Genomic DNA, 144179 nt, shown 5'->3' with positions numbered 1-144179 from the left:
CCCAGAACCCTCATTTCTCTCTGCCTGGAACTTAATCTCTATCTCTAAGTGCTTTCAATAAAAACAACAACTATAATAATAGCATTTATTGAGATACCATATGGGCACTCTACTTTCATCAGCTTTTATTTTGATCAACTCATGAGATCAAGAGAGAGTTCTCATCAACCCTGTAAGTTCTATTATTATCCTCATTCTATAAATGACGAGATTGAAGCTTGTGATGGTTAATTTTATGTTAACTTCACTGGGCCATGGGGTGCCCAGATGTCTGGGGAAACATTATTCTGGGTGTGTCTGTGAGGGTGTTTCTGGATGAAATCAACATTTGAATCAGTGGATTGAGTAAAGTAGATTGCCCTCCCTAATTGGGTGGGCCTCATCCAAACAGTTGAAGTCCTGAATAGAGCAAAAGGGCTGACTCTCCCTGGAGTAAGGGGGAACTCTTCCTGCTTGACTGCCTTTGAGCTTGGACATCAGTGTTTTTTCTCCCTTTAGACTCAAACCAAAACATTAATTCTTCTTGGGACTCCAGCTTGCCAACTGCAGATCTTAGGACTTGTGAGCCAATTCCAATTCACATATATATATAATTCATAGATAGATAGATAGATAGATAATCTTCTATTGGTTCTGTTTCTCTGGAGAACTTGACTAATGACAAAGCTCACATAGGTTAGGTAACTTGCTCAGTGTCTCAGACACTGGTACACTCAGTGTTAGAGTTGTGATGTGAATACAATCGATGTGTACCTGGAAACGAGTGAAGCTACATTGAATACATGTGTGAACCTGGCCTGGTTAGGAGGAAAGGACTAAATTTGCAAAGCAGGCCAGAAGCCCATAAACAATTTTTATCTGATTCAGGGCAGAACACGTCAAGCAGGTAAACGCAGAGAGGATGGTGGTGTGAGCTCAGGCAGCGCACTCAGATAAAAACACTCTGGTTCCAGGACTGCTTCTACCAAGATGGCTGTGCTAGTCAGGCAAGTCCCTGCTCCCAGGCTCCGGGGTCCCCACCCGGGAGGAGGATGAGCTGGACTTCATGTCCTCAGTGAAGTCCCTTCCCATCTAAGTATTGAGGCTTTTGTGGTTCAATCCTATGAGCTCCTGGGAGGAAATTGTCTAAGATGATGGATACATCCTTTGATGGATACATCTTTTCGTTCTTTGAGATGACTTTTGTTTTTTATTCACTATGAAGTATCTTATTGGGCTAGAGAAATGGTTGCAGGTCACGCCCTCCAACTGCACAGAGATATGAACAGGGTGAGGAAAGATGCTCCATAACCCCAGCCACGCCCAGAGGACCTACTGCCTCAGGATAAGCTTATATTCACTCACCCCAACCTTCAGTCTGATCTGAGGCTTACACATATTTTATTAGCCATCAGTATTCTGAAAGTGGATGGAATGTAATCAAAAGCAGCTTCAAGGAAATCTTTATCAGAAACCTGAAGTCTCCGTCCTTCCCCACTTTCTTAACCTAGTAGAAGAAGGAGTGCAAGACTCTGAGTGAGAAGGTCAAGGAGGAAGGTCATTAACACTTTGTGAGCCCCCTGGTTTGTGCCAAACCCTGGAGAGGGTGTTTGATTTATAGCATCTCATTTAGTCCTCATGACAACCTTGTTAGGCAGGAAACACTCTCATCATTTTACAGATACCAATCTGAGGGCCAGAGAGGTGAGGTGACTTGCTCATTGTCTCACAGCTTCTGAGCAAGAAGCAGAGCTCGCTCTCAGACCCAGACCTTCTCAGGGCATCACACATTCCCTGAAATGCCCTGTGCTAAAATCCCAATTCCATAAATGGAAACAGAGTGAGGAATTGATTTGGACACTTTGAATGTGTCCTGAAGCCACTGGTTTATTTTATCAAATATATTAGTATTTGCTCACTGTTTACCAATACTTAGATCAAGCCAAGAAATTTAAAGTGAATAAACCCATGCCCCAAAAGGGGGTTTACAATGGATATGATTCCAGTTTCCCTCATCTCCTGGGGCCCCAGGTCCCACTGCTTATCAAAGATTCCCAGGACCACACAGAGAACTTCCTTCCTGTCCTCCTGCCTCTGAGCTAATCCACCTTCTAATGAGTCCTAAGGAGCACCGCCATCCTTGTTTATTGATATCTCCAGCACAGAAAACCTCACCTGCATTAACAATGTGATCCAGAGTTCCACCAACCTTACCATCAATAAACTATCCTTCCTGCTGTGAGCTAAGGCTCTATTCCCCAGGGTCCTGGTCTAGTCATGGACATGACCTTAGAACTGTGGAAACATAGCACAATGCACAGCCTATCAGGCAACATCAGTGGCTGAGAATTTTTTCTCTGCCATCACGCATCCTACATTTCTCACACAGCCTCCTCTCCTCCCAAAAGCTCGGCATCCTTCCAGCCCCTTAACTTTCTCATTTATTTCCCTATATTTGGTCCTGTGGTAATTACTTAGACTGATTGTATTAAAACAGAGACAATTTTACCCCCCCCCCCCCAGGGGACACTTGGCAATGTCTAGGGACAGTTTTAGTTGTCACAACTGTGGGGGTGCTACTGGCATCTAGTGGGTAAAATCCAGGGACGCTGTTAACCATCCTACAGTGCACAGGACCGCCTCCATGACAAAGAATTATCCAGTCCAAATGTCAATAGTGCCACAGCTGATAAACCCTGATTTAGACCCAGGATGGCAAGTTTCTGCCATGAGAACTCCTCCACCCCACTCCCCCATGTCCTCTGCTGTCACATCTAGTTGATCAGGGCATTCATTCCCTCTAAGCCCAGTTCTGAACTCAGAATCCTCCCAACACAGGGCTCCAGGCAGCCGCTAATAAGTGATAGGTGGTGAGATGCAAAATGAGCTTGATTGGCCATTCTTATATTAGACACTGTGTTGGCCATATTTACCTATTTATATTGTATACCTTTGGAAGCAAGAATCACACTTTCTATACTGTACAGTCCCCAACAGCTCCAAGATGAAGAAAGGAAATGATGGAGAGAGGAAGGGAAAGAAAGAGAGGGAGGGAAGGAGCAAGGGAGGGGAAATAAAGAAAATTAAAGAGAAAAGAAGGGAAGAAGACATAAAAGTGTAGAAGTAAAAAGGAATGGAAAATAGAAGAAACAAAGTTCAAAATAAGGCACCACTGAGATCAACACCTCTGAAATAACTAGGCAGCCCCTCTAGTCAAGGAGCTTATTTTGTACAGTCTTAAGGTGGCTCTTCAAAGTCGAAGGGACCAACACTGAATTTCCCCACAGTCAAGAGGTTGACTCCCTGTCATGAGAACCTAGTCACTGTATTCTCTGGGTCATCGCAGTGGACCAGGCTCACTGTAAGAATTTGCCGTTTTCTCCCAGTCCCTCCACCATCCCCAAGTGTAGAGCTTTCTGGCCAAGGGGTGAGGAAGAGCTATCATTTGGTTGTCATTTTTCCCAAAGGCCACACAGAAAGCCCAAAGAACTGGATTCAAGTTCTTCCAAAACGTTTGTCAGCCCTCATCTTGGTGTGGATTGCAAATTAAGGCAAGGGCACCCATCCTAGCTAATGCTGTAATAAATGGCCAACAATGGTGGCATCGAGCTAAAACAAAATCCTAAATTGTGCTTACTCTTGATAGAGCCTTGACAGATAAAATCTGAACATTTTTATAGCTTAGATCTTCAGAAGAGATTTGGCAGGCCCTTAGTATTTAAGGGTTTATGCTATTAAAATGGCACAACCACTTGTTTATTTTGAACTTTTCCCTAATAAATGTGGAAATGTAGGCAAAAATTCTCAGGGATACAAAGGGCACGCCTTAAAAAATAACAAGCAGCGCTATTAAGCAATCAAAGTGATCAATTTGTTGGAAAAAATACTCTTTGAAGGCACGTATAATTATTGGCACTGTGCATCTTTGGATTTTTTTTCCCCACAGCTTTGCCAACTAAAAACCCAAGCACAGTTTGCGTTTCAGATGCTTCCATGCATCTCTACCAGCTGAACTCACCCCGTCTAAGGTACGAAGCGGTCGCTCAGTGCGGCTTCCTGTGCTCAGCTCCCACAGTGGCCAGACTTGCAATCCCCTTCCACTGATTTTTTAAAATGTTTTTCCTTGAACGTATTCCTATTCTCAGAGTCCATCTGTTAAGTCTTTTCATCGGTGGCATATTTGGGACCCCATGCCATGCAAAAATTTCACAAAGGAACGTTCTTTGTCCATTGTAAAATGAAGTGATCTCTCTGCAAAAGAGAGCTGTTTGGATGCGATCCCAATCTCTAGTGAGGGAAGATGGAGGAGGAGACGGTGCTCCTTCATGGGTCCTTACGTAGGTCCTACTGCCCTTTCTACAGGGTAGACCGGAATAACACAAATAATTTAACCTCCATGAGCAACTGAGCAACAGCACGCAGCTACTTGATGAAAGTTTAAAAGGGTTTAGCTGAAGTGGGAACTACATGCAACTTCAGCATTTGTAGAGCCACGGCATTTTCTGAGAAAATCCAGGAAAAAAGTCATAGGACCAACAGGCTCTTCACCCCTTTTCCAGTGACTTCTGAGCTCCTTGCTTTGTGCCCCTTTAATTTCCAGGCAACAAGGCTTATCAGGACCTGTGTAGGCAATGGCTCTGCTTTTGCCACTACCACGAAAGCAAAGGCATCTTTCGTCACCTTTGCCTCCTGTAGAGAAGGGACTAGTTCTCATGTTTTCCCCCAGCTCAATGGCTCAGGGCTTTGCTAATCTTGCTGAACACTTCAGTTTTTAGATGGTATATCAATGAGGCATTCAAACAGAGCAGTTTATACACAAAAATTCTGTCTGCTTTGTAAAAGATTATCCTTTTATAAACACTCTGCAGAAAACATAAAAGCAAATAGGAGACAGCACATAGAACAGGAAAGATGTTAGCAGGGAGATTAATACTGAATGGGTCGAAATGAATGGCGCTTACTAAAACGAGGGCCAGATACTTTGGCTGCAGTGAAACATAAATAATGGGAATGACACATCGTTTATTCGGGATAATGAGTTGATCCAAAGTAGGGGCCTAGGACAAGAGATTAAAGATTAAATATCCATCTCCTGATGAATATCAGTAGCCAACTTTAACCTTTTCCTTCCAAAGGTACAATTTTACTTGAACAATTATATGTGCTTATGCTACAGTACAGAAACAGGATTTTTAAAAAACCACAAATACCACTTGAATCATTTTCTTATCCCGGTTGGAAAACATTGTCTCACATCTCAAGGCAGGAAATGCAATTTGATTTCTAGGCTATAAGCCTCTGGATACTGATTTTCCCCTCCATATTCTGCATTTGAGAAATTTAGCTTAGGGACTCTGCTCACATCTCCTCATTCATTCATTCAACAATAAAGTTTTTCAAAAGAAAAAGAGAAGTGAGACTGGCACAACCCAATATGGATTTCACATACCTACTGAGTTCCACAGAATGACAGAAGGACACAAGCCTTAGAAACCATCTTGTCCAAACTCCTTATCCCGTCAGTGAGGGCACTGAGGCCTGTGGCCAGGGTGTGTCCGGACAAGTCCCACAGTTAGTCAGAAGCGGAGCTGGGACTAGGACCCTGCGTTCTGGCTTCCAGCCCCAACTCTTTCCACTGCACCCTGCTGCCTTTTTCTTCCCTCAAGTTGGAAATAATGACCAAAGCAGCTTGCTGGAAGAGCCAGCACCCCACATGCTAAATTAAAGCCCTGAATTCATGAAAAACTTAGAATATTGGAAGCTCTGAATAAATAAGGGTTGGAAACAAAATGGGGATGTGAGGAGTTGGAGCAGGGGAGAAAATGTAGGAGAGGAGGATGCAAAAGGAGCAGACAGCAGTCACAGAGGCCCGTGATGCCAGCCCACAGGCCCTCCCACCTGGGCATGATTTTGGAACAGTCCATTAGTGGCCCTTCCCTCTCGAGGGCCAAGAAGACATGGGCAAGAAGAAATCATGTGGCTCACCCATTTCTTGGAGCCAATAGCTGCCCACTGTTCACAAGCCAAGACCAGGAGAGTGGTTTTGTGGCTGATAGATGCCAGTGAAGTGGGGAGAGCAAAAAGATTAAAATGTGGCATTACGAAAAAAAAAAAAAAACAAAAACAAAAACCCAGGCCACCAACCAGGCGAGAGCAGGAGACCATCACAGGTTAATTCCACAGCCGCTCACCTACAGAGAGCAAGGTCAGGATTTGGCTGGCATCCCATGTGATATCAGTTTGGTGGTTTCAGTCTATGCTCCAGGGAACATTTGTCTCGGTGCCAAACCAACATGCATGCACGGTTGGCAAGCTGTCCTGTGGAGGCCAGAGATGAGGAGCTGTGGAAGTGTATCCATTTTCACTTTGCAAGTATTTGCATGCCAACGCCTCGGCCATTGCTGCTCTTCGGAGGAAATGGAATTTGTGCTTGAGAGCAAGGCTGTTTTCAGATATCTTACCCCACATGGGGGTAATGCAGCTAGTACTTCCAATCTCTCCTTTCTCTCTCCTTGGGTGAGTACTCTCAAGTTCATCATTTTGTCAGAGGTGAAAATAATTGAACCACTTCCTAGATAATAAAGGTGTTACTAGGGCCACCTGCCAGGTCTTCTTAGCAGGAAAGAATTTTTTGTGACTACCATGTGACTCATAGCTTTCCACTTAGATGAGATAATCAAGAGAAAAGGCAAAATATTCATAAGATAGGCAACTGCCATTTTGGAAAATGAAGGAGATGTTAAATAGAAAGCTTTATAAGGGGTTCTGAAAGGGAGGCCATCATAAATTCAAACGTTCTTTTTAGCTCAGCACTAAGGACCCAGAAAAGAACACCACCATCCATCCTCCCTAAATTGAAAGAGTACCCAAAGGGAGGCCCACTAAGAAGGAGACACATTTTAATGTTTTTACCAAGCGATATGAGATCATCTGGTGCCTGTATTTATGGAAAGAAGAAATGTGTAGCTATTGGGGAGGAAGGTGGCAGAGGGACTTCCCAAACGAAGCTTGTTTTCATTGAATCTTTTCATGATGTCCAGTTCCAGTTGAGGTGATTGTCAGCAACAAGGAGTAACAAGCTGAATGTGGCACTGTGCCAGGAATGACGTTACACTGGGTCAGAAGGTTGATGCTACGTAGACCTTGGACCCATCCATAAAGAACTTCCAGTTAAACATCCTCAGTACTTGAAAATGCAACCCACACTTTCCAGGTGTTACCGACATTTCCTTGTGGCTGGAGCATATTAGTAGATCTGACCATGAAGAGATTGCAGCCCACAAAGTGAGATCATTGCATCTTTATCTCCCTAGAGACAATTCAGCAATTTGTAAAAGCAAAGATAGCCGCCCTCAAATTAATCCCTCAGGGCCCAGTGGTGAGTTGGGCTTGGGAATTTCTCCCAAACTGGTATTTGAAAAAGTCGATCTACCAGCAAATAGCCACTAAGGCTTTATAGGAACTCCCGAAATTGGCTCTTTTCCTCAGATTATAAAATTCTCAGCAAATTACTTGGTCATTCTTATTGCTCCCAACTGACACATTGGTGTGAGACTGGGTTTGTCCTTACGGCCAAAGTTACTAATAACCATGGGGATCTCAATAGGCCAAATTCCTATTTTTTCCCAAATATATTCTTTGAAAAAAAACCAATAGTTTCATAGATAAGTGGGTACAGTAAGAAAGAAAAATATCCTCTTTTACGGCTAAAACAAATAGCAAGTTCTGGAAGGCCTGGGCTTCTATCATGTTTCCCCAATTCTGGGCCTGCCTCTAAAGTTGGTTTGTGGTTCAAAATGAAGTTAATTTTTTTTACAGATTTACATATGTACCTTAGTGCATGCTTTTCAGACTTGGACTTACAACTCCAAAGCACTCGACTCTCTCTATATTTGTGTGAAGCCACTTAAGCGTGATCCCCATTAATTTGTTAGCTTGATACATTCTTCATAACTTGGACTGACTCAAGCATCACACACTCCAAGACCTCAACGTCAGCTTGATGAGGAAGAAGCAGCAAGAACGGAAGGAGGCAGGCCAAGAACCCCAAGGAAGGTAAATCCAAAGGCTTTCAAAGAGGTACATCAAGTGAGAGCTTCACTCAGACAGCACGGAAAGCCAAGTGGTCTTCCCAGGTTAACAGGGCAGCATAAGTCTCCAAACAGCGATGACATCCTGCCTGCCATTGTAGCCACTGGAGCCTCCGTATGCTCCAGTCTGGCAGGTCTCAGCCCTAGAAATACATTAGAGTTGCCTGGGGAGCTTTTAAAAAATACCTATGCCCAAGCCTCATCCGGAGAGTCTAACTTAACTGGTCGAGTGGAACCTGGGCAATGCATCTTTTAAAGTTCCTCCTGGGATTCTAAGACAATCCAGAGAAGTGGACTGAATAATGGCCCCCAAAGATATCAGGTCCTCATCCCTGGAACTTGGAGATGTTACCTTACATCACAAAAAAGGATTTTCCAGAAGTGATTAAGTTAATGATCTTGAAATGGGGAGATTATCCTGCATTATTTGGGTGGGCTCTGAATGCAATTACAAGCGTCCTTATAAAAGAGAGGCAGATTTGACACACACACAGCAGAAAAGGTAACCGTGAGGGTGAAGCAGAGAGATTTGAAGATCTGGAGTGATGTGGCCACAAGCCAAAGAATGCTGGCATCACCAAAAGCTGGAAAAGGCAAGGAATGGATTCTCTCAGAAGCCTCTGGAAGGAGTGCCACCCTGCCAACACCTGGATTTCAGCACAGTGATGCTGACTTTGGACTTCTGGCCTCCAGTTCTACCAAAAAAATAAGTTCTGTTGTTCCAGTTGTGCCACTAAGTGTGTGGTGATTAGTTATGGTCGCCAGAGGAAAGTAATACAGCCAAGGTTGGCAATCATTGCTCTAGTCTCACGGGCCACTACTGAAGTCGTCCAAAAGGCCAACCTCAGTGCCACTCTGAGCCTTTCACCCGCTTTTTCTCAACCTGGAGCACTCTTTCCTATAGTCTTTGCTTGGCTGACTCCCCTGACCTCTGACCCAATCTAAACTAGATACTGCTCGGTACTTCCTTTTAGAGTTTTGTTCTCATTCTTCACAGCACTTCTCATAGTTTGTAATTAGATATTTATTTTTCTGGTTATTTACTTAATGTCTTTCTTCCTTATTAGAATATAAACCCTCTGAGAACAAAGTTTACACCATTTTGTTCACCATTGCATTTTCAGCACCTAATATGGGGGTAGACACATAGTAAATGATTGATAAAAACTTATGAAAAGAAATAATACACGGTGAATGATACAGTATTTAGGGTTGAACCCCAGATAACAGCCAGTTATATGAGATCAGGACCTATCTCCTGGGAGAGAAAATGGCAAGAGCTAGGAAGGAAATCTGGGCCCCAAATCAAAGGGCCACAGTCTTGACAGTGCTCCAGACTCCATGGAGAAGTAGAATAACAAGGGAGGCTATATGCAAGGGGTACGTACGCGCACACTTGATTCCTGATCAGAGCAGCCAACCATAGCTCCAGCCTGCATTTTCTATATATCATGGGGATCTTGATACAGTACCAGGTTTGATTACTATTAGCTCAAAAACTGGACGGAGAAAAGAAAGCAGGTAGAACAAGCTTAAGACCTGCTGCAAGGCATAACTGGAAAAACGCAAGCACTGACACATATTCAGATTAGATATCTACCCCTTCATCTGCATGAGAGATGGGACACCGGTTGAAATCCATCAATCTCGAGGTGTTTTAGTATGCCCCCGCTAGTCATCTGTCCCTAAGTTAGGGACAACCAATTTTGTAACATTTGTGTAGCACCTATTAAAAAAAATCACTTGAGAAAATATGGAAAAGCAAGTGCAATCCATTGTACTGTTCCCACCTGACTGCTTGCTCCTACCATAGTAAACTGACCCCAAAAAGAAAAATGATTGGGTACTGGACATTGCTTTTCAGGGCCAGGAACCAAGGTGGCTCTCTCATCAGAACCCCCCCAGGCTGCTCACTCGGTTTGTGAAGTAGCAATAGCCAGAGAAACACAACTTTGAAAATCTAGGAATTCCAGGATTAGAGATAGCAGTTAAGCCAAAAAGCAGAACTAGAAGCCCCACCTTCAGCCATAAAGCTAGAGAGATCAAGTAAGGGAAGATGAGGCTTGGTAAAGTACAAATACTTAGAGGGGATTTCAGCCAGGTTCTTTGGTTGCAAGGAACAAACTCACCCACTTATGCCAGAACAAAAGATGTTTCAACTCTGCGTCTTTTTTTTTTGGTGAGGAAGATTGGCCCTGAGCTAACATCTGTTGCCAATCCTCCTCTTTTAGCTTGAGGAAGATTGTCACTAACATCCATGCCAATCCTCCTTTATTTTGTGTGTGGGACACCACCACAGCAAGGCTTGATGAGTGGTATGTAGGTCTATGCCTGGGATCTGAACCTGTGATCCCCAGGCTGCTGCAGCAGAGTGTAGGAACTTAACCCCTATGCCACTGGGCAGGCCCCCCACTCTGCCTTTTGTGTTGTTTTTGTTTTACTCCTCCAATTTGACCTCAGGAACCAGGGAAGAAGGACAACCCCCCCCGTTTTTCAATTCATATATAGTATTTTGTCCCAAGAGCAGTAAAGACTTAGCTCTTTTCTTACAAAAGAGAGGCAAAAATAAGACAGGCTAATTCAGAAACAAATTGAACGTGTAACTTCTCACACTGAATCTATTTCATAACTCAGACAAAGATTTCTTGTTGGTGACTGAGTACTCCCGTAAGAGTTCTATTTGTGCCATTCATTGTCTGGATTCATATTTCTTTGCTGTTAGATGATATACTTTTCTTCAAAAAATATTTCTAATGTTACATTTGTACTTTTTAAAATAAAGTATGTTTACCTGTTGGGCTCACAATAATTTGTGAAATTTCTGTGTTTTTTGAAAAAAATTCTATAATGTCAATGGGGAAATTCAGCAGTCAACTCTTTATATAAAAAAATGTTGACTTTGTAGCGGTAAACATTTTAATCAGAGTAATACTAACACAAATAAATTTTAATTGAGAAATAATTTTCCAGAGCAAACTCTATTGGTTCTGTGTATCTCTGGTTCTAACAGTTTCCCTATGAGGTACTTAAGTGTAGTCTTTGTATTCATCCTGCTTAGAGTTTGCTGAGGCCCTTGAATCTATGGGCTGGTGTCTTTAATCAGCTTTGGAAAGTACTTGACAATTATCTCTTCAAATATTGCTGCTCCTCATTGTCTCTCTCCTATCCTCTGGGACTCCAATTACACATATGTTAGAACATTTGACTATGTCCCAAACATCCCTCTTGCTCTGTCCATTCTTTTGACATTCTTTTTCTTTCTGTGATTCAGTTTAGCTACTTTCTTTGGGCCTCTCTTTGAGTACACTAATCCTGTCTTCTGCTATATCCAGTATGCCATTAAATCTATCCAATGAATTCTTAACAGCAGATAGAATATTTCTAGGTTATAGAATACGTGATTGACTCTTTTATGTAGATTCAAATCTCAGTTGACCCTCTCCATCTTTCCATGTGTTTTGTACATCTTTTCCTCCATTTTACTTAACATACGTAATTATACTTATATATCTAGTTATATTTATTTTAAAGCCTTTGAACTAACTCCAACATCTGCATCACCTATGGGTTTGCTTCTATTGCTTGCCTTTTCTCTTGATTGTTAGTCATGTTTTTCTGCTTCTTTACACGCCTAATAACATTTTATTGTATAGTGAACATCATGTGTCAAGGGTCTTAGTGACTGAAGTCTTTGTTTTTTCCCCCAGAGAGTTCGTACTTTCCTCTGAAAGGCAGATGGGAAGAGGGACTGATCGTCTCAATTCAATCAGGAATTGAGCTGATTTGAAGCTAGCCTGCAGCTTCAGTTAGAAACAGTTCACCTCTGTTTTCAAATGTCTCAAGGACAGTCATGTGTTGCTGTAGACTCTTCTATCCAGAGGGTTCCAAGCACTGGGAGGCAGTGACACACTTCACTCTGCTTGCCTAGCCCAATCTCTCAGCCTCCTGAGCCACTCTAGCCCTCAGCAAATGTCCCTTGGAAAAACTGGCTAAGACATCTGGGGCTCTTCTAGGTCCTCACTTGTCAGCTTCCTCCGCAGGTTTGTCTTTTCCTAGTAAAGTCCCTCTTTCTAGGCCAAGCCTGACTGACCCTCAACCTGTGACCACACTTAGAATTGTCCCTAGGGAAAAAATGGCGAGTGATCTCAGCTAACCTAGAAAGGGAACTTCTCTCTGGAATTTTAATCTACCTAATACTTTCTGCTCCCTAGTTCTCCAATGTCTTTAAAAATACAGTGTTTTGTAACTTATCCAATTTTTTCTAGTTATTACAGCAGAAGCCAACAGCTTGCCACAACATACTACTCAGAAGGAGAAGTTCCCATTAGTCCAAACTAATTCCACAAATAACTTTTTAGATAGACTAGGCAAGCTCTTCCCAGTATTTTTCCATTTTATTCTTATTTTACTGACATGATTTTTATCTAGTTCAACTTTTTCCCATGTAAATTTACAACCAAGATTTGATTTATTGATCAGTATTTTTGACCATATGAAATTACATCATTCATAGCATCTGCCATTGTGAATTTTCATCTGTGACCATGGTTTCTACCTAGTTTAATTTTACCCATTTAAATTTTGCAGATCTAAACTTAGTCAAGAAGATTCTATTCTTCCGCCAAGTTTTAGGCTCTAATATATTTTACCAAATACAGTTTTAGAATCTGTAATTTTTACTTTGTAATCATTATTTTTACCAGGAATATCTACTATAAACTCAGGACTGATGATATTATAAACTCAAAAGACTGATGAAATGTACTTAAGTCTTATTTAATCTCTAAGAAAATTGTGGCAAATTCTCCTCAGATATTCCAGAATCTTTCAGTGTCCTGAATTAGTCTATTGCGTTTTTAACAAATTTCTTCTACAAGTCTCTAATCTATATAATACAAGTGTCCAGTGTTGGAAAAGCAAAGAGCAAAATGATAAAACTGGAGTGGTAGGCTTGTCATGGCAAGATCAACATACCTTGTGTCATCATTGGAACACAACGACCCTGGGAACTGAAACAGCTCTAAGGAATGGGAGTTGACTGCATCTCAACTTGCTTTGTCCTTGCTTCTCTCTGTGCTCCTGTTCTTGCCTCCTTGCTCTACAGAAATCTTCCTGTGATCAATCACGATCGTTCTACTCCCTCATAACCTCAGACCTCCCAGAGTCCAGTATGGCTGACCTGGCCCCTCTGTCTGTATCAGGACCTTTCAACTTTAATCCCCTCACCTTTTTTGATATAAAGTCTGGGTTCAAATTACCAAGGGAAAGAAGGTGACTAATCCATCATAATATGAAAGCTACAAGGGACCAAGTTCAGGGAATCTTGCTCAGGAATCTCTCTAACCCAGTATTTCTCGAAGTGTGATCTGCAGATCGCCTTCTGGTCTACATTCCACAGCCCTGGGTCTTTCCCCTGAGATACGTTTCCCTCGGCCATAAGGGAAACCAGGCAAGAGACTGCCAGGGCTCCCTGTAGCCCTTACCCACCCTGTACCACGGGAAAGCATCCTGGAATAGCTGAAAAAGCTCCAGTGTCAGATCAGTCTGGGTTCAAAACCCACTTCTACTGCCCATAAACTGATCCTGAGTGAGTTCCTAAATTCTCTGAGTCTTAGTTTCCTTATCTGTAAAATGAGGGTTCTATCTGCCTTACAGAAAAACATCACATAATATAGACAAAGAGCCTGACAGAAAGAGTACTCAACAAATATTAGTTCCTTTTCTTTTGAGGGCAAGTCTTGGGTGTCACCTTCAGACACAGAGAGGATAGCACAGTAATAGTGCGTGGCCGGAACCAAGCAAAACACATGAGATGAACCCAGGAAATAAATGAATGGATTTGCCAGCAAGAGACGTTGTTATTTGTTCTCCCTGCCAAGAATGATTTTCCCAGAGATACTGCATTTCTTTGGATAACTCAGCAACCACTCAATCCAGATATAGTCTCTCAGGCAGGCAACATGTTTACACTCAAAATGCTCACTTCCACTTCAAGTTTCCATCCCCTGCTGCTACTTTCAGCAAACTTAATTAATTAGTTGCAGCTAACATTTGTTCAACCTCATGCAGCAATGGGAGACTGAAGGAAACAGCCTCTCAAATTAAAACATTTCAAAATATTGCCTTCTCCCAAGAAAACATTTCTTTCCTTTTTTTTTTTTCAAATTAACACTCCATTTGGATAACTTCAAGGTTTCAAAAGAAAACAAACAAAGGAGTTCCAATTAATCTTGATTGTCTTTAACTATTTCCCTGCCATCCGTCCAGGCTACCTCTCTTATTTTTCTAACCATTGTCATCCCCTTAACAGAAAAGCAATGGGTCTTCTCCCTATATCCTTTGTGATGCTTAGGTAATTATATCACATACAGTCCTGGTGTGAAAATGCCTGCCATACACTCTATCAGTGAGCAGATTAAGATGTGCCTAAATCCTAAGTGATAGTGTTGCCTTAGAAAATGAAAAGCTCAAGTGCCATATTGAAGGCAATGGTATGTATCAAGAGAGCACAGTAAATTTTTGTCCCTCTTATTGATTTGGTTGTTTCACTATCAAGACATAATTACATTGGCAAAGACTTAACAAGTTAGAAAATTGCCCTGCAAGCAAACGTCACCTCACCCCAACAGATTAATCCAAGGAGTTCAGACTGGGCATTCTAATCTGTTGGCCTGGTTGGTAGCTACTAGTTGAGTATGTGTAATCTGTGGGGAAAGCTTCTGCAATGACCAATGAGGATGAGATGGTGTCTCAAAGGCTGCTTTTCCACTACCTGCCGTGACTTTTGTATCGTGTTTCCTTACTTAAAAAAGATCAATGATATTTGCTCTGTCTTTAGTGCAGGATGGGTGAGGCACTCTGTCCAATTCTATAAGAATTTAAATTGCTATTGTTGTTGCTGTTGTTAGGAATAACATAGCAGAAAGAGCTTTGAATCAGGAGTTAAGCGGCCTGAGTCCTAATCACAGCTCTGCTCACAAAATGATGGAGTCACAGCCTTAGGATACATGAGAGGACACAGTCGGGGGATGAACAGTGACATAGTATGAACAGCACCAAGTGGAAGGTATAATATTTGGGGATGCTTCTATAGGCTCTGTGAGACTCTGTTATAATGGTCGTGACTGTGGAGTTATCACTGACTTCTTTTTAGTTCATTTGGGTGTATTTTCATCTTTTCATATGTGTTGATAATAGTTATAAAATTCAAAAATATGTCATAAATACAGTTTAAGGATCACTGGTTTTATCATAGAAGTGGAAGGAAACAAAAGAGGAAACTTAAGAATGCAGAAACTAAACCCTTAATTACTGATTCTATACCTTTAACTTCTTAGAAATGTTAGTGTATGAAGGCTTAAAAGCCTTCAATTCCTATCAATGGTGTTGTTGACTATGGGCACAAAACTAATCAAAGCTACTATAACAATAGAAAAACACTTGGTTTACTTTTGCACAAATAATACAAATAGTTATATATTTAAAAATATCTCCACTTGTACCTAACTACAATAAGCATGGTGATTAGCACGATATTTAATTCATCAGATTATTTTTATTATAATTTTTATTTGGTTTTGCTCAGTTTTAACAATGTCTGGCTCATGGGTTTATGTATGTGTGTGTGTGTGCTCAAGTAGAGAGAGACAGAGGTAGCAAATCTCTCTCTGTCTATATACATACACGCATATAAATATATGTATAATATATATTCATTTATGTTTATATATATTATTCAAATAGAAAGATAGAGAGATATAGAATAATGTATCTCTCTCCGTGTGTGTATCTGTATCTGAACGAGAATTTATATATGTAGAGAGAGACAGACAGAGACAGAGCACAGGCAATTAGTTGCCTACAAGTTATCAATAGCACCTCTCTTCACTAAAATAACCTAGATTTTGTTGGGTATGGCAATATGTCCAACTAAAAAACCCATAATGGCAGCATTACTTGCAAATAGAAATGGCTATCTATCTAACTGCTGACCAAGGAAACGTAAGCAGAACTTACTTGTGGGGGGAGCTTGGGCAGCCCAAGAAAAGCAGGGCTGATTAGGTTGGCAAGTCTGCTCGCCCCTCGCAAGTCTCTCTGGAGCACAGATGCTCTTCTTGACCAGCCAGCTCGTGATTCGGAATTGACAAACCCATGCTAAGGATGGCTAAGGGAAAAGGTAGAGGGAGGCTGGGTCTCTGCTCTTGACAAGATTTGCCAGATCAAGTTTGCATTACCTGACTCCATACTTCTTATATATGAGAAAAATCAAACTCCTAGTTTTTTAAAGCCACTGTTTAGGAGCTTCTGTTCTTAGAAGTCAAATATAATTCCTAACTGATGCAAGGGGAACATTGGTCCTTACCCCCAAGGCATTTCTAGTTCTACTGACAAAATAAGATAGGCGTTCATGTTTGACCCGATTAAATAAGAACGTAGACATGTATATGATTGAGTGCTTTACAAATACTGCAAACTGTAAATGCTACAGGAGTTCAAAAAAGAGAAAGAAGGATGTGCCCTGGAGTTTTTGAAAAACATCTTCACGTGGAAAGGACCTGAGCTGGCCCTAATGCACAGAGAGATGTTAATAAATAGAGATTTAGAGAGTGGGTTCCAGACATGGAAAATAGTGAGAATTTAGACACAAAGACCAAAAAAAAGCATAATTTGCTGACTGACTGGACCAGAAGGAGGTGTACAGACTGTGGGGTAGCTGAAGATGCATTTGAATAAGTAGGATTGGGCTAGATGACAGCAGCCTTGAAAATCAGGTTGTGGAATCTGAATTTACAGGCAGTGTGTAGCTGTTAGTCATCAATTCTTCATGTCTTTTCCTGGCCCCTTGGCTACTCACTAGTCTCATGTTTATAATTACCTATAAGATAGTTCCACTGACATCCCATTGACCCCAGATATAACCTGACTAAAAGTAGAACTCACCATTTTCCTTAATCAACAGATCAGTGGTGTTGTCAATCATCCAGCCTTCTAGAATAAAAATTCTGAAGCTATCTTTGACTTATTTTTCCTTTCCCAACCCCTATGTCCAATGCCACCTAGTCCCATCCATCCTTCCTTCAAAATGTCTTTTGAATTCATTTCTCTCTATCCATTTCCACCATCACCATCTGGGGTTGCCTTTCAACGCTGTCTCCTGCAAGAGCCTCTAACAAATTTCCCTTCTGACAGCCTTTGCCGGCTGTAGTCATCCTATAAATCACTGCCAGAAAAATCTTCCTAAATTACTATTTAAAGCACATTACCCCGCCCCCACCTCGAACTTCAAAATCTAAATTCCTCTGCTGAGCTCACAAGATCTTTCATATTATTGCCACTGGACCCATCTACCTTATTTGCCACCATACAGGAACCTGCAACCAGTGCTGTAGTCATCTGGACCTCCTCAAAGGACCTACTCACTCTACCCCCATTCCTGGTTCCCACTCATTTAAAATGTCCACTGTTTTCCCTTTTGGTTGTCTAAATATTATTCATTCTTAAGATTCAGTGAACTAACCTCTCTCTCAAAGGTCATTTCAATAAGCATCGATCTCCCTTTTTCTGAACTCCCACCCTATTTACAGTTTATATTACACAATGGATTATTTCTAATTGTTCTAATTATTTCTAATTGCTTCAAGTTTGCCAGCCAGGTAGACTGTAAAAGAGTGTAAGATCTCTGGAAAGTCGAACCATTTGCCACCAACCCTTAGGGTTGAGGGACCCCTATGCAACGCATCCTTAGTATTCCTTCTGTGGAAGTCTTCAGTCTTTGCCAGGACAAATCCAATTATATACTCTTCGATAGAGTAGACATTCAACAAATATGTATTCAATTAATAATTTATGAAACTTTTCTGATACTATGTTAGGCCAATAAAAACTCAATAAATACTTGTTGATCATTTGATGACAATTAACCGATTGAGGTTTACAAGTGATAACACCATGAATGTATGCTTTAGGGAGATTAATCATTCTTGTTTTCCATATCCATGAATATTGACTCTACCGTAAGAGTTTTAGATACACTAAGCCAATATAGTTTACATTAATTCTAAAAACTAAAACAAGTTCCATTGTTATGTAGAATTTACTATGGTTTAATGACCACTGATTACAGTTTGGTTAATCTCCATTCATGGACAAATTTACCTTGAATTGCTGGACAATTAACTGTACCATTGTTCAAAAGGCAGTAATTATTTCTAGCTGAAAATTGAGAGGTATGGAACTGAACCAGCTGTGCCTATCCAAAATTCCAAATGAATTCTGAAAACCCATATCATCCTTTTGCATTTATCAGATCCACTTGATATTGTTGTAGTTTTCCCTTTTGATTCAAAGGAAACAATTCTATTAGCAGACACAAAGAGAGTACCTATTTGCAGGTGAATTTGAGCAAGAAGAATTATATCCTTAAAGAAACAATTCATTTTCTTCTTATAAATAATTGATGCCTTTGCTAATTTCTTAAAAACAGGAAAACTAAACATTCCATCAATAAATATATATCCTTGAAATGTATTATTACTAAATCAACTACATTGCTTTGTTTTAATAGGTCATATGATACATCAGAAAAAACTCTGGATAATGTGTTTTTAAAATTTTCCTTTTATCTTGACATCACTAAATGATTGGGAGTATTCACCATTAAGTTCTTTAATGACAATATCCTTTCTCTTACAAACGGCTTTGAAGTCTTCTACCGCCTATTGCAAGTATTTGGATACTTCCCCAGCAAGGGTGGGCAGGAAGCCAACACAAGCCACCAGGTGCCAATACTACACCTGACAAATTAGCCACACGACTGGAAAAGGGTGGGTCCATCCTCCTGTTAGAGGTTCATTTCCTCTCATTTTCCCATGAACAGGAAGTCATTGGAATGGGGAAAAAAACTTTCCTTAAAGACCAATATGACCAAAGGTCTGAACTTGTTAACTCCTTGCTAACAAACAACTTGGGAAGCAAGTTCAAACTAATCACAAGACTTAATTTATGTTGACTTGTTTAACCCCGTTGATAGCCTGGGTTCCAGAATGCTGTGATTTAGCGTTAACTCAGAGTGTTCATGGAGCAGGTAGGGAATGCCCTTGGATGTCATATAGAATAATCACAGCTGACAGAGAAGGCAGATCTACCTCAGCCATTGCAGAAACTCAGGAAAATCAAGACTGAAAGGGTCCAGACAAGATCCAACCGTAGCCATGGGTTAGGGCCAGACTGACCCAATTCAACAAGACTGATTTGAAGAATTTCATCAGAGTTGACTGAGATTCCATAAAATACTGCACTATATTCATATAATACTCAATTCAATTACACCTCCTGAACCAATGACTTGTAACTGCCTCCTAAAGATGAGTTATTCAGGTTGAGGAGTGTTAAATAAAGCATAACAAAAGGAACATTTTCCATCTGAAAAGTAATCCAAAGAATAGCGATGCATACTTATACTCATCCTAGTGCTATCCCAAGAGAGAACTACTGTCATGTATTTGTAATGCATACGTAATTATTAAATAACTATTAAAATATATCTTATATTCATATGCTTTTTAAAAAGTATTACAAAAACGATATAAGATAATGTACAATGTTCTACAACTTGCCTCTTCACCTAACATGTTACTGACATCTATCCTTGACAGTCTGTATTGTATATTTACTCATTTTAAGTGATATACGCAATCAACTCTCTTAATTTTTGGTCAATCTGATAGGTAGAAAAGGATAACATACTCTTTTATTGTACATTTCTTTTACCATTAATAAGTTTGAGCATATTTTCCAAATATTCACTAAATATTTGCAATTTCTCCAGAGAATTGCTTATTTTATATCTTTTGCCCATTTTTAAGTGGATTGTTTATATTTTCCTCATTAACTTCTCGGTGTTCTTTGAATAATGGGTAGTAACCCTTTTTTCTGTAATGTATAATTCAAATATTTTGCCCCAATCTGTCATTTGTCTATTAACTTTGTTTATGATATTTTTGTCAGGTTTTTATGTTTATGATATTTCATCAGGAAAATCTGTCAGGTTTTCCTAAATGACCTCTGGATTTCCCATCTTGTTTACAAAGACTTTCTAACCCAAGATTATTTTTTTAAAAAAGGTTCATTCATATTTCCTTCCAATACTTGTATAGATTTGATTTTTATGTTTAGAGCTTTACTCCATCTGGAATTTACTTTTGTGTATGGTGTGAGTCCAGATGGATAGACAGTTGTCCCAATACCATTTACTGAACAGTCTAGTCTTTAGCCACTGATTCAAAACGCCTCCACAGTATCTGTCAAATTCCTCTATATTCTTAGGTCCGCTTCTGGACTCTAATTTTTTTGGTTAGTTGATTTCTCTCTCACTACGCTTGTGTATTAATTGTATCATTACAATTTGTATTGCTTAAGATGTATAGTTCATTTGATAACTACTAGGGTAAATCCCCACTCATTTTAACTTTTTTGCTTGTTTGTTTTTCATGGCTATTGTCATGCACTGCTCTTCCAAAGGAACTTTAGAATAGGCTGCTCAAGTTCCATTAAAAATCCCATTGGAAATGGGATTGCATTTTAATTTATGGAAAAACTGAGTGAAATTTTACATCTTAAATGCATCTGATTTAAAGTACAACAAGAGTCTCAAAAAATAAAATATTTCATAATACTTTTAAAGATTAAACCATTATAAATAAATGGGATGTTTTGTCATTATTTTTGTTATGTCATGTCAAGACTTTCCTTTTGATTGGCTGCTTCATCAACCAAACAGCTATTCTATGCTAGGAAACTATAGTATATGTTATGAGTATACAGAGATGTATGCAATGTGGTCTCTGTCTCTGGAAACTTATAACCTAGTTAACCAGAGACATATATACAGGCACATATAAGACATACCGATATACACAATATACACATTGCTATAAGGTGCTTATATTAAGAAACAAATGCGTTACTGTAGACAATAAGAGCACCAAAAGTTCAAAGGCAGGAGATTCATGATGGGAAAGCTTAGAGGCTCTCTCTCATCTTACAGAAGAGAACATTAAGGCCCAGTCAGGTTAAGTCATCAAGCTAAGCAGTAACAAAAAACATCAGATCTGCTAATTCCTATTCCAGGGACCAGTCCACAGCATCAAGCTGTCACTCCCTTACACATTTATTTGTAGACCATTTTAGAATGATCTAGAAATCTGTATTGTGAAGCAGAAGAGTCCTGTGGAAAACTTACATTTATAACTGTGTCAATACCCACAAACTAGTTTCCCAAAATCAGTTAAAAAATGAAAAGGTTGCATTCAAACAACTCTATTACAGGGATTTCTCTTGATCTATATGACATCAAATAACAGATATTAATGATGTTTCACTTTTCAACTAGTGGTTTTGACATTAGAACACACAGCCCGTGTCTAGATAACAAAGTGGGAGGAATTTTTTGCCCCTTTAGGCAATTCATCCCCTTGTCACATTTGAAAGCCCTCAGGTAACAAACCCTAAGACCCACAGGAATCTTTACACCTGCGGAGAAGAGGTTTCTAAAACTCAACATCAAATCCACTTTTGATTTTCCCTTGAGTTTGTTTCTGTCAATGTTAGGCAGGTAACACATTTCAGCTTTTAAGCCATGAAGTGATCTTTTTTTAGAAAAAAAAAATTGCATTCACAGCTTTAATCTTATATTTCCATGCGTATTGAGTTAAATGTTGTAAAACTATCAATTCTGTCAAAACCTAGCAAAGAGAAAGCAGGACACCATGCAATCTTAATGTCCAAACTGACTAGTGATTATCAGGAATTAAATGTGCAGGAATTCCAAATCTTTTTTGATCTGAGATGTCTAGATAACTTTTGTTTTTCCATAATTGTATGAGCTTTCTACATAGTATTTAAGAATCAATTATATTGCAATTGATGTAATTAACTCTAATAATCCATTAAAAGTCAGTAGGAGGGCTATTCAAGTCAATAGAAAAGAAGGAGTATATTATGAAGGTGTTATTAACCTATACAGAATTTTACCAGACATTTTCTTTTCTTACATAATAAATACACAGTGGTTAGGAAGGCTGTGATTATAATTTAATGTGAACAATAGTCCATCACTCCTTTTCCTATGCAACCCTTAACTAATTCCATGTACAGTGCACAAGTAAAATGAAACCTTTTCTAATCAGGGTACAGTCATATCAATCATCTATTACTCCATGATTAAAGAAGAGGTCCTTCCCCAGCTAAGTGGAACAGAATTTGGTACTAGCAGAAGTGTCAAACCCACCTTCCCTTTTAGTTGACAAGTCTCAGTTTCTGATGGCTGTCTGTAGATTGCAACTAATCAAAGAGTAAACAGCCATCCAGAAAGCTCTGTTTAGAATACTCTAGCAACCACTAAATTGCCATGGACAGCATGGCTACACGTTCCCTTGAGCATCAAGTGAACTTTGGAGCATTCTGAACCATTTGAATTAAATGAGAGGAGAACTACTCACCTTCACAGCATCCTACATGTCCACGCTACCATGGACCTCACAGATATCTAAAACAACCAAACTCAGCAGAGCTGGCCTGGTCATCTCTGGGACTCCAGGTCACACAGCAAGTTCTCGGGGCTCAGCCTGCTTCCCATCCCCTCTCCATTCCCAGAAAAATGAAGAGAGCACAGTTTAAAGCACAGGTCACCAAACAAACCCACGTCCTTCTTTGCAAGGACTCTCACCTCTCACCAGATCCCAGTTCTGCTTTTCCAATTTGATAATGAACAAAACTGCTGTACTCCAATATTTTCATGAAAGGACACTTCGTTATTACTCTTATTCGTTTAACCTACTGTATACTTCAGTAGGAATCCAGACTGTGTTAGCTTGGCTGGCTTCACCTACATATCACAGCAACTGTCCTCAGCTATGTGGGCAGGCATTATTAGGAAGAACACCTTCCGTACAAAGAACAGTAATGCCCATAAAAGTCTAGAGCCACAGGGCTTCTGGGGGAAAGAGGGCAGCACCTGGAATCACGAGACTTGGGATGGATAGAGGCTGTGCCACGAATTGGCTATGTGATCCAAAGACTATCACTCCTTGGTCTCCTCATCCGTAGAGTGAGTGGGAAAAGAACCCACATCATAGGGCTATTATTAAATTAGTCCCATTACACTAGGATTAAATTAGACAAACACGTAAAATCAGCCTCGTGAATCAGAAAACACTACACGAATGTGAGATTGCGTTTATGCTTATAGCATTGTTCAAAGTCACCAAGAGTTCTCAAAGCCAAGGAGAAAAGGGATAAAACAATAATTCTCAAACTTTGGTGCACATGAGATTCATCTCGGGACTTATTTCAAAGTACATGTGCCTGTTTCCCAGGTGATTCTGATTCAAACTACAGGCTGAGAGACACTGGGATAAGGGGTTGGCTGAAAATGGATTCCCATTCATTCATCAGATATTTTAAGCACTAGGAAGCCCTAGAGGATACAAATAATTACAAGATATGGCTCAATGTCAAGCAACTTCAGCTCTACATGTAGAAAGAAGACAAACATCCAGAAAAAGATAAAATAAAAGGCACTGTGTGTTAAAGCAGAAAGGCAGCCCGTAAGTAAGACCTCTTTGAGTTTCTCCCTGGAGCCCTGACAAGCATAAATTCATATTCCCTGGAAGGAAATTCTGGTTGTCTCTGACTCCTCAAGTGCACACTGTTAGTTCCCTGTGTCCCCTTCTGCACGAACTCACTCCTAGGCCCCAAGAGTCAACATGATTCTCAGCCAGGAATCAAGGAGAGAGTGTGGGTCCCATGTCCTCTCCTGGAAAGCCAGGCCTCCCTGTGAAGTGGTAGCTCCTACTCAAAGGGTTCATCTCAGAGGTGGAACAAAGAACCCTTTTCATTCTGGAGAACTCCTGTTTTATGTGGTATAGGCAAAGATTGAACAAACCCACCAGAGGCATGGGCAGCCACAGTGACTAGAATAGGAGACTTCCCCTCTGAAGGTTTCACTTTGACTCTCCTCCCTAAGGCCAGTCCTGGAGAGAGCATTTGGACACAGCAAAGCAGTGGCTTCAAAGTCACAGCGACTTTCTACGTGCCTGGGAGGAGATGGAGAATGTCACCTTCCTTTTTTCTGAAACTCCCATCGTCACTTTGTACAGGTCCCAAGAACACAGAGAAAAGAGACCTGGTCCAGGAGTCAAGAGACCTGGGCTGTCATTCTGCCCCTGCCAGTAACAAGCTAGGAAACCCTCTCTTTCTTTGGCCACATCCTTTTCCAAAGAGGAAAATTCAGAAGACTGACATCTACACTAGCTACTTCACAGGGTTAATGTGAGGGCTAGATGAAAAACTTCTTTGAAAAGTAAAAAGTGTCCTGGAAATATAAGAAATTAATATTAAATCCCCAAAGTAAAATTTCCAATCTCTGAATTATCTAATTTGATTACGAACATTGTCCCCCCATTCACTAAGGTTCTCTCTGCTGCTTTGCTTTGAAGGTATAAGCCGGTCCTCCGAAAAGTCACCACCATTGATTCCTTTGCAGATAAAGACTTGCAAGACTAGCTTGCCAGTCCCATTGAATTCCCTCTGACTCTCGCAGGTGTGCTTTCGCTCTCTCTAGGCCTACAGAAGCTTGAAATGCCCTCACTCTGTGCGGTGCTCTCCCAACCCCAGCCTCAACCTGAACACAAGACCTGGAGGTACCCGAGAACATCTGACCCCCATCGCATTCATGTGACACCTTTGTTCAATGCTAAATTCACTTGAGAGGGGAAAAAAATACCTCAACCAGGAAATAAATCTTTTACGGCTATTTCATCCTCCCCTCACGTGGCGCTGGAATATCGCTTTAAAGAACATTCTTGTGGCCTTTCCAGTTCTTTTCCTTTAGGTCTGCAAACAGGAGTAGCCCGTCCAAGGGGAAACTACTCCCCAGCAGAGCAGTTCTTCAAAGGGGACTTCTTCGGGCAGGAAAAGGGAACGTCTGATACTGTGGCTGAATAAACAGACTCATCAAGCCCAGTGCCAGATTGGAAAACCAGGCCCTCCGAGCTTGCAGCCCGCCAGCAACGCACCTCATGTGCGCCCTCACTCTGGCTTTCTCGTCTCTCTCTGTCCTTCTGTCTCTGTTTTTTCTTTTCCATTCTGTCGTCTTCTTCACCAAATGCCTTAGTGTTCCTGGGTATATAACTATTGTTTTTATTATTATTAATTGACTAATCTAATAGGCTACGCAGGTTTCAAAGCTCATTTTTAATCATAAACTCTTCCATCATCTCTACTCAAGTTCACTTTGCCTGTCAACATTCACATATTCCCGCAGTCACCACCAACCTTCCTCACAAAGCAGCTCCTTTTAAAGGCAGAATAGACGATTCACACACTTAATGTTGTAAACCTTGGATGGGCGGCTGATAGAATCGTAGAGCTTAATGGATCCTCCAAAAGTCATTAATTTCAGGAAAACCCTCAAATTTACAGATTCAGAAAGATAATTGTTTACTCTTGACTTTGAAAGAGTCCAGAATCTACCCACCCCATTCACGACTCAGTTCAGTGTCTCATAGTCTATAGTAGAAGTATTTCCAAATATTGAAGCTAAATTTATACTATAATTAGTTTTTCCACTTGAGTAGCTGGTCATAAGTGAAATTCCAAACCACAGGTCATAGCAGGGCATAGGCTTAGAAATTGGAATTTGTCTTTTCCATACTGGAAAATTGGGGTCTTTTTCTTTTTAAACAATTATACCACTAAATGTTATGGTTATTCAGATAATGTGGACACTAACTAGTTTTAGTTGTTATCTCTATATCTATGTATACTCACATAGACAGAGACAATTCTCTGTGAATTTCCCACAACATGTTATCAATCCTATCAGGAGTTTTTTCAACCATCCAAAAATTAGGCAGAGGGTCTCACTCTGATGGCTTTGTTCTTAATGTCTACACTCTTTCTTAAATATCTCTTTGAGAAAATAATTCTTGGGTGATAAATGTACTTGGAAAGAGTATATAAAACTTTCCAGTAGCTAATTTTAAAATGAGAGGTCAACTCTTTACTTAGCTTCTATCCATAATTGGCTTCTGGCTCATTCAATATCATACTTCATGACTGTCTTATATAAAATGCCACTTTACAAAAACAACAACAATAAAGGGTCAAAATAAAGAGAATGGTTAAATATCTGGTCAGTAAAAATCTCTGAGACCCAAAGCATTGTTAATTTTTTTCCCAATAAGTTCTTAACCTCAACCACTCAATCCCATCCCACTCTCCCACCAACATTTATGCCTAGGAAGTTATCTCCTAAAAGACTAGTTGAGCCCCACACTCTATGTTTGTCCATTCTGAACACTTGTCAGTAATTACTATAGAATAATCACAAGAACAATCCAATTGTCCTTGATGTCATTAATCACCACCAACCACAAAAGTCCAGATTAGCCATGAATTAGTAAACTTATTTTAGCATTTGCCTAGAGCTGTGTTGTATCTACCTTTGGGAAAGGAGAAAAAAATTCTAGGTCAGCCACTCAGATGCTGTCTGACAAACAACACCTGGATATTTAGAAATATCTCATCAACAAATAGATTTTTCATTTTTAAGTCATATTTTTAAAGGTATCACTATCAACTGCCTATCAAACTAAGAATAATAAAAGGCAGTTGTTATTTTTATTCAGTAGGAGTCTGAAATGTACCTCCTGTCCATTTGATGTGCACAGATTAGGTTCTCAGTTATGCAATCATCGGTGCAAACATCCCCTTAGACATGCTGAAGGCACAAGGTGGGAGACATTCATTTCAGTTACCTTTGCCCAGGCTTTATTTGTTCTGCAGATAATAAACTTTGGACTTCTTTACCCAACCAGTCATCTTGCACAAACAGTAAACTACCTCAAAACTTTCTGTTCACATGGGATCCTTGAGAAAACAAAATGAAAAAAAGCATGATTAAAATCTACTTTCTTTGGTCAACATGCTAAAGTTGAGCAATTTCTCGACATCTTAAAAGGGACTGCCCTGGCGTCAGATTGAGAATTAGTAAACTCCCTATTGATCAAATAACTGAAATCAGTAATAACTGGAGTCAGAATTCTGAGATCACAAAAGCTTGTTCTGTAACTATTTCCTGTTCCTCTATGTGGCATCATGAAGACCTTATCCACAGTCATCCTTTGTAACCAGTGGTTTCTAAGCTTCTGATCTAAAGTTTTGATAGAAGTCACACTCCTCTATCAATAAAAACATTTGAGGCATATCCAATCTAGGTAGTTCTACTTATAAATTACCCATGCATTATTGTATTGTGTGCATCAAAAATACACACACCAAAAAATTCTTTATTTAAGATGAAATAAAAAATTAAAATAAATAGAAGGTTTAATATCTTCTCTCTGCACTAGGTCATCTTGGATTCTCTATGGGGTCTGGATATCCTACTTCTGAACCCACTACTTTAAGAATGTAATGACCCACCATCGTCCCAAACTCAATCACCACCTTGCCCTAATCAAAACCTGTTTTCAAGAAATGATCTATGAGTCATTATTGTCTTATGTGAATAAGGACGCATCATTAATGCTTCCCAGAGGATTTTCCTTTTAAGTCTATGCCTAATTGTGAGAAGTAAGCTTTATTTCATGTTAATGGAACATCAGGAATGTCAAAATAATTCACAATATTTGGAGGATAGAAAATGTTTCCTGGTGGCCTGAAATCAAACAAGTTAGGATACCCCTTATCTAGTGGATATGCAGCTGCAGCACCAAACTTTGTATATGAAAAGGTTTTAGGGACAGCAAATTGGTTAGAAGAGGGAAGAGTAGGGATGATACATTGGCTAGGAGATTTTCCCTGAGGCCAACCCCAAGTTTCTTCTTAAATTGTATGTTCATTTAGGGAGTCAGAGCAGAAGGATACTCAGACAACATAGGTCCTCCAAGCTATGCTTGTGGCTCCCTCATGACCGATAAAAACAAACCTGGATAAACTCCCATAAGGCCGACACGGAAATTCAAAGCCTTGGTTGCCTCAAGTTGAGGAGTTAAAGACTTCTATAATTCATGAAAAAAAGCATTTTGCCCCAAATAATCAATCACAAATACTTGCACAGCTCAAGTATTTATGTTTGTTATAAATTGATGAAAAGAATTTTCCCAGAGGAAAAGATGAGCAATAATCTAAATTATTTTCATCTTTGTGAATATGAAGTTGAAGTGCTTTAAAAATATGAATAATCCATTAGGCATATGTATTGATCTAATTCAACAGGTAATTATAAGATAATCTACTTGATTTTAACCCATAAAAATAGAAGGAAAGTGGAGCATGAAGCACGTCTATTAGCTATGGAGAGAATGTCTCCTGTGTATGTATGTAAACATATACTACACATATAACATGTATGAATATATATATGTATATATGTGTGTATAGAGAAGCTCCTGCTATTCAGTTTACCATCCAGTTGGGCAAATCAGGTGCCCAAGTTATAAAGCGATATATCTATCAGCAGGCATAAAATAACAATGTAACACAAAACACATCAAATAAGCATGTGTTGGCGGAATGAAGAGTAGGATATAATTAAAATCTATTGTGAATTTCCAGAGAAAATAGGGACAGCCATTTCAGATAAATAAATTGGCATGAGAAATAGAAGTTTAATATAGCAAATCATACCCGGGGAACACAGGATTCACCAGCGTGAGAGCAGTATCCATATTGATGAAGTATGAGCTATGAAGTTAAAGTTAATGGACTGATAGAGGAGCCTTGTCATATGACAGTGAAACCAAAATTTAGTTTTGCCTGAAACATTCAGGTAATTAAGGTAAAGTACGTCTTATTGTTGTTGTTTTACTTAAAATATCCCCTATAATGTTCCTTCAGGCTACGAGAGATAACCTAGATATGCAGATGTAACATAAGAAGGCACTATATGATACTAGGTCCATAGTGGAGAATTAGACAAGTGTGCACAGGAATCCTGCCTGCTCTTGGACCTTTTCGGGCTTTGACCTTTGTTTCTGAAAGGTCAAGGTATCTCTTGTGTCATCATGAGCCCCCCACCCCCAGCCCTTCACAGCTGTCACCACTGAAATGGACATAAACTATGCCAAAAATGATAAGACCTGAGAATTGCTGAACAGCACCAATTCTTCTGTCAACATTCCTGTCCTGAAATCTCTTTTTACTTAACAAACCCAGATCACCTTCCTTTAATGACAAAAAGGAGAAGAAAACTGAGGCAAATAATCAATTACTTCTCTCCAAAAGATAATTCTCAGGAGGGAAACTGAAAGATACTGCCTATCTAGTTTCTCATATGTTTTCTAGGTTCCCCATCTTGCTTGTTATTGTCACAACTTGCTCCACCTGCACACGATCAGAACTGCTAAAAAGAATGGAAGCTCCTCAGGAGCAAAAGCTGACTTTTCAGCTTCTCTTATATTCCCTGTGACAAGTTCAGAAAGCTACTTGCAGCCTCCACACACAGCAGGAACTCAACATGTTAAGCGACAGACAAATACCCCAGTTTTACTCAGTTTATGTTTTAAAGAATGCCTGGATGAATCAGCTCATCGAGTTGGTCATCAAGTTATGAATTAGATAATCACAGAGTTCATTCAATCTGGTTATTGAGAATGCCAACAGGACCAGACAACAAATTATCAAAATATTGATTTGCCAGTTTCATAACCAAATACACTTGGTGTTGAGATTTACTGTTAGGCAGAGGATGTGAAAACTGTCAAGTTGAACTAAAGTTAATTAAGAAAGATTTTAATCTCCACAAGGGCAGAGACTATGCCTGCTTTGTTCAACACTTTTTCCCCAGTCCCTATCACAGTGCCTGTCACATAGTAGGTACTTGTGGTAGCTTGCCATTTAGATGACCACTATCAATTCTTTCCTTCCTTGAATGCATAAGCCATTCCCCAATTGTGAGGTGGAATCTAGTATTTCTCCAACTCCTAGAATCTGGGTTGGCTGGTGACTGCTTTGACAAACAGAAGATAGAAGTGATCTGCATGACTTCTAAGGCTAGGTCTTAAGAGATTTGCATCTTCCGCCTGGATCTTTTAGAACACTTTCACTGGAGGAAGCTGGTCACAATATAAGAAAGCTGATAACCAAGAGACCAACAGTCTCTGAGGAAGCCCAAGCTAACCTCTTGGAAAGAAGGAGATTCCTGACTAGCCCAATGCAGATGTGAGTAAAGAAACCTTTAGATGGGTCTAGCCTAAGCTACTGCAACCTGCAACCATATGAGAAACTCCAAGTAAAACTGCCCAGCCGAGCCCATCAACCTCAAGAACCAACAGTGATGATAAATTGTTGCATTAAGTCACTGGGTTTTGGAACTGTTTATTACAAGCAGTAGATACCTGCAACAGTGTTCAATGTTTATTGAATAAGTAAATTAATTGATAAAAGAAGCCATTTGGAATAAAGGTTCCCAAATGAACCCAATGAAATCCATTAAATAAATTATTAAGGTGATGTCAACAACAGTAAAGACCATCAGAAAATTGGACAACTCTGTGGATAATTAAGGCCAAGAGGAAATCTGCTACAGAGCAGAGAAAGTAATTTTTTTGAGAGTGGAATTTTCCAGATTCACTAACCATCTTGACTGTATTCGTCACATGATTGCTCAACGCCCTACTTCCCTTTACACAAAGTAAACTCATGATTGTGTTTCAGCCATGATTCTAGGTGCAAAGTAGGAGAAAATATACTAACCAAGAAGGAACATGAGTAAGCTAGGCAAATAGACTTTGTGAAGCCTGACTTTTCTATGAAGACTCTAACTCTTCTCTCTATTCTTTTAATTTTGTAAAGTAGACTTTGGTCCAGGTACACCGTGTAAAACAACTAAATATAGCCAGAGATCAGGGTGGGTGGGAATGGAAAAGAGAGACTAAACGCTGGGCACTAGCAGCTGTTACATCATCACATCCCCCATAATTGTGCTACTATGCACACAGCATTCTTCAGTTCGATATGGTCACCACTTTATAATGATAAGAAGATTAATTAGTGACAATCCATGTCTTTCATTTCTTTGATGGTTGTAAATAAGTCTGAGTCATTCTACCATTATTTTTGTCATGGGCACAATAGTCTTACCCTTTTTTTGATGAGGAAAATAAATGTCAGAGGGTGTCTGTAATCTTCTGCAGTCTTAACTTTGTGCCTTTTCAAATGAAATCATACCAGGGTCTGGCCTTCCCTTTCCTGAGTATCCTTTTCTTATGGGTGCACAGGTCCTTTCTAACACCCAAGCCCACCCCACCTCCTCCTCACCTATGGAATACTCCTCACCCTGCCCCAATGTAAACTTATAGACCCCACATTTCCAAAGAGATCCTAACTCTGCAAGAGCACAAAGGTTGGGTTCAGAACAAAATGACTAAAACATAGAAATACTTTGACTAAGTCTACACAACCAACAAAAAAATATATATGATTGAAGGTCTCCATGGGTCCAATAAACCAGACTACTGTCAAATCATCCTCCTTTTGGCTACGCAGACAGGACCCAGAGCTCAAACTTAAGGTCATTTGTTGAGAAAGCAGCTCTTCACGGTCTCTCTGAGCAGGTCGGGAAGGAAAATGGCTTAAGTAGGGGCAGAATCTAGGGCAGTCATTAGGGAGAATTATCAGATTCCAGGGATAGGAGATCTTGAAATCTCACTTAAACACACAGGGATAACTTTATTTGCTATTGATTCTGTTGTCATTCCATTCAAATCAATTCAGAACAATTTTTTCTCTGGTATTGTCTGGCACCAGGGGATAGAGAATTTATTAAGATCTGCCCTCAAGAAAGAGTCAAGAGAAAATGGGTAAGGAGGGATGACCAACTTGAATTTCCCACGAGAAGGACAAGGAGCACTGGTACCAGACATTTTTTGAGACTCAGTAAATACCACCTTTGTCTTTCTAAGCTCCCCTCTGTACAACAAGGGCTGAAAGCCTGGAAACTACATTTCCCAGGCTTCCTTGCCAAGAGGGTTCTTGGTACAATCTGCCATTGAGAGGTGCTCTTGCAATCATTGGAAGGAGGAAAGAAAAAGCTATTTTCTTCTATCAGTAGCTACAAGCAGGTGTGTGGGCATTGGCAGACAGCAGACATGTGTCTATGTGTCAGCTTCTGAGCATCATCCTAAGACTCACCCCCTTGAGTGCTGCAGGCAGCTGAAATTATCAGTGGCAACTTGAGTTCCTGGTGATTCCTTCACTTCTGATTTCCTGAAAGTTAGTAACAACCTCCTTGACCTTCACTGCCTAGCTCTCCTAATGATTTGATTCTGTAAACCTCTAATTTCTTACCTTGAATTCCTTCCTTACTGAAATACTTCAAGCATATTAGTCATAATGGGATAGGGACGTTTCAGTACTAAACAACCCCCAAAATCTGAATAGTATAACAAAATACAAGTTATTTCCTGTTCAGGATGTAGGCTGAGTGGCTTCTATCTTGTAGCTACACCATCCGGAACACACATCCTCCAAGAGCCCTGTGGAAGAGGAGGAAAGAACATAGAGAAAGCATATTGGCACTCTTAACCTCCTGGACCAAAGGTGGCACAGCACTTCTGTTTACATTCCGTTACAAAGAATTGGTCCTACAGCCCCAATTAAATTGCAAAGGGGAGGGGATTACGATCTTCTCCTGTGCCCAGGAAGAAGAAATGGTTTGGTGAACACATTACATTCTATCTGCCACAAGAGGCTTCTATTTTTCTGACTAAATTTGATTGTTATATTTGGTACCAGATGTGGTGTCCTGTAACAAAACCCTAAAATATGTGGCACTGACTTTGTGGTCAAGTTGCTAGAAGCAGATATATTAGGAGGGATGGCTGGAGATCCATATCACACAGTGGAAAAACACTTGGCAAAACTGTTGCCTTTGGTAACTTCAAAGTTAGACCACGTGACTCTTGAGCTTTTACATGAAAAATAGCACGTGTTGGTTGTTATTGGCTGCTTTTGACAACATAACAGGAGAATAAGAGGATATCAGGAAATAATTAACTGGTTTTTAAGCACAGATAAAAAGAAAAAGCAATTGCTTCTAGAACTCCCTTCTGGTACCAATTTCTGTTTTAGTCAAGGTAAGTAATGCTTGTTGATAAAATAAACAATCCTCAAAAGCTCAGTGGCTTAACATATGAAAGTTTATTTCTTATATGTTACACAAAAAGTGTAATGTGACTATTCCTGGTTGGGCAGCTGTCCCAGGCTGCTCTCCTCCAAGCAGTGAATCAGGAATCCAGATTCTTTCCAGATAATGGCTCTACATCTTCTATATACAGGTGACATCAAGGTTGTCCTGGCATTATCCGGCCAGTAGATAGAGAGAGAGAGAGACAGAGAGAGAACAGCGCAACTATGTACAATCTTAACTGAGAACAAAAGTGACATACACCTCTTCAATTCAGCTCACATTCCACTGATAAGACCTGGTCCCACAATCACTGCAAGAGAGGCTGGGAAACACAGTCTCTGGCTAAGCCACTGCTTCCCAGAAACAACTTTACACTGTGGAAGGGGAGGATCAATCTTCATTGGTCAGCTAGCCATCACTGTCGCAGTACTAGAAAGTTCTTTTCTTTTTTGCTGCTGTGTAATTTCTTTCCCCCACTTTAATAACATAGCTTCCTCTTGTTTTTTCCAACTTTTCTTTTGACATGTACTCTCTCTCTCTTTTGTCTCTTGTTTGATCTTACTTCCCTCTCTTATTTTACTGTTAATGACAATTAATCATAGCAATCTACTCTCTTCTCTGAGAAATTTCTAAGCATGAGGTCTAGAGTAAAAGATGAGCTGTCATCTCATCAAAACTGTGAAAGGCAGTCATTTCTGTGCCTTTTCCTTCCAACTCAGATCCCACCTTACTCTTACTGTTAGAAGTGATAGGCAGTGGAAGGGGGAGGTCAAAACAAATCTAATAGGGCAAACAAGATATCTGCAAGAGTGTTGAGGCTTTCTACACTTCCTGTTCCATGTTCTTCGTCTTTTTCAGGTTTCATGCTGTCTTTGGGGTAAAAGTTCCAAGTGTTCAGTTCTTAAGTTTTTATTCAGTTATTAATAGAGACCACGCATAACTGCTGGATGAGAATGGCAAAAGGGGTGTAGACAGTTGTCAACTGTTCAATAACACAACTATAGTGTTGAGAGGGTTTTCTTTCACTCAGATGCAACTTCCATCCATTTTCAGTTTAAGGGAAGAAATAAATATACATTTTTGAAAATCTGAATCTTTTATTTTTAGTTTTTTGAATATTGAATTTTTAAAATGTGAAAATGACACACTCCTCCATGAGAGGTAACCAGCACAAGTAACTAATTCTTCCCCACAACCTACCTCACTCTATGCCTTATTTTCTGGGCTTAAGACAGAAGAATAAGATTTCAGTTCCAATCCCGATAGATCCTGTTCTTTGAAATAATCCCCAGTGTAATGAGTTGGGACTGGCTTGCTCAGAAATTTGAGTTTTCTAACTTTAACTGAAATCTATATTGAGCAAGCCTCGACTCTCTCAATTCTGTGTCATTATTTGGCAAAGAGTCCCCATAAAGTCATGGCTTCACAGCATCTTTCTATTTCTGTGTCTGCCCTCTTTTCTGGTAGGGGAGCTGACATGAGGCTAGACCCCTGGAGCCTTGACAAGCTTCTAGAGGCACTTTTGAGTATAAGAGCATCATTCAGTATATTTAGGGTAGCAAAAATAATAACAATACATAACATGCTTTATATGCTTGCCAGACATTGTGCAAACATTGTCTCACTTAATCCTCTCAAAAATGTTATGAGGCAGGTACTATTATTATCATCCCCATTTTATAGATGAAGAAACTGAGGCTTGAAGAAATTAAATCCCTTGTTGAGGAGATAGAGCTGTTGAATGTTACTTCAAGAACTTCAGCTTGGCTCTGACTGCAAAGGCCCATAGCTTAACCACTCTACTACCAGTCTATTTCCATAAAAACAATCCAATGAGTTAGCATTATCATGATGGGAGTGGGGCAGGGTCAATCAGCAGAAAATAAGAAAAAAAATGCAAATTTACAGAGAAATTAATCATAACAACCATAACAATTAGTAACATTTCTCGAGCACTTCGTATATGCCAGGCACTGTTCTAAATCCTTTACGTGGATGAACTCATGGCATCTTCTCAACAATCCTAAGAGGTAAGTGTTATTTATTATTATCATCCTAACTTTTTTTTTTTTTTTGCAGAAACCAAGGCACAGAGGGATTAAGTTACAGGATCATACAATTAGCATTTAGCAGGATGTAGAGGAATTAAAATAAGAGCATAATGAATTTATCTGTCTTCCATGGAGAGAATAACGGACAAACTGGAAAGATAACTTTCGAAAGTTCTTCAGCGTAGCTTACCTTCTGTGATTTGCTCTCACAGTCAGAACCGTCCTTAGGTAATGAGAATCCAAAGGCCTGGCCCACCTCTTTCCTCAATCTGAACATAGGAAGTTTTGGATGGCGCCTGTGTATCCTCATTCCTCCCTCACCAGACCAGGAGGGTTCCAGTGCCAAGGAGCTCTTCTGTCCTATTGAAAGCAAAGAATGGTTGCCTCTGAAATAAGTACAAAGAGCAAGCAAATTTAGTCAGTTTATGCAAAACACAAAATGGCATCTGCCATCTGGAAAAATATACCAAAGCCGTGAGCTGTCAAGCCCCTTTCAAGACTTTGGCATGTAAAATCAACATTTTTTTTTTTTTTTAAGTCTGAAAGGTCCATGTGAACTCCCAGCTTCATTAAATGTAATTCCCGTTCATCCATTCCTGTCACTGGTCATCCACTCTCCCATCACACACACAGTTAAAAATATGTATAAATATATAAATATATTTATATGTCATATATTATTCTTTTTCCCTTCTCAGTGGTGCAAAGGTCTCTGAGAACAAGAACTTGACAACAGAGGGTTTTTAAAAAGAAGATAATAAAAAAATCCTTCATAATTATCTTCTTTTTTGCATTTAAAATGGTTTAAACAAACACACTTGCCCTTGTAATGCATACATATATATCTGGAATCTAGTTTGTCATTGACATTCCAGAGGCCCCAAATGGTGGGTTGATGTTGCTGCAGTCTTGATGATCACAAACTCCTAATATTGCCCCCAGCTGCACTCACTTGATGGACTTCAAGAGAGATGAGAACAAGGAGGGCTGCTCAGGCTTTGCCTTGGTGCCAGGCTGGATTAGCAGGGCATCCAGGCAGAAATGTGTCCATCAGACAGAAGTGGAAATAAGATGCTGGCAATGCTTATTGAAGAGTTATGGTTAAATGGACAGGAATTGAGACCTGGAAAATCACTAATGTGGTTTAAAGGGGAGGCTGGTCAAACCAAATGGACTGAAAAGGGACAGAATCAGAGCCAAAGATGAAGTTGTCTATGGTGTTGGAATCAAGGAGGCTGGAACAGGGTCAGGAATAGTAAGACGAGAACACTGGACCAACACATATGTAACAATAACTAAAACACAATAAGTGATTCCCATTAGATCACTAGATCGTTGTCATAACAACTCTATGAGGGAGATACTCTACATAGGAGAGAACTGGGGTCCAGAGAGATTAGGTTACACTGCTCTCTGTATTTAAGAAGACTGCCCAGCACATTATGTATAGCTTAGACTAGAAGGATACAAACCATGAGACTATCAATTTTCCCCTGGTGGTAGAATGAGAGGTGACTTTTATTTAATGTATTGCTCTATATTTCCATATTCTCTATTTTATAATCAAAATGTTTTGAAAGGTTACTGAGAAAAGAAGCTAAAACTTGCTTAATGAAGGAAAGAAACTGAAAATTGGTTAATGAAGAGAACTTGGTTTTCGCAGAAGCAGAAAACTACATGAGGCCAGAGGTGGTGTGAGGATCTGAGTGGCAGCCAGGACCGGTCCTGATGCTGTTCAGACCAGAGTCTACTGCTGTCTGTGACTGATTGGGATACACTTTTCATCTGCAAGCATTCAGCTCTTCCCAAGTCAATCCCCTTCCAAGGCTGAGGATCTGATTCCCAAGGTTAAACCTTGGGGAGAAGGGGATTGTAGGGGGCAGGGATGATGGGCTGGAGAAGAGTTCACATCACCAGGGCTGATCTGATTAGAGCATCAGATTCTCCACTTCCTTTCTTAGCACAATCTATCTATGTCTACTTGACTCACTCAGTCATCTCCCACCTCCGTTTAGATGCACCTGATGACAAAGTATCTTTAAGTTGCATTAAAATGAAAGCTATTTTGATCATTTCTCTATTCTTTAAATTTAAGGAGACATGCTGAAGTTTCCTGGAAGTTGGTGTGACGTGTGTAGCCTGCTCCAATGGAAAGAGGCGTAGGTTAGAGTCTGCCAGACAATTAAAATCCTAGCTCTGCTACTTATCAGCTGTGTGACCCTAGGCAATTTATTTAACTTCTTTGGACCTCAGTTTCCACATCGGTAAAATCCAAGATGCTAGTTAGAAGGATTGGATTGGCACAATAAATTATTATTATCAGCCACAGTGATAACACTAGATGCTATCACACATAAATTCCAGCAGAAGACCTATTCCTGCCACTTCTGAGAAGCTGCCAAGTTGCTAGAGAAATGATGTGACAGTGGACTCCAATATATTATTGAAATGACATTCTCCAACTCTGCGGGCTGAGGAGCTTGTTGCTATCACAGAACCCCCTTTAGGCCAGTCTTTTGAGTGTCACTTACACCAGTTTGGAAGTAATCTGCTTGCTCGCCCTTCCAGCAAAGGATGTCATGATCGGCTAATGGAAAGTGACAAGAAGGGATATAATGAATGAGAGGGAGTTAAAGTTTGGGATAAAAAAAAAAAGAGCCTTGTTCTTTTGGGGAATGCACAATGCTAAGCATACCATGTTAAATCGTGCGTGTCAAATAATGGACTAATTAAGAATCTTCATCCATTTTTTTCACATCTCATTTTTGTTGTCCTTTCAAAGATGTATTTTCAAATTAGCTCTTAGCTCTTTAAATAAGTCCCAAGGGGGAAGAAAAAGAAAAAACAAACCTTGTCTATCAGAGAAGCAAAAGATAAATGTAAAAGAAAATACACAGGGAATGGAGATGGGGGCTTTGTGGGAGATGCTGGGAAGTTTCATAATCGTAGCAGCAACTTCTTGAATAATGGAATTTAATAACATATAATAAACTATGATCCAGGAGAACTCTGATTCAATCCCACTAATTGTTTGAGCCAGTGAAATGAAGGCAAAGTTTATCGTGCCAACACGCTGCTAATGCCACTGAACACCGCAGGGGACAGACAATTGTTCCCAGCTGCCTACCTCCTCACACCCAGAGGGCACATGGGCCCTGCCCTCCAAAGACCAGCCTGAATCTCCAACTTTCAATGACAATCCCAGTTCTAGGACTTTAAAGTCACAGAAATGTAATTCTTGCAATCAACAAACTATTGTATTAAGCAGAGAACAGAGGGGTAAGTAGTTACAAAGTCTCCAATTAGGTTATAAAGAATAATAACCAATATGCTTTCATGCTAATGCCAAAAAGTACAAAAACCTATAATAAATCTAATTGAGCACATGATCATAAGCACTGTTTTCCTACCTACATAGTTCTGCTATATTAAGATAGACTCCAAATAGAGAAACACATTCTTTTTCATTGTTATTGAAAGAGCTTTTTTTTTTTTCTTTTTAATTTGGATCATTTTACCAACGTCAAAAAATGGGAAGGTATAATTAAGAAAAAATGATTTTCTCTGTCGTTACTCATTGATTATATCTAAGCATAAAAATGAAGGGAGGAATTGAAGCAATTATCTGGATAATTCAGGTCTCCCCAAAAGATTAGAGGTTTCTAATAAAAACATATTGTTTTTTTTACTGAATTATTAAGATAATAGCCTTAGTTTCCACTTTATGTGTGGACCTGTCTATTGATGAAAAGTCTTTTGTAATCATTTAAAAGGAGCTTTTTTTAGGTTTTTCTGACAATGAAGTGTATGATTTTTTTGTACCTAAACTTTAATGTATCTCAAAAACACACAGTCTAAAATTCTCCAGAACCTTTTGCAAAGCAGCTATTTAAATTACTAATCCTAAAAAACTGTTAAGAATAAGTATTACCTTTCCTTTCCCAAGAAGGTCCATGAAATCTTGGTTACAGTTGGGGGCATGAGGGGGAGTGAAATACCTCTGTAAACTGATAGTCTAAAAACAGGAAAATTAGCATTGTGCCACGGCTATGAGCAGCTAATAAAGAGAACATGGTTAAAAGAGATTAAGGTTCAAATTAAGGTCAGAAAAGAGACTGATTGAGGAAAACTGCCATGTTCCGTTGCATGGCAGTTTAAGTGAGACAGTTTCCCCCTGAATCAGTCTTAGGTTGAAAAATTACACTGTTGGGGTTAATAAAGAGGCCAGGCATTTGTTTGGACTGAGACTTCAATTAAAATGTTATTTGGGGCAGCCAGAGCTAATGTCTTGCTTAGAGGTAAACTGAACTGCCTTTTAAGAGGATGAAAAAAAGAAGAAGAAGAAGAAAAAAGACCACCTAATCTGTCAAAGACCCTGAATAACTGGCAGAAAGAATTGTGTTTGCTGGACCCGTGCCCAACTCAGCAGTGAGCATTCTTAAGGGTTTTGTGACATCATCTGAGGCAGCTGAGGTTTTCTGAGTTTTTGATTGTTGTATGGGGGGGAGGAATGTAACGTTCAGCTGAGCCTTCTTTGAGACAAAGAAAAAAATCTGGTTGGTGTAATATGCCAAGGCTTTTTTTTTTAATGCCACAAAAGGGGTGGGACCAAGAATTCTGGGTCTTACTCTCATGACTGTACCCCAGAGACAAAAATTGATGAATACAGTTAATTGAATTTCTCAGTCCATACCAATTTGCTCACAGTTAAACAAAAACCACCAAAGTTTGCTTTCATTTCACTTCTTTAGGGTGAGCGAAAATCCACCCTGAATAAGCTCCTTCTCCTCTATATTCACTCCTATATTCCACAGAGATTCATTAAACATGTTTATTTTGGCCAGCATTGGGCATACCTTGGTCAACAAAGCAGACACATTTCCCAGCCTTTATGAGGCTTACAGTTCGAGGGAAGGGGGAGCAGTCAATAAGTAAAAAGATAAATAAACACATAATTACAAATTGATAAGATTGAAGGAAACAGTGTGGAGATGAAGATCTATTCCGTTTCTCTCCAATCTTTTTCTTAACCAATCCCATGAGCAACAACTATTTGAAGACCTCATTATGAGTGCATGGGGTGGTTGAGGAAGCTGGGTAATGATAGATATAAAATATGTGATTTTCTGTTGGGGAGTTAGGGATCTGGTCATGGAGATAAACAGGGTGATGCACAGAGAGAGAGGGGTGGGACAGCCAAAAGAGCATGGATTAGAGCCAAAATGAACTTAGAGTCTGGACTTTGATTGGTGTTTCTTGTCCAACGAGCGGTACAAACAAAGCAACAGACTCCCAAAGAACTGCAGAACCAGAAAGGGCCCCTGGGGCAGGGAAAGAGGCTGTGTCATGTGAGAAGTGGGGCCAAGTGACAGCACAAAAGAAAAGGTGCACTAGGGTCCAGGGAAGAGGAAGAGAATGGCTCCTGTGGCTCATTTCCTTCACGCTGTTCAATTTTTTTTTTAAACCAAGTCTAGAGAATGGACCCAATTTGTCTGGATCTCACTGCAAACTGATGCCCGAAGTCCAGTTCTGTCATTCAAACTAAAGAAGATAATTATGAGAGCATGAATTCTCCTTCCCCCCATTCTGCAAAAATTAAAACAAAACAAAGCTAATGGAAGATGTTTCATCTTCAGAATATTCTTTAAGAAGATGTGTGGTTGAAAGAAAAGTGGTAGACAGCGCCTTAAGTCCGAGCCACACAGACGCATAATGCAAAATGGGAAAGATAATACTTTGAAAACAAAATGCCAATAATGAGATCATTGCAATAGGAACAAGGGAACCAGCAAGCTGAGAAGTCACACAACATCATGAGTGCAACGTCTGTCCAAGTCGTGGCAAAATCTGCCAGGCCCAGATTGACTTCATTAGTCATTTAGAAGTACACAGATCACAGAAAAAATTATCCTCCTCCTCACTGAGAAATAGTTGATCATCAGTATAAATAGAAACTGATTAGAACACCAATTCTTCAAAGCATAAATATTTCATTCACCGACGAGTCGCAGTTCTGCCCATGGCAATTAAGAAGAAAGTATGCAACAATACCACACAAAAGGTGTGACTGTAATCAACTTTAACAGGGAATTAGGTTTGACGTGGATTCATACTGGACGTGGGGTAAACACACAGACAACATTATCCCAGATGCAGTCAGGGAACTTGGGGAGAAACAAGCATAACTATATAGCCCCGTTAGTCCTCTTCACTACCCTTAGCTTCTTCGGGTCTTCTGGAACCAATATGCTTCTCATTCAGCAAATATTTGTTACGTACTTTCTAGATGCCAGGTGCTATGTTGGGGATTGGGAATTCTATACTGAACAAGACAACCACAAGCCCTTTCCTCTTATAATCTCCAACTCATTTTCAGTCTCCTTACCCAGCTTAACTTTTTTCCAGAGTATTTGCCACTAGCTGACATTTATCATATCTTTATTTGTTTCTTGTTCATTGCCTCTCTTATGAGCTCCATGGGCAGGGACTTTGACTGTCATACAGTATGGTATCCCTGACATCTAGGCCATATTAGGAGCTCAAAGAATATCTGTTGGATGAATAAGGCTTACGCTCAAATTACTTACTCATTTCACTTATGATAAGTAAAATAAAAGAAAACTATAGGTGGTATAAGCAAGTATCATTAGGGCTTCTAACCCAGGAAATGAGGGAGACCTTTCCTGGGCAAATGTCTTTTAAGTTAGACCCCAAATCAAGAGAGGGGTTTGTCTGGAGAAGGGGTTGGAAAGGCCTTTCAAAGAGAGGCAGCAACATGTATAAAGGTGCTTGTGGTGTTGCAATAACAGGAAAAAGGCCAGTGCCATGGAGACGTGGGGCGAGTGGGAAGAGTTTCAAGAGATGAGGCAGGAGCCGTGGACAGGAGGCAGATTATGTAAAATCTTGTAGGGCACATTCAGGATTTTGGACTTTATCCTAAGAGCAATATGAAAAGTTTTAAGCGGTGACATGATCACAATTCCCAATTCATGAATCTCCCTAATAAGCACAAAAGCGAGCATTTTAATCTGAGCATTCTGAAATTGACAGGGTGAAGAAACGGCTGAAATATTTCTGCATGTGGAGAACAGGGAAGTCTGAAGACTTATTTACTGAGTATATAGCAGAGGCATCACTTTATTAAGGCAACATGCAGAGGGTGGTAAGAACAAAAAGATGGGCGTCTCGGTCCCTGAAGAGAATATAACCTACAATGTGCATCCACGGAAAACTTGGAAGTGAGAAACTACAAATGAACATGTCTGCCTCTTTCCTGCTTGGAGGCCATCACTGCCACATAGGGCCCTTCTTGGTCTGCCAGGACAAACCTTTGCTGCCTCTTCCTCCACCAGCCCTGCCCTGGTGCTCTGAACTCCAGCAGGAAGAGTCCACCTCAGGCTCCTCCCGTACAGATGCGGTGTGTCCCCTCCACGCCTCGCACAAGCTGCCTGTCATTCTATCCCTCACTCCACCCTCATGGTGTCTCCTGACAAACTGTTGGTCTCCTGCCCAGGACCCAGCTCTAGGACATGACACACATCGTAGGTGCCCAATAAATATCTGTCGGATTAATGTTACACAGCGTGCTAAAATGTCACCCTTATTACACCTTTATAGCAAACACTAATTGAGTGGCTACTTTGTGCTAAGCACAGTGCTGAGGACTTTTCGTGCATTCTCACTTCATTTTCACAACAATCTGGTGAGGCAGATATTGTTGCTATCTCCAACTTGCAAACAAGGAAACTAAGGCTCAGAAAGGTAGAGTGACTTGCTTAAGATTTCTCTCACCATGCAACAGGGACATCAACTCACTTCTGTTCCTCTCCTAAGCCCATGGTCTGATTAATTACTTGCTGATGCTCACCTCCTCCCTGAAGGCTTCCTTGGTACTCCAAACCACCCCAAAGATAAGCCTCAGGGCTCCTAAAGTATTTTGTGGCAACGTATGATGTTCATAACTATCGTACCTAATGTCTTCCCAACAACACTCACAATCTGAGTGCCTCACATGGGTCTCATTTATCCTGGTATCACCAATGTCGAGAACAGTGTCTGGCACATGACAGGAGGGTAAATTAATATTTGTTGAGGAATAAATGGATGGACGAATAAGCCCAAGGCAATCTAATATAAATTCTAAATGCGCTCTTTGAGAAAACTCATTAAGAAAACACATTATACTCAAATCCAAACAGATAGCAGATAAATTGAAGAATGACCATTCGTATTAACAAAAATTCTACACTCCCCATCCTCTCCTCCATCTCTACCCACCACAATGTTCCTTTACTGGTTTCTCTGGTAAATTGAAAATCCGGCTCATTTTCAAAATGAGAGATACTCATATTGTACCATTGCATAAGGGAGAAAGGGGAATCGTGAAGACTACACATGAGTCATGGATTCCACGCACAAGCTGAGAGGACATGCAGCTGAGGAGCAAGCAGCAAAGGAACTTATTCACTGCCACCTGATTGTCCCTTAGAAGCATCAAAAAAGCTATACCTCATTTAAAAAGGCAGAAAGATGAGAGATACTGCTTTTTAAACTCGGAATAAGTCCCATAGAAACATTTAAGACATACAAAAGCTGAAATATTCCAAACCAACAACAATTCAGAAGTTGGAATCTCCCTGATGAGATTACTATACTAGAAACAACATGTTTATTGGCTCATAAAAGACATGTCACCTAACAATTCATAATAGGGGGTCTGAGGGAAATAACTCACCCATGGTGAAGTCAATGTTCAAATCAATATCCCTTGGGGAGAAAAATATTGCCCATTGATGGAGATTGATTTTTCTTTTCCTTAAGAAATTCTCAAAGGGTAAACAACATCTTTTTCATAGTGAATGTAACTAAACATGCCAATGTCTAAGGTCTACATTTCAAAAATTATTAGTGTAATTATAAATACCTTTCAACCTATTACAAAATAGATGACAGTTCCATATTTAAAAATCTCCTCTTAATATCCAAGCAACAGGACCACACAGACAACTTGATGTATGTCCTCTGCTTTATTTACCAGCATTCTTATTAGTGAGATAATTTGTGATCTTTTAAAAGAATCGAAAATTAGCATAAAAACTAAGAAAACTGGATCCTGGATTTGTTTACCTACAAACTCAATAACGCCTAATTTTTAAAAATTTCTCACTGTTTCTCTCTTAGCTTTCCCAATCCCACCTGGACCCCCAAATGATTACAGCAACATTAAATCTAGCCATTTACCTACTGCCAGAAGTTTTAATGCACAAAGAGAAAAGAAGACTGACTTTAATTGGTTTTATATTTAATATGTTGCTCCAGGCTGGTGAATCTTTTAGACTTGTTTACAAGGCTACAGTAAATTATACTGTCTAAGTCACAGATTATCTTCTTAGGCCAAACATGTGACCGAAAGAAAGCTTGCCTTCTACCTTTTTAAAACTCAAAAGTTGCATGAGAAGGGACAGATGGATGATTTGTGGAAAAAAGAAATGCCACTCAATTAATGTTTGCTGAAAAGGGTGTCAGAGATCATTGGCGGAATTTCTACACACTGGCAACTCCCTCAAGCAGCCAAAGATTAATTGAGCACCAAGACTACTGAGTTCTACGAGGAGAGGAGAATATGTGTTGGTGATTACAGAGACTGAGCTGTGAAACCAACAGAAGTGTAACTGGATGAACTATCTTTGACATGCCGGAGTAACACCACTGTTACCCCAGTAGCCAAACACACGATTTTTATTGTTTTTCTCCTGTGATGGTGATGGATTCATATCAAGCCACACTCTTGTACCCAACTCCTCCCATGTCCAAAAGAACATGTTTTTCAAGTAGCTTGAACATATAAAATTAGGAACAAAGTTCATGGATTGGCATATGGTCATAACCTACAACTTGACCTTAGGAAAAATTCAAACCACACTTAGTATACTGATTTTTCTCATCTAGTAGCATAACTACAAGCTTACGGTAACACACTAAATGCTGTACAGGAAAGTAACAAATCAAAGCAAAACAAAAACAAAAACTTGAAATTTAAAAAAACATGTAAGACCTAAGCTCCCCTTCCTAAAAATTTTCTTCCGCAGGAAGTAAAAAGAACTTGATCCACCAGAAGTACTGAAATCAAATACTTATTAGTCTTTTAATTTCCTGCTTATTTAAAATTCAAAAATTATTTCCATGCTTTGGTAGGGCTATGTGGTTGCTTATCACTTAAACAGCATTTCTGTTTTTATCACAAAGTGAAGAGGAGCCAACACCAAGAAACAAGGAGCAGGAATAGCTGCAGACACTGGGAATAAACTACAAACTAAGATGAGCAAAGGAGGGGAGAGAAAATATGGCCCTCTAGGAAAAATAAAGTAGTAACAATCTGAACACATCTGGGATTTGATTCAAACTGACCTGGAACCAGAATGAATCTCCAAGCTGTTCTGTACACAAAAAACACATACACACACACACACTGTGAGATTTCCAAAAGTGAAATTTCCAGCAGTTTTCCAAAAGAGTTAAGCTAAGCAAAGATTTCACTGGCAGGCACAGGAGTAACTTTACCCCTTTTATGGTGATCCATGAGCGGGGTCTATGGCAGGCTAAAGAGACCTTTCTACCGAAAGGTTCCACCTAACCCTCCCACTAAAGCAGGGTTGTGAAGGTGTCAGCAGGATTTGGCTGACTGGATCATTAATGGAGCTTCGGTTAATTATTGACTGATTAGGGATTTACCTTATCTTTCCATCAGGAGCCAGCTCAAGACTTAACGGTAAGCAATTTAGAGCCAGGGTGAACCTACCCATGTGCCTTTTTCTTCTCCTCCTGTGGGTCACTTTAGCTTGTCCTTCCCCATAATTCACATTCAGGTCAGAACTGCCAGTGTTTACAGTGTTTGGGAGTCCTCAAAAGGACTGGAAATGAGAGGGGCCAGGTGTATGCTAAGAAGAGTCCAGAGACACAGGCCTAGAGAAAGGCTGCCTTTGGCAAAACTTTGCTTATTGGTCCAGGTTTTCCCATTAAGTCTCTGGGAGAAAAGCAATGACTTTTTGTCTCTAAAAGTGTTGGTGAGACCCCCATGGGTGAGACTCAGCCCCCTACCCTGCAAGGCGGCCTCTCTGCTGAAGGCCTCTTGGCAAAGCCAGGGAACCAGCACAGGCAGCTCAGACCCAGCTGCCCCAGATAAGAGGTGGCCCGTGTTAATGTACAGGCTTCCTCTGCACCTCAGCAGGGCCTTCCTTTTCTAAACAGTCTCCCTTTAATGTTGGCGAATGTTGTTTTTCCATTGACTCAACATCTCGCCTCTGGTGGTAAGCCAGTGGGGAAAGTTGGAGCGGGGGAGGGAGGGGGAGAGCGGGAGAGAGCGATGCCAAGGCAAAAGAGAGGGGCACGGGGAGCCACGTTTCCAAACAAGCTAGACACCTGCTTTGGAAAGACAGGGACCAAGCCTAAAATTCTTGCTTCCTCTTGATTTAGATCAGCTTTTTGTTCACTGTATGTCTGTGATGGGCCCTGGGACCCCTCCCCACGATGCTGCCCCCTGCGCCAGGAGCTAATTCAATGTGGAAACCACGGCCAGGGATTTCTAACTTTTCTGTATGAATATAACGGTCTTATCTGAAGGAAAGAATGAATAAGGGAGTTATTGGAGTATATTAAAGAGGGAAAAGAAATTCTAGGAAAGAGATGAGAGAGAGGATGAGAGGAAAGCAAGAGAGAAGAAGGGAATTAGAGGAAAACAGAGAAGAGGAAAAAGGGGAAAACGAGGGGGAAAAAATAAAGGCATGGAAATGAAAGGCAAAAAGAGAATAAAAGGATAAAACAAAAAATGAAAAGGAAAGAAGGACTGCAGAAAAACGAAATCTGAAATGAGACTTTTTTCCCAGAAGCCGGGTTTCTCAAGACACAGGGACTTTACCGGGTTGAAGACGGAAAGCAGTCGCTGCCCGGGCTTCTCCAGGCAATGCAAGGTCAAGGGGCATCTTCAAAACCAAATCTTGATTAGAGCCAGCTAAATGTTTTGACTTGAAGGAGACACGAAGGATTAAAAAGCGAAATAGACCAGCATGGGTAAGAATGAAACAGGAAAAGAAAGAAAATTTAAAAAAAAAAAAAAAACTCATGGGACACACAAAGGGAGTGATAGAAAACACTTCTGAATCAGCTAGTCATCTACTAACAAGCTGCAAAGATTTCCAATGACAAGTTGTCACATTAGTTTAGTGAAACTGAAGCAATGCTTATCCCCTTTCCTGTGCTTAATCTCTGCCTGCGTGCCACAAAAACATGCTACCACGTTTAATAGGATTAGTTTCGTTCACTTTCTCCCCCCACCCCTTTTATTTTTTACAATTCTATTTTCAGCAATCCAGGGACCCTTGAATTCATCGACTTCCTGCAGTGCACAGCAAAACGTGGCATGCATGGTTTTTACCCTTTAAAGACTTCATTTGAATCTGAAAAATGTAATTTTCTACCTTTTCTCCCCAATGAATTACTTTCTCCTCCTGGAAATCTCTACAGGTTGGGGGGTGAGGGAAGAGGTGTTGATGGTAAAAGGGTCAAGACAGAATCTGGGCTACAAAAATGTTGACAAAGCCCAAACCCTGCAGAGGCTTTGTGCCCTAGGAGAAACCGTCATGGCTCTGGCTGCACACAAACCTGGGTTCCGATTCTAACTGCTGTTCACTGGCTTTGTGGCCTTGAGCAAGTGCTGAAACCTTTCCTAGCCTCAGTTTACATCCATACAGGCACCAAGTAGGGATAATTCCTCCCAGGACTGTTGAGAGAACTACACGGAATACACTTCGTTTCCTTACTTCTAAGATTCACTTTTTTCCATATTTTATTAATATTCCTGAAATTAATATGTCTCACAATTGATTGTACATTTACAGTCATAGTGTTTTCCTTTTCTCCCAAAGGCCATCTTTAAATAGATGGTGTGTCTTATAATCTACGGCATTTTAGAATTAAGAAAATGAGATGAGTCTACAGCATCTGGTATAGTTCTGACCTAGGAAGTCCTCAATAAATGCTAGAATTGTCTATCATGGCTTATCACCAGGCCTGTTCACCTCCTTCCCATATTCTCACTGAAAGACCACTTTGGAATATGGGAAAAAAGAGGTGTTGGCACTCTTGCCCCTCATCCAGATTCTTCTGGACTAGTGCTCCTAACTGAGGTTTCAGAAACCCAACTACATCAAACAGAGAATAACTGTCCACCGGTGTTGGGTAAGAACCAAAATCATCCAGTTCACTCTGCTCCCTCAACAGGGTCATCAACTGCCATGCTTTGCAGAGTGTCGAAAAGAGTAATTATCTGTTGACTTGACTTACCCCATTTTCTTTGCGTCCACTTTGGGTCATGCACTCCCTCCTGCCCTCTCCCGGCTCCCCGAAGGTACCACCACCAGAAGATTAACATTGAGGAGATAAAGGGGTGGACTCGCCTTATCCAGGAGGGCAAAGGATGGGGCCTAGGAGGACCTGGGGCAGTGAGGGAGCAACACTGGGCCTAGGGTGGGGATGGAGGGGACGTGGAGCTGGGAGAAAGGAGGAAGCTGGCAGCCCGGCCGGTGCAGGCCTCTGCAGGAGAAGGCCCTGCAGGGGGGCGCCAAGGGCCAGGCCCCACAGTCGGAGAGGCGAGCGGGGGAGACGCCGAGTCCTGCGGCCGCCTACACATGCCCACATACGCACACACACAGCGCCCCCGAGAGGAGAACCTGGGATGCTCGCCCCGGGGAGGCAGCGGCCGCGAGCTGGGGTTCCAGGCCGTCCAGCGAGCGCCCGAGGCGCCAAGACGCGGCGCCCTCCCTTCACCCGGGCTGGAGCTGAGGCCAAATTCAGGCTCCCGCCGCGTCCTTTCTCCTCCCTCCCCCTCCGCCCCTCCCACCACCCTTCCTCACCCCGTCTGCCCAGAGGAGCCTCCTCGGGGTAGGGGAAGCGGAGCTCCTCGCCCACTCCCGCTCTCCTGCACGCCCCGCCCCCCATACTCCCCCCATCGCACTCCCACCCCGCCCTCTCACCTTCACTCCCTCGCCCCCCCTACACACTACCCTCACCCCCCACTCACCTTCTGCAGGACATCCACTCCCCTACTCCTGTCCCCTAATCATACTCTCTCCTCACCCCCACCCAGCACCCGCCCTTCCCACCCCCCACCTATACTCTACCTCTACCCCTCCCTGCCCCTCCATACTCTGTCCCCCACTCACACTCTTCCCCTCTCAGCCTCTGCCCCTGTCCCCCTCCCCCACAAGTGTTGCCGAAAGCGCCTCTTCCTCCTTGAGAGTGCCTGGGGTAAGAAACCGGAAATTGTTACCTGTCTCCCTACAGCTTGGCCCCAGATGTGTGTTTCTCTGTAGTTGTCTTGAGGTCCTTTGTTTTGTCCCCAAGAGTCACAGCGCACCCCCCACACACACACACACAGAGTAGCCACAGAGCAGGGATTTTCCACATTTGCCCCAAGATATCCACAAACCCTGGAAGGACAGACATCTAGGGGTGATGCTCAGCCTCCCCCTCATTCAAGGAGTAGCCTGCTCCCAACCCCGGGTTCATTCACTAGAGGCAGGGCCCACAGATGCCCCAAGCCGCTGGCAATCTCTTCCTTACCCCTCCTCAGAAATACACGTGATTACTTATCTCAAGCCTTCCCAGGTACCAGCAAAACGCCTTTCTTGGGATGTTTAATTAGCCACTCACAGCTTTCTCCAGTTCTAAAATTGTCAGCCTTCTTGATCTGTTCTCTGCTGGTTCAGTCTATTCCGTTTCTCTGGCTTTCTTCCCCTCACACTACCGCAGAGTCACTGGCACCTTCTCCCCATCCTTCCTTCCCTTCTCACAGCTGTCTTAGGCTGGGATCTCCCTTCACTACCTTGTCGTGTGCTTCTATTCACTGGTTTGAACATAATTTTATGAAGGGCTGTATTTTACATAGATTTGGGGGAGTTGTTCATTCAGACATGTAAAAGCATATGACTGATGACATACGTTTGTTTTAGTTTTACTTAGGAATGTTGACCTTTTTTTGTCCTTCTTGTTGTTCCTTCCTTGAATAGAACTTTTTGTCCTGTGGTTTCATTGGTCTGATGGGTGGCTTCTGTAGAAAGGTTTGCCATCTATAAAGCAGGGAAGGCGAAAGGACCAAAAACAGAAAGAAAAAAGCAGACTTCAGATTGGTAAACGCCTCTGTCTGCCAGTGGGCCTGATGGACGGCTCTAGGCCCAAGAGCACAGGGCCTAGGTTCCAAACATGCACCAGTTCTATTTTTATGGCCTAAAAGGTGGGAGGTGAGCATATAAATGCCCAAAGTCACAACTATGATGAGCCAAAAAGTGCATACCTGTACATATCAAATGAAAATCCAGTTGCCTTCACCAAAATATTGGGGGGAGGCCACCTGTTTAGGAGTACAGGTCTGCACAAATAAGCACACGTTTGTAGACAAAATTGGGTGCAATTATTGAGCACTCAGGTGCTGAGCAATTTTACTTGCGCAAAAAAAAAGTCTCTCAACAACTTTTTGAGTTGGATATTTTCCCCACTTCACAGATGAACAGAACTGAGGCTCAAATAGACAGATTAACACACCCAAGGTCACAGAATCAGTAACTGGCTGGGCAGTAATGGGAAACCCAGTATGACTCCCAGACTCCCAGGCTCTCCCTTGATTGCCTAGCTGGGGTGGGTGCAGGTATCTTTATTTTTTAAAAGTCCCCTTGGTGCTTCTTGAGGATTAGCCAGGTCTTGGGAACCGGTTCTCCACTTCAAACCATCCCGCTAACCCTGTCACCACTCAGTCTTGCCTCTGAACAGTCTTCTTCTCCACGTTGGAGAAAACGCTTAAAACATATTTAAATAGCAATTTCGAAAAACTATGCAGCATATGGATTTTTCCTTTTGATCTCAAAATGATGACAAACAGACACTTAGATACTTCATAAAAGAAATATTACCAGAAAAATTATAGAAATCTGGCTTTCAACTTTGTCTTGCTCTAATTTAAACAAAATGCAACTTTCCAGAGCGACTCTCCTCTCAAATAAATCTAAACTGGGAGCTTCCTTCTCTTTTCCCTCTATGCCTGGCCTACACCTATTTATTTCTACCCCGTTTGTCATCCTGAATAAAAGCAATGTAAGACAGACAGTAGGGCTAACTTAAGTCCTGTCATCAAAGCCCCTGAAAATAGAGCACCTCCTCCGAATTCACATCTTTGACTTGAAAGACCGAAGAAAGGGAAGCTGGGAGCAAGGGCCAAATATCCTTAGACCGACAAAAGAAAGGGGGTGGGCAGCAAGGGAGATTTCCAGCCCTTAAAAGGTCACCGCCCCTCTTTCGGTCCCTGGAGAGCCCCCCGCGCCCAGGTTAAGCGCGTCCCCCTGCTGTGGCTGCGCTGCCGCCGCGGCCCCCGCAGCAACAGGCGCACGGCGGGGAGGGGGCTGCGCGGGCCCGGTGGCGGCGGACCTTCCTCGGCCGCGTCGGACGTTCCCGGCTCCGCGCCGTGCGAGGAGCAGGTGGCTGCCCTCTGCGCCCGGCGCACGCTGAGCCCAGGCCGGGGAAGCAGGGCGCTAGCCCCGGGGGGAGGCGAGGACCGCAGGGCCGGGCCGGACGGCCTGGACCCCCACGGGCCGCGCGAGCAGGAGGGGCGCGCCCTCCACCCCGAGCGCGGCGCCACCGCCGCAGCATCTCGCACTCGCGCTCTCTGGGCCGAGAGGCCGCGACACCTAGCGCGGGGCCGAGGCGAGGAAGGAAGGGCTGGGCGGGAGGAGGAGACCGCGAGGAAGCCCCGCTCCCGCCGACTATCAGGAGAGGAGCCTCCCAGTCTTCCCTCCCAACCCGAAACTTTTCCACCGCACGCAGGCGTGTTCCTCGCAGGTTTCGGCGGCCCCGAGTCGCCAGCCGGGAGGAGGCTCGGCCAACCAACACGTCCCCCGGCACCCCGGCGGAGGTACACAGGCACACAGGCGGGGACTGGGCCTCTGGGGAGGGGGCTGAGGGCGTGCAGGCAGCAGGCGGCCCCACAGCCGAAAGGGACTCCCCGCGAGCGAGAACCAGCGCTTCCAAACCTGCGAAAGCTCGGAAGTGTAGCGGTAGCCAGAGGCTTTTGCGTAACTTTGCCCACTGCGCCCCCGCGTGCAGAGGCGTCCCCTCACACTCACGCCCTCACCCTTCCCCGCTCCCCTTCGGCTGCTGCCCGAGCCTGGCTTTGTATTTCAGCGACAGAGAAAGATATGCTAATCTGAGCCAAAGAGGGAGGGGTGTGAATTGCGTGAATTCCACTCCCTGGCACCCCCAGATACGGAGGGAGGGCGCCCTGTTCTCCCCGAAAGTGTCCCCTCAGCTTCCCTCTGCCCTTGAGTCTCCAGCTTCTTCACTACTGTGCACGAAGAAGATACAGCACACCCAGATCGAGGCGTATTTTTTTCTGAAATCACGACCTCTCCAAATCCTAGCCCTCAAAGAGCTGGGTGGGGGTGTGGAAAGGCAAGTTATTTCGGGGGGCAACAGCACCCCTCGGAAGGCGCGCCCGCGGCCTGGCGGCGCCTCGCCGAGCTCAGCGCGGCCGGGCGGAGTGGCTGGATTATGTAAGTAACAGCCCTCCATGTGCTCACCGCCATCTGTTAATATCTTGATATTGGAAAGTTCGGTGCCTGAGGCAAAGCCAGGGTTGGCGGCGCAGAGCTCCCAGCCTACTCCTTTCTACTCCAGAGCAGGGAACGTATCTCCCTTTGATTGTTTTCGCCTACTTGCATAAAATCAAGTAGTAGTGTACCCCTTCAATCACTGACAACCAGCCCCCTTCTCCCCGCGGGTGTGTGTTTGTGGGAGAAGAGCGATTTTCTTCGAGGTCACTTTATTGTAATGAATCCTTTCGATGAATTTATATGTTTTATGACAATTCTAGGCTTCTTTATGCCTTGTGGTGGACCCTTACTTGAGGGTGGGGACTTTATTATTTTAAAAAATTATTTTTTCTGCCAGCACCCCTGGCCCCCAATTCTTGTAAGGGTTATATTTCAACTTTTGGAGTGATTCGCTTCTGTTTACTTTGAAAGCTGTTGGTTAAACAAACATCACTCAGAAAGGCTTCTAAGCAGTGGGGTTCCCAGGAGAGAACCGACGCAGCTGCTACTTGCTACTGATCTTGTGGCATTTCACTTCCCCCCCCCCCCATTCAGAACAAATCCAGGTTGGGCTTGGCGTCACACTGGGCACAGGGGATGAGAGAGAGAGAGACAGAATGGCGATCAGTGGCCTCTAGACAGCCTGAAGCAGGCCGGCCTGCACCCTGGAGCTGGTTTTTGTGTCTTTCTCTTCCCCTCTTCGGGGTGGTGGTGGTGGTGGATGGTGGACTGGGGTTATGCGTGTGTCCAGGCAGGATCTCCAGCATCCTCCCCCTGAAATCCACGCCCACGCCTGTCTCCTCACTGGATCTGGTTGAAATTCCCAGAATTGGTTTGTTTAGGATCCGATGATGGCTGTTTGTAAGATTTTTACATTAAGTATATGCAGTCTTCTCTCCTACCCCCACCTAACGGCTTAAGAAAAAACAGGAGGGGGAAAATACACCGAGGAAACATCAAGGCGAAGTGTGTTTAACCCAGAACCAGATGCATAAGTGATAACTGCAAGAGTTTAACTAAGAACGCACAGATCACCCTTTAAACAAATTAGTCAATGCAGCCTGCAAGGATGGGGTTTGTTGGAAGACCGATCAGAACTTCAGTTAAATTTCAAGTTATTGGGGTTGTGTTGGCAATGGGGCGAGGAAGGGACTGACCCTTGGCTTGGCCACTGGTTTCAGAGATGGAGCCAGTATCTAGGCGACTTCTCGTCTCCTGGCTGACTGATCGCTTCTCCCCTATCAGAAAACAAACCCCGAGTAACCCAAGATAGGGGGCTTGGGCCTCACGCCTTGCTCCAGGGCGGCCCGAGACCCGAGAGCGAGCCACAGCTCTGGCAAGAGAGTTTGCCTGGAGCCTAGGCTATATGTCGCCCCGACAGTAGGGGACAGGACAGGGCTCCGCGTACTCAGTTCGTGGTGCTGGGCTGCGGACCGAGCTCGCCCGCCCGCCCAACGTCGCGCGCGCTCCTATTTCAACAAGCCGCTCCTGCGCCCTAATGCGGGCTGCGAACTGCCGCGGCAGAGCGTGGCGAGCCGCGAGCCTCCGCCGCCGAGACTGGGGGTGGGGGAGCTTCCTTGTTTGCCAAGCGGGTTACCCCGACTTCGACTCGGGCCTGCCTTTCCCCGGGAGTGATAAAGGACTTATTGGGGCTCGCAGGGAACTTTTCCCGCCGCCAGTTCCCGGGCATAGTCTATGCAAAACGTGCATCTGAGCGCTAGGTGCAACTGGCATAAACTTGTGGGCTAAAGTTCAAGCCATTTCCTTCCAGAGTCTGAGTCTTTTCTCTCTCTCAGCTTCCTTTTTTCTTCCCCCTTCTCCCCCTCCTCCTTCCCTGCCCTCCTCCCTTTTAAATGTCAAAGTGAGCAGATGGTTTTAAGGTGTGGAGGGCATATATCCTTTACTTCTACCAGTTTATTTGTGGGCTGCCGGCTAACATATGTACAAACTGGGATGCTTAAAGAAAATAATAGGACGAAAAAGGAGGAAGTAGCCCTGATCCTTTCACAGAACCCAAATTTCCCCGCTCGATACACCCGCTTACCTCGAAAGACCCAACCAATAGAAGCATTATTCCATCCTGCTTCTGATGGGCACGTTGACAGATTATTTTTGTTCCCAGCCTAAACTGTCACATCTCGATTAGAACACTTGATACCATAGCCGATCATTGGAAGTGTGAGTGGTGTGTTTGCGCGCGTCTATGTTGTTCTGTAATGGGGTGGAGGGAGTGTCTGGGGGCGGCGAAAGCTGAGAAGTGGAGACTGGGGATGCTCATGCGAGTCCCTTTTCTTATCCTCGACACCTAACCTGGCCAGCCTGATTTTTTTCTTCTTTTTAATGTTTGAATTCTGCGCCAAAAGTTTCCTACAGGGTATAGACTGGGACATATTATCATCGCTATTCTTATTTAAAGAGAAGACTTCTTCACAAGTTGATGAATTCGGGGCTGCAACTGTAAATGTCCTAGGAAAGGTGTGTGTGAGTGTATTGCAGAAGACACGGTGGTAGTGGCCGGCCAGTGTACTTGTAACACACCTCGTAAACACCCTGTTGTCACGACGCAACATGATTCAACCTTTGATCTGATGAAATTCGAGGGGCACCCGAAAAATACTTGTCCCCATCCTACCTAAAAAATGAATGCCTAATCCACTAGGTATGAATATTTCTGCCTCGCAGCCCTTGCACGTCCTAGCCTTTACAGGATCTTTAAGTCATAAACGCCGTGGCTTTATTAAAAGCCGTTTACTGTGCCCGGCGAAAGAAACGTTCTAGCTGCGGCTGGAAGCTCTTTAGCATTTGTAACTTGCAAACCTCAAGGAGCTCTTTAAGAGCCACATTATTTAAAGAAATCTTGCTGGTTATTTTTCATCCAAGAAATGTCAAACCAAAGTGAATTTTCTACGGCTTTACATGGAAGCCCGAAATTCAGAGGTTTGAAATTTCTTACCTAATAAACTTTAAAGTTTGTTACCCAGGCGTCGAAACTGTGTAAATCCTGCATGAACCCTCTCTCTTTGGTCATTCTGGGGTGAGTGAGTGAAAGGTAATGGCGAGGTAGTTAGTAACATGTTTTTTTAAAAAGGCTGCTGTACCTACAATCCAAATAACGTTGTTAGAGGTAACCAAGGACAAGCATTCCTCTTCCTAATAATTTTGACGGGAAGTTGACTGGGACTCAGCCAATACTGGTCTTCTAATACCAGACAGATGCAACGGAACCAATGTGAAACCTCTAGCACCCATTCTTTTAATCCCAGACCTACCTGTATTTTATTGTCCACCTCCCCTTTAAAAGAAAGCAAGGGTGACCTGTATTCTCGATAACACCTATGATCATTTTTAAAGTGGAATGATTTGAGGATCCCCACTCCCTCCTCCTATACCACCCCACCCCTAAAGCCCCCACTTTTTCCCCAGTATACTTTTCCATGCCTTCCTTCACTCAAGTCCGAGGAGCGCTCACTCGCTCGGCCACTGGGCGAACTCGATCAGCTGTATCTGGGAAACGAAGGAAGAAAAAAAAAAAAGGACCTGCGTCCTGAAAGAGCGAGTGTGAGCCGAGCGCCGCTCGCGCCGTCGCCCGCTTTGCATAGTGCCCGCAGATGGCTCGCTCGGGCCCCGGCGCGGCGATCCAGTCGCCCCAAAGCAGCGGCGGGGGGGGGGGGGGGGGGGGGGCCGGGGATGGAGGCGGGGGAGGGGGAGCGCGAGGCCCCTCTCCCCTCCTCTCTTCCCAGCCCCTCACCCCCACCCCTTTTATATTTTTTTTTCCTCCCAAGTTCTCTTGCCTCGCTATCCCCCCTTGAATCCGAAGGCGCCTCGCGATTGGGTGCTGGGGCCGGGTACGTCAGTCAGACTGTGACGTGCAGTCTTCCTGTTTCCTTCAGCTGTGTCTTAAAGTAAATCTTGTTGTGGAGCGGAGCCCTCAGCTGAGGGAGCGCTCTGAAATAATACACCATTGCAGCCGGGGAAAGCAGAGCGGCGCAAAAGAGCTCTCGCCGGGTCCGCCTGCTCCCTCTCCGCTTCGCTCCTCTTAGCTCCTCTTCTCTTCTTTCCTCCTCTCCTCTCTTCTCTTCTGCTCTCTTCTCTTCTCCTCTTTTCTCCTCTCTTCTCTTCTCCTCTCTTTTCTTCGCTTTTCCTCTCCTCTCCTCTCCTTTCTCCTCCCCACCCTCCTCTCTCTCTCCCCTCTCCCTCTCCCACTCGCCCCGCTCGCTCGCTCCCGCACAGACTCACCGTCCCTTGTCCAATTATCATATTCATCACCCGCAAGATATCACCGTGTGTGTGCGCGCGCGTTTTCCTCTCTCTGCCGGCAAAAAAAGGCTCGGTCCCACTGCTCTCTGCACCGCGTAAGTATCTTCTCCCCCTCGCGAGTCCCCTCCCCTTTTCCAGAAGCACTTGTCCTGGCTTGTTCTTGAATGAGAAGAAAAGAAAAGAGACTCCCATTACTCATCCCCGTGTAAACATTTTTTTTTCCAGGAGAAAATGGTGTTATTTAAATGAATCATAATAAAATAGCCTCTAAACAGTTTCTAAGCAGGAGCCTCAGTGGAACTCTGCGCTCCGCTCCTCCCAGTTCCTAAGAGTAAGTGATCCGCTTGGCTTTTATTTCTCTCTCTTTCCTGCTGCTGGCTGGGGGTGGTGTTGGCGATGGGGACAGGCTGTTATTGCTGGACTTGCCGCTGATCTTGTCACCTTTTGTGTACTGTTTCTGGGGTGTGAGGAGGCGTTTGCTTCCTTTCCTTCTTTCCCCTGCCCTCTCTTCTCAGGAGAGAGGACCGCCCGCGAGGGGACTGGGTCGCTTTTTGTTCGTCTGGATCCCCGCTTTCCGCCAAGCCTCATCCTTCCCATCTCCCCGGGTTAAAACTCCTGGGCCAGCCCCCTCGTCCTTTCTCTTTGTCTTGTTTATTATAGCTGCCTTTCTTCCAGGCTCTTCCAATTTGCTTGTCATTTGCATACCTTTCACTTCTCCTTTTTAACCCCAGCAGAGGGCCAGGGAGTGGGGAGAGGGAGGAGGGGGGCGCTCTATTACTTTCCTCTCAAAACGCTGTCGAAGCCGAAATGTTGAAATCGGGGTTGGAGCGCTGGAGAGATGGTCCCAGGAAAGGAGCGCGGCGCCCTTCTCCTGAGCTCCAAGGAACCGGGGCTAGGTCAAGTTGAGGGGGGTAAGGCGGCCTCGGGAGCCTCAGGGGGTCGTGCGGTGGGGGGATTGGGGCGCGAGCGCCGCGAGAGGACGGAAGGATCGCGGTCCGGTGGGGGGTAGGGGCTGTTCTTGGACAGCGGATATGCGAGGCGAAGACTCTTTACAGTCACCGCTGGCTGTGTGTGGTGTCGGGTTGCTTCGATCTTGTCTTTTCTGGGTGGTACCTACAGTTTTGCCCAGTTCGGAGGACTGGGGAGGGAAGAGAGGAGAGGTGAGAGTAATTGTTACTGCGAAGAATAGTGAGGAGGGCGGGAAGAGCTGCTATCTTGCCTGAACAGGCGAGGAGGGGGACGCCGGGGGGGGGGGGGGGGGGGGGTGGCGGGGGAGACATCACCCAAAGTCCAGTTTAGCAAGTTGTTGGTTCTTCTGGTGTGCCAGCCAGTTACTCTTCTTGCTAAAGTTGAGCGTTGGTGGAGAGTGTGGATTGGGGTGGGGGGCGGGGAGGTCAAGGGGGAGCAGCTTCCAGGAGACTCATAAGTCTCCAGCCTCTTCTTGGCTTCTTGGGAAGTTGGGGGTCCTCAAGGCAGGTGGAGAGAAGGTCTCGGAGGAGGGGTTGGGCGACAGTCTTAAATAACCCAAGGAGGCAGGTTGGAGTGTGAAACTGCTGTTCTTGGCAATACAGAACCCTACTCCGCCTCGGGGAAGGCTGGGCACTCACCTGCTTGTTTTTATTTTTCCAAGAAGGTCTGTGTTGTCTCCTTGAACTTATAAAAACAGGGCAAGCACAGAGTGGCCTTCTTGCAAAGTCAAGGCTAGAAGTCTCTTTTCTTGTTCTCTCTCTCTCCTCCCACCTATACCATCTCTTACAAAAAAAATCATTTCCTTTCCTGAACCGAGTAGGCAGAGGTCTCTTAGCAGAGTGCGCATGGGCAGGGCCTGACAGGTGTGTTGTGTCAAGAAAGACAGGTGCAAATTTCCTCTGTGTCTGTGTGTGTCTGTACAGTTCCAGACCACAATGCGTGCTCCAGGGTTGTAGAGGTTTATGAATTTATGGTTGCCCTGGATAATAGGATTGTCTAGGCTAATGGGAACTGGGCTGTTATTAGGTTTTGAGCCCTGCCATGTGAGTTCTTTGGTTGGGGGTGGGGGATAAGTTGTTATGTGTTTGTTTATTTTTCTTAAGGATGTTGGCAGGCTGCTGCTGAGGCTGTCTCAGGCTCCTGTCTGAGGTGGCTCAAAGTACCCCCACTTCAGGCAGCAGGTGGAGGGAGATTGACCTTCCTTTTGCTTCTCTCCAGTTTATGCTTCTCTCCCAGGTCCATGGTGTTGGGGGTGGTGAGAACCGTCTTTTGTGTGTGTGTGTGTGTGTGTGTGTGTGTTTTGGACAGCCATGGGTGGTACGTGTAACTGCCAAGAATACCAAAGTCAGTTTGAAAGTGTTACTGTTGTTAAAGCTTATCTTTTTAGCGTGCTTTCTCCCTGCCCAGAAAGAATAGGCATGTGCATAAACTCTTTCAAGTCATATGTTAAATACTCTCATAAAGTAGAATGAGCCTGTCATTGTACCAGACATGTGCCAGATGTCCTAGTTATTACTTTGATGGAGAAGGAAAATCTCAAGTACGTGCGAGGTAACTGTGCTTTTCTATTTGATGCAAGATGTGGGCAGTCAGTTCTATGAAGAGTTTCTTGCAAGAACTTCTGAGTATTTTCAAAATGAAATGGGCTGTGTGTGATGAGGAAGAAAAAGGGGGAGTATTCAGGTTGACCTGTCCATGCGCTACAGCATGGACATGTTTTTGTAAGGGTAAAATAGACCCGGGGAAGGACTCTGGCTTCATGTGTGAGGGAAGAGTTTGAGAATTCAGTGTAAGCACGGTATCTGGATTCTTAAAACTTGACCTTTTAAATTTGTCTTTAAACAGGCTACTTCTTGAGTTGCATAGAATTAGGTTAGATGGTGAATGGCCTTTGTTGGTTGGTTTTGTTGCTTTGGGGATGATCATTGTTTTATGAAAATGAGATAGTATGTGTCATTTATTCTTTAGACTTAAACATCAAAGTCCCTCCCGCCAATCGTCTCCTTGGATGCTTTTGAAGTTCTTTCATAATTAAAATGTCATCTATGGATATGTTCATTTGCTTTATTTGTAGTAGGGGTTATCTGTGCTTGGCACTTATTGATATTTTTAAGTGTCCATTATGCAGAATTCTATTTAGTTTAATCACCACCTTGTGGGAAAAAAAGTCATGCATACATAACATGCATCTTTGTTCTCACTTTATTCATTTCCTAGCATCATCCCTCTTTAAGTAGCGCTTGTAATCTTAAAACATAAGCTAGCTGCCAGGCTTGCTCTTTATTTGTTCAGAGTGCAAGTACATCTTTTTTCATGAATTTCTTGTATCGTTTTAGAGATTGTCTTGCATTTGCAACTGCTAACAGAAGGAATTTTTAGGTTCGGGCTTAACATGAGAAATTATAAAATGTTACTGATTTTATAATATGAAGATGGATTGTGCATGATATGTTATTATTGGATTCTAATTAAGTATTTGTATAAATTGGAAAGGACACATGCATAAGGAATTTCTCAAACCTTATTACCTAGTGTATTCTAAAGCTTCAAACGACATTTACAGTATTTCGGTTTTCTACAAAAAGAAAAAAGTGTAAGTGTTTTTTCTTGAGATTATTTCTGTCTCTTTTATTTGTTAATTTGGTGAATTGTTACTTTTTAAATAAGTAGAAATGAATATTTTAGGCATGTCTCAGAAAATGTTCTGTGTTCATTTCGCGGGTGAAAAATGTATGGGATTTTTGATAGGATGGAGGAATTTTAAATGAAATGGTTATGACTTGAGACCTTCATTATGATAAGAAATTTTAAAACCTAATATAAGATTTTGACAATACAATCTTAGCTCATTGAAGTATTACCTTATTCAAGTGGGTTCTTTAAAATAAACATCAAAGGCTTTCTTAACCTGATAGTAAGCTGAAACATCTCCAGAGGAAAAGTTGCTAATTAGCAGAAATGAACTCCTGAATACAGTAAAGGGGGCAGCTTAGTGATTTGGTTGGGGCGTGGAGAGGGGGTACCTCAATCAAATCATCTCACTTTTCCCCCTCGAATTACTGATTTCCACATGGATTTAAAAGGTTCTTTGTTAATGATATTCCATTTGAAATTTCATAACCCGAGTAGATTAGAGGCCCATCCCATTCACAGGTTGTTTTCTAAAAGAAGTAATGTGTAGGCTTGAGTAATTTTTTCAAATAATTTTATCAACAAAGACAGATAATCTAAATAATCCAAACAGGAAACCATGCCAGCCTTGCACTCCCCCATCTCATAAAAGATTTGTCTGAACTCTTTGGGTAATTACCATAATGAACACCCCTTTGTCCAGAATCTGGACTCCAGATAGACGTGTAAAAGTTGCAAATAACTTCTTTATTAAAGTAGAGCACTTAAGCACTTTCTCCTTCCCACTGCGGTGTTCTTTGAAATTCTTCACTGCAAATTCTTTCCTACTAACATTAAGTGAATAGCTTTCTTAGGCTTCTCCATGTTAAAATATCTGACATTCTTCAGATAATTCAGAATTTAATAAAGAATCTTTTGGAGTAGTTAAAATCTGACTTGATCACACCTGGATATTTGTTCTTATCTTTTGCTGGGACGAGCCTACTATGTTAAGATATCCATTGTATAGGAATTATTAAAGCATTTGTATAGTTAGGGGCCAAATGGTACAACAAAATATTTAATAATAAAAAATATTCTATATAGATTTTCATATTATTTAAAGAGGCGTTTACAGGACTAGACTGTGTATCTGATCAATAATACATTGGGGTTCAGATTCTACATCAGTATTTTTTGGCATACTTGCTGATATTCATGTTCACCAGCGCTGATCAAAAGGCTTTATATTGCCTGGTTAAACTCAAAATTAATGTTAAAATTAAAACATGATAATCAATAGTGACTATAGTTGAAACATTACTGTTTAGTACATATGTTGAGAAATAAAGGCATTTAAAAAAATCCTAATGGACAGGATGATATCAGTGTTAAAGTCATTCCACAACATTGTCTAAATTCTGAATTGGGAAATCACAGAGGCACCTTTGAAAATGTTTTCAAGTGATTTAATTTACATTATGATCATTTAACAATGCATTTTCTTATGTGCTAAATATGTTCACATATGTATCTTGTTTTGGAACATAATGCTAATAAAGTACTGTATCAACCAGTTATAATTATTTAATCTTGCCTATAGCCTCCAGAGGTATGGTCCCGATGTGTACCACTATTATACTTTTATTCCTAAGTTTAGATCTAGGCTATGTGGAGAGAGATATTTATTCGTGCCTATTAATATAATGCCTTGTCTTGCTGGATTATATAATTTTTCCTATTTTTCCCATTTGTTTTGTCCTATCTATGTCTCAGCTGGACATTTTACAACAAGACCTAAAAGTATTTAAATTCTCTTAGCCCAAACCAAAAACAAATCATGATTTAGTCTAAAAATGCTAACCAGTTGAAAGAGAATTGCAAAAATCAGCTTAATTTGTAAATTTGGAGGAAGTTACAGGATATTTTGTTCTTAAAAGACCCAACAAGCATGTTTAGTTCACACTTACTCTCCACTGAAGATGAAAGTATCGTTTCTTTCCACCTTAGGAAGAGCGCAGCCCTCCTCTTGGCTCAGGCATGAGGCAGGGATGCAGCTGTTGGTACCTAGGCTAGATGAGAGGAAGTGCAGTTGACGCAGAGGTAAATGGCAGCTGGGAAAGGAAGGATGCCTGGGGATGACCTTGTGCTCATCTCTTACACCAGTGTGTCATTTCTGAGCCTCTGTTACAGAAATGGTCTTCCCATAGCAGAGAATGGTAGGAGAAAATCGAGATTGGGTGTTAAGATGAACAGGGGAAGGAAAAAATACCTTGGAAAGTTTGTTCAACATTTTGATTGGAGATCCATGTGCTTTTCAGGTGATGTTAAATAGAAAAGGATTTGCACACAAAAAGAAATGAGGTAAAATTTTAAAATAATGGCAATGAATTCTATTTTTGGAAAGCTGATATACGCACAAAATGTCCTCCTTGCAAAGATCTCTCGCCCCCAATATGCAGGTCTTTCTGAGCTTTGAAATAATTCATCCTCTCTCTTCTGTCTCAGTCTCTCCTTTTTCTTTCTCTCACCTGACAGCTACACCTGATTTATCAGATCTAGTGTGTTAGTGAAATATTTGCATTTTCGTATCCCTGAAACCAGTTTTATTATTAATGTGTGAGGGGTCGCAATCATTGTGAATTTGATTTTGAACCCTCTATTGAAGTTATTAAGATCTATTTCCATTCCAAGTTCAGGAAATTTTATCCTCAGGCATACAAAAAGTATTTTATCCTCAAGCATACAAAAAATATGTAAAGAGGCATCATATTGTTTTCATACTCTTTTAAAAATGTTGTATCTTTGTGTAGAAACCAGGAGCATGATGAAATCTTTGTCGCTTAAAAAAAAATATGTTACCATCTAAGCATTGAGCATTTTCTTGATTTTTACAGGTTATTTCATGCTGAAATTATGCCTATTTGCATGGATAGTCATTCTTTAAAACTAGCCACAGATGCAGTCCTAGGGAGCACGTAGATGTTTTTACAGGTGAACCGAAAGAGATGGGAGCTGTTCCAAGCACACTGCACGCTGCCTTTGGCAATAGACCCTGTTATTGTGAAGATGTGCTCTGTTAAGCAAACGTGAAGTTTAATATTAGATAAACCCTGTGTGAAAAAAATATTTTCATTTTCTTCATAACATGTTAATTGTAAGCAAAATGATGTCACATCTTATATTTATCCAAAATTTGGGCTTAGCATCACTAGTTAATAAGTCACAAAATATGGCAAGTGCCTTTTATAAAATGCAAGGAAGGATGTTCTCTTTTTACATTGTGTTCCTAAGAAACAATGGAAGTTCATATGCAGAGAAGGTATTTCCCTTTCTCACGTATTTCATTGATGTTTTTTCTTTCTTTTTTATTTATCTTCTCTCAGTCTTTTTTTTTCCTTTACTTTGGCATAAAAAATAAGATTCACAAATGGTGTATGTTAAAGAGTGTTAGGCATTGGAAGTATTATTTTGGCAGATTTTAGCAAAAGAAAACTAGTACTGAAGATGTATTTAATCCTTGCCTAACTCAATAATTTATTGTTCCACATATTGATTTCTAAAATGTGACAACGTCCTTCTTTTGCAATGAGTCACACTTTATAATAATTTGTTATCAAAAAGACATCATGAAAATTTATAAATATTCTCATACTTACATTAAAATAGAGCAACAGATACCATCTTCAAATGTGATTTTACTACTAAAAATGCATATCTATGCTAAATAAGCAGACTTGTAAAATGAGAATTTGTGCATTTATTTCAATGTTAAATTGACCATTTATGTTGGAAAGATGTTGATGGGGATGTTCTCCTTCCAATTTCACATATGACAAAAATATTTTAAAATTCAGTGATAAAGGGTGTGTGTTAAATATTTACATTTATTTTAGTCTTTTTTCTCTAGTAGCATTAAAACCACAATAATTTTAATGCAGAAATGGAATTTTTCATCCAAATTTCATGCAGCCTCAAAATTTAACCTTATTTCTTAAGTATAGATCACTTTCATCTTCTTTTGTAATATGAATCTCAACGCCCAAAATTTAATCAATTGGTTGTCAGAGGCTGTGTTCTTATAATCTACTGTTTCTTCTGAAGATAAACAGTATCATTTTAGGCATTTGTGAAAGAGAATCATATTACTGGTGCTTAAGCAGTTTTTGCTTTTTTTTTTTTAATCTTAATCCATCTTAAACCAGTGGAGCAGAAATATTTAAAAATGTTTCATTTCAAGCAGAGTGCATAATAAATTGCAATAATTGTAATGTGCCATAAATCCCAGAGCCTATGCATTTTGCATTTGATTCAGGATTGAGGTCAGGAAATTTGGAGAAATTTAAAGAAAATGATTCATCAGTCCTTTTGTTCTGTTGGCCAGGGTCCCGGGATTCTTGAGCTGTGCCCAGCTGACGAGCTTTTGAAGATGGCACAATAACTGTCCAGTGATGCCTGACCATGACAGCACAGCCCTCTTAAGCCGGCAAACCAAGAGGAGAAGAGTTGACATTGGAGTGAAAAGGACGGTAGGGACAGCATCTGCATTTTTTGCTAAGGCAAGAGCAACGTTTTTTAGTGCCATGAATCCCCAAGGTTCCGAGCAGGATGTTGAGTATTCAGTGGTGCAGCATGCAGATGGGGAAAAGTCAAATGTACTCCGCAAGCTGCTGAAGAGGGCGAACTCGTATGAAGATGCCATGATGCCTTTTCCAGGAGCAACCATAATTTCCCAGCTGTTGAAAAATAACATGAACAAAAATGGTGGCACGGAGCCCAGTTTCCAAGCCAGCGGTCTCTCTAGTACAGGCTCCGAAGTACATCAGGAGGATATATGCAGCAACTCTTCAAGAGACAGCCCCCCTGAGTGTCTTTCCCCTTTTGGCAGGCCTACTATGAGCCAGTTTGATATGGATCGCTTATGTGACGAGCACCTGAGAGCAAAGCGCGCCCGGGTTGAGAATATAATTCGGGGTATGAGCCATTCCCCCAGTGTGGCATTAAGGGGCAATGAAAATGAAAGAGAGATGGCCCCGCAGTCTGTGAGTCCCCGAGAAAGTTACAGAGAAAACAAACGCAAGCAAAAGCTGCCCCAGCAGCAGCAACAGAGTTTCCAGCAGCTGGTTTCAGCCCGAAAAGAACAGAAGCGAGAGGAGCGCCGACAGCTGAAACAGCAGCTGGAGGACATGCAGAAACAGCTGCGCCAGCTGCAGGAAAAGTTCTACCAAATCTATGACAGCACTGATTCTGAAAATGATGAAGATGGTAACCTGTCTGAAGACAGCATGCGCTCGGAGATCCTGGAGGCGAGGGCCCAGGACTCCGTGGGGAGGTCAGATAATGAGATGTGCGAGCTAGACCCGGGACAGTTCATTGACCGAGCTCGAGCCCTGATCAGGGAGCAGGAAATGGCTGAAAACAAGCCGAAGCGAGAAGGCAGCAACAAAGAAAGAGACCACGGGCCAAACTCCTTACAGCCAGAAGGCAAACATTTGGCCGAGACCTTGAAACAAGAACTGAACACTGCCATGTCGCAAGTTGTGGACACTGTGGTCAAAGTCTTTTCGGCCAAACCCTCCCGCCAGGTTCCTCAGGTCTTCCCACCTCTCCAGATCCCCCAGGCCAGATTTGCAGTCAATGGGGAAAACCACAATTTCCACACCGCCAACCAGCGCCTGCAGTGCTTTGGCGACGTCATCATTCCGAACCCCCTGGACACCTTTGGCAATGTGCAGATGCCGACTTCCACAGACCAGACGGAAGCACTGCCCCTGGTTGTCCGCAAAAACTCAGCTGACCAGTCTGCCTCCGGCCCTCCCGCTGGCGGCCACCACCAGCCCCTGCACCAGTCGCCTCTCTCTGCCACCGCAGGCTTCACCACGTCCACGTTCCGCCACCCCTTCCCCCTCCCCTTGATGGCCTACCCATTTCAGAGTCCATTAGGTGCTCCCTCCGGCTCCTTCTCGGGAAAAGACAGAGCCTCTCCTGAATCCTTAGACTTAACTAGGGAGACGACGAGTCTGAGGACCAAGATGTCATCCCACCACCTGAGCCACCATCCTTGTTCACCAGCACACCCGCCCAGCACCGCAGAAGGGCTCTCTTTGTCTCTCATCAAGTCCGAGTGTGGCGATCTTCAAGACATGTCTGAAATCTCACCGTATTCGGGAAGTGCAATATCCTTTTATTCTCCCCTCAAGGAAAACAAAACAAAACAAAAAAGGCTTCCCAAAAGATCAGGTTTACACAATATATAGAGTAACGTAGATGAGTATCTTCTTAAGAATGGCAATCTTTCCTGCTATTCAGAGGAATGGGCTTTTTGTCAGCACGCGTGTGGCGCTTCTGATTGCACAAAAACTTCACAGGAAACCCACAACTTTGCAACTTTCACAAGTTGTTAATTTCCTCAGAGAGCTGGTCTTGAATATGTGCTTCTTTAGCAGTGTTTTTTTCTGCTGTTCTTCATAGTTATCTTCTTATCCTTTGTTTTTTAAAGGGTAGATTCAGAGATGGAAAAAAAACTCACTGTAATATTGAACTCTGTCAGATATATATTTTTAAAGATGGTAAGTTTTATAATGGAGTAAAGGGAAAAGTCAGTTTTCAGATCCCTAAGATTCCGTAAGAAGAATTCTCCCTTTAAACTGCCTGTAAGGCCCCTGGTCCATTTAGAGAAGGCCTGATTAAAGCTTATGCAGGGCGCTTTACTGGTGGGAGGCTGCGGTGGGGCAGACATGGAGGTGGGTGGGAGTTAGGTTCTCTCTTTACTCTTTAAGTGAGACACGGTTTTTTTAAAGGAAATATACAGGTACTGATTTATTCAGACGGCATCGGTCTCTCTCTCGTTCACCCAAGGTCTGTTCTTTGGGTCTGGTGCAGCTGCCTCTATGCATGATTAACCTCTGTTCAGCCATACACAGAAATCTTTTGTCCTAACATACACAAAGCAAATTATTTTGGAAAGCGAGAGAGCACAATTAAATATAAAACTCAGCTGTATTCGACTTAAAAAAATGGCTCTTTTTGTGACTCTTTTATATTTTGAATCTGACTTTTATGTACAGATGCTGCTTATATTTTTTATTAGACCTGTCCTGAACCCTAGCTATTTTTAACTGATTTTTTTCCCCCTCTGTAAATTGGCCCTTTCAGTAAATTTTTAAAACTCTTGTGGTCATTGGTGTTTTGGGGTAGTGGGATAGTAGCATTCGGGGACAGGTAGAGGCGTGTTTCTTTTGTAATAAATCGCCAGATGGATATAAAATTTCGCAATTAAGTTGGCTGTTGCTAAATTGAGGATTTTGAGCAATCGTCTTGATGACTAGAGATTGACATTTTAGTATCTAAACCCACTCCAGAGGCTGCCACGTAAGTGCAAAGTCCCAGCGATGGTGGAAATGTGTTTTCCTAGGTAGCAAAGGTCATCCTTCTAGCCAGCTCTCAGGATCATAGTGAAGATTTCTGATGAGGTGAATGGGAGGATGTCTCACCAGTATGAGACAAGAATGAGACCTACTCGGGCAGTTAAACAGAGTTTTTTTCCATAGTGAGGAAGAAAATAATGTCGTGAGAGAAAGAAAGAGAAAGATATTGAGGACTTAGATATAGAAATAGAAATTGAGTCTTGGTTTGGTTGCGGATTTAACTTCTACCTTTCAACAATCTAAAATTTAACGCACCAGTCATAAATCAAAGCTGGGCCACCCTCTCTGCCTTACACATTATAAGCAGGCAATAAACACTGGTCAGAACGATTGGAATATAGCTGTTGGTGATGAGCAAGACAAAGTGAGAAGACGCAATGGCTTGAATGATTTTTCACCCTTTGCAGGAAGAGCATCTTCTGAGGTTCATACCAAGCTAGTGTCCAGGGCTAGTCACCCTTGCTCCTCAGAGATCCCTTACTTCATTTTGAAGCCAGTAGTAGTGATGGTGGATTGGTTCTCTCTCTCACACACACACACACTCACAGAAGAAAAGGGCATGTCTAGTTTGGTGGATATTTGAAGCCAGCTTTCCTAAGGACTAAGTCCATTCTAAACTCTTAAACTCAAGATCCAATTTATGTTTTTTTTAGAATTGATTAGACTTTTCATTATGACCAAATAATTATGCCTTTGCTTTTCTTTTTTAAAGTAGGTTCGATCTTCTGGGGAAAAAAGCTTTTAGATTGCTTTAAGTGTTGGCTATGCTCACCCTCTCACCCTCTCTAAATCCTCTGAGGAATTTTGAGGATTTGAATTGAAAGAAGTTCCTTTTATTTCTATACGTATCAAAGGCTTTAAAGAGAATATAGTTGCTTCTTCTTCAGATGAGTAACTTCTCTCTTCTACCAATATATCTCTCCTACCTGCTAATGAACAGTGATGGTTTGGAAACACCTATGTTCATATGAAATGTTAGTTACTTGCATCTGGAGTTGTTTCTTCCTTGGAGCTAAATGATTTTGGCCTCTTGCTACAATTAATGATTACATTTCCCACCTCTGGGCTTCTATCTTCTGTTTATTTCTCTTTCCCCTCTACTACATTGTACTTTTAGTCATTTATCTCATAGATATACTATTTCTCAGGAAGAAGATATAGACAAGTAACCTTTTCGATAGTCCACAGAATTCTAAAGCATGTGAGGATCTGAGTGTTTATTGGGAGACTGGATCCACTTTTCTCCTCTCTCCATCCTTGTATGGCAGTGAATTCTTCCCTTGATTTACCTAATGGTGTTTAGGCAAAAGTCTCAAGCTTTTATTTTAAAGAAATCGCTGGGAGTCACAGTGAGTGATGTCTTACTTCAGTTTTAGGCATCCAAGGCCATATTTGAACATGTTGTACAGTTCCTAGAAAAGAGCAATAGAAATGAATAGAAATGGGATGAAATGGTACCACTATGTTTGTCGTTACTATGTTTTTACTTTTGGTTCATGGCTTTCCAAATAGTAATGAATAATTTAATTCTTAAGGAATGATTCTTTCCTACTCCAAAGGGCATCCTGTTTCTTTGAACAAAGTAGCCAAGATCAGAACTATTAAGAATACCTGCTTATCAGATAAATCCATTCTAAGTTCAGCCTGTTAAGCATATATGTTCTATAGAATAGAGCACACCACCTCCTTATACCTTCTACTAGGAGAGAAATAGTGAATGTATCCAGGTTAAGCTGAATGTCAGTGCACCTGCTCCAAAAGCTCGTCTTAGATATAAAAAGTGTGTTCAGTATCTTTGCAAATGAATCTATTTAATCAAATATTAAGTTTTATTCAAATTCCAAAAGAAACAGCCAGCCAATTGTTTGTCTTCATGATGTTCCTTGTCATTCATCCTCTTTGCATCTCAAGAAAAATAGCCTTGGTTAGGCCTCAGACATTTGCATGCACCCAATTAAAGCACAAGAATAGTATTATAGGCGGTTAAGACGCGCAGGTGAAGAAGCCCAGCCTGTTCTCTGTGACAGCCAGCTTTCCCTGCTCCACTTTTAGGGAGAATGTTAAAAATACTTGAAGTTTATAGAGGAATATTGCTTAGTAACTTGAAATTAAAATCCAACTGGAAAACACAGATTAAAAATTAATTTCTAAAATGTGAGATAATCCATAGAAGTTGATCTTGCACATTTTTAGAAGTCTTATGGGGCCATAGTAATTCTATTAGCTATATTAACAAATAGGGAAACATGTATATTAAAGACTGAAAGACTCCTGGTTCCTACCATGCCCCAAATTATGAAACAAGTGAATTTTTAAAACAATTTCCATCAACTACACATGCCACCAGTTACACTGAACTTGTTAAAGGGGCGACAGCTTGCTCTGTCACTATCATTAAATGAGAGAGTTTAGATCCTGTCTCCCCATTTAAGGTTTCTAGGGGGCAAGCCTCTTAGAAACAGCAAATCAGAGCATAAGGAGAAGGCTATGCTTTGGGTTTCAAAGTATTGTAGAAAATGTGGTCCGAATCCATTTGGTTGGAACTGCAGCTTGTGAAATCTCCAGCCACAATTCAGAGTTCAAATGGAAAAAAAGAATTTTCTTCCTCCAGCCTCCACCACCTATTATTCTTCCGTCCGCCTTTTTGCTGCCCCCGCTGCTGCTCCGCTGCTGCTGCCTAGGTAAGGTTATATTGTGCTTGGTAAACAGACAACACTTGGAGTCTCAGGTTGTTTGAACACTGCTTTAGGTTCAGCTGCAGTACCCTCCTTCTCTGATCTTTTATGTTCCCCAGCAGATGTCTTTCATTAATTTATGGATTTATCATCTTTTCTTTTTTTTCTTCTTCTTTTTCTTTTTTTTTTTTTACACCTGGCAGCTGTCTCAAGTTTCAGCAGTTATTGTCTATTTTGCATTACACATAGAATTGAATGTCATCTGTCTTCACAAAGCTATGGCTAAGAGAATTGAGGCAAAGCCGCATGAGCTGCCGGGACAGATCTTGTTTGCGTTCCATCCCCCCTCACCCACCCCCCTGTACCTCCTTAATATTTATTTGTGCTCATTTTCTTTCCTGGCCTTGAATGGAGCTTAGCTCGTGTTCGGTACAGCTGTATGTTTACTGAATCTATTCCATCATGAGTCATTGTGCGTGTGTAAGTATCCTGGAAACAGCTAGTGCTTTCTTGGAAGAACAGTTGCTTTTCAGCACAAGCACTTAAAAGGGAAATTAACCAATTGGTCAGTTCAGATTTATTTTGAGGAGAAAAAAAAGGATTATCTAACTGTTGACTTTTAAATGTTTCATTAGCTATTTTTAATAGTTTATTAGAAACATATATTTTATGGGGATTTTATCTTAATTACACGATGAGCAAGAGATAAAGATTTATTCTGTGTTCCATTTCAACGGATCAATTCCAAGTATTACCAACAGGAAATGTTTTAAAGCAAAAATGAACTTGAGAAATTCAAATTAGAATAATTTTTTGATGAAATAAAAAGCCTCTACTTCCTGATCAAGTAAGATGGCTAGTTTTCTTTGTCTTTTAAATAAAAAGAACGAAAACATCTTACCCTCACTTAAATGTGTTGGAAAGCTTCAGGAAGTTTTGGTAGCTCTGTTACTCTCTGAGCACCACAGCAAAACAACTGGTTTTACATGAGACCAAATTTTAAAAGATTTGTGACTTTTCCCCCAACTAATAATTAAATGTGCAAGCTTGTTTTAATGTAGCCATCTGAAAGAAAAGATTAGAACCCAGATCTGAGAATGTTTGGCGAAGTTTGGACTTGCCTAAAACTCTTATCACGAGGCAATAGGAGACAGCTTGCAACTATTATTTCACTTATCCATTTGGACAGATGGTCCTGAAGTGTGCCCGACTCCTTTAGTCTTCTCTATCGGTCTAATGGAGGTTACTGGAGGGTCTTTCAGCTCTTTCCTTGGCACAGGAAGTATGTCAGTCATAAATTATCGTCTTTGTAATCATTAAGGATCCAAACAAAAACACAAGTTCAGTTAAGCCGCTTTGGCTTACACATGTAAAATCAAAATTTCTTTCTTCACTGTTTATCTTCAGTGGGGAAAAAAAAAAAAAGCACAATATTTAACTTTTCTAGTTACAGACCAAGGTGATCTTTTAAAAATTTGCATGATATTAAAGGGAATGCTAATTGATCATATTCTCAGCAGAATATTTGGTTAAACATGCTGTTATACGTAGTCAAGAGCTTATCAATATTAATTTGATTGTGCTTCTCTGGTAGCTTTCTGGTTTCCCTCTGTTCCTAAGATTGGTCACGCTGTGCCTGATGGAGGCCATTGGAAACCTTTACCTTTCCTAAATAGCTGTGCTTATTTGACCTTTCTTCATAAGGTGTGGAATTTTTGTTGGGCAGCAAAGTGTGTGTGTATGTGCGTGCAATGCACATGCGTGCACACATGCATACATATGCACATATTTTCTTTTCTTTTCTTTTCTTATTTTTCCCGGACTCTCTTTTAAGAGAAAATCCTTAGAGAAGCTTCTAGGAAGGACCCTTAATTGACCTTGTGGGGGACCACATTGATTTTCTCCACGTGCATCTTCATTTCTGATAAATTATAAAGCCATTAATTTGCTGAGGAAATGGCAGGGCCAGGCTGCGGCACAGATGTGACCAGAGCCATCCCAGCTCCGAGTCTGCTGAGGAGTGCCAAGAATCTGGGGGAGAATCAGGAAGCCTGGATTGTTATGGTTAGCCTCACATTCTCTTGGGAACTGTTTTAGTTGCTGCTGTTTACAGATCTAAAAGGTAATGATGTTTCCAGATAAATAGGCCTTCTTATTTTGGGTAAGTGGCCATTTATTGATCTGCTAACCCACGTTTATTGATTTGTTAGCCTCAACCACGGTGCCACTCTCAAAGGAGTTAACTATAAATCCAGGAGAGGCAAATTGTATTTGGTTTTGGATCGTTGCTTTAACAAAAGGGACACCCCCTCCCTGCCCTCTCTGTGCCAAAATTACCCCTCCCAAGTTTTAGCTATTATTTAAAAGGAAACAATTAAAAAGATATAATAATAAGATAGGAAGAAAGTGAGTCAAGACGCTGCATTAGCTTAGCACTAAAAGGTAAGATGTGAAGCTTGCCTAACAGTGTTCACAATAATGCATTTTATATTTTCACGTACATTAGTACAATAATTTGATGTAAACTGCAGAGCATAGAGAGATGAACAAACAACTGTAATTGTGAAGAAGAAAAAACTCTCATGATAAGAGTTGTGCAGTACGTGTTGGTGCGTTTGTCTCCTTAGCAACAAGTGAACTTATAGATAGGACCTCATACAAGGGGAATATTTTGCCCTCCTCACCACGAAGTAGCCAAGATTCTGCAACTAAATTGTGCATCCTCACCATTACATTTGGCAGTTTCTGACAGGCAGTGGTCATTTTGAGCAAGCAGCAGCAAGTTAGCAAAGGATTCAATCCAAGGCCAGCACCATTTACCTTCCAGAATTCCCACGGCTGCTTGGTGGGCCTCCAGACTCTTGAGGGGAGGGATGGTGGGTCCTTGTGTTCAAAGAAATGTTTTCCTTAACCAATTGCATCCTACATGCAGGAAGGATTGTCACCCAATCACTTGAAAAAAGCAAAGCTCATGTTCTTTTATACCCGTTATCCCAGCTCCAATATGCTGAAGACCTACTTCTCCGATGTAAAGGTAGGGACATTTTGAATGATTCATTTCTTCATTTTCCATGCATGTGGTAGTGATTTGAAGGCCTGGAAGTTAATGGAGATGAGTGTGGAATCCGTTCGTTAATACACCTGTGTTGTAATTGATTTAATGCACTTGTCCTTTTGTCTAAAGCTGTGCCAAGTAAAGATGCCTCTTGCGTCTCAAGACCAAAGGACTGGGATTAATAAATCGCATGGGTTTCCAGTGTAGTCCGGAAAACTTAGCCTCGGTCTTTATGTCTTAGTAACTCCTTGGAAGAAATTTCAGCTGCTATTGGAGGGATGTGCTTTAGAGAGTGTTTTTCCCCTCCCCTCAGCAACAGTCAACTGCTTGTGTTTTTGTTTCTGTTGGTTTCCCCATATTTGTGCTTATGAAAGCAAACTCTAGCACCTCTCTTTCCCCCTGTCGAAAAGGAGCGTACATTGAAATTCTCTATGCAGTAGCTGCTTAAAAACAAAAGTGATGATTGTCTCTTATTTACAACTTAATTTGTTGTTGATGTGGAGTACACTGAGCATAAGGAGAATGAATAAAGTGACAGATTCAGGACACATTATTCAAATGAGGATATGAAAGCTGTCGGCCTACAGCTGCAGCCTCCCTCATTCTACAGAATATGGGGACCTCCTGGTTCTGTGTGTGTGTGTGTGCGCGTGTGCGTGTGTGTGTCTGTGTGTGGGTTTTAAGTAATTGTTTGCATCAACTTGATGTTGTGTTAATCATCTGTAACTTTTTAAAACATAGATTGGGTTTTGATGATGGTAATGACACACATGGTATCATTATCCAAGGCACTTGATAAACATTACATTAGCTGAGATTCGTTTATTAGGGTTGGGTGCTTTTTCCCCCCACCCTCCCCTGCCCACCCCCATATGTACAAGTTCTTATTTCTGCCACTGAGAACTCAGGAGCTGCCAAAATATGCTTGTGCCTCCGCGGCTCCCCTCCACGCAATGTGTTTTGTGCCTGATGCCCAAGTTGCTTCCTGGGCCCCCTTTTGCAGGCCAACTCATTTCAGTTTCCTTCGCTGATGTTTTATTTGGCCTTATAAGAAAAGTTCTGCTTTCCCTCCTGTTTGCTTTTGAATTGTGTATCAACTTCAGCCTTTTATCTGTCTCCTTCTCTGGCTGAGCTCCTTAAGTGGAAGGCATGTTTTCTCCTCATTCAGTGCCAACACGCTGGGCAGGATGGGGAGGGCACAGAAAGGCAGTCACTTACATGGCTGGTTAAGAATCGTTAAACACAAAACAGGCTGAGTGACACAGGAGGCCAGGAAAAGGGTTTGGACTTTGTTGGGGACCATCTAAAACAGACAAATTGAGGGGAATTTGTCAACTGGTTGAGGACGAGCCAGCTTCTAGAGCCTAGTAGAACCTGGCAAAGTTCTTTCAGGAAATCCTCCAAACACTTTAGTTCTAGGAGGGGGACACGGAGGAAAGGGAGAAAAGTGTTGTGCACACGTGTGTGTGTGTGTGTGTGTGTGTGTAGGTGTCCATGTGACCTCCTTCACTCCTCTTAGTGCAATGATCTGCAGTGTTGTGATATAATAATGACAATACCTTATATTATTTGTATAGCACCTTTCATCCAGAAGGAGGCCAAAGAGCTTTACAAACTGCATACATAGGGATCACTCACCTACCATTGAAATGCAGCCACCTGGAGGGTGGAAAGCAGCAGCCATTCTGAGCCAGCAACACTACCCAACAGTAGATGTAAATATTAGAAACATTCATGTTTTTGTATGTGTGTGCGTGTGTGTGGTGGGGGGAAGGGTAAGGGTGGGGGAGATTGTTGATCTGTAGCTTTAGAAATACCACGCAATGTAAACTGACAAGAAACTGCTCCCATTCCTTTAAAATATGTCTATTCATTCAGCTTTGCAAATAATCACTCTATGTAAATAACAAATACCTGGGTGAATATTTTATTTAAAAAAGCGCTAATATTCAGATTATACTGTATCCATACTGAGAGAGAAGGCTGTTAAAGTATATGTGAGTCTGGTTAACTCCCAATTATCCACTCTAATGGAGGGGAAACAGTAGGGGATATAAGGCAAAGCAGAAAATCACCGAAGGTCATTTCTCTTTTATTTTTGGAATGAATTATACATTTTTTAACTTTCCTAATTATGTTTTTCTTTTGTTAGTAATAAATGAATTTGTATTCCCTGAGCTTACACTGATGATAGTGGAAAGTCATGCATAGAAAGGAGAGGAGAGTCCAGGCAAGGTATTCCAGAAACTTTCTAGAAAACAATGGCAGATCATTCTTGGATTTTTTTAACAATAAGGAAAATCCAGAATTTGAATATGTATATGTATATGTATATTATGCTGTTTATATAGTGTGTGCGCATATATATATACCTACCAATCTGTATCTGGATATATAAATGTGGATACTTATTTGCAAGGCTGAAATAACTAGATGTTTCCCTGTAAATGACTGAACAATCCCAAATTTTATTTCAGTCTGGATTCAAGAAACCACGGTAGAATTAATTGAGAGGTCCCTGAAATTGGGGAAGGGACCTTAGGGTTTTATCAGAAATGGAACCCTGCATCATATACCTTGAAAAAGATATATTCACGTGTCTGTGGACCAAGTAATCCTTGCCACAATGACACAAGCCTATACTTGATAGTGGCTGCATTCATCCAAGAGAAAATTCTTAATTCTAGCAAAAGGTAACTTTCCAAATCATAAAGTGGTTTCACCTCAAATAGTGATCAGAAGTTAGTTTTGCGAGTAAAAACCAGGAGAAACAATATGACCAGAAAATATTTTGTTTCATGAATAAGGCATAGCCTCGGTGTCATTAAAGACACTCTTGGAAGATAGTTCTAGACTCAGTTAATCCTCCAGCTCGCTCCCGAAGGTGAGCCCAGCCAGGGTGATCCACTCTCCTTTGTGTTTTTCCTTAGGAATAGATACAGCACTTCTCTCCACAAGTGAATTGCATTTGGGTAGGAGGTGAATGCTTTTAAATTACCTTGGAAAGAAAGAGGTAGGGAGACATGCTCAATAATTCAGAGACGTTGGCTTGGTGAGAGAGGTTCTTCTACAGTGATGATGTGTACAAAGGATGAAACCAGGGCCAGCTTGGTTTTACTCCTAGAGTAAGACTCTAACCAAAGTTCCACATTCTCACAGAGAGTCCAGCTTAATTCCCTCACCACAACATTTAGCCAGACAAAAAGCTCAGCTAATTAGGGCTTCAAATCTTTCAAGAAGGACAAGGAGGCAAATGCGAGAGAGATGCCGAGGATCGATGGGCCCCACCGTCTTTTCCTGTGCACGACTGGGTGTTGATTTTAATGTATAAACTAATAACTCTTAGACCACTAAGTACAACAGATTCAGTGTCATTTTAGCTTTGAAGAACAGACGCTCACAGCTTTTCAAGCCGGCAGTGTTAAATGATGTATCTTATTCCCTCCACCCCTTGAGTCAACTGCTGCCTAGCCAGATTAAGGTGTCAGATTGATTTGTTTTATACATCTTTTGACCATGCTCATTGAATATTTAGGAAGTTTCTTCAGCCCATATTGAGGCTGAGATGTCCCGTGGGAAGCATTAATCAAAGTCACAGAGACTCGTACACTGTGGAAACACAGCCTCTTTATTGTAGCGATTAGTTTTTGCAGTAACACATTAACACACTACAGAGCTTTCCTTTATAGAACAATTGAACCTTTTCTTGTAAGCCACTACAGAACTGGGGAAATTAACTCTTTAAAGTTTTCACACTTTTTCTCCCCCGATATGAATATCTGGAAAAGCAGGGGCCTGCCTTTGCTTTTAGCCAGCAGCTAAAAGCGAACAAATTTCAGTTCACTGCTGGTGGAGGGAAACCCTGTTCTTCAAGCTGTTGTGCTGGTCATTTCACTTGTCTCATGTTTGGGGAGTCTGTTGTTTTTGCCCATTCTTTCTCTCTGGTATTTCCATTCTCTAACAATAAGCTTTAAATCTCCCTTTATGTCCCATTCCTAAATAATGGCAAGTGCACTTACTTTTTTGTCCTCCCCCATTAGGTCATTCATGACCATTCTAGAAAAAAAAAATACCCTTCTATTTTTTTCCTCTACAGTACTCTTGTCCATATGAGACAATGTCTTGTAACAATGCAGAAGCCTAATCTCCATGTCAAAGCAATTTTCATTCCCCAGTGCACAGCCTGCTATCATTTTGTAATGTTTTGTTTCTTATTCTAAAAGAATTAAAAAGGAACAGTAAGCCGTCACGGGGGCCTGTAGTCCTTATCTCAGTGTCTGGAAATTTGGACAGTGTATTTTACTGCTGAGATAAAATGGAAAGAACTCCAAGTTCAGCAAATCGTAATGGGTTTAAGTTCTATTGAAATCGGCAACCAGAAGATCAGATAACGGGGGTCCTTCAGTTGTCTTTTTAATCGGGTTCCCCGCAAGGCTGAATAGAGACAGAGCAGACACACAGAGTGAAAATATAATTCTTGGATAGGTTAAGTACATGTTTGAACTCTTGCAAGCAGAAGCGATTTGCTGATGACTTAATCATTTTCTGGTCAATTATCTGTAAGGGCCCTTGCAACTCCATGGCAATTATGATGCAAGTTGGCCTTTTGGGGGAAACACCAGTCTCCCTGCTTCTGTTTCCTTGTTACTTCCATTCTCTGCCATAAATTTTCATTCATTTATTATCTTTGCTAGGATAGAAACAACTTTCTGTGTAGTAATTACAGCCCCAATACACACTTTAGCTGTCATCTTGTTGGAGTCTGGATGTTCTCATGGCCAGCGTTTGATAAGTGGTCTTTGTTGATTTTTGATGAATGTACATCTTTTTCTGGGGGCCCAGGGAAGGGAATGCCTGTAATGACAAAAGGCAGGGGGTTGTCTGTCAGCCCGCCTGATATAAAGCTATGGATTTATTGGTTTTGACTTGGCAAGTTGAGATGCATCTGTCCTTTACGTGAACAGGGGACTGTCAATAAGAATGGTATCATTTGCAGTGAATCCAGGAAGACATCTTCATTTAAAAGGTCATCGGGAAACCTTGGTAAACAAAGTTTTAAAGCCTAATCATGTTATAGTAACTTGGCATTTAAAAAAAAGTAATAAAGATTCTGTCTATGCCATCTGTATACTGTGTCTTAACCACACCTCCCAAGCAGCATAGACTCCAATGGAAGAGAGTGTGGGTCTTATCCTGTGCTGGCTGTAGGAAGTGTATGAACAGGCAAGGGGGTCTCACCAGACAGCACCGGATGTGAGTACCATGTGCAAACATTAAGTGGAATCATAGCCGGATGGCCATGGGGATCACCCGTTACCAAAAATTAAGCAAACGCCAGATTCCTCCCTTTTTGTGTGAAAGGCATTTTCCAGCATTGAACAAGGCCGTCACGTGGGGACAAAAATTTTTATTTAAAAAAAAAAATCAGGCAAGTGGGGAAGTCATGTGGTCCATCATCTGTGGTACTTCGAAGTAACTCTTCCCAGGATTCTATGGCTTGAATGAATTTCTACAGAGTATACAAATGCAGTTTGTTCTACTGAAAGTTGAAGAACAATGTTTAAAATAAGGAAAATCAGATTTAGAATGTGAGTTTTCCATTTTAAATGTGGAGGATTGTGATGTGATTTCCACTGTTGATAGATTTTATAATATCCTGTAAGTATATCCTTGCTCTCACCTCTCTTGCCACCATTTTAGTGGAATTAAAAACATACCTTTCCAAGTAAAGAGGCAAGGGGAACTTTAAAAATGCTTCAAATGTTTAAAGAATGAATGAAGAAAATGGCAATGTTCTTATCCTTTTTAATGCTTCAATTTAACAGTTCAACAGATGCATTACCTCTCAGCTCATCAAGTGGTTTAGCAATTTCCGTGAGTTTTACTACATTCAGATGGAGAAGTACGCACGTCAAGCCATCAACGATGGAGTCACCAGTACTGAAGAGCTGTCCATAACCAGAGACTGTGAGCTGTACAGGGCTCTGAACATGCACTACAATAAAGCAAATGACTTTGAGGTAGGAACTCCTCTTTATTTTTCGGTCATCTCCCTTTTTTTAAAAAAAATTTATTTTCTTTAGAAATGCCCCCAAATCTGTTTTTGCCTTGCTATCTCACAGACGCATCCCACAGTAGAGTAGGAGGCAGAGCAGCAATGAGGAGCTGCCCGTGGTTCCCGTCAGTCCTGGGAAGCTGCCCCACTTCCTTATCCTTTCCCATGACCGACTCTGCTGCTCACGTTTGGCCACAGACAAGGGAACTGGAGAATCCCAAGAAAATGGCAGCAAGGAACGCACACAGAGTGATTCCCTTTCCAGAGAAGAGTTCCCTGCTCCAATAGGCCATTTTCCTACTTAGGTTCTGGCATGTCTTTTGAGCTGACATATGCTATGTGCAGTGGTAACTGCAAATGTTGTTTTCTAAAACAGTCTAGAAATGTTGATCAGGGAGTGATTCCATGGTTCTAACTTTAATCAGCATTTGTTTCTTTTATGGAAGAAATGGTATGAAAATCTACCAAGTACCTATTACAAGAGAGCCATCAACATCTTTTATTTTGTTCCATTTTTGTTCTTTTTTGGAGGAGAGACTTGCGTGTTTATTTCACTTATGTGTAGCTTCGCAAGCACACTGCTCCTTGTTCATGCACTCTTGTACACACTTACATATATCTACAACGTGCACATTCTAGATACACACCAAGCAGTGTAGACGATTCCCGGAAAGCAATATCCATGCAACAGTGAGAGAAGTGTGGCTATGAGTAAGGCATTTCTTTACTGGCTAATGTGGTGCCTCAGCAAACATTTTTCATTGCAACCTGATGACTCTCTGTGAGACAACACTAGCAAATCTCCCAGTACTCACAAAGGCATTTTGCTGAGCCCTGCTGGCTGAAGCAACAATAGTTGGAGGTGGGAATATGGCAAGAGTTCTGCAGGCTGAACCCCCTGATGATGAGAGTAGATGGGCTGTGGCTTGACAAAGTTGGTCCTTTTCTTGTGTTATCATCTCAAGGATAGGAATTTTTTCTCCCACATCTGCTCATGCAGGGAGCTTGTGTTAATATCCTCACTTTCCTCACATAGATAGGTACCCAGAAATGCCCAAGAAGTTCTCAACTTCGAAAGGAAAAGGGGCACCTTGATCGGGCCTTGTCAATAAAAGGACCTGATCCCCACTGCCCTTCCTGCTTGCTCATCCCTTTTTGGGCCGTTCTCCCATTGTTCTTAGCAGGGCGGATCAGTTATGGTGGCTTATAAAGAACTGAATGTGGAAGCTTAGCAATGGGGAAGTCATGGTTTTTCCTTGAAAGTTTTGAATGGTTATACTGCAAGCCACCAATTTATCTTTGCTATCCAAGACCAAAATATTTTTTCTTGCCAAACATGTTATAAACCTAGTTTTTCTTTGGTTGAATGCATTAAAAGTGGGGATCCTTCTTGTACTGCTTCGCTGTTTTGAAGTCTCTCTTGTAACAGAGCACTGGTTTACTGTATTGGCAGAACACTCTACCAGATTTCTTTTAAAGCTGAAGAATATAACTGTGGCTAAACATTTTAAAGAAATCTTATTCAGAGCTTCATTTCTCTTTCTCCCTCTTTCTGGCAAGTCGATTGCTCTAACTTTATGCAAACAGAATTCGCCTATGTGCTAGGGAACTATCTGCAGTTTATTATGACAAATATTCATTTGGCCGCATGCATGAAGCTTCATAAAAGAATCGCCCAAGGTTCATGGGATGAGTTCTGCATTTTTGCTGCGTAACATACTCGAGAGAACAAATCCTTACAGTGCACATTAGGATTTTAAGGGTTGTTTAAACCTTACCTGGTTAAGATTTAATCTCTTACGGCACGAGTGGCACAAACGGGACGGCTGGCATCAAGAGGGACCCAACAAGCTGCTCCATTTAGCATCATCTAAATCCTCCTTTAATATGATTAACATCTGATATTTCTCTCTTTGTGAATCATATCCACTTCCAGCCAGGCCACCTCTCCTTTATCTCCAGTGTCTATTTTAAGACTGCTTCAGTGCAAGGAGTATGGGGCCCTGGGAACAATTTTGTCGCTTCTCATGTGACTTCTGACAAGTTATTGGTCTATTCTGGGTCTTATTCCTCCTTCAGTAAAAACCAGGCTCTTTCTGGAAAAGCGGTAAGAAAGAAGCAAGAGCATGGATTCTGCCCTGCCCCCTCGACTCCCACGCTTACACATATATACGCACATACACCTGCCCACTGCTACATATGACCCTAATATCACTAAATAGCTTTTAATTTAGCCTCTCGGTTTGGTGCATTTGCTAACAAAAGCTTCAGATAAGATGATCCGTTCTTTTCTATGCCTTTGTGCGTGGAGGTCAGTGCTTAAGTGAGATGCTTAAAAAGCCACTGGTCTTATCGTTGTAGCTTTACCAGTGTGGGCCATGGCTGTGAGCCAACAGTGGACCTGGCACCTCAAGCTGAATATCTCCACTGATAGTGTGTGCACTGCTTGACTTTTGTATTTAAGTTTCGCCTAAGATGAAGTAAAATGAATCTGCAGTCTCATATGAGCAAGTGGAGAGGATGGCAAAGTATAGAACTGTGCACCTTCTTTCTTTTTCAATTTTTAAGCAGAGATGGAGCATGGTAGAGAGTCTCTGAAGTTATGTCTATATGATGCTCAAAGATCCAGTCAATTCAAAGGCATATGTGAACCCAACTGAGTATTAGCTGGTCAAATAATCATACATCTTATGGATTACATTTCTAAATTTCTCCATCAGTTGTTTGTAGCAATAATAAAATAGCTAACATTTATTGACTGTTTACTCTGTCCTGGGAACTCTTGTAAGTGTTTTATCAATATTATTTAATGTGAGCAATAATAGTGAAATGGATATTAATAACAAGAAAAACTTCAGTTTGCCTAAAGATTTATACTGTTTTTAAAGTAATTCTAAATGAGTGAGGACAGGTAGAGCAAGAGAGAATCAGGCTGATACTTGCCTCCTTCGCTATAACTTTCTTCTTCCTTCTTTCTTTTCTCTAACTGCTTGTCTTTTTGCAGCTTTCTGCTCCATCTCTGCTCTGTCACAGCTTGCTGGTGGCACCTCTGTCATTGCTTAGCACCATCCCCCTCCAGCCCCTGCTGCTGATGGCTCTCAAGGCTAGAGTGGTTGCTGACCCCTGGCCTACAGGAAAATAAAGCAGATGGGGAAGGTTTATCACTAGCAAAGAGGGAGTGGCTTGCATCTCTCTCCTCTTGTAGACCCTGCATTTCCTGGCCTTTATGAGTCAGGACCTTCTGAGTGACAGGAGAACTTGTTCTGCCTTTTGTATCAGTTTACACAATTGCCAAGATTCTTGGCACAGCATTCAGACTTAGGGTGGTGAGAGCTTGAGAAGACCCAGGGGATGTGGAAGAAGACACCAAAGTGGGGAAAAACATGAACTACACTTTTTGTTTGTGTTAAGGGGAATAAAGTTAGCTATATCCCATGGAGTGGGACGTCTCGCTTCTGAACATGAGTTTGTGAAGGTGTGCAGGAGAGGGGTGTTCAATTACAGGCTGCATCTTTCACTTTTACTTCTCACATTTAATGAGATTGGCAACAATAAATTTGTCTTTCCAGGTGTTATGGTATATATTTCCATGCTTCATTCTCACTTCACTTTGAAGAGCTTCCAAAATTTTTTTTATGGGGAGGGAAAGGAGGTTTGGGATTCCTTCCCAGTTTTTAAATCATACTGATACTTCTGACTTCAGGGGCATAGGAGTTGGATTGTATTGCTTTTTTGTTTCCTTCACAACCGTGGCAGGGAAAGGAGGCAATGATCACTGTCAATTTCCGAGGCTGGTTTACACATTTTTGCAAAGAACCCAACTAGGGCAACCAACCCGCGTAACTCACTAAGATTAATTGTGCTACTTAAGGAGCCAAAAGACATACCACCCTTGTTTGACTGCGTTATGGGGTCTAACAAGGTCATTTTATGTGGAGCAGCTAGGAAAGGCAGGATGATCCAAAGAGTAGGGGTTTTGGGATGGTCTTGCATGTAAATTGAGGAGAGAATGCAGCAGACACCTTCATGCAGGTTGATACTTCTGACTTTAGGGACATATGAGTTGGATTTTATTGTTTTTTTGTTTCCCTCACAACTGTGGCAAGAAAGAAGGAATGATCACTGTCAATTTCCAAGGCCAAATTGAGCACTCTTTCTCCTTCTTGAGTGCCATGAGGTAGCTCTCCCCACAACTGTGGTCAGCCAGGCATCCTTCATAAGCCCATCAGTGGCTAGCCATTTATCTGTAGGCAGAGTCCAAATTCCCAGTAAGGGTGACTAACCTTCCTTGCCCTCACTAAAGACCAAGGCTTTTGGCTGGAAGGCTTAGAAATAAATAGAATGGGGAACTTCATTCATTGATTAGCAGGCTTATAAATGTCATTTCTTAAGTTATTAATATCTTGCCAGGGAGGTGCTTCATCCGAGAGCCTGTGGGTTTGACTTTTTTCTAGGTGTCACATGACTGGCAAGAAGGGTACTCCTGCAGACCTCCTTCAGTGTTTGCTGTCTTCTGTCTTGGAAAGAGAAAAAATAAAAAAGCAGCACCTCTCACATCTACTCGACCCCCAACACCCACCTAAAGTCATGCACACTTAAATACGCATACTGAATACATTCTCTCCACCGTGAATACATTCTCACCCCCATTCCCAACCCACTCCTGCTTTCAACACAACACATGTGTAAGAAGATTTCATCTCTTTGGAAATCTTTCATTCGCATTGTCATCTCTTTAAAGAAAAATGAGGACAGGTGGATTAGGAAGCGCTTCCCTCTGCTCCAAATAGATACTTAAATATGAGTGATCATTTGGAAAACTGGCATGCGAGTGAAAACCTTTTACTGCTGTTGGAGTCTTTTGGCCTCAAAGCCGCTGAGCCAGTTAAATGATCGCACAACACACTCTTGGTGGGTGGTGAGGAGGAAAAGAAGCCCTTCTCATTTCTTTCCTTGCCAGTCCCACCACTGACAAGCCAAATTGATCTTTTAAGAGACTAAATGAATGTTCTCTAAATATATGTACACACATGGCTGTCTGGGAACATATTCCTTGTACAGAATGATTGCCTGAAATTTGAAGGAGAGAGCGGTAAAGACACCAGGTTTGGAAGTGGGGTTGGAGGGTTGGGGGTGGGGCAGAGGTAGAATTGTGTGCATGCACAGAGCTTCATTTTTGCACCACTGTCCTTTTGGGATTCAAGGTGTTGATCAGTATAATGAAGTGGGCCCATTGATTTATCATCTATTTGGTAATGTCATTGCATTTTTAGCTCCCTGTGTCTTTTTTGTCATTGGGTTACATTCAAGCACAGTAAGATCAACTTTAAAACCTCCTTACTCAACAGCTTTATTAGTTATAGCATTCCATGACCTTTCTCAACATTCTTAAAGAAAAAGATACAGTGTAATGTCGCTTTACTTTGCTTATTGTCCTTTGTTGGGGTGAACAAAGCGTTTTCTACAGTGGCTATAGCACATAATTATACAGCTTTCAATGGCAGTGTCTTGGCACATATCAAAGTTCAGAGGAGCCTTTAGAAAAAAAAAAGATGTTTTGTGGCAGCCTAGGGAGGGTCTCATCTTTCCTTCAGAAAATAGTTCAAGGCTCTTCTGTCAAGCTTCCCTACTTAGAGCTTTTTCTCCTCCTGCTTCATAAAGTTTAAAGCGGATTCTGTGGAGTTCTATGATCTATTTCCTTTGAAAGATTGTTCCTCGGCACAGAGAGGCCCTTTGACTTCAAGAGTTCACAGATTCGTGTCTTTAGGTATCATATGTCTGACCTTATCAGTTACTCCATTTAATGTCGGAGAAAAAGTCTCAACTCTTTGTGTTTGTCTGTTTTGCCTCTGTGAAATGATTTGGTGAAAAGACCATCCTTTTTAACACACCACTGAGAGGCCGTTTCTGTTGCAACCTACCCTGTGGCTTTTCTCTCTTTAAAAAAAAAAAAATTGTCCTTGTGTTTTGTGTATGGATGAGTTCACAGTGAGAATAGAATTATACAAGGGCAGGCGCACACACAAAAAAATCTTTTGCTTTCCTCTCTCCCCTCCCCCCCCCATGATCTGTTGGCTCTCTTGGTGGCTGTACCCCAACAGGCGAAGCCATTTAGCAAACACAGAGGTGGCAGCCGCGGTGCTGGGACGGCAGTGGGTTTTCCCTTGCTTCGACCTACCCCTAAGGCCTTCATAATTAATTGTCCTTCAGACATGGGGAAAGTTCAGAGACAGTGTGTGGAGTGATGTCTATTGTCTGAGATTCAGTTCTCCTTGCCTCGGCTCTTTCTCTTCGGCCCACAAAGGGTTATCAATAGGAGAAAGGGAGCAAGTTTTCTGCTGAGAGCCGCTGGTGGTGGTTGGGGCATTCAGTGGGATGTTATCATTGTGTTCAGCCCATCCTGGATTAAACGTCTGAAGAAGTTCTAACAACCTTTTGAAAACGAGCCTGTTTATTTCGTCTAGATTAAACAAACTCATTTAGCGAAGCAAAGCTGGTTCAAAAGTTGGTGATCCCTTTTCGCATGCCAGATAACATTTTAAATCAAATTTCCTCATTCCACCCCCTTTCAGGATTTTCTTTTCCTTCACCTCTTTGGATCTTTATCAGCCATAGGGCAGAAAATTTAGCAATCATTCACTCATTTCTTTTAACTACCTCAGTATAAATTTGCAAGAATAAGTATTTTTGCGAACATTCTTTTTGGTGAACCATAGGACTTTGATTCTTAAAATTAGTTTAAAAATATTCTTTCACCTTCATCGATTACCTTAAGCCAATCTTCAGCGCTATTTGGTAACATGGCATAAAGCAAATACAATCTCCCCGCCTCCCCCCTTCTGGCTGAGACACAAAATAAAGATGCAATGTGGAGACAGCTATTTGAGAAGTAAAGGAAAAGGAGAGCGATTAATGATTATTATACTACTGTTCCTGTTAAATAGAGTGAAGCCAAGAAAAACAAATATAATCGTTCTTCCAAGGAGCAGTTGAACCAGCGCATTAAAAAGGTCGAAGATCACTTCGCCGCACTGTTCACGGCCACTTCAGGGCTGCCGGGCAGTTTCTTCTGGAGGAGGGGACCTATAGGATGGCCAGCATCAGTTCTGTCCCTGGGGCTCTTTGGAAACACTTTCACAACAGACCTTTCGGTATTCAAAGAGAACCTGTATATGGAAGTTGACACAACTAATATAGTCATACCAAAAAGGGGGTCATAAAAAATTAAAGTTATTCTTATGAATCTTTCATTAGAAGCAATGAAAAGGGACACTAGTGTAGTCTAAGTCCTTTGTGCTGCAAGCTCTTCTTCCGGGCTCTGGGCTATTGTTCTTTCAGCTCCTCAAACAGACTTTCACTTTCAAACTGACAAAAGTCACTTAAAAGCCAGACAGCTGTACTAACACACCCACCTTGGCGAGCAGGAGCCATGGGCAGGTGACGAGGCCGGCTGAGAGACCTTGTTTAAAATGGGCAGGGGCGGCTTCCTCCTGCCTTTGTGTCACCTTTGTGCTCCCTCTGAGAGGGACTATTTATGGTTAATTTGTGTCCCCCTTCAGGTTCCCCCAAATATTTCCTGCATTTTCTTTACGGCATGAAACATTGACATCCGTGATAATATTTATACCTCAGGTCATATGGCCAGGGTCAGGTTCGTGAAATTTTGAGCAGAGAACTTTGCAGAAGACAGGGAATTTGACTCCAAACTCTCTGCTTCTATTTCTCCCCCTGCTTCTCTTTATTCAGCCTTTTCCAACCAGTCCACATCTCTCTTAAGCTTTTCAGATTTCTGTTGCCTCATCAGGCGTAGCTGGGATTGGATGAAAAACATCCACCCACGGTGGGGACAAGCCACACCTTAGGATTTAAGATCAAGCTGGAGCTGGATAGGGAGGGAGTTCTGCCTGCATCCCAGGCCTCAGGGCAGCAGCCGCCATGGGCCATGGCGAGTCCTCCCTGTGTGTGTATTACAGCCCCCCCTCCCCTGTCACCTTGTGTATAGTCTGGTCTGTGACACTGATGGTGATTATGTCATTATTTTGCTCTGGGGGCCCTGGCACATCTGCAGAGCCCAAGCACATCTTCTTTGTTGCGCTGGCAAACGTCCCACACCACAAATGCTTCATTAGCCCTGCTGCCGGCCTCCTTGCCAGACGCGAGTGCCCAAATCCAGGCTTCTTTTTGCTCCGTTCTTTTGTGTAGCTGATGATCATGTATTCATCTTCCTGCTTCTTCCCCATTTTCCTCGACTTCTGAACTCCAGATGTCCCGGGTTTCTTGCCCAAATCACCCAAAAGTCTATACTGTGAAACAAGGTGACTCTTTACGCCTTAACCCATCCTCACCCTGGTACCCATGTCCTCCTTTTCCATCCCCCAAATGAATAGTGACTTTGAATAGCTGCCCCACATGAGGACTGACGTTTTCAAACTCGCAATTTGAAAAGATACCAAGCGATTACTCCCAGTGTATGATGGCAGATAGGGTTAGAATTTGGAGTTATTAGATATTGCTTCCTAGAATGTATTCCTTTCTCCTCCATACCCACCTCTCGCCACCCCTTCCCTCTCCTTGGCTCCTTTATTTGCTTCTGCACATTACCACATTTTACCAATTTTCAGAAAGCAGTCTAAAATGCGCATACAGAGAAGATTCTTCATGCCTCGCTGTGCATGTTATAGTCGTCTGAAGGTTCCTTTTCTCTGAATGGAATCTTCAATCTCCACTCAACCCCCTACCAAAGTCCCCTGCTCCCTCCTTCTGCTCTCATAACCTTCCCAGCCCCCAACAATGACCTGTTATTAGATATTTCAAGTGATTATCACCTGGCTATTTTGGAAATGAGCTAAAACATTTCTCAGAAGTTTTATTCTGTATATTTAACAGAGCTACAGCTTTTAAGATGTGCTGGTTTCTACATTAACTGCAGTAAATTTCAGAGCTTAATATCGTGGGCTGTGATGGGTACTACATAATTGGTATGTTTAATTTCCCCTTAAATTTGAATTAATTGATCTGTGTTAGCGTATCATGAGTGGCTTCCCCAATAGAGAGTCCAACCAGTTTTTATCCCCCAACCCCTGCAACATAAGGTGTTTTAAATGTCTCTCTCTTTGAGTAAAACACAGATTTTAGTCTTAAGGTCTACCTAAAGGAGTAAGATTATATTTTTATTGGAATCATGGGCAGATGATCGCCCTGAATTCTAATTCAGAATCCCAGGACAAAGACCCTGGTAAGCATTTCAGATTCCTCCGAGGAATGAGTTGCTGTATTGTGCCAGCTTCCAGAGTGCTCCAGTCACTGAACCCCGTTCTGAATATTAGGAACAATCTAACTGACAAACTGCGGAGAGAGGCGGTCAGATCAGTGGACTGCCCAGACCCGGCCCTGAGCAGGGAGCACTTTGGGAGAGGCCGGTGCCTGTCATTGATTGAATCATTTTCAAAAGACTCAGGATGTCCTCAGAACATTCCTAACCTCCCATTATTAGATCATTATGGTTTTATCACCCATGGGTTTATTTAAACCTCCTTTAAACCTGACTCCATTCTCAGAATATACCACTCCTCAAGATAATAATTCTCTAAATTTATTACCTGCTGTGAAAATAGTATCTTCTTTTTATGGCTCTTAAAGTGATTTCCCTGGAACTCCAAAGGGATATCCCTTGTTACAATATCCTGGGATTTGTGACCAGGACTGTGGCCATATTCTCCATTTCCCTTCTGATTTTATAGACTTTGATCATTACTCCCTCTTAATCTTCATCTCTCCAGATTAAGGAGCTCTAATCCTTTTTAAAAGTCTAATCTCATACAGTAAGTGGACTGCCCCTGATCACTTTCCCTGCCCTTCTGTAATGTGCTTCCGGCATGACTGTGTTTTCCTGACGGACAGTTACAGTTCCTGGACAATGGGGCAGAAGTCCAGGTGTGGGCAGCCACACCACAGTTTGGTGATTGTACCTCACACACACACACGCCCGATGGCACTGTTTTGATTGCCCCAAAAGATTATCCTCAGAAGCCGAATTTCTTAAGTAGCATCTCAGTAGCACTTATTGGTTAAAAATGATCCTATGAGACCAATTTATGAGACTGTTGGCAAGTATTCTGGCAAATCTGAATGTGTCTACAGGACATATCCAGCCAAATAAAAAAATGGGCAGATCCACCATGCTGTCCAGATGTTTTCAGTGTTTTTGTAGATAAAATATCAGAGTATCTGACGTCATGAAGACACAGCCTTAGTCTTGGGCCTGAGTCTGTAAAAATGACTAAAGCAAGAAGGCTCTGGTCTCTAAATTATTCTAAGGAAGAAAACAAAATGTTCATTTACAATTAGATATAATTTTATATAAATTTATATAAATTTTACATAAATTTAATATAAATTTTATATAAAAGCATCATCTTGAAATCCTAAAAGGGAATTCTTTCAGGGAGTCTTTCCAGTTTCAGTGGTCCTGGACTAATCGTTGTGCAGAACTTCAGAGAATGGGTTCTGGAACCAGCCCCTGGGATCAAATCCCAGTTCTGCCACTTTCTAGCAGTGAAACCTTGGTAAGTGCCTTACCCTCTGTGTGCCTTAATTTCCTTATCTAGAAAATGTGAAAAATAATAGCACCTACCTCACAGAGTTAGGTTAGGTGAGAATTAAATGAACATGCATGAATATATTGCACAAACTAAGTGCTGTATGAGCGTTTGCTTTTATTCATTTATAGAGCCAAGTAAAAGTTACCTTGTGGCTGCTATCAGTAGCCCAACTATTGCATCATTTCCTACTGACCCTAAATAGGAAAACAAACAAATGAGCAAACAGGGAGTTCTCATCAGAATTGGGACAAAGAGTCAATGCAAAACTGGTTTGAAAAAGAGAAGGTGATTCCTCTGCCCCAAGTGTGGCTGTAAAGGCGACACCAGTCTGGAACAGCTCCGGGATTCTGGAGTCTTGGGTTCCAGAGGAGAAGGACAGCGATGAGATGATAGGGTATGGTAGGAGGAACACCTCTGCTCTTGGCAACATCTGCCTCCTTGGGCTCCACTTTGCTCACCTGTAAAGTAATAAGATTAAACACAGAGCTTTGTTCTAGCTCTGAAATTCTGTGATTCTGGAATAGAAGACCTTCTCCATTCTCTAAATAAATCCTGGGCGTGATGCAAAGCTTTACGCAGTGATTGTGGAGCCCCTGGGAATCCAGACACTGTCCACGGGGGCCACTTCCACTCTTGTGGTTTTGCTGTGGCTTAATTAGCCCAGTAAAAATCTCCAGCGTGCACATTTTAGTGTTCTCCCAAGGCCCTCTTTACAGATCTTAATCTCAACAGTGCCCTTGGAGATGTGGCAACTCCCTTGCTGGGATTATAGACTAATTTTTCAAATTCATAAACAATTTATTGACTGATTTGGCACTAGTCATTATACTTGCTGCTCACTTTATTTGTTGTGTTGGCTAGGGCAGTCAAACAATGAGGATATTTGTCCGTGAAGCCCTCATGCCTGTGGGTTTTCTAGGAGATGGTATGGACCTAAACAAACTACGGGAGTGACCATATACCTGTCCCCATATGCATTCCACTACGCCACACCTCAATGCAGACAATCAACAATTGTAATAAGTATTAACCTCTGTATAACATACAACATCTCCCCTCTTTCAGTAAAGAAATAGTTGTTTTAGGTGGTATAATTACGTTTGCTACTAGGCTCGGTTGGTAATTTTTGCAAAAGCAACACCATCCTTTCCTTTAAGTACTCCCAACGTGCTAGTAATCTAGAGCATGAAAGTCTTTTCCATTGGGATTTTGTATGTGTGTGTGTTGTGGTTGGTAGGTATCAAATCCTCACATAAATTATTTGGATATGTATTTTTCATCTTTCTTATGGTTATTGTCGCCAACTTCTGGTTTTTTTAAGGCGACCTTAACATTTTAAAATGAAATCTGGTACTAAAAGTGACTTTTACTAAAAGATGATACATTCACCAAGAGCAAGTGTGGGGGTGAAGGCAGAGAGATGAGCAGAGCAGAAGTAGGTGGAAGAACATGCAAGACTGTGGGTTCAAGGCCACTACATTTCCTCTAGTGTAGAGACTATTTTCAAAGATTTATCATTTTAAGTGACCTGAAGGTGTACAGGATAATGTGTATGTAGACTCCTGGAATTGCCTTTCAGCAGGGCCAGTTGTGGGTCTTGACAGCATCCTAAGGCTCCCCGCTGCAAACGTTACCTCCAGTCCCATTGGTGTGGGTTAGAGGACTTCCAAAGACTCCTGGGGCCATTCTGGAATCTGTTTTTCTGCCTTTTCAAACTATTTACCTTTCTTGAAAAAGGAATTTCAAAGCCATTCATGAGCTCTTAGGTTGCTTTTGAAATACAGCTCACTTTTAGTTTTGCAAAGGGTAATTGTGGAGGAGAGACCAATAGAATTCCCTAGAAGTATAAAACGGAATTTCTCTGACAGAACAAAAATCTTTTAGTCAAAACCAAAAGATGGGATTGAGGCCTTTAAGCCCAGTCCTTTCCCAAAGCAAGCAGATATTACTTGGGATGCATAAGCTATCGTCAGCAGAGTAGCAGTATCTCCCATGATCTGGTGTTCTCTGAAGCTCTGTTCGATTTTCATCTGGATCTCACAGTGCCTTCTTTGGGGCTTACTGTGAGCAATGCTATTCTCATCATCCTGCCTGAAGCCCGCTTCCTAACAGTTTCTCCCTAGGCTCCTCACTCACATTGCTCCATCAACATGAATGCAGGGCACGCAGACTGATGTTGGCCTAGGCAAAGCTTAATTATGAAGGTAAATCTGCTGTAGAAAACAATCACGTAATGCATTCTCGAACGAAACAGGAGTAACTGTGGATTATCTGTGCCCCAGCTTCCCTTCGTGCAATATTGGAGAGTTTATGCCCTGTTGTTTTTGGATAATCTCCCATCCAAGAATGGCACCAAGCTTGGCCCTATCTACTTTACCACCTCGCCCGGTAATTGTAGCAAAAGTTAAACTCCAACCACTATCAGCCTGTCTTGAACTTAGATATCCGTGGCACATAATTCATGGCTCTGACTTGCAGGGAATTTAGTTAACACGACTGAGTGACTGGTACAGTGCTTATTTTTCCATCTAGGCATCAAGCTGATTCATTAGATGTGTCGTGAAGGAGGGATGGATGCCTCCATTTAGTAATTTGAATATATAGTGGCAGGAAAGTTCCTAATGAAAAGCTTCTAATCAAGGCAGGGCAAGACTCAAGTCTTCCTGGTTCTTGACCATCTCTGCATATTGTTTATTAACGCTACTCCCATGGACAAGGGCAGCCTTAAATGCATCTGCGGAATGGCGTGACATTGCAGATTGAATCTGAGCGAGTCCATCCCCGCTACCCTCCAAGAACAATTAGTGTGCTGACCCCGTGAGGCACACAGGATTAGTAAAGAACCAAAGAGCAGGAGGGCTTCAGAAAAAGTGCTAGCCTCCAGGTTTGGCTAAGAGCAGAGATTGGCAAACTACAGCTTCCTGGCCAGATCTGGCCCTCAAACTGTTTTTTATGACTCTGAGCTAGGCAAGGTTTTTATAGATTAAAAGGTTGAAAAAAGAAGAAGAATATGCAACAGAGACTGAATGTGGCCCAGGAAGCCTGGGTATTTTACTATCTAGCCCTTTACAGGAAAAGTTTGCTGACCCCTGGCTAAGGTTGGTTCTCTCTTTTGTAGAGCATGAACTCTCTGAGATCCCTTCTAGTTCTCAAGTTCCAAAACTCAATGATTCTTTGATGGAATAGTATTGGTCCAGCTCTTACCTGAACAGCTCACCAGATGTACAATTCCAGCAGAGAGCTTCCAGTTGTTTTTAAGATCTGAGAGTATCTTTGTAGCGTCTCGGGGGAGAGGGATGGAGGAAAGTGTTAGATTTTAATACTTTCCCTCTGATTTGACTTTCATTTCATTTTATTTGTTTTATTGTTTGTTTAAACTTGGAGTCACTCTTTGAAAAGTGCAGAGTTTGAGAGGGAAGGAAAATTTACTCCATTACAACAAATAACACAACAATCATTGTGTATCCTAATACATAACACCAAGACTTCCAAGCATGAGCAAATAAACCAGCTGCTTTCATCATATTCGGTGAACCAGATTTCAGCCCCACAAAATAATTTTGACAGTCTCATTGAGTTTATTATGATGACGTTTGTCATTCTGTTCCCAGCAAGCTAGTATCTCCTTTTCTGGCGCTATAGGAGAGATGGTTTTATTTATCTTGATGTGTGTATGCAGAGTTGCCAATGGAAGGTTCACATAGTTTAAAATGTATGCACAAATTATTAGCAAGTAGAGTAGATGTTAAGACATTCTTTTTTATTGCCAAAAGTCACAGTTATTCAAAATGTTCAATTCTAGCACGTTGTTGATAAGCATATGGTGTTTTTATTGATACATATGTTATCTACATCTTAAAGGTGTAGGGATTCTATTGTGAATTCTCTATTTTCTAAATACCCACTCTTAAAAGACAAGGACTCAAATTCAGGTGAGGAGACAGAAAATACTGAGGGCCTGAGGGCACGTCTCTGCCCTTCCTTCATGGTGCTGTCAGAGAGGGCCGCATGAGGGGCGATGGCCAACAGCAGCCCCTTACTGCCTGCACTACAGTCAAAGTCCACTTCCTCTGATTCTTGCTCATGGAGTCCATGAAAGCTAGAGCCTTAACCTCCCTCCTTGCAGTTTCCATGCGACTCTTCATTCTTTTTATTACATTTCCTCCCGTGGACCATTTCCACCATGTCAGAGCCTGTCGCTACTGTGCCGGCATTGATAAGGACTGATGTGGCATTGGAAGATGTCAGGAGGTTTCTCTTGGAAGCTGAGTGTCGGTCCCTGCCGTGGCGACAGACAGAGAGACGAGCTTTCCTTTTGCCACTTTTTCTGATTATCCCTGTAGCTCTTTCAGGCTGGCTGAGAGAAACCTGGGGTCAGTTGTGTGGGTCTCCCTCACGTTCCTTCCCCAGCCCTGCCCTGGGTTGGCTTCCCCACCCCCACCCCTCGCGCATTAACATGACATTGCATGGTGAGCACAGAACAGGAGCAGCTTCCACCAGCTGAAACCTCTGATCCTAAACCCACTAGAGAGTTTGGCTTTTGGATTTTGGCAAGGAGGCCTGTTGCCCATCAGGTCAGCATGAATAAAGATTTCTTTCTTCCTTTCTTTTTTAAAGTTGAGCATCAACTGACACTGCCCCCAAAGCTTCCTTTCTCAAGACAATTTAACCCCTTCTCCCAAGTGCGGTTTCTATTCTGAATGCGTAGTATTTCCTTTTATTTATTCTTTTCCTGTGAGACAACCAAGAAATCTACTACACGTAAAATTTGAAAGCCAAATCAATTCTAAACCATCTTATCATTTTTAAAGTCTGTTTATCCAGCTTTGTAGTAGGAACAAGCAGAGTGTTTGAAGGCCACATACTTTTCAAACCTTGGTTGCAACACGTTTGCCCCGTTTTGAAACTGTCTTTATCTAGCCGAGAAAACGAAAATCTATTTGACAAAGTGGCACTCTGGCCAGTTTATCTTGCAATATGGCTTTAGCTCACTGAGTCTATTGATTTCCTTAAATTAATGTTTACAGAATGCTACTGAATTTTGCTCAACAGAACATTGTTCTTTTGAAGGTTTATTAAAAAAAAAAATGATTCAGACTGTCATTGCCATGTGTTCCTTTGCTTAAACCGAGGAAACATGGGGTTTTTTTGTTTTCTTGGGGTTTTTTTAAGGACAGACTTGAACTCTAGCCACTTCCTATAAGCATTTACTCTTTACATATTTAAGTAGCAGAACCTGTAACTAGGAAGTGAGCCCATTCTTAGGCCTAAAACTACATGAGCATTGTACAGTCTCATCCTGTAAGGTCCCCTAAAGCTGAATGCCACTTGGAGCATCAGAGTGAAAGAAACTTTAGTTTGCAGCCCAGTTGTGCCGCAGAATCTTTCTCTGCCCCATTTGGTGTGACCTGCCTGCCGCTTCGCAGCCAGTGCTCCCAGATAATGCCAGTTTTTCTAAACAGATTTGAGAATCTTAATAAAATTTAAATGCCATGTAGCCATTTGGTGGGAACTCTGAATATATAACACCTTGCTCCTTGACCAAAACCTAACCTCTAGAGATGATTTTACAGCTGGCCTTCTGCGGGAAGCACATATAGCCATTCAGCTCTCGACAAAGATTCGAGTCACAATCGCAAAGTGACCAAAATAAAGCTTAGGAAACACAAAGCAACTTTTCTCAACTTGTTGACTCAGCCAATAAAATCGCCCAAGCGAACCTCCTCAAAGCATCTCTCAAAACGCTGCCTTGCACACATTTATTAATCACAGTGAAACGCCTCCCAGGAATTGGGCTCTCCTTTAAAGGTTCAAACCACCACCTTACATTTGGATGATATTTTATGCTTTCCAAAGCACATTCAGGCTTGCTTTCCCATCTGATCCTTTCCCGTAACGAGAGGGCATTGGCATACAATCCCATGATTCACTCTGTGTAGCATCCTGCACCCTTTCTTCCCTTCTGAAGGGCCAGCTAGTCCTCGGCTGGACACACAGAATAAGTGCATGCATGACTGCAGAGGGGACCCATAGTAACAGCATCTTGTAACCATATTTCATAGTTCGGTGATTCCTCTCTTCTGCCTCTGGCAGGAGAATTCAGTGAGAGTGAGAGAGTGAGAGGAGCAGCAACAGCGTATCTGTTCTTGCCTTTTCATCTGATAATCTCAGTGAGGAGTTACTAAAGCATCTGAGTTTATCCATTTAAGTCCACTCTGTCTGCAGTCTAAGGCCCCAGCTTGTGCCACTGCTGTCAGGAGATATGTCTCTCCTTGATCAATATTTACTTAACAAACAGCGGGGATGGGTGAGTTTGCTTAGAGGAATCATGTGCACACCAGGGTGAATGAATCTTCGGGAAGGTACTTCAACTTTGTCTCCTTTCCTAGGATCTTTGCGTGCATGCGCGCGTGTGTGTGTGTGCACATGCACACGTGCAGATGCCTTTCTCTTTTTAACTTCTCCAAAGACACTTAGAATTCATGTAGAAAAACGCCATGATTAGTTTATACCATAAGAGAGCTCATGATGTAAATTCAGTTTTGAAAAACCCAGCTCGAAGTTTGAGTTTTCCTTTTATGCTCCTACACAAGTTAAAAATTATAGAAAGGCTCTTAGGGTGAACTAGATGCACAAGCATCTTCCTTTGACCCTTTCAGATGAGTAGAAGGGAAGAAAACTCAGATGAAAACAATAAAAGTAGTTTGACAAGGCAACTCTAACTATACCTTTCTGATGGCATTACGTATTTTTTTTTAACAAAGTCCAAAGAGAAAAGTAGCTCTCCACATTTTCAAAGCCGCTCACCCAGTCTTTGGAATTAGATGTGTTTAACTCTGATAATAAATATGAATACCATGGAGCTGAAGTTTAGAGAGCGCTCTTCTTTCAACTTCACTGAAACAATTGCTTCAAGGCTCAAGTCAGTGCCTTCAATGCCATTGACTTGGAGGCATCTGGGTCTAGTTGGAGGGGTTTTGTTTCTGTGTGTGGGTAGAGGCTGGGGGGGGGCCGGGGGAGTTATTTATTTATTTGATTTTGTGAATCGGCGTTGTGAAAGCCATCTGAAATATTCATGCAGAATTGTCTGAGAAGCCCGTTTCTGTTTTATTTACTGCACGGTAGAACAGCCACAGCGGATTAGTTCTACAATACCCGTAACAAAAGCCCAACAGCTGATGCATGTGATGTTAGGAGGTGACAAAACAGTTAAAGTATGCTGCTGGCTACAGGCAAGCAGTCAGCAGATGCAGACAAAAGGGTTTGTGACAAGAATAACTCTCTCTCCAAGGCGAGCAGTGAAGAGTATCCAAAATACCAGTACCCTTTTCTCCTTGACATTGTCTTCTTACTGTCAGCATTTTATTGCCCTTTTATAGTATTAAAAAAAAAAAAATAGAGGAGGAGGAAGAAAGAAAACCCACACACAAACTAATTCCCCAAAATACTAGCCAGGATTTTACTTTTCCATCAGTTAGCCACTCCTGCCCATACGTATGTCTCCTTTTCCATTTCCCCATTGAAGTAAGTTTGAAACAACAAAAAAAGATAGTTTAAAAGATGAGCTGAAAAGATGATCTCCCTTGATAAGTTTGTAATCTATTGATAAGCTTGATAAGCCATTTGAGCCTTTGGTTATTGGGGAGGGGCTCGGGAGAGAGGTCTATGCCTGGTTCATTTTCTGTCCATTTCAGCAAAGATCAATTCACTGATCAAATTACTCCCGTGGACCAATTTTTAAAGGGGATCAAGGATGGAAAGGTGTCCATGGGGAACTGTGCAAGGGGCAAGGTTTAGGTCCTCTACAAGAGGCCGATGGATGAGCTTGTGGATGTTTCAAAGGTGTGAAAAATCAGCTTCTCTGTCTCCAGAAAATAGGAGAGGCTGTCTTCTTTTTAACCTTTGTAATTCCCTTTCTATTCTCTGTGACATTCATTCAGCTGCCAAGAGCGTTTGGCAAGGTTTGGGCCAGCAAGCACACTTCCAGTGACCGCTAACCTTGGTATGTCCTGACACTTATGATGAGTGTCTGCAGGACACAGAAGGCAGGCAGCCTGCTATGTCAGGCTTTTATTATGTACTGCAGAGGCTAGGGACAGTCAGTTTAATAAAACAAATCATCCTTGAAGGTAAAGCAACTGGGAAGAGGAGGAGGAAGACGGGGGGAAAATGTGTCTTTGCCACTCATTCCGATAAAAAAAAAAGAACAGCAAAATACCCACCCACCCAACACATCATTTGTGCGCGTGTATGTGCGCACATGCACAACCCAGCCGCAGACTGAGCAGGCTGGAAAACATCCTCTCATTTTCTCCATTTTCTTGAAGCCCATAAGGCCCTCATTTGCTCTAAGACTCAAGTACAAACAATTGTGATGAAATTGGTAGATGCTGATAGCCAGCCCCCTTCAAATTTATGAGTGCATTCAAGTGCCTCATTGCAATCATCTTCTCCTCCAAATATCAAGGCAAGGAGAGGCAGGACCATTTGGGGTGAGGTTCCTATATTGGGATGCCTTTTTATCAAAGCAAAGTTTCCATTCTCCTCTCCTGAAGAACACTCGGCCCAGCAGCTCCCACAATAGCTTCAGAGTTCCAGCCAGAGACTTTGGAAGCCTTTTGTTTTTCCCCTGTGGCATGTCCAAAGGCATGGCCTTCCCTCCCCCCTCCCAGCAGCCTGCATTGTCTTGCATTCCAGGGACTTGATTGACTGTTGCCACCTGATGCTGAGGAGATACTCCAGGGTTCATTCTGCAGATTGTTGGGTTCTATTAAAAGAAACCTAGATAAGGGATTACTTGTCACTAAGGGATTTTCTGCAGATGTTTATTAGTGATTGGAAATCCATTAGGTGTGAAGAGGTACAGAAAAATATGGACAACATCATTCTCAGAAGCCTGAATTCTAAGACACCCCCCAAAAAATATCAGAAAGGAACCCCATTACTCTGTTAGAAGGAGTTGGGGAAACTTTTCAAGCAGAGAGGTAAGCGTATCTTTCATCATGGGTGGTATTTCTACCTGTGGATGGAATTCCTTGGCACTCTCTCAGAAGATCAGTTGCTACCATGAAGATCCAGTGCTTCTCTGGAGCCACCAAAAAAAGAGTAATTGCTTTAGTATTAGAGAATCTCATAACTTTCTTTTATCCAGCCCAATCTGTTGTGTGAGTATTGCCTCAAAGTAAGTGCTAAATTAGTAGACCATTTCATTTGTTCGCCAAGAATTCATTCCTTCCCAAGCATAAACTAATAACCAAAGTCTCCTCCCAGGAATCTTTTGTACCATTCTCATTTATTTTGAAGTTGCTAGCTCTTATGTGGTTTTTCTCAATCTCAGATCCACAGCTTGTCAAGGTTTTGATGCCTCCTATAAGTAGAAATTACTGAAAATGGGTTAAGAATGGAGCCAGCATGGTTTAATGGAACAACACCTGGACAAGTTATTTTTGTATAAGTCTCTTCATCTCATAGAATCTCATAGTTTCTTTATCTATAAAATGAATTCTGAAATCTGTTCCAACTCTTCAAATTCTATCTTTTTTATCGTTGTTTAAAAAAAAATTTTTTAAGTATTGAGGGAGAAGATAAGTATGACTCTAGAACAACACACAGTAAAGCAGAAGGCAAGATCTCATTATGAACTGTTTATCAAAGACTATGCAAAAGAACTCTGCTAAGCATTGTGGGGATACACAGAATAGAAATCATGGCTTTTTATCCAAAGACGGGTTATGATAAATTCATTACCACTAGATACAAGTAAGTGAAAAGTTGAATAAGCTCAAGACACAAATACAAAAGATGTTAAAGGACAGCGCAAGATTACTACCAAAGAAATGAATGTTTAAAACACGATAAAACCTGCTAAAAACCATTAACAAGCATGGCGAATTAGAAGAATAGAGTGGAGGCTGCACACACCCCCAAAGAAGTTACTTTGATTTATTCTCAGGCAAATGCTAGAACTACGCTTCTCTCCCTCCTCTAGTGACGATGCTGTTCTAGATGGCTCTTCCGTCCTCTGACCACCTTAAACAAGTCCCTGCTCCCTTGGCCCCTGGCTCCCCAGACCTCCTGTGGGGTCCTTGGAGTGGACAGGGCTCCCAGCCTTCTCTAACTTCATCTGGAGCAGCTACCATACCCTCTTTTCCTCACAGCTCTCTGACATGCCATGCCACATCCCCGAGTGTTTAGGGAACATAGATCTTCATCATGGATCTGTTGCCGATGGCCGGTAAAACCACACTTCTTAAAATGTTTATTTTAACAAATGCCTATGATTATGTTTCTGTAGCATTTGGCTAACAGCTCCCAAACCAAGTAGTTAGGGAGAGCAGTTGTGCTCCCTAACTGTTCTCCAGCCAGATTCTCTCTCTCTCTCTCTCACTAATGCCCATTTGATGAAACGTGAAGGGTTATCTTTGGGGGAAGAGAGGAGGGTAATCAAAAAGGCTGCTAATGACTTTTTATTTTGTATAAGGTGAATAGGAGTGCTAATCGCTCCTCCAGGCCCCTCCCATCCCACAAATACTCATGTATTTGCAGGAGATTTGGGGGAAAATCACAAAAGTTCTGTAGAAAATCCAGATGAATTCTCAGCAGCGGGTGGCCATTAGGGTATATGGACTTGCACATCCGTGGGGGACAAGGTGGTGTCCTGGAAGATTTTTCAGGCAGTATTAAGAACTGTGTCCTGAGAAACTGGCCAGCATATATGTCTTTGGGAGGGGCTACTCAAAATTTTCACTTTTTCTAGATGCTGGCCCCACATGGGGCCCTTTTTTTTTTTTTCCTGGGGACTTAGGTTTCCTTACAAAGGACAAATGACTTTCCATTGGAAGCAATGAACTTCTTTGTCCTATTTTAAATGTGTAAACTAGGGATGTCTGGTGATCATTGCAGTTTTCTTTAACTGTTATGAAAAGGTCCATTGCCCAAATTGAGAAAAAGTAGGAAGAAAGGGATCAACTATGTTCAATGTGACAATACCTCCCTTTTACTTTGTTAAGTAGCATGTCTGAACTGAGATGAAAATCTTTCCCTTCTTATATATGTATAGAAAGATCTGTATACACATGCAACTACAGCACATTGACTTCCTCATGTGTCTGCACTTACTGTAAAAATGAAACATTTCTGATGCATAACTACCCCACTAAAAGAAATCTACTGAGTTTTAGTGTGTACTTAGAATATTATGAATTCATGGAATGATTCTGTGAATCCATTGTCTTGGTGTGGGGAAGGGTAGGCCCTGCTTTACCATGAGTAACTTAAAAAGAATACTAAATAAGTTCATCAATAGCTACTCTTTTCCCTAGATAAGAGATCAGACTATTAAATAAACAAGTAAGAACACACACACAACACACATGTATATTAGTTGCTGCGGAAGAAAAGAATTAACAAATAAGGATTCTAAAAGGAATATTTGGAGAATTTTATCTTGGAATATGATTACTTTAAAAAATTCCTGTAATCTCTCTGAGCCACAGTTTTTTCACTGTAAAATGGGGATAATAACACCTTATGGAGATGTTGGGAGCATTGAATGACATAATTCACATTGAGTACATAACACATGACACATAATAAGCACTCCAAAAATGTTAGTTTTTATTATTTTTATCAGCTACATAAATCACTCTCTTATGAAGCAACTCTAATCTCAAAGTAGTTTCTAGTGTAGAATTTTAGGATTCAGTACAAATTTTGGATTCTGGGACTCAGTGTTAATGTCATTATCGTACTCCTTTTCATGTGTAGAGTACTTTATAGTACGTATTATTTCAATATACAGTTCAACGTTTGCGTCAACAATCCTCCGATACAAGCAGGAAACTGAGATTTTAGGTTTTCTTCATTTATAGTGGGGGTTTGATTTATATCAAAGGTCAACTATTTATTATTTTACTTTTCAGAACACATTTTGTTTTAAAAATGTAAATCAAAAGGAAATGTGACTCAAATTCTGAAACATTCGTTGGAGACTTGCTTCTGGAATACACCTGTTTAACGAAGTGAGGAATCCCGACAGTATGTCGGCTTTTTCTACCCCAATGTTCACAATGGAATCCTAGTTTTTCAATAGATCTCCATGTATGCTTTGCACAAGTCTCTTTCTAAAACTCTACAAAGCTGTCAACCCCACATTACAATGCTGCTATATATAACGACTTTACATAAGAGAATAGAGGCTGGCCATTTTTAGAAAATGCAGGTGCCATGTAAGCCCCTTTCTGAAAGAAAGAACTTAGCTCAGTTTCCTTTGAAGAACTGGAGACTTGAAACTGAAAACTTTATTAATGCCATTGTCTCCTTGTATCAGCAGGTTCCAGAGAGATTCCTGGAAGTTGCGCAGATCACATTACGGGAGTTTTTCAATGCCATTATCGCAGGCAAAGATGTTGATCCTTCCTGGAAGAAGGCCATATACAAGGTCATCTGCAAGCTGGATAGTGAAGTCCCTGAGATTTTCAAATCCCCGAACTGCCTACAAGAGCTGCTTCATGAGTAGAAATTTCAACAACTCTTTTCGAATGTATGACTAGTAGCAGTCCCCGTTGGATGTCCAAGTTCTACGTGTCTAGATTTTGATTTCATGTATATGTGTATGGGAGGCATGGATATGTTATGAAATCAGCTGGTAATTCCTCCTCGTCATCTTTCTCTCATTTCCTTCTGTTTTCCATTGCAAGGGGATGGTTCCTTTCCTTCACCTTTAGTTTACTTTTGCCCAAGGCCCTTAACATTTGGAGACTTAAAATAAGGTTAATTTTTAGGGAAAAAAGAATGTTGACCTGTGTAAAGTCTATATTAGCAAGGACGGGCATTTGTTAAAGATGCTTCTGCTTGATTGATGGTTTATTGCAAATGGCGGTTGGCGGAGGGAGACCCCTGACACAGCACAACTTCACCAACAGTGATGTGTCTCTTGTTCTCACAGCTAAGAGGGTGGGAAAACTCAATGAAACCACTTCATAAACTTAAATATGTTGTTTGGTTTGAACTCAATAAGTAGCTTTTTATTACATTTAAAAATAATGCCAATGGCAGGTGAACAGCTCACTTTTCAAAAGTGTCCCAAAAGGCCAAATTTAAAAAAGAAAAATCACTAACTGGCAAGCCTTTCCTAATAGAAGTGGTGAACAGCCCGAACTAGTACCACTTTCTTAGGAAGGAAAAGCAATTTTGCACAAAACTGACTCTTTCAAGATGAGACTGGAAATTCATAGATCATCTTCTAGTCACCTCTCTAAAGGTTCTTCTTCATAATAAGTGAGTATATATCATTCTTCATAGAGAAAAACCTCTAAAACTTGTTATCCTTTTCTATTTATCTTGCTTCACATATTCATAGGCACATAAGTTTCAAATTTACTTTTTGCTCAACTTTGTATGCTTAAAAGAATTATTTCTGTTTATTTATCACTTTTTTTCAAAAAACACTATTGTCTGAATATCTTTCTATAGTAGGGAATAAAGGACATCCCAATTTGACCATAAAATTCCTGCTGACACTACAAGTTAGTTGACAGCTGTTAGCTGACTTGATCTTCACCTCCTGAGAGGAGGACATACGAAGATGACCTATTTTCATGGATAATTCCACACTACCCTGATGGATATTCAAAGTGGTGACAGTCTAATTAAGTGTTTCTTCACTTTAGATATAGCATTTTAAAGCAATTGATAAAGTCTCTTCTAATACAGAAGCTAGTATTGACCAAAATGTGAGAAGAGCGTATAGCGTAGGAAAGTTTAGGGGTTAACCCAAAAGACACAATTTCAGCACACGTAAGAAAGCTAGCTGCTATTTGATGCTTTCTTCAATGGTTCTCCTCTTTTTTCGTTTTCTCTTTTTCCAGTTTCTCAAAGGTGTACAACGTCCCATACTTGCTTTTAAGGAGTTGTTTGGCATTCACACTTGTTTTCTTAGGTGGGTTTTGTGTGCAGATGCAGTAAGAATTCCTTGTTTATTCTATTAGGCTTTTCCAGACCCTTCCCTCCCCTTAGGTAATTTGATAAACACCTCCTAAAATGACACAGTGACAAACCTGGTATTTAGATCATGTGGAATATAAATACCATTTTTCCTTCATTTTTATAAAAGTACATGGCTTTAGAGAATGCACATTGACCCATGTGACTGACTAGCTGACCCACTCACTGTAATTTAGCGTCATTTATAAATTCTGCTGATGGACAGGAATGTATCGAGGCAATTATTGTCAGCACAAAGCCTGAAAACCTGCTGACTTCAAATTAAACGGCACAGTCTTATGATACCCTGCATCATTCAGGAGACTAACAGGCTCTTGCAGTGTAGACAGAGTGCAGCGGCATGGGCTGGAACACCACCGGCTTCGCTCTGCACCCACAGCCAAATGCATCGCCCAGCTCGCACTCTCCTACACAATGCGCTCAGAGCCACCAGATCCAATTTGTTCTTGTTCCAGCTTGCTTGAAAAAAAAAATGTTCAGATAATCATTACATCGGAATAAAATGCAAACCAAAAAAAATCCAATCAGCACAAAATAGGGAAGCAATCTCAATTTGAGGTCATACTCTTTTGCTTTGCTTCATGTAAAAGAGTGTGACATTCATTGTTCATGTCAGTATACAACTGGGTCTTTGCTGTTCCATGTAATTCATATCAACGTTGTGTTGCCATTTGCAAGGTAAAAGGAAAAACCGTAGCGTATTCACCTATGTAGACAGATTGCTAGTATCTTCTTGATCTGGGATAAATTCACTATTGATTCTAGACTTATTTGGATTTTTAGTGTTATTCTCCCCTGCCTTTCTAATTGAAATGGATAAATGAAGCAAAAGTTTGTGTTCACAACCAAATGTTGACGCGCTTATCTACGATAATATCCTCTCAATGTTCACTGAGGCATAGAAATTATTTCAGAGAAGAAATTACAACGTGAGGACAAACTCACCTCATTGTTCTGAAAATAGGACCTGATCGCTTTGCTTTTGGATGATTCTTTTCCCCTTTTACAATCATAAAATCTTGTGCCTCCCAGTGCATTGGAAAATGACAAAAGCCTGTCTCTCAAAACTCCTATTTAACAGTTTGGTTTTCTTTTTAATCACCATCTTTCAAATCTTAGCTCAACTCTCACCAAGTGAAAATTGGCTGCTTGACAGAAAGTTAACTTTCCATGGTGGGAGGGTGAAGAATGAGGGACGGTTTACATAGGGAAAAAAAGTCTCAAGTCCATGTTGAAATACCACATTACCACTTATTTTCTGCTAATCCTAAATTATTTTTGCATATACTCTTGAGGTTATAGTCTGTGCCTAGACCTAAAATGCACCAGCGGGGGGATTTTTAAAAATCCTTCAAAATACCAGTTTTTTCCCACAAGTACAATTGTTCTTGTGCCTTCTGTGGCTTTCAATTTCATCTTTTTTGACTTTATTTCCAATTACTACAGCTGCAATAAACACTAGATTTTTTTTCTGGCTGTTTGACATAACGTTGATAGCTATGCATATTTTGTGTCTTTTTAAAACAAAGCGGGAGAATACGTTTTTGAAGAAGAGAATTTTTAGAACAGTTTGATACCGCAAATTATTTTTTCCTCAATTGTTTGAGCAGCATTCGAGTTTTGAAAATTCTTGTAGAGCCAATTTTTTGTAACTGTGGTGCAAATCTTGTGTTTTCTTAGCCTAATGAAGAGTAGTATAGAAGCAATATTTCATACCATGTGCTATATATGTGTGTGCAGATGTGTGAATATAAAAACACGTACACACATATACACACATGTAAAAATATACATATATATATGCGTGTGAAGTGGAAAGCTTACCTTTTCCTATCTAGATTTAAGGACCTATTTTAGACTTTTGTTATGTTTTGTGAAAAGAATGTTCTATTTGCAACAACAAAACATTTAATTCTTACTGTATCTCTGGCTGTTTAATGAGGACGTTTCACATTAAATGGTAAAACAACGTGGAAGATGGTAGAATGTAGTCATTATTTAAGGAAATGTTCACCCACATATTCCTGAAGTTTGCTTTGTGCCTCCGAGTATTATTTAATTCAAGTGTTTTTATGTTTGCAGAATCTTTGTTGCTGTGCTAGGGAGGTGGGTGAATATCATTTTTAAAAATTTTAAAAACAACAAAAAAAGCAAAACAAAAACACTAAAGCAAGAGGGGAACTTTTATAAAGCAATGTAAATATTTAACCTCATGGCTGTTGTTACGTAAGACATGAGATTTTAATAAATAACTACATTCTCACAACATCTGTTGGATTTATCAGGAACACTACAGTGACTGAATAGACAGTTGAGAGCATTCTCGAAAATCCTGTTCTCTTCTTTTAAAAGATAACAGTCTCTTTCATCAGATGTTAAGGGCGAGGGTAGTGCAGTTTCTGTAAATTTATGAAATTTCTTTTCTATGTACATGCAGACATTTAGTGAGTGACCCCCCCACATACATGCACACACACATACATACACATACAGGTTAATACTAAGTCATGAAGCTAAAGATTTGGGGGCTTTAAAAATAGGATATCCCCCAGAAGTCATCATAAATTCATCAAAGAAAAAGTGTTTGACAGACTCCCCTAAAAGATGCAGTGTACATGTGAGGATAGAGCAAAATCTCTTTGCCATGTATATTATAGAATATTCATTGGTGTGAATAGTACAAATGTTTCCTTCTGGTACAAACTCTGTGTTTGCAAATTACAAGAAGCATTGTTTTCAAAAAGCTCCCCTTCAAAGAATGTAACTGGTTTATTATGAGTAAGCAGTTACTGTATTGCACTTAAATGTTACGTTGAAGGAAATGCAGTTTTGTTTTCTGTACATCTGTTGGTTGTGAACCATCTATAAAACTTAAAGCTCAAACGCTCATATTCGGAGCTGGGATCGAAACTGGTGTTTAACCTTTGCGTCTTCTTATAATTATCCTTCTATGAATTTAACGGCATCTGGAAGCATCTGGACTTTGAGTCTTTTCAACTGAGCCCTCTCTCAGATCTCACCCCCCTAAAATGCACAAACCTGAGCAGAAAAGGCAGACAGACCGGCCCTCTTTTGTGAAAATGTATTCATTCTGTATTTTAAAAATATTCTAATCCTCCACAGAGGGGGAAAAGGCATTTTAAAATTGTATATTACCACTTCAAAATTAGAATTAGAAAAACAAATGTATTTGGGGTTGGTCTCAGCACTACCTAGAAGAATCAAAGGTCGGGGCTTTCCCGATACTGTCCCAGCCATTTCTCATATGTATATAGTATAAAACGTGACAAAACACTGCCTTTATATTATTTAGCAATATGTTGTAAATAGCATTATTAAGCTCTTTTTTTTGTAATAAAGACCCTTTGATTTGAATATAGTACAATAACTGAACTGATAAAGTCAATTTTTGATTTTTTTTTTTTTTTTTAGCTAGAGGCAATTTCAATTGTGGATTTTTGTTGTTGTCTATTGTTCTGAAGACTTTGCATAATTTATTGGTTTAATTTATCCTAATTTATTTGATGAAGGTGTACAATTTTGTATTACCAAGGATGTACTGTAATATTAATTGATAAGATAAAAAATGAGACTCCCTGTCCATATTAAAAAGAAAATAAAAAGGTGCAGTAGACAATTGATTTTAAAGTAAAAGTAAAAAATTTAGTTTGGCAGCTACTAAATTTTAAAACAGGAAAAAAAAAATGTCGTTGGGGGGAGGGTGGGAGGGGGTTTTTCTTTGTGTGTTTTAAGCTTTTGTACACTCTCCAAACTTTTACCTTTTGCTTTGTACCACTTAAAGGATACAGTAGTCCAACTGCCTTGTGTGCCTTCCATCTTCTCTTGAACTGAATGTATGTGCAGTATATATGCAAGCTTGTGCAAAATAAAATATACATTACAAGCTCAGTGCCGTTTGATTTTTTTTTTAAACACGTGACATTTAATTTTGGGGCCTGTGTCCCATTGTAGGACAACAGGCTAGTTGCAACTGCAATATCGATAATGGAGTTTTCCTTTCATTGCAGTTCTTATATAAACCTAACCGCCGTGCATCCGCTCCTAGAAATGATCTTTCTTATTTCATTGGCTAGATTTCTCTCTGAAAATTCTTCTCACAGATTTACCCTTATTCAGTGCTCAAAATTTTAAACCAGCAAAAGCTTTGGCTCAAAACAACGTGGTGAACTAAATTCAACAATTGCTAATGTTTAATGATTCTAGGAACAACGAGAAATGTTCCCTGAAGCCACAGAATGGCAAATATATCGCTTGAAATATGGGGAGTGAGAGCGTGTATTGTTTTCTACGCTGGTTGGACTCAGAACTAAGTCCTAATGCAAATTTCCAGAAACCTTTCTAAAATGTTCCCTTAGACATGATTGGCAGCGTGTTTCATACTAACGATATTGGTTGTTCGGCTTTTGAAAATTTCCTTTACCTCTTTCACTTTGGTTTAAAATCAAGCCTCCTTTATCCTTGAATCAGGAATGTGAAGAATTAGCAGAACTCATTTGCCTACTTGAGATTGACTCTTACACACCATCCACAACGGTACCTCCCTTTCTGTCTTCCATATGGTCGTAGACTGCGTCTTCTTAATCTCTCAGATTTCTTTTGCTTTTACCTAAATGTTGAAAACTTTATATTTTAACCCTGTGTAGACACGAGGGTGCTTAGAATCAATGCAATATCAACACTATTAAATGATAAAAGTATTTTTCCACTTTCAGCTCTTTTTCTGTCAATGGCACAAATTTAAATTCCAGCCTTCCTAACTAACTAAATTGTACAAAAGAGCGTGCCTATATCCCTCTACGCCAAAATATTTATTTCCTGATGGGAGAAAAAAAGGAGTCCCACCTCCAACGACTCTTGAAAGAGAAGAGGCATTTGCGGACTATAATGACTCTTCCATCTTCTTGTGCTTATTTAACACTGATCTGCTCTAAATCAGATTGGATAATCCGCATAGCGACTAAAGGACTAAGAAGTTACAGCAGGTGGTATGTTTTCTGATAGGAGGTTTATTAAAAATATAGCTTCAAATCATTCCTTTTGTGACTTTAAATTATCTGAGCATTGGTCTAAAATAACCATCGTCAGCACTGATCTGAACCCTGATCACAAACCTTGTTCCACAAGCGTCTGTCTCGATGTCAGCCAGTAACCCTGTTATACTTGAAAGGATAAGCTTCACAAGCTAATAATAAAGAAAAGCCTGGTTTCATTCATTGCCATCTCCACTTTTCACCATAAATGATTTACAAGTTTCTCTTAAAGACTAACAACTAAAAATCATCACATTTTCACAATTAATTTACTACCGCATGCTGGGGTGAGAGATAGATGCCCCTGAATAAAAGTCATAGGAAAACATCAAATATTTGCCATGTATTGCCAAGTTCTGGGGTCTATGAACACTCCTGTATTTTAAAAGGCATAAAAGGCACAGGGAAGTACATATAAAGGAGAGCGGCTGATATGCTAGCAAAACTGTGAAAGAATACTAAAGAAATGAATTTATTTTGGTGTTACGCTCCCCTCACCAACAATATAACCCTTTGGAGGGAGAGTCAAGGCAGTGGGGAAAAACGGAACTTTCTAAACTAAAGGAAAAATAATCAAGAGAGCACTGTTTTGGGTGTCAGAAGACCTGGCTGCAATCAGTTTATTTCTAAAAATCTTTACGAGGCAAGTCACTATAGGCAAGTCATTTACCCTTGAGCGCCCAGAAGAATCGAAAGAATTATAAAAGGCTAAATGATTCTTAGAATCAGTGCAGCCACCATGTTGACTTTCTCCAAAGGATTCCTTCCTACGTGCGGGAAAAAAAAATGGTTTGTTAAAATGTTCTTGCTTCTCATAAAAAAGCCAATTTAAGTTGCAGGACGAGGCAAGGGCAAAATTCTGAAGTTGGTCACGTGTAGCTTTGGATCCTTTTCTCTCTGCTCACGATCCATTCTCCCTTCGGTAAGAGTCTCTGCCCCTTGCCAAGCACTCGGTGCTCTTGTGTTGCCCCTGCCCTCCCTCTGCATGAGGATAAGCCATCTAGCCCAGCTAGCACTAAGATACCACTGACTTGGTGTGTCTCTCTTCCCGTGGTATATGCATGAAAAGATACATGGCGCCCAGGAATACACTTTACATTTTCATATTAGGTCCAAGGACACCCGCATGCGAATGATTAGGAGCTGCAAGTCTTCCCCACCAAACACATGGCCAGGTCTTTTGAGGTCTTTTGAGTGACATCACCTCGCCTGAATGTAGTAACCTCTGTCAAGGCATTTCTGCCTCCCAAGCTTTCTTCCCTTCCCACTCCAGGACTTGTGTCCTGCCCATGGTCATAGAGTCCTTCCAAATGTCCCCAAAATTGTTCACAAGAACTCACAGAGGGAGGGACCCTTCTCCACTGGATATTGTTTTATTTTCCTGGTCCAGAGGAAATGAGTAGCACTAAAGAAATTTTAGAGAGAATCTAACTCAGTGGCTTTTATCCCTCGACCTCTAGGGTAATGTGACATTATCTCAGAGGCCAGCAGACTGAGACTTATTTTAACCAAAGGAGTTTCATCTTTATATTGGGATGCAATAAAGCGTTCATTTAAAAAAAGGAGTTCTCTGGGACTGGCCCCGTGGCCGAGTGGTTAAGTTCGTGCGCTCCGCTGCAGGCGGCCCAGTGTTTCGTTGGTTCGAATCCTGGGCACGGACCTGGCACTGCTCATCAAACCACACTGAGGTGGTGTCCCGCATGCCACAACTAGAAGGACCCACAAGGAAGAATATACAACTATGTGCTGGGGGGGGGGCTTTGGGGAGAAAAAGGAAAAAATAAAATCTTTAAAAAAAAGGAGTTCTCTGCTTCATACAACAATGATCTCATCACTTACGATAGAATAGATCTCTAAGCACAAACATGAGTATTAAATAACAAGTAAGTTCTGTTGAAACTTTATTTAAAGAAAGAGCTCTTTGGTAGACAACAACACAATACTCATTGCATAGAGTAAGAGATTTTTAAGGATGAATGTAAAAATTAAATAAATAATAGCTCATGTGAGTTCTATCAAACCTTCAGAAAAACATTATCTTGATACCATAGAAACAGTACAGAGCCTGGCACACAGGTTTGTGTCAAACTGGTATTAGTTCCCTTTCTTTTCTCCCAGTTGGTGGCTTTTGTCCTCTTACCATGTTGTTTTAAGTTGTGATCTAAGAATTATACCCAGACGCATCCCAATGGCCCAGGACATTTAAATTTGGGAAAACACAACAGTTCTCCAGGAACTGAAAGCTTCTGTCCCACCCTGATCATTTCCCCAGGCCCTTGCCCTTGGCCACAGGCATATAGCTGCTGTGGCCACACCTCCAGCCAGCCATGCTTGGGTAGGCCCCAGAATAGGAGTGGAGCAGCTTAGAAAGATTAAGGTGCCATAATAGACCGAAACAGAATCACTCAGGCTGTCTCTACCCTGGCAAAGGGGAGGGTATTATTTGCAAAGCCCCCTGCTGAGTGGCCCAGGTGCTAGCTAGACAGGCTCAGGAGATAGCTTGGCAGCCACCCTGGAAAAAATGCCTGTGTCTCTGCAAATAAATGTACCAGTGAAGAAAGCACTGGGTTTTCCCCAGTGCTTGTGCAAATAGTACTCTGTGCTTTGCCGGTATTGGAAATTCCTTGGTGTGAGTAGCTCTAGATGTGAAAATTGGAGCTATGGATTTCTTATTATTGTTGTTACCCTTGAACTGTTGGGAAATGATTCCGAAAATCAATGGTCCTATTTCCAATCATTCTCAACTGGAAAATCTGGTAACCAGAAGAAATGTTTTCCCTAGATCTTCGTTCACAGTTCAGGAACTGACGTAAGGTGGAGCAAGGGAGTCTTGAAGTCTGACACAGAGGAGGGTAAATGATCACACACCCAAACATGGTTTAGGCATATGCAACTGAGCTTAGATATTTGCATTCTAGAATAATTATATATTACCAACAGTATTATTTGTGTCTTTTCTCCATTTGATATCCAAAAATGTATAGAACTGACACTATGGTTAGATATGTGAGAAATTACAATGAACTGTATGCCTTTCTAAGCAAAAAGAACGTATCAAAATTTACCCTAGAAATAAAAAACATTTTAAAGAACCAAGGCCATAGAAGAAATTGAAAAATTGGTCCAAAAAACAAAACGAAAACAAAAAAATCTCCTCTCCTCCTCCAAAGGCGCCTGGCCTCTATAGTTTTATGGGTGAATTCTATCAAATATTCAAAAATAGATCGTATCAAGTAAACAGTTCAGATCGTTACGTATATATAATCACTTCATTTGTTTTATGACGCTCCTATTTATTAATTCAAACTCAAAAATCCTAAATAAAAATATAAGCAAATCTAGTCCAGCAGTCCAGTAAATAAAAAAATACTATACTACAATCAAGTCTCATTATTTGTAACAAACTGGGATCAAGGAAGACCTGGACTTACTTCTGGGTGAAAAATATTCTTGATATGTTGAATTTTTTTTCTACCTTCTGCTGACAACGGAAACAAATATTTCTTGCTTGGGCTGTCAGCTAACTCAACCACTATGTGCTATTGCTTCCCAATTTTTTCTTTTACTAGAGCTAAGTAGCCTTTGCTCTTCCCGCAATTTTAGTTTGCCAGTTTGCCTGATTTAGAGGCCATGTCTCATTTTAATATGTCTTTCGTGGAACTCTGAGACTTGGGAAAAAGCCAGATCCATCTAGTAGACCTTAAAGGATTTCCCTCAGTAACTTAAAAAAACAAAGAAAGAAAAGAAATTCAGAGAAGTACTGCAAATTAAAGGTAGGCTATTCATTCTACATAAAAGGAGTCATGACATTTTTATGTTCCGGAATATGGACTTAAAATAAAATCCTCTATGTTTACGTTTTAAGAGGAAAGGACTCTAAAGAAGCGTTGACCTGGGCAGCTCTGACCCAGACAATTTGTGAAGCTTAAGAGAATTGCCATTAGAAGCAACAGGACTTTGGAGAGGAGCTTACGAATATTCATAGTGTTTAAAAAAGTCCACGCTGGGCCGGCCCTGTGGCCGAGTGGTTAAGTTCATGGGCTCCGCTTCGGCAGCCCAGGGTTTCACTGGTTCGGACCCTGGGCACGGATGTGGCACTTGTCATCAGGCCACATTTAGGTGGTGTCCCACATGCCACAACTAGAAGGACCCACAACTAAAATATACAACTATTTACTGGGGGGATTTGGGGAGAAAAAGCAAAAACAAAAAAAGATGCCAGCTTTTTGCCTCACTGATCCATGTCTAGCAATCAACCTTTTAGAAACATTTGCACTTACGAGCAGATAGGGACCACAAAGGCATATATTAGATTAGGTTAAAATGTGTGATTTTTTTTCTTTTTCTACAACTCAATTTAATTTTTACCTCAAGCTCCTTTTTCTGTCTGGTGGTAGAAAACAATTTAGTCACTTTCAGGCGTGATCAACCCTTTCAGGCTAGGAGGGTCCATCCCTTTCTGCTCCTTTCTCTTAACAGTGTCATCTAAGTTCCTGGGTGTTAGTGAGGAGGCTTCTGGTTCTTGGCTGATGTTCAACAGAGGCTAATGTTCCCTCTGGTCCTTGAGCAGGGAGTCCTGAGGCACATGATTTCAAGCTGTCATCATGACACCATGCTTTGTTTGCTAAAATGGCCGTTTCTGCATTGGACTTCAAGGGTTCACACCACTTTCCACTGAGGCATCCTCAGGTCACCACTGGCTCACTTTCTTCCCCATCCAATTTGTCCTGTGTCCTGGTGTGGACACAGGAATGTTTGACTCTTTTCTCAAGCAACTTTGAGGCTGAAGTTCTGCCCCTGGTGCTCATAAGGTCTGTACCGTACTGCAGCCATGCCATGTTGATCCAAGGCATTTCTGCATGGCTCCGTTTGTGGGGACAGAGTCTGCTTAAGTCTCTCTTCTCTTAGCCATGTCGTCCCCTAGTCCAGGACGACTTCCAGCTGGTGAGGGTGACCTAGGCTGGTTCCTCATCTGCTATCTCTCTGTTCTTTGTTGTGAATAAAGCTTTATACCTTGATTCCTTTGGTGCTTAACTTTTGAAACTAAAAACAGTCTTTTCTATCACAAAACAAGCCAGACTCTGGCAAATTAAAAACCTTGACTTTGGAGACTATTGTCTCAACACTGAGTTTTAAGACCCTATTTAGAAATGGAAAAGTCAAAACTTTGATTCTTTATTGTCTGCAGTTGCCCCATGGGTTTCTCCTAGAAGCAGTGGTTGCCCCTTGACAAATAAAAATGGCAAGCAATAGGATATATTGGAGAATATGAGGAAGCCATTTGGTGTAAACCTAATTCAGCCTGACCTTGTCTTTCCAAAAGGGCCTGACCGCAGCCGTTGAGCATGCACTGTATATCTGCTTTAGATATTCCCTATGGCAAGAACAAAGGCCCTTGAGATAAAGGTGACGCTTCCCTCCCCCTCCCAACGTTGGCATTTCCTTCAGGATTAAGCATCTTTCCTTAGGCTAGGAAATGATTGCTGTGCTCACCTGTGACCACCCAGCTTGAGACAATAGACTTGCCTCCTGCTGCGCCCACCAAGATAGCAGACCCACTACCTGCTGTGTCCATCAAGGGCTGTGCCGACAGGGCAATCTTATGACTATTGTGGGAGGGACATTTCAATCATATGTGAAACGTCCTGTATGGGGGGTATATAACCACTCTGTGCACCCCACTTCTTTGGTGCCCTTTCTTCCTTTGGGAAGAAAGGCCCTGAGCCATGGTCCTCAGATTTCAGCACAGAATAAACTCTCCCAAATTTTCATTTATAGATTGGTTATGGATTATTTTCGTCGACACCCTGATTGAACAGGGAGGAGTCACAAATACTGGTTTGCAGCTGGGAAAACCTCAGTTAATCTGTCTAAATTTTATGTGGCACGTTCAGGAATATTTATTGCAGAATTATATGTAATAATAGAAAATTGTCCATCGCTGTGTAAATTGTTAAAACAAATTTTGTTGCTTTACACCTCTTTAAGGTAAATTTAACTTGAGTAGAACTGACCCCAAGAATAACCGTTTCCCTCTTGTATTACCACAGCCACACAAAATTTTTTCCTTTTCTTTTTTTTTTAGGTTTTATTTGTGCTTTTAGTTGTAAGACTTGTTTTTTAATTCTGTGGCCTGTGAAATATTACACATCCACTAAAAGATCAAGGTTGAGCAATAGCTATGTAGTGAAATGGAAAGATATCCGTAATATGTTGGTGAGTTTTAAAATTAAATATAGGAATATGTTTATATAACATGACTCCACTTTATTATTTTTTTAAGTTAATACATCTTTATCTATACAGTGTGTGCACACACACACACATACTTACACAATTTGGAGAACACACACTCCCACAGTAAATGTTATTTTTGAGGAGTGGAAATAGGCAAGGGCACATTTATGTGAGGGGGTAATTTTCACCTTTATTTTTTATACATTTCTGTAGTGTTTGAATTTTTTTCAGCGAGCAAGCACAACTTTCGTCTGTGAGAGGCATATACATTGAGACAAAAGTACAGAGGGAAAGTGTGCAGAGAAGAAACACAGTCTTGCCCAGGACTGATGCGTCTCTTGTCTTGTTCGTGTTCTCCTGGGGGCAGTCTGCACTGCCCAGCTAGCCTCAGCTGTCAGGGACTCCTGAAGAAGGTAGGAGGCCCAGAGCCAGACAGATCTGCATCTGAAGCCTCGTCCTTGACTTGTTAGGTTTTTGGTCCTTCTGAGTCATTGTCCTTTCATAAAATAACACCTATCTCTCAAACTGAGGGGTAGATGAGATGTGCAAAGCCAAGTGCCTGGTATAGATTGTGCTCAGTAAATGGTAGGCGGGAGAGGAAGTCCGGTAGGAAAAATTATTGTTAACCTTAGGAAGTGAGAAACATGGTGGCCCCACGGGTAGGTCATTGACATTTTAAGGTACCACTGGTGCCTTATTCCTTTTTATTTTCTTTTCTCAACTTAACAGCCCAAATGAACCTTCAGTGAGCACCTAGGAAAGGAAGCAAGCAGGGTACACAGACAGGAGAGAGCTATGTGCCCTGTCCTCAAAAGGGGCACACTCCTCCTAGTGGTATGGAGGCAAGCGTATTGCAGATGGGAGGGGGAGCATCAGAGACACAGGAGGCATATTCTGTGTGTTGCTTGGATAGTGTAATTACGGGTTTGCAGTTCCCCACCACCCGTAAGGAAGAAGCGAGGAACAGGCAGGGGAACTTTATTTAGGAAGACCAGAGCTCAGGGTGAATGATCAGAAAAGAAACCAACTTGCGAAACACATGGCACAAAAATCATGCTGGAAGGAGGGGTAGAGGGCAAAGTGGGGGAACAGCGGGAGATGGTGAAGAAGGCACACTCAGATGCTGAAACTTGCTCTGCGCTTAGTGAGGTTTAATGCTCATACTCCTTAGAATTGGAGACTCGGGCAGAGCTTGTATGAAGGGAGAGCTGGAAGGCAGAGGGAATCTAGGCCACCCACACCCCCACCTGCCCTGACCTCTCACCTTGAAGCCTCAGGAAAGGGAGAATCAATGGGCTCCCGAAGTGCAGGAGCCCAAGGCCTGGGGTTGGAATTTGACCCACGCAGAGTGTTTACTGATCTAGAGCCGGATAGGTTCAAATGAGCTCATCTTTATCTTGAGAGGAAATTAGGGAGCCCACACCAAGACAAAGCCACATTTTATTCAATGAAAATTTACTGTCCCCACCACCTCCCCCCTCCCCACAATGCACACAATATCTCATAACACATCTGCCTGAATAACCTGGTCTCCAAGGGTCAGTCCTGAAAGATTAACAAAGAAGGAATGATGAGCTTACAAAAAACCCAGAAAAGGTATTCCAGAATGTCTTGCATTTATCCCTCTTGCTGATCTATATCCTCTTTTTTTTCTCCTGCAGTTTGCAAATATTGACTAAGTTCAAGGGCAGTGGTATAAGGTCTAACTTCAGAGTTAGCACGAGGTGAAATACTTAAGATGGTGCAATCCTGTTCTAATGAAGAACGTATTAGATCCCAAGGTTGGTTATGCGCAGTTCTTGTCCCCTGACCCAGTTGATATTTGTTTTATCAAGTCAGGGACTATTTTTGTCATCATTGTTAATCTCCCTCTTGCCAGATCTGTTTTGGCCGAGGGCATGCACTTGAGGTATGTTAGAAGAATGGAGTGCCGTATTGTGGGAAAGAATTACCGCTAATTCTGTCTGCCTACAGCTTCCTCAGCCCTGTTCATCTGATCTTAACACACTAAGCAGAATTGTAGATGGAAAGTTTTGCAAGTCTGTGACCTGGTTCCAAGAAGTAGAATTTGGAGTTGAAAGAGCAAGATAGCAGTATTCCCATAATGACTATAGGTTTTCATTCTGTTGAAAGAATTTCAACTTGCCCATCAAGGGAGAGCTTTATAGAATATTTGGCCAATAAAGAAACCCACTGCTCAATGGATAGGTCCAACTCATTTAGACTTATCTTTGGCCTCAATCTTATACAAGTCTTGTCTCAAGGATTCCTGGAACCCGGCCTAAGATCTCTGGTAGTTCTAGCTGGAACTCAGAATGAACTGTCACTTCTGACCCATAGGTTTTGGAGTTAAATAGATCCTGGCTCAAATCTTAATTTCTCTGAGCCTCAGTTTCTTTATGTGTGAAAATAATCATAACGATACTGTCCTTGCAAAATTGCCATGAGGATTAAATGTGGTATTGTATCTGAAAGCATTTAACATAGTGCCTGTTGCTTAAAATGGGATTAATATGTTTTAGTCTCCTTCCTTCCGCTCGGCTCCTCCAGCTGCTGGTGTATCCCATTTCTCTGCTGCATACATTTGACAGAGTGGAATCAGGCCAGCGACACTGGAGGAGATAACATCATATAAGAATGAGTAGAGAAAGAATGTTCAGGACAGCAATATTCACTTTTAAATGATCTGAGCATAAACCAAGTGAGCTCTGTGGACATTTGAAAGAACGCAAATATATAAATAAACATGTAGCCGTGTGATTGCTTCCTAGACCTGGACACAGCCAACAAAAACCTCCACGTGGAGGCCTTTGTTTGGGGAGATTTTTTATCTAAACACCATGGAGGTCATCATATTCTTCCTTTGGTATCAATGATGTGACTCACTTACCCAGTGAGCTGACAAATCTCCCAGAGAGTTTGTTCCAAGGGGAGGTGATAATATTTTAGACTCATAGCAACCTCAGCTGCTAAGTTCTACTGAGAGTTCCACACACTATCTCTTGTTTGAAAGTATTGTATCTAAAAATTCTAGTAGATTATGTAACCCTCATCCACTTCCTCTCTTAGCGTCATGGGAACGGCTAGAATCCAGCAAGCTATATCCTCTTGTTGGGCATCCTGAGCTCTCCCAGGTGTCTCAAAACAAACTTGCTTCTTAACCTTTAGATAAAATGGCTCTTTGCAAAGTAGATGGTCAAATGTGTATTTTGTATAAGCCAGTATGCAAAGGTTCTGATGGCAATAATCACTTCCATATGCAGTAAAGTCAATTCTGCAATGTATCCAACCTGGTCAGAAGGAAGGTATAAACAGCTGAGCATTGAAAATTATTTACGTTTGATCTTAGAGTGATAGCACATCAAGCTTGAGAGGAAGTCATACAGTAACTCCTTAATCTGCCCTCTGTTTCTTCTCTCTTGGTTCTTCCTGACATCACCAGAGCTGGGCCGGAGGATAGAACAAGAAGAGACCATAGAGGACACACAATAAATATCTGGAGAATTAATGTGTATTTCAATCTAGTTTTTGTAATGCTAGCAATAATCAACTAGAACATACAATGGAAATAATATAAAAAAACCTATAAAATATTTGGAATAAAACTATAAAACTGTACTCTAAAGACATAAAGAAGACCCCAAAAAATTGAATCAGACAATAATGGTCATAATAGTAACTAACATTTATTAGATTCTTTTAATGTGCCAGGAATTATCTAGATGATTTCTTTAATCTCAGAAATCTTGGGAACTGTTAATACTATTACCCTCATTTTTGACGAAAAGAAACTAGAGCACGTAAAGGTAAGGTAACTTTTTGAATGGAAAGAGACAAAACGATAAATCGTTTATTTTGCCTGATTTGCTCAATAACTTTACTCTGTAAATTAGTGCAATCTAAATCAAATATAGAGGACTGTTCATGGAACTTAACAAACAACTTTAAAGTTCACCTAGAAGAGAAAATGCTAAAAAAAAAAAAAAAAAAAAGCCAAGAAAGTCTTGATAAATAAAAAGAGAATCAATTTTAAAAACTATTAAAATTATATTAAAGATCAGTAAGGTTATTAGATACTCTCAAGGACTTATAAAAAGCCAAGCACATAGAGAAAACTCAATAAATATTTGGATAATTAATTAATGTATATCTCTGTTTTTTCTATGACTTGCCCCAATAGATATAAAAACAAAATATAAAGTCACAGTAGTTAAACACTATGCTATTAACACAAAGATTGAGAAAAATAGTTCAAAAAAGCAGATTAGAAAATCCAGAAACAAATTCAGGTGAACATAGGAATTTAGTCTATAACAAAGATTACTTTCATTAGGAGGAAAAGATAAACTATTCCACAAAGAACCACGGAATAATTTGCTAATGATATGGAAAAAGCAAAATTAGATTCCCATCCCATAATGTAGGTAAAAATAAATTATTGATAGACAAAAGGTTGAAATTCTATATTCATGCACACTCACATACACACACAGGAACATTCTGGAAAGCTGACTTACCATCTTGCAGTTTGGAAGACATTTTAAGCAGCACAAAATCCAGAAGTGGTAAAGAAGTAAAATAAAAGATAAGGCGACATAAAAAGTTGTATCTCAGCAACAATAACAAAAAAGCATGGAAAAATTAGAGGAAATAAACGAGGAGAAAATGTATATTACATACATATAGACAGTTACACTTATATGAAAATAATCTACAAATCAATAAAAAATTGTACCACTCAACGGTAAAATTGTCAAAGAACACAAATAATCAAAACATAAGAGATGAAATAAAAATTGATGAATATCTGAAAATATGCTTCACTTCACTGGCAATTAGAGAAGTGCAAATTAATACCTAATACCATGTTTTGCCAAGTAGATTAGAAAAATGGAAAATATTGATATTATCCACTTTTGACAAGGGCAGGGAAATGATCACTCTCAGATATGATTGCAGGATTATAAATAGATATTTTTTAGAGGACAAATTGACAGAAACTGTCAAAATTTGATATGATCTAGTAATTCTACATCTAGGAACTGGAAATATTCACAAAATGCACAAAAATATATAAGAATCTTCATTAAAGCATTATTTTCACAAGCAAAAAATAAATGTATCAGTAGATGAATGACTAAATAAATTATTTTATATCCTAATTTGGAATACTATAGAATGATTTTTAGGTTAAGATAGACTTTTACGTATCAACACAGAAAGATCTCCTACACAAATTACTAAGTTAAAAATGTCTAGGAGTAGAATAACGTAGTCCTGTATTTTGTTGATTCTGAAAATAATTTTTTCACATATCAACTCTTCTGAAATTGTAATGCATAATGCAGTCAACAGTGTCTAATGATTATAATAGGTAGCATTTTTTTCATCTTAGTAAAACATAAAATGATGGCATGCTTACAACTGATCTATCTCAGATTTGATGAAACACAGTAAATCATATAATTCCATTTACATTTAAAATTCCATTATATTTATTTATATATGTAACAGAATGAGTAATTGAGAACTTAATTGATACCTTCCTTGTGTAGTAGTCTTAAAGGGAAATGAAGAAGAGAGAGGAGGAAGAGAAAGAGGAAGAGAATTTTCTTCCTTTCCTTTTAGGGGCAATCTGGTCTTTATGTTTTTGAATTTGGCTCAGTTATTCCAGGAACTTTACAAGCCTTTAAACAGCAGATCTATGAGTTCATAGCACTGTCCCTGAGAAATAAGGGATGGAGGCTTTTGTGCCTGAAGGGGAAGAGAAGGATGTAGACCAACTCCATGCCCTGCTGACTAGGAAGAGATGGGAATTGGGGATTTGGGTTAGGAGGCCAGAAAACTGTTTCCCTTAAGTAGAAGGATGGGTGGAATTGCTACATGGATGCCTGTGGAGGACTGAGCGCTAAGCATACAGTGTTGAAGTCAGAAGGAAAGACGTCTGCAACCAGGCTTGTCATAGAGGCAGGGGTGCCTCAGCAGAGCCACCTACCATTAGTAGCCTTTAGCATTATAAGGAAAAAGCAGAGTACAGAAGCATAATTAACTGGAGACCCAAGGCCCATCCTCAGTCTTCCTGGATCCCAAAAGCCCTGGGGTTCTTGATCAAGCTCAAAGGAGAGAGAGAATTCCCACAGATAACCAAGATTAGATGTCCAGTCAGCTCTGGTGGATGGGAGCTGCGACACTTTATAAAAGGAAATGTCATATTGCTTGATTCTGAATGTGCTGGACCAATTTGTGCCAGAGATAGATTAGGTACATACATACATACATACATACATACATACATGCATACACACATACTTGGGATTGGAGAGGAGAGATGAATGGTAGCTTTTATTTTTTGTTGTATAACCTTTGCATTATTTGATTTTTTTTACAAGCTTTATTGCTTTTATAATTTTAAAGAGAAGAATATTTACTTTAAAAAAAATCATGCTATGATGGCAGATCAGTAGCTCCATCTGTATGGATACCTTTGCTTGTTTAACACCTATGTATTGAGCTCATCTGATGTGCCCAGCACTCAGCTGGGTCAAGGGAGAAATCATGGACAAGACCCAGTCTACCCTTAAGGAGCTCATGGTCTACAGATGACAAACATGCCAGACGGGAGCCCTCCAGCTGCGTGTGCCCCCTTGTCTTATAGATAGAAGTGCAAGCTACCTACTGGTTGCTGCCCCAGAGGGACCTGGCGGCAAGTGTGGCTTCCCCAACTCAGAACTTGAAGCGGTGCATCCTAGAGGCTTTGAAGTTACTGTGTTGCCTGAACTCCGAGCAGCGGCCCCACCGTGGCCTGTGATAAACTGCAGTCTGGGAATTAGCCACACGACTTCTCCAACAGCTGCTGAGAGTTGTCTGAGAATAGTCATTTCACTCTAAGGGCAGAGAGCCTCTGTGGTCACAGCCACACTAAGCTTCAAGGCATTCTTCTCTTTCATTCCTTCAATAAACATTTGTTCTAGGCTTCGTGGAAACAGCGATGAGTAAAGCAGACATAGTTTTTACCCCGATGGAGGCTATACTCTGGTGGCAGAGAGAGTTAGGCTCTCTGTGTGAAGGAAATGGAGAGCATTTGGAGGCCTGTAAAAAAAAATGACTGTTGCTCTGGAGCCGGGGGTGGGGGCAGGGGAGCGGCCAAAGAGAGGATGTTTCCCAGAGAGGATGGTGTGATGGCGAGGATGCTTGTGAGGAAGAAAAACACTCAGCTCTTTTTTTTTTTTTTGCTTCACCGGACAGATAAAAGTGACTTGGAAAGAGAAGGAAAGCAATCCACACTTGACTGATCTTCTCCATTCCAGATTATGGCATTTTCCCCCCAAATTTTCTTCTCCTAAGTGAACAGTGTCATCATCTATCCACCCACTGGCCCAAACCAAGAACCCATAAATCATTCTGTTTTTCCTCTCTCAATTCTCACGTTTCTTATATCACTCAAATCCATTCAAGTCTCCCCATCCAGAGTATTTAATTCAGGTCCTCATCAACTTCATCTCTGGCTCTACAATGGCAAGAAGCAAAGAACACTGTGATTGGCCTTCCTACCTCCAGTCTTTCCATCCCAACATTAACTCATTCTCCTACACTGAATCCAGTGTTGATTTTTCTAAAGCATTAATCTGTCCCTCTATTCAAAATCTAGAATTTTACCATTGCTCCAGAATAAAGTCCAAACTCCTTAACGTGGCTGTTAACACTCCTATGGTCTGTCCCTGGCTACGCTCTACCATTCTCTACTCCCGCTATAATGAACTACTTCTTTTGTGCTGGTCCCCTTTCTTCCAATCTCATGGCCATCCTCCACACTACTATTATAAGCAATCCATCCTGCTATATCACATCTCTCGTATTTCTCACATTAAGACTAATCTGGGGTTCCCTTTCACTCCAGTATTATACCCAATCCCCTAAGCATGGCAGACAAGACCCCTTAGGATATTACCCCTTCCTTTTCCTTCTGCTATATTTCCCTTTAATTTCTCCCTCCCCTCTAATTTTTGCCCTTTATGCCCCTATGTTATTGAATTGCTTGTTTCATGTCTCAGTACATTTGCATAGATGCTCCCTCTGCCTGACCATTTTTCTTGTCTTATTTGCTGCTTGAACTCTATGTTACTCCCTAAAACACTCTTCAGATGTTGAATATGAAAACCTAGAATATAATATCAATACAAATCGTGAATCAAGTATAAGAATAAAAATGCCAATGTGCACCGCTTCAAAAGCTTACTCTCCATGTACTTTTCCTGAAAAATTTACCTGAGATGTATTCCAACAGAATGAAGCTAAAAACCAAAAGAGACGAAGATGTGGAATAAAGAAAAAGTGAAACAGACTGGGAGTTATACAGAAGACAAGTTGACAGCTGGGCAGCAGGCTTAGAATACAATTAGTTCAAATTAGGACAAGAACTAAATAGTTCCAAGAATTATGTCTCTAGAAAAATTAAAAAGGTTCTGCAAAATAGGCAGAATGAGTAAGTAGCTGGAAAATATTTGTGAAATCATAATGAAATTACATGTTCCTGCTCACAATAAGGGGGAAATAAACCAAATGAGAATCAAAAAATAAACAAAAGAAAAATACCAGAAAGTGAAATTAAAGAAAAATAAAACATAGCCCAGTTAAGTCATTGATAAATTATGCAAAGTAATTCATTTAAAAAATACATATTCCATGCAAATACTAACCAAAAGAAAGCTTGTGTAGCGATATTAATATCAGAAAAGAGGCTGATAAAACAGACAAAAAGAGAACTAAACAAAGAGAATACTTTTGAATGTACTCTAGAAACATTCTCCCATAAGGGACATGTGGTCCATAGAAGAAGGTAAATGTGAGCAGCGCAGGCAACCTGTTTTGTATAACGCTAGCACCCAAAATGGTGCTTGAGATGTAGCAGGGAGTCAATCGAACTATTTATTTAATGAATGACTTTGAGCCAGTAAATAAGGAAACACTCACCTGACACTTTGCCTGGCTTAACAATGTCCAAAATTTATACATTTGTAATAATATAAATGATGTTCATCATTTGCTACCACTAAGAATCAACATATGGATCTGAGAGAGAGGACTAAAAGGTGGTTACAGAGAAGAATGTAAATGTTATCAAAGTTGGCAACCTAAAAGCAAAGGTTTGGTTGGCCAAAGTTAGGAGGTAGAGGTAGAGAGAAAGTGGGCATATTAATATCCTCATCTGGGGAGTCAAAAGACAGTCTAAAGGTGATAGAACAAGAACTAGAGATTTAAAGATGATATTTAAGGTTACAAAGGTAACCAGAAGAACTCAAAGCACCCTAGAGGTGTTATCAGACTTCTCTCCACTATATAACATGCTTACATATTCTCATCGAGGCTAGTGGCTTGAAATACCATCTATAGACTGACAACTCCCAAATGTGTAGCTCCAGGTGGATGATCTCCCAAATGCTTACGTCCAATTCTCTATTCAACGTTTCCACTTGGATGTCCACTAAATATTTCAAGTTTAATATGCTCAGTCTATGTCCAATATCACCTTTAAAGAAATTCTCTCTTGAAACAATAAAGTAATTAAAAGCACTTCAAATCTTTACACAATCTCTGGATGAAATACTACAAGACAAAGTGAAATGTTAAAGCACAACAAACATCTAAAAGTTTTTCTTTCTCCATCTCTGCTCCTTCTAAAATCTCCCACTTGTCAACACCAGCTCCCTGAAACTCACCCACTCTCAACTCCTGCTTTCCACTCTCAACCTCCTCAGATTCTTGTACAAATATCTTTCCACCCTCCCCAATCTCTTACAGTGCTTTACTGTGTGGATGGTCATAACAGCAAATGCTTATATAGAGTTACAACATGCCAGGCACTGTTTTAGCTATTTTACATATATCAACTCATTTAATCTTCACAATTGTGTAAGATAGATACTATTATTATACCCCATACTTGAAGACTTAGATGTGGAAAGAAATTACTTGCCCAGGGTCACCCAGGTGGTAAGTGGTAAAAGTACGAGTTAAACCTCGTCTGTCTGGTTCCAAAGCTTACCCTTTTAACTATCACATTATCTGGTCTATGAAACTCTCAGGTTTCTTTCATATTCTCTATAATATGCCCATCACTTAGATTTTCTACAACAAAGGAGACCCTGAGAGCCCTCTACAAACAATAATTATGCCCTGTTAGAAATCAGAGGGAAGAAGGAAAATTGCAAATATTCATGATAAAAATTATTCCTGAAAAAATAGTAATAATTTTTGCCCCAATGAATAAGAGAACAAAATGCATGGAAGGAAATGTGTTATTGCAAACTGAAAATGTGCAGACTGAAAGAAAGGCCTCCATTGCTCTGGACTAGGAGACCCCAAGCCATCAGGATTACATTTTGCTTTGGGGGACTGTGACATGCAGCTGGTACCATCCACCTGCAAGTTCCTTCAAGCACCATTAAGAATTATGCCCACTACATCCTAACCTCTCAGGGTCCTTTAGTCTTCAGAGATGGCTGTCCTCTCTTCTAATTCTGTGTGGTTGGCAATATTTGGGCAGCCCCTAAGATTGCCGTCCCTGGTGTACAGGTCTTGTACAGCCCCCTTACTTTGAGTGTGGGCAGAACCTATGAATCTGAGGAGCTCTCACTCCCATGATTAGGTTACATTATATGGCAAAGATGAAGGTACTTTGCAGATATAATTAAAGTCTCTAAGCAGTTGACTTTGAGTTAATCAAAAGGGAGATTATCCTGGGTGTGCCTGGCCTAATTAGGTGAGCTCTTAAAAGAGATTCTCCTGCTGGCCTTGAAAATGCAAATGCCATGTTGTGAACTGTCTATGGAGAGGGCCACATGAAAAGGACCTGATGGCGGCCTCTAGGAGCTGAAATGGTCCCTAGTCACCAGCCAGCTAGAAAATAGGGCCTTTTATACTATAACCACAGGGAACCGAATTCTGCCAACAACTGGTGAGCTTGGATGAGAACCTCATAAGATCACAGTCCTGGCCCACACCTTGATTTCAGCCTGGTGAGACCCTGAGCAGAGGACCCAGCGAACCCATACTAAGACTCCCATTGCTTGGAAACTCTAAGATAACACATTTGTATGGCTAATAAAAATTTCTTTTTCCAATGAAAACGACTTATTCAATGTGTAATTAAATGTGACTTATTATCTGTAACTTTTCAAGCCTTTATAAATCAGTTCCCAAATCAGGAAACAATTTCAATCATAAAATATATAAATTAGTAGATATATATTTCACTAAGGTCGTCAAGTGCACTTGACTCTGCTTAACTCCTCAAATGATCAGAAATATCCAAAAGCTCTGACAATGCAGGGGTTGTGAGCACCAGATACAGTCGCTCTTGTGAAAAAGTGCCAGAGCCTAAAGTGTTACAGTTCTGGGAAACTTGGCTCAGGAGGCAGCAAAGGTGACTCTCAGGAGAGTTCTGTCTGAGACATGCTCAGGGTGCTATGTTTCTCTGAATGATAGCTTGGTGCCCAGTGCCTTAGACTCGGTTTCTCAAGCACTTTGCAGAAATGAGTGAAGAGGGAGAAATTCCAGCCCATGGCAGAATCTTGATATGTTACCAAACCAGAAGGGCAATGAATTGAATGGAGACTGAGAAAGAAAGGAAGAAATTACAATTATAAAAACGTGCCCTCCTGCTGCATTGGCATGAATTCTAGATAAGAAAGACCTGGGTTCTAATTCCTCACCCCATCCCTTATTCTGTGCTCTTGAGCAAGTTACTTGAACCTCAGGTTCGTCATCTCTAAAATAGTCTTTAAAGTACTTCCATCACTAGGTTGTTTTGAGACTTAAGAGAATGTGTATAAATACACCAGTACAAAGCCAAGTACACAGTAGATAGCCAGTAAGTGGTAGCCATTACCATACGATAATAAAATACGGCAATATGTATTGTTTTTCTAAGGCTGTGGAACAAATTACCATGCATATTGTGGCTTAAAGCAACACAAATTCATCATCTCATAGTTTCTATGGGCAGGAGTCCAGGCATAGGCTAGCTGTGTGCTGTCACTTTCACAGGGGCAATTTATCCCAAGAGCAGGACACACAAATCAGGCCTGTTTGGGAAGACTAAGCTGTTGACATCTCCCTTCCTCAAAGATAGTCCCAGCCAAGGTGATAGAAATAGTTTCCTTGGAGATTCTGACCCTCAGTGTAGAAGTGATGGTGGGTTGGGGTGGAGGGCGGTGGTGAAGACCTGATTAGTTCTCATCAAAAACAGCTTTTCAGAGAAAGTACCGGGAACAGGGAACAGGGCCTGAGGCAGGGGCAAACACCTCTCCCACCTCTCTGCTCTGGATTTGGAGCTATGTCTTGCTGCTTAATGGAGCTCTCTAATCGAACATCAGCAATTCATCAGCAGACAGATATTATCTCTGCTCATCAAATTCACTGACAGTTGCGCTTTTCATGGTTAACATAGCCTCTTCTAGAGCTGGTTTTCCTGCCCATGTGAAAATTCATGAGTGGCCTGTATACCTCCTAAGGACTTACGTACCTTCACTTGAATGTTCTTCCGAGGTCTGGGGAATGGATAGTACTCAGAGAGGATCCGTCAGCCTGGTTCCAAGCACCAATGTCTCCCCAGTTATCACTGTGTAACTATGGCACCCACCACAGTGTTGAGCACGAAGGCTGCCCTACAAATCCTACCTGGCTGGTTAATTAATCAACTCACCTCCCCACCACCCTCCAGTCATGTGGCCTGAACCACGAGCCCCGACTTGCCAGCGCTCTGTACTTGACGCTGACATTTACCTGGGAATTCCTGGAGCTCACAGCAACCCTAGGACACTCTTGGCGCAGGATGGCCTGATTAATCCTGAGTAGTCCTTTCTCATGGGTAAGTTTGTAAATCTGATTAGTAATAGGATTTGAGAGGAAATCCAGGACCTCTGAATCCTTGTCCAGCCTGCTTGCTTCCTCACTCTGTTTTCTTTTATGAATCTGTGGTCGCTGCCTTCCATTTTCCTCCTCGCTCTAGGGATGTTAGCGTCTCACAGTTCAATACAGTGATACTCAAGCCACAGGAGCCTCCCAAGTGCTGCAGACATTCTGGATGGGGGACCATCAGAGAAGTTTGCCTTTCCATCCCTCCTCTGCAATCGGGGCCACTTCATAGGCATCACACAGGCTCCCACACGTAGCAGAGTGCCACATTTGCTTTGCTCCTTGGCTGTGACCTTCTCGAAGTTCTTAATAATTTTTAAACAAAGAGCCACACATTTTCATGTTGAACTAAGCCCCACAAAATATGTCACCAGTCTTGTCTGCAATGAAGATACAGTAGGCTTTAACATACACTTGCAAATTGGAGTGAAAATCTAACTCTCTTTTCTTACTGGCTAATCAAACCCCAGGCATTTATTATAACAGCGTTGTGTCAGCTTGACCCTCAGTGAAACCAGGGTGATTTCTTTGACCACTAAACCAATAAAGTTAACAAAAAAGAAAGTTTTTGTAGGAGCAGCATGAAAATATCACAGGATGGCCCTCCACCCCAGGAGGATAGTGAAAACTCTGTCCCCTTATCCACCTCCATCCTGAGCCCATCTAGAACTAATCTCTACCCACACGCCTTCACACTGGAGCTCCCTTGAAATCTCCAATACATCTTGGCACGCTGGTTCTTTCCTTCATCTCCTGTGGCTCATCTGTGTTTGTTAAATACTATTTGGTGCATAGAAGCGCTTCAAAACAGGAGACTTGGATGGCAGGACACAAGCGGTAGGCTTGCGGTCCCGCAGGAATGAAGCTGTGCTGACACTGCCCTTGCCTCCCTCCTGTTCCCTCCCTAACCCACATCTACACCGTAACTCAGACTGGGCACAACTGTGTCGAGATAGCAAAGTAATAGAGTCATTACAAGCTTTGGAAATGAAGCCTAGGAGCTTGCCTAGAATTAAAAGCTTGGATTCTGAATGAGGCTGGAATGGAGGCTGTTGAATCCACATTCTCGTTTTCTAAGCTTGTGTGCTTTTCGGCACTACACTCAGAACCTTCACCAAGAAACTCTATCATTGGCCAGGATCTGATGGCACCATGATCTCTAAGTCACTGATCCCTAAAAGTCCCTAGTTTGAAAAAGCAAAATAACCATTTGGAGGGCATACCTCTCCAGCCAGGGGTTCTGCTGGTCTCACATTGTTTAATAGGCACAACTTCTGATACCACAGCGTTTTCCTAGGACCTACACGGAAGAAGGAGAGTGTATTCCCAGTTGAGAACTCCCAAAGTACAGGGCAATTTCTCCTTTCAATGTAAAACACACCCTCTCTTATTCTCAGACCTCGACAGTGAAAATCACATGGGTAGGAATAGCACTTTCTATTTTTCAAGACGCTTTCTAATCCAGCATCCTATATGATCTTGGCTCCCCTGAGAGATAAGCAGGGGAACTGTTGTCCCCATTTTACAGAAGGGGTAGCTGAGTCTCAATGATGCTCATGCCGTGCCAGCAGCAACCTCAGCACATGTGTGGCAGTGTGTTTAAGCCATAATCCTGGCTTCTGTTTAAAGATTGAGCTTTCATTGCAAAGTGTGAATGATGAGAAGTATTTTTCTTAGACTACGGGCACATTGGCGTTCGCTTCCTATTTCCCCCAACTTTGGGCACTGGCCTGCCTCTGATGAGGCCAAGCATCCTCTGATTGACACCGTTATCGTAAAAGACATGAAGGCCAGATACGACAACTCACTGAAGGGAGAGAGGAGTTTTGAAGGTTGGAGTAAAAGAGGCTGGAAAGGGAGGCAGGACATGGAAGAGCAGAGAGAGGCCCTGATTGAAAAGAACAGGGAAAATTATCTCAATTCCAGCACTGCTGGAAAATGGGAAAGTTATTGCTGCACAAAGACCCTCTCGAACCGCCTGCCTTCCAAAATTTCTACTGCACTCTCTGCAGTTACTTGTGTATGGCAGAAGCAGCATCTTTGTATTATATGAACAGTCTGCTTCATAATCAAATACCATCTGTCGCTACATCTGAACTTGTTTTCAACATCTGTGCGTTCTGGTCTTAACAAAGCTTTAAAAACTAATTCAAAAACTTTCACAGATCACTGACTAAATATGTACATTGACCACCTTTCCACATTGGTTTGCAATGTTTCTTCTATACGTGCCTCCCTCCGCCTGCGAAGAGCGAAGACTTGTACACTTGGAGGCTTTATTAAGCTTATTTCCTAATGGCCTTGGGTAGCCAAGAGCAAGAGAGGGACACTTGCTTATGCACCGAGAGGACCCATCATATTCTTTCTTGGTGCCAATATGGTCCCTTTCTGCCAATGAGAAACCTGTAAGTTGATCAGCTACCATACCCCAATTACTCAAAATGACACTACAGATAAAACGGCAACCAAGGGGAGAATCAACTCTATGGCTTCTACGCAGCTAAAGTGTGTTTGAACAAATGGTGAAGTAAAACCATGAGAGCTCTCGGGAGGATAAGGACGCTGTTACTTTGCACATGCTTCAGAAATGTGAAGTACATCTTTACAGAACTTTTGGCCAACCCCCTGGCAGATGTTGACCAGTTTTGCTTATGTATACATCAGTTGCAGAACACTAAAACAGAGATTGGAAATTTTAATTTAGTCAAGGCAGTTGGGCTAAAATGATGGCTTTTGTTGAAACCATTAAATAGAGCTGCCTAATGAAGTACAGTACAGGGCTGGCACACAGAGCCCTGATGGGAGGCTGCCGCTTCCAAGCAGGAGAGAGGGACGGCAGCAGCCGCGCGGGTCTCAGAGTGCAGGCAGCATGGCGTCCTCGGACTGACAGAAAGGGCGTGGGGTGGTGGAGACAGAGAGGAAGGGGGGCTGGGAACCATGAGCAGAGGGGCATCTGTCCACGGCATCGACACTGGTGGAACCTCAGCCGCACGAGCGCGTTTTTGTGTGTGAGCATGTATGTGCGAGTGTGTGCACGCATGCATGTGTGTGTATGCCTGCATGTGCATGTGTGTGCATGTCTCTGTGTGTGTGTTGGGCAAATGAAGGCTTTATTTTGGAAACATGCTCTTTTACATTTCAGTTGCCCATTTGCAAGGGGCCGGGAGGGAAGGGTGGTGTAGTGAGCAGGTGCGCGGCCACTTGAAGGTGATTTGGGTGAGTTTGGAGTGTGGAGAAGGGAGGGCCGTGGCAAGTTGTAAGGCGGGGGAGCTCGTGGGAGGGTGGGAGGCTGCAGGGTTAATGAGTCCAGTGATTGATTCCTCTGCTTCAGTACCCTTGCCCTTCCCACGGCTGCCTGACAGCAAGGAGCCATTAGGTGTGCCGGGGCCATCCTTCCTTCCCTACTCAGGGTCAGCGGAGGCAAAGCAAAGATAACCTCGGTATTGATAGAAACCCACTTTAGCATGATGGGGCTGACTGATAATTATTTAGAGGGTTGGACACTGACTTCTTGCAGTGATCAATATATTAAAGAACACAACTTTGTGCATATTTTTCAACTGTTTTCCTGTTTTAGTGGTAATTTTTACCGTGTTACTACTTAAAACTCTAGTAGGCATGAATGTTTAAAATGATACAAACAGTATTATATTTTCATGAAGGTGACTATTATTATTAATGTATAATTATTTGCAGCATGTAAATAAGTGAAATTATTCTCAGTAAACACCTATTATAGGCCAAGTATTACAGAAAATAGAGGGAGGTTCAACCCGTGTTCATGTGGTAGGGAATAGCGTGAAACAGCAGTTGTTTTTCATCTAACAACTTTTATTTTGAAAACCACCAAAGGAATTAGTTAATAGTTGTTTGAAATGATCATCTGAGATTAAGTGGATGTTGATGTAATTTTTTTCAAGCTGGCTCAGATGTATAGACGTGGCCTAAGTACAAAACAAACAAAAACACATACACTAGAAAATGTTATTGCTGTTTAGTATTTAGTATATATTGTGGTAGCGTTTGATTTTTGTCAGAGAGAGGAACAGATTCCTAATTCTTCAAATGAACCCAACAAAAGCCCAGGATTAAACCCTGAAAGTTCTGTGTTCCAGAACATATTCCCAACCTTTTAGGGGTGAGGACCCCTCTATGATCCCCAACATCCTGTGACATTCATTCTGTACACAGATGATGCTTAGCGGACAAAAGGAGTCGCTAACCCAAAGCTTGTGACCACTGTTCCAGGATAGTGAGTTCTAACATCTACTGTTAGCCCCAATTAACTCTAGATCTTTTATAATTATAGAGACACATTAATCCCACCCAGTGAAATATGTAAAACTCAATTTTATTTGGTTAAGAAATATTCATGTTCCACTTAGGTAAATATTGAAATAAGTTTGAATTCTTTAAAACATACTCACTGACAGCCTGGGGGAGATAACCAAGAGAGTTCTGGGTGGGACAGGGAAATGAACGTGACATTAAATATTTCCTAGAATATTTATATTCTAGCTCTCAAAAATGGATTCGTTCCCTCATCTAGGTGACTGAGATTTGTTGGTAATATTTTTCCCATTGCTTCAGTTAAATATCCAGATTTATCTCAAAACAAACAAATTTCCAGGAGCTAGCGAAAAGAGGAAAGAAGGAGAATTCCAATTAGATGCTGCATAATTTTTGTATCTACTAAAGAGAGAAGAGCAGATGCAATTTTGAAAGCCAAATTATTTGGAGGGGGGTGAGAAGAAAAATCAGGACTCGGTTGACATTGATGATCACCCTGATGTACAGTTTCCAGTTCATTTCTTTTTCCTAGGATGTAGTGTCAATAAATGCCACTGCTCTTAAAGGTTTGCCAGTATTTCTGTGAGAAATCTCCATCCTTTCTGCTGGGGGGTTGCTATAACTTGGCAATTTGTAAGCACATTGGGCTGAAGCGTGGTATACACATTGTCAGTCCAGATGCAATTTTCTGTTGCAATTACCAAAAATGAAATCAAAGAAGCTGCTTGGGATTTTAGTTTATGGGGACATTAGTGAAAGAGGAATATTTGTATTGCTATTTTCTTGCTGCACGTTTTTACTCCTTGATTTCATTCATCTTTATTTTAGGTTACCCTTATCTTAGAAAAACTAAAGTTTAAACACACATCAAAAAATTGAGGTAGGTTTCATTATGGAATACATCTTTGTTATGGCACAAATGTGGTTTAATTATGGTTTTTTACCGCCAGAAGTTGAGAGCAAAACATGTACCCTCTTCCCTGGTATAAGATCTTTGGCTTCCCCCAGCTACTGCAGAACTCTCCTCATTACTGTGCTGTTTTCCCCCAAGTTTCTTGGGGTTCTTGGAGTGCGCTACATTTTAGTCTGTGTTGGTTAACTGGTGGGCAGGGACCATGTCTGCACAAACCATTCTGTACAAGACCTCACACAGTGTCACCCACCCTGGCCACATCAGTGTGCAGCCACAGCACCAGCTCTTGCCTGAAGAATAACACTTCTTTAGCAATTGACTTAACAGACTTTTCAATTGAATCGAGCAGATCAACTGATTCCTGTGACTTTGGAGACTTAAAGACACACTATTTCAGTCATGCCAAATAAATATGTATTGAATGAAATACGAAGGAAGGGATTGTTAAAGCCATCAATAGTTCAGTAAAGACTCTGGACTAGCAGAAGGAAGAATTTTCACTGACTTTCACTGACAAATAGACCACATGGTAGAAAGGGAGCTGTTCTTCAAAGATAAAGCTCTAGCTTTATCACTGAGTCAGTTTTCTTTTTCAAACTGAGGATAAAAAATAACAGGAAAATGGATAGAAAGTGAGTTGTGAGGGAGCCTGGCCCATAGGCAGCACACAGTAAATATTGGTTGAGTGAACAAGGAGCCCCAAGAAATGGACTGTGAAATTAGGAAGAGCTCACTCACACTGTCATGGCTCCTCCCGAGACAAGAACTGTCATTTTCATGGATGTGTTGTCTGCCTAGGTCTCAAGATTTAAATACTTACAAGAAAAGACCAGAGTCCTACTTGAATACCTGGAAACTCTTGGTCGTCTGGCCTGAGGGGGAGTCTTTCATCAAGGATTTGTCCAATTTTTCATTGTTTCCCCGTCATCTCCTTTCGCCATTCTATTCTTCAAGAAAGGAAAAGAAAGGAAGAAAGGGAAAGGAAAACAGAGGATTGAAGGAAGAAAGAAAGGGAGAGAGGGAAGAAAGGAAGGAGGGAAGGAAAAGGAAAAAATCAGCTACCGTCGTACATCTACAGGGACTTCCATTTTTATTTCTGATTTCAAAGATGGCACCTCCCATCACCTTGTTCTCTGATGTGCTGAACTGAAAGGCATTTGAGGAGTAGCAGAAAGAGAAAAACTTTGGCATTGCTGACAAGACACGCTGCAGCATCTGGGGTGCTCCTGGGAGACCTGTGGCCGGGCTAACCTAGCCTCACTTTGCTGAGCTTGCAAAACCTAGAGGATGAGGTCACATTTGGCCATGACTATAAATAGACATCAGTGACAACTAAAACCAAAAGGGAGCTTTGCCTCTGATTCACAGGCTAACATCTCTGCACAAAGGAACTGGGCATCCATCCTTATCTAGAAAGCTCATGAAGAGCAAGATACACTAGAAGGGAATTTTTGTCCTCTCCCTTTTTTGCTTCCCTTGAAGCCCTTTGATCTTGGAAAGATATTCCTTGGATTCCAATATCAAGATGAGACAGGATTCTGAGGAATTCTCTATTGCCTGGGATTCCCTAGAAAAAAGTATCCAACTATTGCCTTACAGCATCGTGACACACCTCGAAGCAGCACAAAGACTTCATCACAGGAGCACCTTTATATACTACATTATCTATTCACGGTGGGACTCGCCATGGCAGTCTACATCCCTCCTACTGCCTTCCAAGTTACTTAGATGACACATAACTCATTATCTTCTGAAAGCCCACCCTTAGCTAACAACTTCGCGGGGCTGAACGAGAGTAAAATAGCCTCCCTCACTTCCAACACAGCCTGTTAAGAACCAGGGTCCGGCCATCTGCAGCACCTGTTCATAGACAGCTCAGCAGAGGTATTTGTCTTCCAAATCACAGAGAGAGGAGAGCCAAGGTTCTTCCATTTTATGGAGCGGCGGGATCGGCTGCCTGGGACTCATCCTTTCCATTTCCCCAGAAGCACAAGCTGCTGCTGCTCTCTGAGACTCTGAACTCCCCTTCACCTGAACAGCAGTGTCAACCTGCATTGGCGAGAAAACAGGAGCCCAAGCCCCGAGTTCTAACACTAATAACAGTATCTGAGCAAAGTCTGTTCCATCAGAAAATGCAAGAAAAACTCTAAAAAACTGCCATCTGGACTAGGGAAATATGTCATCTTTCAGACTGTGCATAGCATCAGTGTTTTTCTTTTCACAAATTTAGCACTCTGCTCTCCGCGCCCCCCCCCCACTGCCTCGCCCCCCTCCCTCACTTCCTCCCCCTTCACCCTCTCCACAGCTCTGTCATTTGAGAAGCCCTGTCTTCACTTTCTTTGTATTTAATTTTTCATATCATTCGCAGGACATATCACATATTTGTTGTGATTTATTCAATACCCATCCCTCCTCTGACTTTGAAGAAGGCTATCACCTTCCCCTCCTGCTCTGGGAGAATCTGCCAAGTCCGCAGTTTATGATTTTTGTCATAATCCATGTGCTTAAACAGTCAGGGGAGCCTGTCTCAAGATTCTGCAGATCCCCAAAGCTGCCTTCCACTGTTATCTGCCCACTTGAGTTCAATTCTGAGGAGAAGCCAGCGTAAGCCTGGACTGAGGACCACATGATGTGACCTCAATGAGAATGAGAAACTCATTTATTTCTTCTTTTTTATTCCCTAGGAATGAAGATATTTGGATTTGCTAAAACATGTATAACTGTATTTAAAATTTGCCCTAACATGCTGGGGACATTTAAGTATATTTGCATTTAAGCATGATGGGTCATTTAGTAGTAGGTATTGGCTGCATCTCCAAAATGGTGGAATATTCATATTTAGAGTGAGAAAGAGACAGAGAAAGAGAGGGAGGGAGAAACAGAGAGATGAAAAAGAAAAATAAATAGGTACCCAAACTACTGACATAGGTCAGTTATCTTTTAAGATCTTTTTCAGTAAGAGCTCTCAAGAAACCAAAAGGAAAAAGAAAACCATCATCTAGACGTTAGCAAATTTTTATGAGCATCAGCCACGTGCAGAATTCTACTGGGGAAACCAAAAAGAATAAGGCTCAATCTGTCCCTTATTAAGACCTAGATGATACCATTACAAGCTAGCATAGCAACAAGGGTGCAAGGCAAGCCTTTTTGGTTACAGATAGCCCCTTCTCTCTTGCTTATTATTATACAGGCACGTGTTCTAGCCCTCTGACTGGAAGGTAAACTGCTTGGAGGCAGAATCCATGCATCACCTTAACCTCAATGATTGGGACCAACAGGAATGGATTCCCAATGAATTAAATGAATGAATGGTCACCTGGAATGGACAATCTTATCAGGCAGATCAGGCAACTCTCTGTGATCCTACAGAGGAGAGGCCACAGAGAGAGGAATTCCATCCACTGTTGTTCCTGCTCTTTCAGGGCATCACCACTTCTGTTGGCAGCTACAAAACGACTGACCCTTCATGGTCACATACATATAATAGTATTTTTTTTGCCAAGGTGATAGCATGATGTGCAAACTCAAGGCTTTCATGTACTCCTAACACTTGGGTTTGCAATCCATCTTAAGCCTTTGACCTAGATGACCTCCCAGCCCTCCTGTTCTTGCTCCTCAGTTTGGCTTCTCTGTGGCTTGTATTCCTCAGCCCTGCTCCTTTCTGCCAAGTCATTAGAAGCAGAATCTCAGTATCTTGAGGTTTCCTTCTGTCCTTATTGCTTAGAGCCACACCACTTCATTTCTCTAGAAGCCCTGTCGATCCACCCGGAGTGTAGAAAAATCAACCCCACTACTGACTGTATGATCTTGGGCAGGTCATTCAGCCAGTCAGTGCCTCCATTTTCCTCTTCTCTAAAATGGGGAAAATACTGGTTCCTTTCTTACCCCCCTCATTGGATTTTGTGAGACAAATGAGACAAAATTATATGAACCTGTAGCAAAACTGTAGGACGTTTTCCAAATGCAAGGTGTGATTCTTCTCTTGGGCTGCTCAAGGATTTATTCTGCGAAACTGGGAGTATCCGTAGACATTCACGCGGCTTCGCTTTGCCCACCTCTCAAGGCAGAAATTTGCTTTGAGATCTTGAGCAAAAGATACTGTCGTTCTACAAATTACCACGATCTAATTAGGCCTCCCTCCATAAATCTGTCATTTGAAAGCCATTCAGGCCTGCTCAGCCCAGCCCTTGATTTAAACTGCTCCAGGAGCCTAGCCGAAGATATGTCCAGGACAGAATCCAACACAATATTCCAGTCTCCTCCCACTGCTCCCTTGAGGATGGGCTGTTCACCAATTTTGGCCACAATAACAGTTATGTAGAAGAGAGATTCATTATAGTTTGGGCATAGATCTTAACCAGTGCCCATGCAACCTCGTGACAACGTTATTTAGCATTCAGATTGGATGTGAGCTCTTATTGGGAAAAGAATATTGCTAAAGATTAGCATTGCTGGGCCCTTGAAGCAAAGAGAGACAGACAGGAGAGGTGCATATTTTCTCCTTTGAATTGACAGGTGTACGCAGCATCTCCTAAGTATGATGAATACTTTGCAATGACATATAAAACAGGACTATGGTTTAAAAAAAAATTGCTGGTGCTAGCCAAATCAAATAATGTCCATTCCTGGTTGTTCTGGCTGAAGAAGATAAAAAAGAGGTATGGAAAATTCAAAGCAGTGAGTAATACAAAACTCATTTATCCTGGGCTTTAGAATGTGTGTTTATACTTATCTTTGATGATGGGCCTCTGAGGTTCTGGGAATCCATATGAACCAATGCAGCAGCACTGCTGGGTCCTCCCTCGGGAAAATCTGGGAAGCAGGAAAAGTTCCCCATCTTTCCTCTTCTCCTCTCCTTCTCACTAGTGCTGTTTCTGCTTTCCTACCCCTGTTCCACCATCCCCAAACACCCCCCCCCCCCCACACACACACACACTTTCACTTCAATATCTTTCTGCACTTCATTCCGGGCTGTTTGGGTTTCAAAGAAATGCTCTGTGTGCAAAGCAAACAGAAAGAGGTGGAATATCAACAAAGCGTTATTAAACAGCTAATGGACTTATATTCTCTGGAGGAGCCGATTCTGGGCTGCAAGAACCCGACTCTACGCACACAAACTTATCGCGATGTGCCTCCTTTACAAGGCGGAACTGGGAAGGACATAGAATAACCATGTAACAGATGAAGATAGCATGTGATTGACGACAAGAGGAGGTAGGAGTTGTGGTGTGAGAGTCCCAGGAGACAGTCAGGTAATTTAGTCAGGTGCTGAGAGAGGAATCAGTACTTTGTGCAGCTGCGAAGGGACAGAGGGAATAAGATGTCAGAGCCCGTGGAACCGGCTAGGGGCCTCACTGGGCTTTGCCCACACGCTGATGGAGGTTTTGCTAGGCAGCCCTTGGTTCTAATCAGCTAAGGCCAACAGGAAGATCCCACTATTTGTCTAGTGCTGAGGGATGATGCGATTAGGGAGGAGGAGGGCAAGGAGAAATGAAGCAGAAGGATCAGAGGAAAGAAGAGGGAGAGGAATTAACCAATAAAGGGCCATTTTGGCGTCCCCTTTCACATGGGCTCAGAGTAATGGGGTAGGCGAGCGCCCACACACATCAAGGAGAGACAGAACCAAGCTTTTCAAGCAGAGCCTCGCAGGAAGGAAAGTCTGAGGAAACGTGAGCAGGGGCTTGAAAGGACACTAAGGAAAGGGGTCGAATGCATGTTTTCAAAATAAAAAAGGCTGAGAAGAGAACAGTGAATGGGGTGGCACCAGAGGTCAACCGGCACATTCAAGTGTTTTATTGTTGCTATCAAAAAGATGCTTGGAAAGGAAAAGGAAGAAGGAAAAATGCTTTTAAGTTTTAAGTTCCTTTTTCTCTCCTCAAAAAGAGGCATTTGAGAGATGGAGCCGAGGATTATTTTCGTCTATTTTGGGAGACGATGCTGGTGTCATTGGACTCCAACCAGCCGGGGAGTGGAGAGGCAAGCAGCCGAGTCCGAGCCTGAATTTCTGAGGCTGAAAGTGGCGGCGATTTGAGCACAGGAGCCAGGACAATTGCAGCCAGGACGTGTACTAGCGAGTGTGTGGCCCTTCTGCCCCTGGGCGAGCTGACCAAGACGCACACGGAGCTGCCATTTTTGTGGCTGTGTCCGTCAGCTCTCTCCAGTCTCCAGGGGGAAAGAAAACATTCCGGGAAAAAAACAAAGAAAAACCCTTCCTGAAGAACCACTCTGGACTCAATGCCAACCTGAGACAGCTGCTGATGTCGAACAACATCAAGGACCTACTGTCCCTTCCTGCCCCTCCTCCTCCTCCACCGCCACAGAAAGGACTGTGAAAAGACCAAGGGTTGGTGGGCGGCCAACAAGAAATAAAGAACTTGCAGCTGGTAAAACCACCTGTGCCTTGTCAAACTCCAGCCAAAACAATCCCTTCCCCCCAGTCTCCTGTTAGGGAGAAGGGGAGAAAATCTGATAATAAGATGAGAATCAAGGGGGTGGAAAGTGAGCGGGGTGGCTCCAGACCAAGCGCTCAGCCAGTTGGGGAAGAGAAATATTGGAAATGGTGCCAATGGAGGTCAAAAATTCGGCACTGTGTTCTTGAGAAAGAAAGAGAGAAACAACTGTGTGCAACCAAGCCAGGCAAGCCACGCTCAGAATTCAGCTTTGCTGAGGGGCAACGCTTTGCAGCACCAAGGCTGATGTCTGGATCAGTGTGGCGTGTGGTGGAAAGAGGGCAGCATGAGTTCAAACACTGGGTGCCCGTGAGAACATTCCAGAAAGGCCCCCTTGCCCTTTCCAACCGCAAAACCAAAAGCTGTCCAGAGGCTAAACTCTCCCCAGTTGCATTGCTTATCTGTAATGCGTGGTCTACCTGGGAAGCTTTTGTTCGGTAAGCCAAGGTCCCACGGCTAGGCTTCATAAAAGGTGTGTGAGCAACAGTGATAAAGAAGCCATTCAAGGCTCCCAAAAAACAACACATCTTCCACTGAGATGCGTTCTCAGATTCAGTCTCTAGAGTGATTTCTTCCTCTTTCAACCCCATTTCTTTTCTTTCTTCCGCTCACTGCAAACGAAGCTGCCATAAGTTTAGTTCTCATTCTTCTAGTGGCAGTGTTTAAAAGTCATCACCCATTCATCTGAAGCGCTAATAAAGGCTGGTTCTAAAATTAGAAAGTTCTCCTTGTCCTTTGAAGATTAGCTGAATCTCTAACTAATGTTATCATTGGCCAGGTAATGTTGGCATGAGCCAGATTTGAATTTTTACTGGTATCCCCAGACGAAATCCACATCACAGTTGATAGCCATTAAAGATTAGTAGGTCATTCCCTGTGTTAAAACTTCATTTGCAAAGCATTTATTCATTTCACTGATGATTGCCACCCCCTGTCTGGCTTTTTCTTTAGCACATCCAAGAGAATGCTATGATCAGGATGGTGAGGATAAATAAGCCCGTGGTCAGCATCCATTGTAAACACCAAAAGCAATATCCTGTCATTTATCATGGGAAAGAGTGGCACAGTTGGTTACAATGAAGAGAGGGCTTCTTTGTTCCTAGTATTAAAATCTTCTGATTTCTATGCAAGAGTAAATCGTCATTATAATAAATTCAAATAATATATGTTTATTAAAACCACAGTGATTTTAATGGTAACAATGCTTTTGTAGTATTCCTGTCAAAAGTGTATAACTTAAATCCAGTTATGAGCTAACACCAAGCAAACCCAAATTAAGAGATTTTCTACAAATAATTGGCCTGTACTCTTCAAAAAATGTCAAGGTCAAAAAAGACAAAGAAAGGCTGAGGACCTGTTCCATGTGAAATGCGACTAAAGAGCCATGGCCACTAAATGAAATGCATGATCCTGGATTAGATCCTGGACCAAGAAGAAAAAGATGGCTAGAAAGGAATTCCTGAGAAATTTGGTGAAATTTGAATATGGATTCTGTAATAGTATAGTATTAATGTTTAATTTCCTTATTAATTTTAATATTTTACTATGGTTATGTAAGAAATGTCTTTGTTCTTAGAAAATAAACATTGAGATATTAAGAAGGGACACTATATTTACAGCTTACTGTCCAATGGTTCAGAAAGAAAATATGCATACATATATGAAAATATAGAAGGAATGATAAAGCAGTGGGGCAAAATGGAAACAATTGGTTAACCTGGGTAAACGTGCATAGAAGAGGTCCTTGTGCAATTTTTGCAACTTTTCTTTAAGTTTGCAATAATATTAAACAAACAAGATTCTAAAATGGTTCCAAGTGCACCCAACCTCCCAGTATTTGAGCCCTTGTGCGATTCCCTCCCCTTTGTGTGTTGGCTGAAGCTAGTGACTTGTTTCTAATGAACAGAACACTGCAAAAGTGATGAATGGCAATTCCAAAATTAGGTTATAAAGAACTTGACTTTCCTCTTGCTTATACTCTCTCTGTCTCTCTCTCTGTCTCTCTCTCTTGCCCTCTCTGGCTCTTCTCACTTGTTCCCTCAAAGGGAAGCCGGCCACCATGTTTCGAGTTGCCTTATGGAGAAGCCTACACGGTAAGGAACTGAGGGAAGGCCTCCAGCCAACAGCCATCGAGGAACTGAGGCCCTCAGTGCAACAGCAGACAAGGAACTAAATCCTGCCAACAGCCACATGCGTAAGCTTGGAAGCTGATCTTTCCCGGGTCAAGCCTTGAGACAACTGCAGCCCCAGCCAACATCTTGACAGCAGCCTTTCGAGAGGCCCTGAGCCAGAGGACCCAGTCAAGCTGTGCCAGGAATCCTGACCCACAGAAACTGTGAGATAATAAGTATTTGTTGTTTTAAGACACTAAGTTTTGGAAAATTTATTATGCAGATGTAAATAACACATTCTCCAACTTTCTTCTCTTCTTCTATATATTTTTTATTTTCTTGTGGGGGAGGAGGTTAACAGTATCATGGACAGCCTTCACGTCATTATGTGAAACACTATTTCATTATCTTTAGTAGCCAGGGTTTCAGATTGGGCGTTGTAAAGAAACACCTGGCAGAGCAGGAGAATGAGGGTTAAAATCCAACCCATTCTCCATTCACCAAATTGTGCCTCCTGGCATTTGGCTTTGTTCATACAGAGGAGGGGGTATCTTTTTCTAATTTACACAAAGGTGCCCTTTGGGCTAGTGGCATCCCTGTTAACTACTGCATAATATTCCATGGTGTGGAGGTACTATAATTTACTTAACTAATCTCATCTTGCTGGCCATTTAGGTTGTTTCCTGTGTTGTTATGGCAAACAACCCTATAATTAGCTATAGTGAACATTCTTGTATATAGATTTTTGTATTCCTTTGCAAACATTTCTGTAAGAAAGATTCTAAAATGGAATTCCTGGACTGTAGTTTGCATCCATCTTTAATTTTGATAGAGCCTGATAAATTCACCTTACTAAAGGTTTTTACCTGTTTATACTCCCAGGCAGTATAAAGAAGTTGCTTTTTTCCTTATCCCCTCATCAACACTGGGCGAGATCAATCTTTTAAATATTTGCCAATCTGATAAGTGAAAAATTTTATCTCAGTTTTATAGATCATTTGTAGAAAACCAAATATTTCTAACTTTCTCTTCTCTGAGTCAGGACAATTTCGTAGTAATACTGAGTCAATCTTTTCCCTCAGATATGCAAGCAATGTTGAATAAATCTGTTAGAGATCAGAGAATCAGACTCTACCCAACCAACATCCATTCACTCAACCCCATCTCTTGTGTGAAATGTGAGTAGGAGGGAGAAATACAATGCCAAGGGAGTGTAGTTAAGTGCACAGTTTCAGCAAAGGTCTTCCAGCATTTGACTTTCTGATCACAAGTTTCAATAAAAATCTTGTTGACTCTTCACCTGATTTGCTTGTTTAGCCACCACCACTCACTTCACAAATAAGATCACTTTCATTCAACTATTTTGATGTAGGGTGTGTGAGCAGAACCAAATGCTAGTGAGGATACTGAGGTTTAGGACCCATGGCATTGTAAGCCTTGCTGTTCCACTAGGTGTGTGTGTTAGTCCCAGTGCTCTGAGAAGCAGACATTAAGACAGGATTACTTGTGCAGGAATTTTATTAGGGGAAAGGTCTGTGGTAGAAAATGGTTAGGGACCAGAGAAAACTGGAAGAGCTGTCAAGCAGTGATACAATTCTGACCCCAAGGGAAGGAGAGA

General features: G+C 41.5%; 1 protein-coding gene and 1 long non-coding RNA gene across 9 annotated transcripts; one reads left to right on the top strand and one right to left on the bottom strand.

Moving 5' to 3' along the window:
• Positions 1–33280: 33280 nt before the first annotated feature.
• LOC124251402 (uncharacterized) lies at positions 33281–57279 on the bottom strand. Its single transcript, XR_006891751.1, has 3 exons — positions 57179–57279; positions 35503–35672; positions 33281–33426 (listed from the first exon to the last, which is right to left on the bottom strand). It is a non-coding gene; the product is annotated as an uncharacterized LOC124251402 (long non-coding RNA).
• Positions 51902–108504, top strand: PROX1 (prospero homeobox 1). Of its 8 annotated transcripts, XM_046684162.1 has the most exons (6): positions 57154–57294; positions 57425–57530; positions 65163–66954; positions 73807–73914; positions 79761–79955; positions 102920–108504. In XM_046684162.1, exons 3-6 carry the CDS (start codon positions 65230–65232, stop codon positions 103106–103108), a joined length of 2217 nt encoding a protein of 738 aa, XP_046540118.1. In that variant the 5' UTR covers positions 57154–57294; positions 57425–57530; positions 65163–65229; the 3' UTR covers positions 103109–108504. The 8 variants fall into 8 exon arrangements, with proteins under 8 accessions (XP_046540123.1, XP_046540118.1, XP_046540125.1 ...); XM_046684167.1 differs by lacking the exons at positions 57154–57294; positions 57425–57530 and adding an exon at positions 51902–52266; XM_046684169.1 differs by lacking the exon at positions 57425–57530 and having other exon boundaries at positions 57160–57294; positions 102923–108504.
• The last annotated feature ends 35675 nt before the right edge of the window (positions 108505–144179 follow it).

The sequence above is a fragment of the Equus quagga genome, chromosome 13 (assembly GCF_021613505.1).
Source record: "Equus quagga isolate Etosha38 chromosome 13, UCLA_HA_Equagga_1.0, whole genome shotgun sequence".
Classification (NCBI taxonomy): Eukaryota; Metazoa; Chordata; class Mammalia; order Perissodactyla; family Equidae; genus Equus; species Equus quagga.
Note: the sequence above shows the minus strand (reverse complement) of the source record. Positions and strands in the feature narration are given on the sequence as shown.

Bases quoted from the DNA above. Each gene is read 5' to 3' on its own strand.
- PROX1 (XM_046684167.1), top strand. From the start codon at position 65,230: ATGCCTGACCATGACAGCACAGCCCTCTTAAGCCGGCAAACCAAGAGG. The intron at 66,955-73,806 runs ATATCCTTTTAT...ATTGCATCCTAC, and splicing joins CACCGTATTCGGGAAGTGCA to ATGCAGGAAGGATTGTCACC. The intron at 73,915-79,760 runs GTAGGGACATTT...TCAATTTAACAG, and splicing joins CCTACTTCTCCGATGTAAAG to TTCAACAGATGCATTACCTC.